Source organism: Melopsittacus undulatus, chromosome 14 (genome assembly GCF_012275295.1).
Source record: "Melopsittacus undulatus isolate bMelUnd1 chromosome 14, bMelUnd1.mat.Z, whole genome shotgun sequence".
Classification (NCBI taxonomy): domain Eukaryota; kingdom Metazoa; phylum Chordata; class Aves; order Psittaciformes; family Psittaculidae; genus Melopsittacus; species Melopsittacus undulatus.
In genome coordinates this window covers 1,039,780-1,175,103 of record NC_047540.1, presented here as the reverse complement: position 1 = coordinate 1,175,103, position 135,324 = coordinate 1,039,780, and the positions used below count along the sequence as shown (strand labels likewise).

At 53.3% G+C, this 135,324-nt stretch overlaps 9 protein-coding genes across 16 annotated transcripts in view; 7 read left to right on the top strand and 2 right to left on the bottom strand.

Moving 5' to 3' along the window:
* The window catches only part of BSDC1 (BSD domain containing 1), a 7,319-nt gene extending 3,650 nt beyond the window's left edge, over positions 1-3,669 (top strand). Inside the window, exons 9-12 of one of the 2 annotated variants that reach the window (XM_034069143.1) lie at positions 1-460; positions 1,449-1,552; positions 1,922-1,968; positions 2,065-3,669. The exon at positions 1-460 is cut by the window's left edge and continues 80 nt beyond it. In XM_034069143.1, the coding sequence (XP_033925034.1) occupies positions 1-460; positions 1,449-1,552; positions 1,922-1,954 (597 nt within the window). In that variant the 3' untranslated portion in view covers positions 1,955-1,968; positions 2,065-3,669. Of the gene's footprint in view, positions 461-1,448; positions 1,553-1,921 lie in introns of both variants that reach the window. The other variant, XM_034069142.1, reaches the window with a different exon arrangement.
* Positions 3,670-3,909: 240 nt separating this feature from the next.
* Positions 3,910-4,896, bottom strand: TSSK3 (testis specific serine kinase 3). Its single transcript, XM_034069144.1, has 2 exons — positions 4,752-4,896; positions 3,910-4,571 (listed from the first exon to the last, which is right to left on the bottom strand). The coding sequence occupies exons 1-2, from the start codon at positions 4,894-4,896 to the stop codon at positions 3,910-3,912; spliced, it is 807 nt and encodes a 268-aa protein (XP_033925035.1).
* A 1,604-nt stretch (positions 4,897-6,500) lies between these two features.
* KPNA6 (karyopherin subunit alpha 6) lies at positions 6,501-23,799 on the top strand. 2 transcript variants are annotated; one of them, XM_034069132.1, is made up of 14 exons: positions 6,501-6,582; positions 14,986-15,119; positions 15,828-15,923; positions 16,188-16,287; positions 16,569-16,663; positions 17,429-17,560; positions 17,777-17,865; positions 18,852-18,951; positions 19,907-20,070; positions 20,828-20,906; positions 21,049-21,174; positions 21,733-21,860; positions 22,164-22,342; positions 23,119-23,799. In XM_034069132.1, the coding sequence occupies exons 1-14, from the start codon at positions 6,579-6,581 to the stop codon at positions 23,301-23,303; spliced, it is 1,611 nt and encodes a 536-aa protein (XP_033925023.1). In that variant the 5' UTR covers positions 6,501-6,578; the 3' UTR covers positions 23,304-23,799. The 2 variants fall into 2 exon arrangements, with proteins under 2 accessions (XP_033925023.1, XP_033925022.1); XM_034069131.1 differs by having other exon boundaries at positions 14,986-15,212.
* Positions 23,800-24,764: 965 nt separating this feature from the next.
* Positions 24,765-31,066, top strand: TXLNA (taxilin alpha). The gene is made up of 11 exons (XM_034069133.1): positions 24,765-24,951; positions 25,538-25,678; positions 26,611-26,949; positions 27,348-27,439; positions 27,771-27,941; positions 28,184-28,378; positions 28,467-28,586; positions 28,847-28,921; positions 29,355-29,447; positions 29,650-29,745; positions 30,053-31,066. The coding sequence occupies exons 2-11, from the start codon at positions 25,561-25,563 to the stop codon at positions 30,371-30,373; spliced, it is 1,620 nt and encodes a 539-aa protein (XP_033925024.1). The 5' UTR covers positions 24,765-24,951; positions 25,538-25,560; the 3' UTR covers positions 30,374-31,066.
* Positions 31,067-32,337: 1,271 nt separating this feature from the next.
* CCDC28B (coiled-coil domain containing 28B) lies at positions 32,338-34,788 on the top strand. Its single transcript, XM_034069148.1, has 6 exons — positions 32,338-32,393; positions 32,610-32,765; positions 33,350-33,501; positions 33,772-33,926; positions 34,027-34,049; positions 34,685-34,788. Exons 2-6 carry the CDS (start codon positions 32,635-32,637, stop codon positions 34,734-34,736), a joined length of 513 nt encoding a protein of 170 aa, XP_033925039.1. The 5' UTR covers positions 32,338-32,393; positions 32,610-32,634; the 3' UTR covers positions 34,737-34,788.
* Positions 34,789-34,798: 10 nt separating this feature from the next.
* On the top strand, positions 34,799-37,358 carry IQCC (IQ motif containing C). The gene is made up of 5 exons (XM_034069145.1): positions 34,799-34,940; positions 35,685-35,828; positions 36,268-36,586; positions 36,767-36,885; positions 37,272-37,358. The coding sequence occupies exons 1-5, from the start codon at positions 34,884-34,886 to the stop codon at positions 37,320-37,322; spliced, it is 690 nt and encodes a 229-aa protein (XP_033925036.1). The 5' UTR covers positions 34,799-34,883; the 3' UTR covers positions 37,323-37,358.
* A 1,512-nt stretch (positions 37,359-38,870) lies between these two features.
* On the top strand, positions 38,871-43,037 carry DCDC2B (doublecortin domain containing 2B). The gene is made up of 7 exons (XM_034069399.1): positions 38,871-39,148; positions 40,100-40,157; positions 40,499-40,563; positions 40,794-40,925; positions 41,444-41,590; positions 41,818-41,857; positions 42,424-43,037. Exons 1-7 carry the CDS (start codon positions 38,871-38,873, stop codon positions 42,562-42,564), a joined length of 861 nt encoding a protein of 286 aa, XP_033925290.1. The 3' UTR covers positions 42,565-43,037.
* Positions 43,038-45,096: 2,059 nt separating this feature from the next.
* LOC101874671 (CTP synthase 1) lies at positions 45,097-61,779 on the top strand. The gene is made up of 18 exons (XM_034069130.1): positions 45,097-45,262; positions 45,411-45,581; positions 46,259-46,359; positions 47,783-47,899; positions 49,249-49,332; positions 49,544-49,624; positions 51,277-51,428; positions 52,145-52,277; positions 53,317-53,405; positions 54,587-54,681; positions 55,159-55,221; positions 55,728-55,771; positions 56,660-56,756; positions 57,000-57,055; positions 57,140-57,236; positions 57,318-57,462; positions 58,816-58,905; positions 60,723-61,779. Coding segments are annotated over exons 1-18 (1,782 nt in total). The 3' UTR covers positions 60,724-61,779.
* A 2,298-nt stretch (positions 61,780-64,077) lies between these two features.
* LOC101875523 (Scm polycomb group protein homolog 1) lies at positions 64,078-122,778 on the bottom strand. Of its 6 annotated transcripts, XM_034069123.1 has the most exons (16): positions 122,721-122,778; positions 110,568-110,674; positions 107,253-107,337; positions 105,235-105,303; positions 99,842-99,912; positions 98,984-99,218; positions 96,130-96,218; positions 95,073-95,316; positions 80,622-80,854; positions 79,924-80,050; positions 78,752-78,952; positions 77,925-78,110; positions 72,486-72,617; positions 66,407-66,610; positions 65,288-65,430; positions 64,078-64,452 (listed from the first exon to the last, which is right to left on the bottom strand). In XM_034069123.1, the coding sequence occupies exons 3-16, from the start codon at positions 107,275-107,277 to the stop codon at positions 64,327-64,329; spliced, it is 2,085 nt and encodes a 694-aa protein (XP_033925014.1). In that variant the 5' UTR covers positions 107,278-107,337; positions 110,568-110,674; positions 122,721-122,778; the 3' UTR covers positions 64,078-64,326. The 6 variants fall into 6 exon arrangements, with proteins under 6 accessions (XP_033925014.1, XP_033925017.1, XP_033925016.1 ...); XM_034069126.1 differs by lacking the exon at positions 66,407-66,610; XM_034069125.1 differs by lacking the exon at positions 72,486-72,617.
* Positions 122,779-135,324: the final 12,546 nt, after the last annotated feature.

Genomic DNA, 135,324 nt, shown 5'->3' with positions numbered 1-135,324 from the left:
GCCCCGGAGGGAAGGCACCCCACTGCTCACAAGGGACCCTCAGAGGAGAGCTGGGCCCTCCTCTCTCCAGAGCCAGCCCCAGCAGAGGGGAGCCCCTCTGAGAGCAGTGAGAGCGTCTCCCTTGTGACTCAGATTGCAAACCCTGCCTCTGTGCCTGCTGCGCAGCTACAGACTGGAGCTGTACAACCAGCCGGGGCCGGAGACCTCTCCCAGGAGCTGGTGGAGGCCACGGAAGAGCAGAGCTCCCTGCCAAAGCCCCCAGGCCCTGCTCATCGTTCTGCACCTACCCGGGAATCAGCAGCATCCTCAAAGCAACCGGCTGCTACCGAGCTCAAAGAGGTGGAGAGCAAAGCCCAGGCCAGGACAGAGACTCTGAAAGAGGAAGGTCCATCCGATCTACGAGTCTTCGAGCTGAACTCGGATAGTGGGAAATCCACTCCCTCCAACAATGGCAAGAAAGGTGTGTGCGTGAGGGACAGCACAGGGCCTGGAACCTGCTGCTGGGGGTGGCAGCTTCTGGGGAAAGGACTGTGATGTTTATGATGATAGGGAGGAGGAAAGGGATTTTGCCAAAGTTGCTCAGGAAAGGTAGATCCAAAGAGATCCCTCATGGCCAGAACTGAAAGTGGAAGGAAATCCTTCTGTTGGGCAGGGTCAGGCTGGTCCCATCAGATAGTGACAATCTGCTGTGGGCAGATGGCTGGGCTGCTGCCACAGTTGGCTCTGTCCTGAGCTCTCTATGGCAGGGGAGGCTCTTCCACCCTCTGGCTGACACCATCCACAACCCTTTCCTTGCAGAGGATGCTGCCTTCAGCAGAGCCTGCTGCAGGGCTCCCACAACACTGATTGTATGGGTTGTAGGATTACAAAGCCACTGGAAGCAGCCCAAGATGCAGCATGGTGGGAGGTTCATGAGCTGGGTCTGTGAGCAGAATTAAGCTAGACAAGAACTCCAAAGGCTGTTGGCTGGACACAGCAGAGCTTTGGTCCCTGGGTCTGAGGTCTGGGAAGGGAATGTGGTGGTTCCTTCCCTCTTGAGTGTCACCCTGAGGAGTGTCCCTGCTGCTCCCCTGCGTCAGGAGCTTGTTCTTTCCACTGGGGACTACTACAGTCCCTGTCATTCCTTATCTGATGTGTTCTCTGTGTGACTGTAACGTGACACATCCCAGTTCTCCCAGGCCAGGGGAGAACACGTTTCACTGTTCACCTCTCCCAGCTGTTCTGGACCAGCCCTTTGCTGCAAGACAAGTGCAGCTCAGTCCACCCCATCCCTGTTCATGAGCTGACAGCCTGCTGCTGGGCTTTCTCTCCTCCCAGGCAGCAGGAGCTCTGGGCCTCAATGAATGCCAGGGCTTTGTGGGGTTGCTTGGGCACCTGTGTGCTTTGGCCAGGGCATCTGGAGAGCACGAGCATCTCTAACAGCTGCATCGTGATGTTTGTGGTTCCAGGCTCCAGCACTGACATCAGTGAGGACTGGGAAAAGGACTTTGATTTGGACATGACTGAAGAAGAGGTGCAGCTGGCACTCTCCAAGGTGGAAATGGCTGGGGAGGTGAGTCCAGCTCACTCAAATAGGGTTGCATCCAGAGAGCTGTGGCTGCTGCTGCTCTGCCTGTGAGCTACTGCCTGCATAGAGCAGCTCACAGGAGCCTTGTGGAAGGTGTGAGGTGCTCCTTGAGGACAGGCTCAGCTTGGGATGTGGCTGAGGGAGTCATGGGTGTCACACCTGCCCGGGTGTGCTTGAAGAGGGATGAGTGTGCAAGCTCCCTAAGGGAAGCAGAGCAAGAGAATCCCTCTTGAGAGGGTGTGGAAGCATGAGGATATGTCAGGCTTGGTGCTAACTCAGGCACCCTGGGCAGGAGGAGCTGTTGATAGATGGCTTTTGAGTTACAAACACTGGGGGATGTTCTCTTGTTTGCAGCTGGAAGATGAAGAGTGGGAAGACTGGGAATAAAGCAACTGCTTCCAGTGTGTGTCACAGGCTCATTTCCACCATCGACTGTGAATTAAATCACGGACCGGCTGTTCCTTTGTGTGTCACTGTGCTGGGGATTGTGTTTCCAGGCTGGAGGAGTTTCATTCCTGCTAAATCCTGTGGGCAACTCCAGTGACCCCTTCAGACCTGGATGAGGACGAGGAGGAAGCAAGAGTTCACTTGTAGCTGCTAGGGAGCCCATCTTCTCAGTAGGTCCTAGAGACTGGCCAAGCCACACTGGCTGCCCTGGGTAGGGGCAGATGTGATGCAGTGAGGGGTCCCGAGTGCTTGAGTGCTTGTGTGTGTGTGTGTGCACATCAGCTGCAGCCCAGCAGCTCAAAGGCTCTTGGATGCAAGCTGTGCCTGCTCCCTCGCGCTCTGTGCTGCTCCACACCAGCCCTGGAGACCATTCCCTGCTGGAGGGAGGTGCCGCAGGCTCAGCCCCTTTGCTCCCACTCATTGCTGCAAAGAAAAGCAGTGGGTTTGTGGCTTTGAGCTGCAGCTGGGCCATGCTGGAAGGAGCCAAACTCCCCTCAAACCCTCAGCTTCTGCCTGGCTTTTTGTCTTGGAAGCTTTTTCTAATGGGAACTCATTTCCTGCTGCAGGAGCAGCAGCTCCTCAAGGAGCCAAGGCCTTGCTGCTTCCCCTGCTCTGCCTTCCTCTCCTGGCATTTGTGTCTTTCGAGTTAAATTCCTCAAGCAAACTACTTGTGGCTTGCTCTTAACTCGAGCCCCTCGGGCAGGCAGCGATTTGGGCTGCCCTGGAGCAGAGCCCTTCCCTGGGGTGCCCAGTTTGGGGTGCACAGCCCCAGCCTGGCCCTCGGGGAACATGGTACCTGTGGGCTGAGGTCCACACCAGGCTCTCAAGCTTTGCTGTGCTCACTTGGGTTCCTTCACTCAAGCCCTCTGTGACTGCTTGCAATGCTTCTCTCTGACCCACAGCCTCTCTCATGTCCTGAGATGCTCCTCAGTGGATGATGCTAATACACAGTTATCCTATAGAGACGGAGCCCTTGCTGCTGCCCCTGCCCTTCGGGGGGTGGTTTTATACATGCTGCCTTTGTCCTTCTGCCCCTTCCAGGGCCACTTGGTTGGAGCTATGGGCTTCCTGCTGGTTTAGGGTAGCGTTAACCCAGGTACACTTGGAAGAGTTGGGGTTTTGGGGTTGGGTTTGGGGTTTTTTTCTCCCCTTTAGGATTGATTCTCAGGCGCAGCTGCCCGAAGGATTGCATTGGTGGCAGCAGTGCCTTTGGGCACTTACATGAGAGCACGTTTGTCCTGCAGAACCTTCGAGGGCTGGAACTGAGCTACATGGGCTGGGCTGGCAGAGCCTCTGGTGCCTGGCCCCAGATGTAGCTGTAGCAGGAACACTGGCCATGGGGGGGTGGCAGCAGTGGGTGCAGGCTCAGGCCTCTGCTCCCCGGGCTTGGTGTGAGTGCTGCCTGCATCCCTGCCCTGCAGCATTGCTCTGAGCGTGCTGTGCTCTCCTCTCTGTCACTTCTGGTTTGCTCTTCTTTAGTCAATTAACCATTGGGTTGTCTGTGCAATATTCTCTGTTCTCAAGTATCCCACCTCTCCCTGGGCCTTTTCTAGCTGGGGTGAGAGCCAGGAGCAATTCTAACAGCTGGTAGTTTTGTAACGATGACTTTCTCCAAACCTTTTGCAGTTAACGGCAATTAAAGGAATTCTACAGAGTCTCTGCCTGTGCTGAGAGTTTCCTTTCGGGATGGGAACGGGATGGGGTTGGGCTGGGGATGAGGTAGGTACAGCTGCCTCAGGAGGGCCTGTGGGTCCTTGCTTTAAACCTCCCTTTCCTCCCACCCTGTGGAGAGCTTGGATTGAGCCCATGTAATGCCCAAACATGAGGCCTGGAGACACAGAACATATTGACCTCCAAATTTATCCTAGTATTAGAAACGCTTCCATGTGGGGAGATCAGGGGTTGGTCAGCCAGGGGTGCCTGCAGACCACCTCAATGGAGGGTCTCAGCATCACGTCCGGCTCCAGGAGCATCCTCAGGAGGTTCTGTGCCTCCTTGGAGATGCCGAGATGCGCGGGCACCGAGATGCCCCTCTGCTGCCGGTGCAGCATGCGGGGGATGTCGGTGTCATCGAAGGGCAGACGGGCACAGAGCAGGGCGTACAGCACAACCCCCGCACTCCACACATCACCCTTGCGGCTGTCGTGCGGCAGCCCCTGCAGCAGCTCCGGTGCCGCGTAGGCTGTGCTGCCGCAGAAGGTCCAGCTCAGCTCCCGGCGCTCCCGCGGCAGCAGTTTGGCGAAGCCGAAGTCGGTGAGCTTCAATGTGCTGCCCTGCAGCAGCGCGTTCTCGCACTTGAGGTCCCGGTGAGCCACGCCGCGCTCGTGGCAGTACCGGACGGCCTCCGCCAGCTGCCGGAACAGGGCCCTGGCGCGGGGCTCGGGCAGGGGACCCTCCTGCACCAGGAGGTCAAAGAGGTCCCCGTCCTCCGCCAGCTCCATCACCATGCACAGCTTCCCTCCTTCCCACTCCAGCACCTCGTGCACATGGATGATGTTCCTGTGCTGCAGGCGGGTGATGATCTGCAGCTCCCGGGGCAGGAATCTCTGGATAAACTCTGGCAAGAGAAGCATGGAATGAACCAGGTTGGAAAACACCTTCAAGGGCATCAAGTCCAACTGCTGCTCAACTGCTGTCCAGTGGGAAGGGTGGGAGAACTGCTTTCTGCACGGGGGGGGACACAGCATCCGAGGATGGACATTGCCTCTTTGGAGCCCTTTTTGGGGTCACCTCTTACCTTCCTGCCCTTCCTTCTTATCAATTATTTTAATGGCCACTTTCTTGTGGTGCTTTTGGGAAAACGCCTCCTTCACTTTGGAGTACATCCCCTCCCCAATGGTCCTGCCGAGGTGGTAGCCATGGGCGAGCAAAAACCCCTCCATGCCTTCCCTTTGCTCCCTCAGCTCATCCCACAGTGAACTGGAATATCCTGGAGACAGCCCCAGGGCTGTGGAATAGGACAGGACAATGCACAGAGGGGCCCTTAGAACCCCTGGGGTTACCATTGTGATGCAGGTGGGTGCTGCTCAGTGAGGTGGTGGATGCTCAGTGAGGTGGGTGCAGGTTGGGGTGTCCTCATACACAGCCCAGGGGTGCGCAGGCTGATGCTGCGTGGGCCCCATCACTTGCTGCTGTCCCCCAGGCGCTCCCAGGGCCCAGCCATGAGCTCCCAGCGTGTGCTGCAGTTTCGGAGGTTCCCTATGGAGGCCGGAGACTGCGCCAGCTTAGTGGTGCCCCCCGAGGTGCAGGAGCCCCCGGGCCCTGAGCTGTTAGTGGGGAGGTAAGGAGCGGGCAGGATGTGCTGTGGGTGCTCAGGCCCCATTGCCTGCAGCACTGCCTCGGGTTGCTTTGTTGGGTGCGTTGAGCCCATGGGGGGGTGGTTTGGGTTGGAAGGGAGCTTAAAGCTCCTCCAGCTCCAGCCCCAGCCCCTTCCACTGGAGCAGCTGCTCCAAGCCCCTGTGTCCAACCTGGCCTTGAGCACTGCCAGGGATGGGGCAGCCACAGCTTCTCTGGGCACCCTGTGCCAGTGCCTCAGCACCCTCACAGGGAAGAATCCCTTCTTTATATCCAGCCTGAACTTCCCCTGTTTCAGTCTGAACCCATCACCCATGTCCTGTTGCTACAGTCTCTGATGCAGAGCCCCTCTCCAGCATCCTTGTATCCCCCTTCAGACACTGGAAGCTGCTCTGAGGTCTCCATGCAGCTTCTCTTGTCCAGACTGAACAGCCCCAATGTTCTCAGCCTGGCTCCATACAGGAGCTGCTCCAGCCCCTGAGCATCCTCGTGGCCTCCTCTGGCCTTGCTCCAACAGCTCCGTGTCCTTATGCTGAGGACACCAGAACTGCACTCAGTGCTGCAAGTGGGGTCTCATGAGAGCAGAGTGGAGGGGCAGGATCACCTCCATGCCACGGTGTTCCTATGCTGTGCTGTACCATGTTGTACCACTCTGTCCCATGCTGTACCATACTGTCCCATGCTGTCCCAGTCTGTGCCGTGCGGGGCTGCCCCGTGCGCTGCCCCCGGCCTCACTCCGCTCTCTCCCGCAGGCAGCTGCAGCGATGCCCCGGCAGCCACTGCCTGACGCTGCCCCACGTCCCCATTGACGTGTTCATCGCCATGGGCGGCCGCCGCCGGCCCCGCACCTCGTGAGGAGCCAAGGCCGAGCACCGGTCACTGCCTTTGTAATAAAAGCCATGTTCGTGTGCTCCTGTGCTCGGAACCGGCTGCGAGAGTGGGGAGCGGGGGGGAAAGGGGTGGGGGGACCGGGGGGACCGGGGGGACACGGGAGGGACACGAGGGGGACACGGGGGGACCGGGGGGACACGGGAGGGACACGTGGGGGACACGGGAGGGACACGGGAGGGACAGGACATTGATTCCCCGCCCGCCCGCTAGGGGGCACCCGAACGCAGCTCATGCTGCAGGAAGGCGGTGGCCCCGCCCCGCCCGCGCTCTGAGGAGCTTTGTCCCTCCGCGGCCACCGTCCGCGCCCGTCGCCCTCCCTCAGCCGGCGCCGCCATATTGTGGCCGCCGCCGCTCGGGAGCCGCCGCCGCAGGAGCCGCGATGGGTGAGGGCCGGCAGCGGCCGGGGCTCGGGGAGGGGGCTCGGGACAGCGGGGGGGGCCGGGAGCGGGGCCCGGCCCGGCCGGAGCAGTGCGGGCAGCGCCTCCTGGGAGCCCCCGGCACCCAGCACCGGGGCTCCGGCCGCGGCCCCTCAGCGGGCCCGGCTGCGGGGCGCGGAGAGCGGGCCCGGCCGCCGCCGCTGAGTCATCCCGGTACGGCGGGGCCTGCTCGGGAAGGGCGCTCCCAGCCCCGTAGCCGGGCCGCGGGGCGGCTGCTGCGGCCGTTGGCCCCTCGGAGCAGCGCTGCGGTAACGGCTCGGGGTCGGGGAGCGGCGGGTTCGGTGCTTGGGCACCGGCGCTGTTCGTGCTGCGGGCACCGAGGGTAAAGGCTTCAGAGCTGCGGTGGGGGACGGAGCTGCCGCGGTTGGGGCTGCCTTAAAGTGTCCGTGGCGCTGTCAGTCCCCTGCGAGCCGCTGGGCTGGAGTTTAGGGCAGGTTCAAGCCATTCCCCTTGGCCTGTCCCTACATCCCTTGTCCCAAGCCCCTCTCCAGGTTTCCTGCAGCCCCTTTAGGCACTGGAGCTGCTCTCAGGTCTCCCCTTCAGGAGCCTTCTCTTGTCCAGGCTGCCCCAGCCCAGCTTTCAGTGTGGCTCCAGAGCAGGGATGCTCCAGCCCTCACAGCCTCCTCTGCACTCACTCCAACAGCTCCATGTCCCGCTTGTGTTGTTGCCCCCAAAGTGGACACAGGGCTGCAGAGAGCACTCTGAGAGCTACAGATAAGTCATAACTGAGCATTGCCCTTCAAAAAGCACTTTGGTAGCAGCAGCTTTTTCTTATTGCTTTGGATGCAGCCTGAAATTGAAGCTCCCTGCTTAGGGAGGTGTCTTCCTTGAGGCTTCAAGTAGGAAGGCAGGGTTTGAATGGGTGAAGTGGGTGGGAAAGCCAAACCTGTGGCAGGCGTGTTCTGTGTAAAGCAGGGTGAGGATCCTGTGGGGGGTTAAGGTCTTACCAATGTTCACCTCGTCTTTGAACCAGATTTCCCTTCAGAAGCCTTAAAAATGGCCTTTGGGGTGGGATCCTGCAGTGCTCCAGGCCAGGCTGGACAGAGCCTTGGGAGAGGTGGTCTGGTGTGAGGTGTCCTTGCCCATGGCAGGGGCTTGGAGCTGGATGAGCTTTTTCAACCCAAACCCATTCTATGATTTCATCAGGAACTCTTCTTCCATCTTCATCCTGTGCTGTTGCAGGGCAGGTGAGTGGCCACAAGCCTGCTTGTGCCGTGGCTGCAGCACCTCCCATCCACAGCAGCTTGTCAGACTGCATCTGTAGCTTGAGATGTGGCGTCTTGGGGTAGAACAAGGGCCTGGGGGTGACTGTCTGAAAGCTGCTGCTGTTACCTGGAGCTGAGGACTTCCTGCAGAGGAGCTCCCCATCCTTCCCCACCGCTGCTGCTTGGAGCTTGAAGCGAGGTTTACCTGGCAGCAGGGATTGAAAACTCCTCTCAGTGAAGAAGTGACGTTCAAATAATTCAATGCGTAATGGGATCAAGTCGTTGGTTTTGGGCTAAATGGTGGCAGCACAGCCCTGTTACCCCTTGCGTGGTGCAGGCTGAGGGTGTGTGGTGGCTGTAAGCAGTCGTGGTGTTGGTCTTGTCTGCGTTCTTAGCCATGCTCCTGGGTTTGTTCTTCGTTTGCTATGCAAATGCCACGTCTGGATGCCTTTGCAGTGCTCCTGAGCCTGGGGAGCAGTGTGTGATGCTCCCTTCCTCACAAAACCATTGTGGTTGATGAACTGAAGGAGTTATTTGGCTCGTTGGGCTCTGTTTGCTGTGTTCAGGAGAGCAAATATGAACTTTGTAAAGGGGAGCTGGGTCATTACAGGAATGTAATAGTGAAAGTACGAATTCCTGCAGCCTCTCAGCATTAAGCTGTTGTGCTGGCAAGGTCCAGCAGTGGTGGTGGTTTCTGGAGCAAAGCACATGTTGGGAAGGATGAGCTTTTGCTGGACCTTGATAGCCGTCTAATCATCTGTGCCTGTATGTGGTCGGTTTTAACCTGTAACTCTTGTGGGTCGAGTTTGAATTGACTTAGCAGAAGAGCTAATCCCTGCTTAAAGAACTGTAACAAAGGACTCCCTGGCCTTGGGAGACGCTGTTGTACTTGGGAGCCCACTCTTGAGGAAATCTGAATGTCTCAGAGTACATCAGTTGTGTTGAAGAGGACTTGAAGCCCCAAACCTCAGGTATTTGAGGTGTAAAGATCAGGAGGAGGCAGAGTTTAAATTAATCACTTAGGGTGAAATTAATCCCTGTGAGGGTGCTGAGGCGCTGGCACAGGGTGCCCAGAGCAGCTGTGGCTGCCCCATCCCTGGCAGTGCTCAAGGCCAGGTTGGACACAGGGGCTTGGAGCAGCTGCTCCAGTGGAAGGGGTCCCTGCCCGTGGCAGGGGTTGGAGCTGGAGGAGTTTTAAGGTCCCTTCCAACTCAAACCACTCCATGAGCAGGTGAGTTCCTTTGACATGGACAGCCCTGAAGGAATCCTGATCTCAGGAAGGACAAGTGTGCTGTGGGACTGTTGTTTTTCCCCAAAGAGGAATTTTGCCTTTCCCTTCCCCCTCCCCAGCCCCATCCATGGCGCTGCTGCACATTCCAGCAGTGATATCACATCACTGGCGCTGGGGAGCTGAAGCAGAGGGGAGGGAGCCAGTGGTGGCTGCTGCCCCAGCAGCAAACAGCGCTTATCCCCCGGTACAGCACAGCCCGCGGGGCTGGTGGCAGCCTGGGGTTAAGACCACTCTGAAAGAGAACTGCCTCTGCCTGTGCTTCTGTGTTATAAACAGTCCAACAGAGGAGCAGCAGGGCAGACGTGCCAGCATAGCAGCACGAGTGATGGGATGACAGAACTTGGCCACTTTGCCAGCAGTTGGGGTTATTCCAGGGCTGTAAGGGAAAAGCCTTGAATTGCTGCTTGTTTGACAGGACTTCTTGTGGAGCTGTCCTGTAAGCACAAGTGTGTAGCTTCCTTTTCCCTCTGTGGCCTTCCGAGCAAGTGAAGGGTGTTTAACTCCAGATTATCAGTGGCATGTTCAATAGGAGACTGTTCTTGGCTTATTTCTGGTAGCAGTTCAGAGCTGTCTTTTTATCCTGTACAAGTAATTCAACTACTTTTAGGTATTTATACCCAGCTTCATTTAGTCTGTACTTCAGTAGCATGGATTACTTGGGCTTCTTTCTGTGCTTTCAGCTGAACTCACAAAGTTGTCCTGGACGTGCTCCCTCTAGAAGAGAATTCCCCAAAGACATTAAGTCCGTATCTGTCAGGAGGAATCTCTGCTGTGTTGTAAAGCAGGTGCTTGAGCTCTTAAGAGCTGACTGAAGACACGTCCATGGAGTGCTGTAAAATGCATTGCGCAGCTGAGTTTGGGAGGGGTCCTGTAGGAATATGTCTTCAGCTCTGAGCCTGGTCAAGCAGGGAGGCAGGAGGCTCCTCTGGGTTTGCAGGTAAGTGTATGGAAGGGTAGAAAAAACCCAGAGGACAGAGTCAGTAACCTTTGCCAAATGAAACTTAGGAGTTTGCTGGATGTGTTTTGCTACTGCTTGTCCCATTTAGATGGGGTTTAATTGTAGCTGTCCCAGTTTATACCATCAGAGGGAAAGTTGGCTTGGAAGGAGCCTTTGGAGGATCTGCCCCACCTGGGAAGCTTTGAAATGTACCCAGTGGAAATGTGGGTGCTGATGGGGTTCATCCCTTCTCCCCTCCAAATGCAGAGCTGCTGCCTTCCTGGCTGGTGACGCTGTGCTGTGGGTATGTGTCTCATGTCTAGCACCAGAACTGTACCAGATGCAAAGATTCCCTTTGGGAAAAGGGGGTTTGCCTTAAAAAAGGCTTTGTCAGATGTGTCAGTTCTGTTTCTCTGCCTTGTCACTTCAATCTGACTCAGCAGCTCGGGTCCTGATTTAGACCTGCAGTGACTCAGCTCGGAGGCTTTTAGCAGCAGCTGAGGAAATGTTTGGAATAAATGCTCTCTGTAATGCAGAGAACTGGGAAGAGCATCCTCTGGAAAGGAGCAGGGATCGGTTTCTGATACAGTAACATCAAGAAGCTGTTACAGTCTTGGTGTGGCAGGATGACCCTGGAATTCCAGTTTGTGGCTGAGCTGCTGTAGCTTGTGCTGGCTTTTGCACAGGCTTTGAGAGCCAGACTTTCACACTGGTGTTCATTCCTTTTAATGGTGAATACCTTCTCATCATTCAGTACATAAGGATGAGCCTGTGTCCTGGGTTCAGCTGCAGCAGTCATTATCTCCTTAGTAGCTGGGGCAGGAGTGTGGTTTTGACTTCAGCCTGAGAACAAGGCTGATAATACACCAGTGCTTTGAGTTGTTTACCCCAATCAAGGACTTCTCAGTCTCATGCTCTGCCAGTGAGCAGGGATGATTCCAAAGGTGTTTAGCATTAAGCAGTTGTTGGTGTGGGGACTCTGTACCAAAGGTGGGCTGTGTGCTGGGAGGCATTGCACTGATTGTGGCTTTAAACCCCCCCTCAGGCAACCATTCTCTCTGGGGAAACTGAGACTAAGGAAGTTGACTGGTTTCAGGTGGACTTTTAGGTTTTGAGGATGGAGCAAACAGGCTTCTTTTGGAAGTTATCAAGCTGTGTTTTAACTTCTCGATGCTCAGCAGCCCTGGAAGGTGTATCAGTGTTTGGTTTACATCTGTGTTTAGCACAGACCTGGAAGGCAAATTGCTTTGTGCTCTGAAGTGGCCTTAGCAGATCATTGCAGCTACTGGTTAATAGTGAGCAGAGTCCCTTGGCTAACACTGGCCTTGTCTCTCTGACTCGGGATGATGGAGCTGCAGCTGCACTCGTGGTGCTACTTTAGTCTTAGTCCTTGTTTGTGGCAGCAGGGGCTTCCTCAGCTGTCAGTGAACTGAGTTACACACTCTGCTCGTGTGTGTCACCCTGCAGAGCCACTCACAGAGCTGAGAAGTAAAAGGTAATGCCTCTGACACTCAGTCCACGGCCCCGAGTTTCCCAACTGCTGCTGTTTTCCTCAGGGCAGAGCAGTCCCTCTGAGCCAGGAGCTGCAGAGCCAGGGTTACCTCGTGTTCCATGTTCAGGACATGGAAATTACTCTTTCTATGTGCAGACTGGTAACCCTTAGATCTGTTCAACTGCCTGAGGCCAGCGGATTCCTACAGAACTGATGTTTTGTCCATGCTCTGAGAGCACCATTTTAAATGGAATCAATCTTGCAGGTCTAAAGTTGACTGTTTCCTGGTGTGATCTCTGGGAGGTTTTGGTGCAGACAGCAGGTTCTCAAGTGTTCTTGGTATTTGGAAACTGAAAACCCTTGCAGATGTGTGGAGCTCTTTGCTTTGCAGAAGGAGCTGGGGGAAAGCTCTGCAGGCTCAAGTCTTTAAACACCTTTTAAACAAGCTTTGACCTCTGCAGGTTTTTGTTCTGCCCAAGAAAGGTGAATTGGGTGGAAGAGGTTGAGGTGAGGGTGGTGATGCACACTGAGCCCCTCCATAACCACTGCTCAAGGATGGCAGTAACCTGCTGAGGAAGCATGGATGCTTCAGAGGGACTTGCAGTAGTCACTTCTAACTGCCCAGTGAAAAGGGAACAGGTAGAGGTTGTGCTTTGGTTCCAGGGTAATCCAAGGGATGCAGAATGTGGAGCAAACCAGGTTCCTAGGAAACAAGGCTGCCTCTTGCAGCTGGAAGGAGTGAAGCAGGAGCAAGGGCCTGAACTGACTATTAACCCTGGTGGTGAAAGTGCCTCATTCTAACCCTGTCCTAATTCCTGATGGTTTTCCTTTTCTAATAACATATCCATGATATTCCAGTAGGGGTTTCCCTTTAGTATAACAGGGAAATCTGGAGCCTTAAACTGCAAGGTGGGGAGCGTGCTCTGAGACCTCCCAGTGTGTTGGGGTGTGCTCAGCCCCGTGGGGTTGTGCAAGTTCGGAGGCAGCTGAGCTGTCATGTGTTGCTTTGCTATTTATATGACTAACTGCTTGGTAATCCAGCATATGGCATTAACTCCTTGAAGCACTTTTCCCTCCTCCTTGTCTTCAAAACTACCTTTTTAATTGGAGCCTTCAGCTTTCCAAAGGGAGGGAACGAATTTGTCTTTGTTTGGGATTCTGTTGGAATCCTCAGAAGGAAGCCCAGGAACACTCACTCTTTTGTGTGGCTGATGAGGGCAGCAATGGGGCTACACTGAGGTAACACTGGTTCTTAAATAGATCTTCTGCATTCACATCCATATACAGATGCCACACCTTGCTACCATCAGATCAGATAGAACCCCCCTAAAGCCTGAGGGGGTTTTAAAAGCCTTTTCTATGTTCTGAATTCGCTGATTTTCAGTTAATAATCAATTCTTCAGTCTTAGAAGCATAGAATAGTTTGGGTTAGAAAGGATATTAAGATCATCCAGTTCCAACCCCCCTGCCATGGGCAGGAACACCACACACTGAACCAAGCCACCCAAGGCTTTGTGCAACCTGGACCAGTCTTGCTGTACAATGCTGCTGAAAGGAGGGATAGAGAAGTAGGAATGGTTGCATAGTTCCTATGATCTTCAGTCTCTGCTCTGCCATGTAAAGAAAGTGCTGCCAAATACCTTTAGGAACAGGCCTCTGAAATCCTGAACTTGTGAGAGGTGAACTCAAGGAGAAGATGAATGGTTTAACAGTGAGGCTGTTGTGAGGCAGAGTGCAGTGTTGAGTGTGGTGTCAGCAGGTTTCTTGCCTTGGTTTTATGGAGGACAGGCCTTATAAAATGGGGTGTTTAGGGACTAAAGGTAGATTTCTGTAAGGCTCCAGATCTTGCAGGACTTCCTGTAACTTGGTTACTTCACCCCTATGGTCAGGTTTGAGGCTCTGTGCTTCTTCCTTAGTGGTGCTCAGCCTGATGGACTCCCTCTTTCCTACAGCCTCTGGCCACTGTTACTGACGAAGGCTCTAACTCTGGACAGGGTCAGTGCTGTGTGCCAGGGACCTGCATCTCTTACAGTGGAAGTGACCAGAGGAGCTTGGAGTTTGGGGTTTTTCTCTCTTGCTTTTCAGAGGACTTTGCTCTTGCTGCTTTGGGAAGAGAATCCCCTCCTAGCAAGATGCTGTGAAATCACCTGCCTGTTCCCCACAGTGCTTGCTGCCTCTTTAGCTGGTTTGGGGAAATCCTACAACTGAAAGTATTTTGTATCCTCTCCTGTCAAAACACGAATATTCCCAGTTTCCTCTTCGATAGCACTGAACCCTTGGCTGTTTGTGTGTTGTATGTATGTGTGTGTGTGTCTTCTCGTAGTGCTCCTAGCAGGAGGGCAGTAAGGTCTGAACCATCCCCAGCTGACCTTGGAGCTGCTCCAGAAGGGCTGGAGGCAGTTGATAAGTCAGACTGAAGCTTTCTGTAAGCAACGTGGCTGAGGAGTGCCTGAAACTGGAAGGAGAAGGGGAAGGAGATAGCACTGCAAACCTTCCCAAGGCACTTCTTCCACCTGCTCTCAGCAGCTGGATGGAAGCAGATACTGGTGTCCAGCAGAGCTCTGGAGGAGAGGAAGTTGGTCTTGGGGTTGATTTGCACTCTGATATTGTGTATTGTGATTGCTCCTCTGTGTCCTGAAAAAGGCATGGATGTTAAGCAAATAGCTGCATTGTAAATGGGAGAAAGGGAGAGTTTGGAGAGGGGCAAGAAGGAGTAGACATGGGCAGGGCAGCTGGGTGCAGCTGGGGAGTTGATATCCCTCTGTCCTCAGGTTTCTGCTTGGCCCTGCTTGCCTTTCCCTGTGCCAAATAGTGGAGTGTCACTTCCCTGACTGGGAGGCACATTTACAGTCACCAAGAAGTGCTGCATGAGGCAGATATGAACCAGCAAAATACATAGGGCAGGTACTGAGCACTGGCAGTACCTGGTGGGACAGACATGGCCTGTCCGTGGCATGCAGCCCTGCTCTCTACAAGCTCTGTTACCATTGTTATAGCTTCAAGGCCACAGTTTGCCTGGGAGCCCTCTTGGCTTTTTGCTGTGTGTACATGGTGAGCACAGTCTGGGGAAGAAAGTCGAGGTGTGGTTTATGCCATGATGATACAAGGGAAGGAATTTCTGCTTAAAACCAAAGTGGAATTTAGTTGTGCACCCCCTGAGGACAGTGAAGCCGTTTGAATGGGAGCCTTTCACGTGGGTAATGTGCCTAATACTATCCAATTGGGGCTGGGCTCCTTTTGGAACCTCCTAGAAACTTCCTAACCCTCTTGCCATAGCAGCCTATGACATGAGCTAAGGTCGGGATCACATCCTAAGTCTGATCTGGCTATTTCATGCTGCTTCACATGCCCGGGCTACCTTGTTGGCAAGGCTGTGTGGGTGATGGAGCAGAGAGCTGAGGTAGGCGATGTCTTCTCCTCCCAGAGACCATGGCGAGCCCTGCCAAGGACAACTATCGAATGAAGAGTTACAAGAACAAAGCCCTAAACCCCGAGGAAATGCGCCGGCGAAGAGAAGAGGAAGGAATTCAACTGCGCAAACAGAAACGAGAGCAACAGGTAACTGTCACCTTGAGTAGCTTGTGTACAGCCTTAACACACCCAGGATTGTGCTGCTGCCTAACTGGAATCTTCAAGGATCTGTGCATTAAGGTTCGTTGGCAGTCCTCTTATTTTTCCTGTTCTAACCAACAGCTTGCTTTTCTCTTTGTCTTCATACCCGGTGCAGAGCACACAGCTCTTATCCAGAGCTTTCCAAGCACTTTTTCCTTGGGGTGTTGGAGGTTTTTGTTCACAGATCCTTGTTGGTAAAGGGGTGTTTGGATTAGCTGGCGAATGGGACTCTTTCCTTGAAGCAGGAAGCACAAGTGGGAGTATGGGCTGCACATAGTAATTGTGAGCTGTGATTTTCTTTTTGCCTTGGAGGTCTATGAACCTAAGAGGTGCTGTGTGGCTCAGACTGTTTGCTCTATCAGTGCATCACCTACCAGCTGCCTTCTCCCTGGTTTCCCTCACTTGTTAAGTCCAATTCTGCACTTGCAGACCAGTGTCTGAGGCATGTTTTGGCATGGCTTAGCATGTTGTATTACTGGGGTTTGGTGCCAAACTAGGCTTTAGAGGGCAGAGCTGTTATTAATGACTGCTTCTCTATTCAGGTTGGGCTCAGCCTAGCTGAGAGTATCTTGTCTGAGGAACAAGAATATCTAGTTATGAAGACTATACGTCATTGCTTTCTAATAATGCCTCCTGTGTTTTGGTCCTCCCCAGCTCTTTAAAAGAAGAAATGTGGAACTGATCAATGAAGATGCCTCCATGTTCGATAGTCTCCTTGTGGATTCCTACGTCAGTTCCACCACATGTGGGGTAGGTGCCTTATTGTGATCATACCCGTGAATAGATTTAACAGTGGGGACAGCAGAGAGCTGACAAACTTGAGAGGTTTTTGCTTTCTCACTTCTGAGAACGTTGCAAGTATTACTCCAGTGAACTGGAAGTAAATAATGTGCTGAGATCTCCAATTTGTATCTTTGGATTACTGGCTAAGCCCAAGATTGTGGTAGCCTGTCAGGACTGTGATGCCTTAGTGTGAAATGGAACCCTTGTTCTGTCTCCTTTGCATGCTTTCAGGAGGGAGTGATCACAAGAGAGATGGTAGAGATGCTTTTCTCAGATGACCCCGACCTACAGCTAGCAACCACTCAGAAATTCAGGAAGTTACTCTCCAAAGGTAAAAATAACTCCTTCCTGCCATCAGCTCTGATGTAACCTGTCTTCTACAAGCATTTGTGTTCATGTATTGCTGGACAGAAGCTTAGTAGCTTTGAGCTTGTGAGGGAAGAAAGCTGGAATCTGGTACATTGTAATGGTTTCTGGTTGTATGAATTACACAGGAAGTGACTGTGGAGAGCTGTCCTGCTGGGTTTGGTACAGGTTGGGATCATTCAGTTCACTGACAGCTCAGCCCCTGTTAGACCTGTGTGCTCTTTTGACACTGTTCTGCTGTTTCAGAGCCGAATCCTCCAATCGATGAAGTGATAAACACTCAAGGAGTGGTGGACAGATTTGTGGAATTCCTGAAGAGGAGTGAGAACTGCACACTACAGGTAAAGGAGATGCTGCTGGAGAATCATCATGGATGGCATGGAGCTGTGGAACCTTCACAGCTCAGCAACCCAAACCCACAGGGGCTGCCAGGGAAAAGTGGTGTCTTGAACCTGAAAGGTGGAGGTTGTGTGATGGATGGGAGAAGGCAAAGGGAGCCTGTAGTGCTTAGGCAAGAAATGAAATGATAAGTGGCTCTGAATTGAATTCTTGGAAGAATGTTGGCAAAAATACCATAGTTGAGCTGCAGCAGAAGGGAATTTGGCCTCCCTGACTTTGCTGGGAGCTAGTGGAGTCATGGAACATGTGTGTGTAGGAAGAAATTGTGTGAGGAGAAGCCTTTGTTGGAGGCTGTTAAGGACAGGTGTAGAGTCTATTAGGAAAGGGCTTGGGTAGAGCTGATGCTGCCATGGGGCAGAGGGATGGAAGTGATCTGCTCCATGTGTGCTTGTGCACTGTGGGTCTGCACCTTTCTCGCTGGAAGATGGTTGAATGGATGCAATGATGAGGTGTGACTGGTGATGTCTTCTGCCTCCTGCTCTCCTGTCTATCCTTAGAGCCTCCAAGAAGGCATTTAGCAGATGTGGCTCTTTGTTGCTCAGGAAAGTAAAATCCTTTCCTTCAAATACAGAGCTGTTGGGATATGGTTTTTCTCTCACAGCCTTTGTAGTAGAAGTCAAAAGAATTATAGCCCAAACTTGCTGGCAAATAGTTTGCTAAATCAGGATTATTTTAGTCACCCCCTGTCGCTTCTTTGGTTGTTCCAGTTCGAAGCAGCGTGGGCACTGACGAACATTGCATCAGGAACTTCCCAACAAACAAAAATAGTCATTGAAGCTGGAGCAGTTCCTATATTTATAGAGCTGCTAAACTCTGACTTTGAGGATGTACAAGAACAGGTAAGGTTCACTTCTTACTTTGGGGTTAGGGAGAGAACCACAGTGGGTTTGCCTATGATGAAAATGTGGTGTTAAAGCTGCGTGGCCAGTGTCTAACAACTGGCTTCAGTTCCAGCTTGCCTGGAATTACAGGGAAATGCTTTCTTAGCACACTGCCCTCCTCTTCCTCTGTTCAGAGACTGTGTGAATCCTAAAACTGTTGCTGTTTCCTTTCAGGCTGTCTGGGCATTGGGGAACATTGCTGGAGACAGCTCTCTGTGTAGAGATTATGTCCTTAACTGCGCTATTCTTCCTCCCTTATTAATGTGAGTAGCCATGAATACTTGCCAATCCAGTTCCTGATGTCCCAGTGCCCTACAGCAGAGCCGTATTTGCGCTGGGTGAATAGATTCCCTAGCAATTCACGGTGGTGATTGCTGGGAATCAAACCATTGGTACCAGTTAAACCAGCCGTTCAGACAAGTATCTGATACTGGGTGGGACTTGGTAGTTAACATGCCTTCTCACAAACCCTTACACTGTGCTCAGGCTGAAGCTGGTGCTGTGCAGTGTGCTTGTCTTTCTGGAGTCACAGTGCTCACTGTGTGTCCCTCCAGATGCCTGCTCTTTGTGCTTACACTGGATTTCAGGTGCTTGTCCGAGTGGGCTCCTCTAGGGCTGACAACAGGGAGCAGGTCTTTGTACCCACCTCCGCTCTGCAGCTTCTGAGCATGGTGCATGCCCACCAGAGCCAGGGCTGTCTGTCAGACACGTGCTTTCACTGCTCTGGAAGGAATGAATCTTTATCCTGTCCTTGGCAAACTGCTGCTTTATCACAATGGATCGTTGCACTGCTCCTTCTGTCAGTCACCTGGCAGCAGTGGCTGCTGACAAGTCCTCAGCCCACAGGACTTGCTGTCCTCATTAGGGCAGAATGACAGCAGTTTGTGTCCTCTAGTGAGGACCATCTGACCTCAGACAGGGTGTGAACAGCTGCCTGGGCTGAGTTTGAACCTGGAACTGCAATTCAACTAACTTGCCCTTCCTCCTGTGACTTGTCTAATGTGGAACTTGCCTTCTTGACCCACATCCCTTGTTGTTGGTAGCAATAAAAGCTCTTTATCCTAAGAAGGATTTGCATGTCACTTCTCTTGTTGCTTATGGAGAGGCTCAAGGGGCACACAGCATGGCTTGACCTGCAGCAAGTGGAATAGTGGTTCAACTTCCTTAAAATCATACTGGTTCTTTTCCTCTTGATTCCTTTGCTGGCTTCCACATCAAGGATGATAATTCCTGGTACTTGTCTCTTTAGGCTCCTTACGAAGTCCACCAGGTTGACAATGACACGAAATGCTGTCTGGGCCTTGTCAAACTTGTGCAGAGGAAAGAGTCCACCACCTGAATTTGATAAGGTGAGAGGAAATGCCTTGTTGGCAGAGAGGTGATGGGGAGACACCCAGTGTCCATGGTTGTCTCACTTCTTTTTGACTCCTGGCCTTCTCTAAGTCATGATGGGAGGGAACAGGGTGAGGTTCTCCCTGCTGAGACTCATCCTGCTGCTCAGCAGGTGCTTATGTACCCATTCATTTTCTGCCCAGCTCCAGTGGCAGCCCATCAGCTGGACCCCTAAAGGAAGGGGCAAGCACGGGCTTCCCTGTGAGGCAGCCTGTGCTGTGGGCTTCCCTACGCCTGGAATGTTGAGACGTCACTCAAATTGTGACTGAAAACTTGATTCCAAGACCTTTAAATGCTACAAAACAGGACTCGAGCTGTGGGAGCTTTTGTCTCCCCCTTTCCTGGTGTGCTGCCGGCACTAACAGAAGGGTCTGCTGCCTTTTCAGCTGTCACATCCTTCTTTGGTAGAAGAAAACCATTCAGATCAATGATTTCACCCTCAAAGGCTGAGAGCTGACTGTTCAGATTCCATCCCTCACCTTGGGATGAAATCTCAATGGAGTGTCATATAAAATCACTTATAAATGATCAAAGTACTCAGAGGTGGGACTGTTGGTGGTTGCTGCTCTGAATACGGAGCTATTTGGGGTTATCAAGAATAAGAACTGGAGCAGTGCTGTTCCACAAGGTGTGTAAGGAGCTTCCAAATGGTAGCCTGCACGGTAGCACTTATCCCAGGAGTCCAGCCTTGGTCCTAGAGGAAGGGATGTAATTTCACTTTAGCAATAACGCTGCTGAAGTAACTTCAGACCCTGATTATAAGGTGTGTGAACCAACAAGGACTCTAGGGGAGGAAATAGTGGCCATCCAACACTTGTCTTGGCAGTCAGCACAACCATGTGGTGCTTTATGTGCAGACGTGGTGGTCCTGGCCACAGTGTGACTAACCTGGGGTGGTGGCTGTTGTTGTAGGTGTCTCCCTGCCTGCCAGTGTTGTCCCGGTTGTTGTTCAACAGTGACTCTGACCTGCTGGCAGATGCCTGCTGGGCTCTTTCCTACTTATCAGATGGTCCCAATGAGAAAATCCAAGCAGTTATTGACTCGGGAGTGTGTCGGCGACTGGTGGAGCTCTTAATGTGAGTATCTTGTCTTGGTGCTTCAGCCCGGTGAGACTGGGAAGCGTGTGCCTGAACCTCGGTTCATGTCAAAGCCCATCAGAGCACCCTTCACACCTCTGTGTGCATAGGATCCAGGTAGTGGGTTCTACAGCTGACTTCAGAGCAGTGATGGCATAGGAGGGTCTGAAACAGGTTGAGAGCTGTAGTTTCCTGTCTTTTCTTTCTGGGAGAAGCTGGGCTCCTCCTGTGAGTTGGGATAAGCTTGCTAAAGAGAGGTTGGAATGATGCTTCTAACATGTGACAGAGGACTGCAGTGTGTCTTGTGCTCTCAACCTTCAAACATGCTTATGGAAGCCTGGTTCCTAGGCAGATCCACAGGTGGCAAAAGAGTGTCTACCAAAAATCGGCTTGGCCCTGATACCTATATGGGAACTTGGATAAAATGTTGGAATGAGCCTCTAGCACCTTCAGAACTGGGAGATACTTGCTTCCAAAATTCTCCTGAAGGAGTCTGGGTGTTCTCATTGGGTTAACAACATCTTTTGGTCAGGACAGGGAGGTATGTAAGAGGTGGGATCTGTAACTGAGCTGTCTGAAGATGATGGAGTTAGGATGAAAATCCCTGTTCTGTGACTTCGTTTTTAATGTCAGTATTACTGTGTGCTAGGGGGAGGAATTGTAAGCAAACAGTGCAGATGAGTTGCTGGGGAGAGACTCTTCTGCCTGTGTGTGATCTGATAGGCTTGGCTTTGTCCTTGTGCTGTTTCTCCTGCAGGCACAACGACTACAAAGTGGCCTCTCCAGCACTGCGAGCAGTGGGTAACATCGTGACGGGGGATGACATCCAGACCCAGGTGAGGGAAGTGCCTGTCTCCCAGGGAATGCTGAGGCTCATCTTGCTCTCCCGCAGATGTTGGAGTGCCTGCTTCATTTAGTGCCCAGCTCCAGCTCTGGACCTGACACTGATGATCTCACTTCTGCTTTCTTTCTCCAAAGGTGATTCTGAACTGTTCAGCCCTGCCTTGTCTCCTTCACTTATTAAGTAGTCCCAAGGAATCAATCAGGAAAGAAGCCTGCTGGACTATATCCAACATCACAGCAGGAAACAGAGCGCAGATACAGGTAGGGTCTTCTCCAGCCTGCCTGCAGTGAACCTCAATTCCAAGCTCAGCATTAAGGATTCTCAGCTTTTTTCCCTGGCAGTCAGAGGCTGGGTCTGTTCCCATCTCTCATTCTGCAGTAATGTGCAAGTTTGCTGCTCCCAGCCATCTGCCAATGGAGCTAAGAAAACCTTTTAATGGTACCAACAAAGGCTGGCCTGAAATGAGTGCCATAGGTTGGATCATTGGAGCAGGAGCAGATACAGCCCCTGCTCTGATACATCTCCCTGCTCTGTTAGAGGTACCCCTTTGAAAAGCTGGAGCTCGTTGAGTTGTAATTTATCCTTTTCATGCCCTACATAAAGGCAGATGAGTGATGGGAGCACTGCTGCAGTATTGCTGCAGGAATAGGGGGTTGTCTGCTGTGGGCTGGTTGTGGGATCGACTGTCTTGTGTTAATAGGATTTGGCTGAGGAATTGCTGAAGAGCACAGCTTGCAAAGTTCTTTTGCATTGGCAAATGGAGGTGGAGGTTTCTCTCACGTTGCCAGCTCAAACCCTTCTTGCTGCTCTCTCCCCAGGCAGTCATAGATGCAAACATCTTCCCAGTCCTGATAGAGATCTTGCAGAAAGCAGAATTCCGCACGAGGAAGGAGGCAGCATGGGCTATCACCAATGCAACGTCAGGAGGAACCCCTGAGCAGATCAGGTATTCCCTCTGGCTCCTCTTAGGGGACAGCTGTCAATGAATGGAAGCTTTGTCTTTGTGGGAACTGTGGGACAAGGACAAGGGAGTGATGTGGAGAAGCTCTGGGAGGGTACCTGGGGCAGAGCTGTAGCTGGTTCATGCCCTGAGCTGGGAACTGCAGCTTCCTTCTGAACCAGGAGAAGCAAATCCAATGTGCTTCCCTCTCCCTCTTCAGGGAGCTCAGACCAGGCTGAATGTCCAAACCTGATGACAGATTAAATTCCACATCCTGAGCAGTGTGTGTTGCCTGTGCTCTCTCTTCAGATACTTGGTAAACTTGGGTTGTATCAAGCCTCTTTGTGACCTGCTGACTGTCATGGACTCCAAGATTGTCCAGGTGGCCTTGAACGGACTGGAGAACATCCTGAGGCTTGGAGAGCAGGAAGCCAACCAAAGTGGGACAGGCATCAACCCATACTGCAGCCTGATTGAGGAGGCCTATGGTAGGTTGTGGCCTTGTTGGCTTTGAGCACCAAAAGGTGTCTGTTAGTTCTGTTGTTGCTTTTCTGCTGTGCTAAAGGATTTAGTGTACCCCAAACTAGCCAAGATTTGTGCCAGTGGTGCCTTTAGACTCTTAGGATTTGGGCATAGGACAAAATACTTGGAAATTAAAACTAGCCTACTTCTGGACTATGCTTCCTAGACCTGCAGCCGAGCTGATAATTGTGGCTTGTAGCAGAATTAATCAGAAATAAGCTGAGCTAAGTAAAAAGTGACACTTTTGGGTCTAAAATTGCTCTAACTGGACCCAGTTACACACGGTGGATGTAACATGGAAATCCAGAGAGGCTTCACTTTTCCCTGGAGCACCTTAATTTGGTGGGTTTAATTAGGACAGGGCAAGCTGCTGCTGCCCTTCTGCTGGAGGCTACTGGGGCAAGCGCTGCTTCCTTCCCCTCCGTACCCCCAGCAGCTACCAACCTGCTTGTGCCACTTGGTTTAACCTCACTGAAATGTGGGTTTGTCCCCAGCAGAGCTGGGGGTGCAGCTGCTTTAGCTGTGTCAGCAAAACAGGCTATTGAAGAGACATGAATGCTGCCTGACAGGAAAGCCACAAGCAGCTCTGGAATAGCTTTAGATGCCGGTGCTTCTCACCAACCCTAAATGTAATGCAGGCAGAGGTCTTGCAGCGAACAGGGGAAGGGTGGAGGATGGATGTGGGGTTGCAAATACCAGGGTCCCCTCATTTCATCACGTTCCATTTCTCTTTCCCTCCAAGGTTTGGATAAGATAGAGTTCCTACAGAGCCATGAGAACCAAGAGATCTACCAGAAGGCCTTTGACCTGATTGAGCACTACTTTGGAGTAGAGGATGACTCTGCTTTGGCTCCCCAGGTAGATGAGAACCAGCAGCAATTCATCTTCCAGCAGTCTGAAGCCCCCATGGAAGGTTTCCAGCTATAATGTGCCCGGGGCAGGGAACAGAACACCACAAACTTGCTGGAAAGCAACCGAGAGCAGCTGATCATCCCATCCCCTTCTTGCACACGCGGGAGGCCAAGCACCCACTCCACCTTTAGGAAGCAATTCTTCCTTCAACCAGCTACACCAGTGCTTTGCCAGGACGGAGAGAAGGGGATGTTCTTACACTTCTTTTTCTTTTTGCTGCTGCATCCATGTCTTTAAAGCAGGCATCTGGGTGGAGGAAGGACACGGAGGTGGCAACTGCACCTCTGGGTTTGGGTTATTATTTTTCCCCTTTGTGGTGATCTCTTCCCAAATGTCACTTCTTAACTCGGGTACTTAACTGAGATGGCAGCGCTGGGTCGGGTAAGAACAAGTAGCAGTAAGTGTTCTGACAGAGGTAATTCTGCAAGCCCTGGGTTGAGCTATTTAATGATTTATTTTTCCCTTTTTTTTGCACATGTTACTCTTTATTAAAGACTCTAATTTGCCAAGAGCAAAGTTTAGCCCTGGCCTTTCTGCGCCCCTCCATCAGCAGACCCGAAATACACTGTAAATGGACAGAGAAATGGGAAGTTGTCCCACTCTGGGGAAGAGGTTTTTGGGGGAAGGCTCCTTCCCTTGGCACAGAGCATTGCATTTGGGTGCTTTGTTTCTTGAAGAACTACTTGTACCATTCACAAGGAGAGAAAAGAAGCAACAGGATCCCTAGTGATGGTAACAGTGAGGAGGGGTGGGAATGTTGGGATGGGGAAGCAGAGGCTGTGTTTGCATTGCTGCTGCTGCCTCAAGCCCCGGGCCTGTGGCCACGGTGAGCGCCCACCTGCAGCTTGACTTGGAATCTATGTTTTTCCATGAGAACGCGTTTTGAGTCGTGGGTTTTCCTTCTGGATCATCAGAGGATGGGGAGAAGAAGAGGGGGGAGGGGGTGGTGCTTCCCGTTCCCAACTGTGCCTCATGCTCGTAGGTATTTCGTGTCTATTCAACCAAACCAAGGCAAATCTCTGTATGTTCTCTATTACATAGAGGTGAATCTTTCCGGACCGGGGCTGCAGCGCTAACGCTCCGTTACCCGTTGCCGTGATTCACGTTAACGGAGCCCCGTGGGGCAGGAGCAACGGGCCCGAGCGCTCCGGCTCCTGCTCCTCCGCTCCCTCCCGCACTGGGTGAGCCCCGGGAGCTCCTCAGCCTCCCCCCGGCCCGCACTGACCGGTACCGGAGCGCAGCACCCCGCGGCACCGGGGGCGGGGCCGCCGCGGGGCACTATGGGAGCTGTAGGCAGCAGGGACCGGACCCCCCCCCTCCGCGAGGGGCATGCTGGGAGTTGTAGTCCATAGGGTAACCAAGGCCGAGCGCAAAGCACGCTGGGAGTTGTAGTTCGCCATTCTCCCGGCATGCCCCGCGCTCCCTCACCGCTGATTGGGCGGCAGCGCTGCCCGGCGCCTGCGCACTGCGCGGCCGGGGGGAGGCCCGGGCCGGAGCCGTTTCCTTCAGCGCGGAGCCCGGCGGGGGGCACCGGTTCCGGTACCGGGAGCGGCTGTTCCCTCCTCCCCCCACCCCCCCCTCCCCTCGGTGGTGCCCTGCGCGCTGATTGGCTGAGGAGAGAACGGACCCGTGCGTCAGAGCGCTGGGGGGTGACGCCACGGGGGTGCGTGCGTGACGTCACCGCGGGGCCGGGGGGCTCGTGGCCGATGTTAACGGGGGGGGGGGGCGGGGCCGCGGGGCAGGCACCGGGGGGGGGAGGGGTGTTAATGAACTACGGGTCTGATGGGGGGAGGGGGGAGGGGGCAAGGACCGGACGGGAGGGGAGGGAGAACGGGGGGGGGGGGGGGGGGTCTTGTTCGGTCCCACGGTGCCGGTGTCACGGGCCCGGTCCCGGTGTCAGCCCCGCGCACTGAACACGTGTGTGGGCCCCGGGGCTGCCTCCCCCGGGGCTGCGGGAGGGGAGCGGCCATGCCCCGGTCACCTCCGGGGGTTGGAGCCCATGGGTCGGAGCCCATGGGGTGAACAGGAGCCTGGGGGTGAACGGGAGGCTCCATCCGGAGGGCTCTGTGCTGTGTGCGCTCCGGGGCTGCCTCGGGGGCAGAAGGAGGCATCGTTGATGCAGGAGCTGCTCCTGGCATGGGGAGCACTGACACATCCCTCAGCACAGCCTCTGCTGCCCCATCCTGGGGGTGGCTCCTCCGATCACAGCTGCTCACCAGCGGCTGCTGCTTCTCTCTCCCTTCCTTCAGGCTGAGCGAGGAGGAAGCTCCCCATGAAGAACCAAGGCGCAGACACCAAAGCGGCCCCGCGGCCTCCCAGCTCCCCCAGGATGAGCAGTGCTCTGGTGCTGGAGGAGGGCGACGCGCCGGAGGCCACAGCACCGATGGAAGGTGGGGAGGCCCCAGGGCCTGGTTCCATTCACGTTAATGAAGTGGCTCCAGGTTAAAACCAGCCCTGCCATTGTCCTGTGATGGCTCAGGGGTTGGTTTGGTAACCGGCTGCTGTGGGGCTCATCTGGAGAGGCTTTAGTGCTTCCCAGCTGCTCTTCCCCAGAGCCCCTGCAGCTGGGGACAAGGGGCAGTGCAGCTGCTCTTATACATAAGGAGGAGGCTGATGCAGCTTCCAGATCTATTGTCATGGATAAAACACCTGGCTCTGGGGATATTGGGAAGCAGTTCCTGCAAGGGAAGGCTCCAACACAACCTGCTTTCCATCACTGGGTGGGGAGGAAGGGGAATTCCTGCTCTGGACGGATGTCAGGGGCTTGGTTGTGCTCCCTGATCGAAGGAGTGGCTCTGGGGGTGCCCCACTGTTGTCAGGGCAGCTGGGATGCAGTGGAACAAAGCAGCTTATGTGCAGCCTGGAGAGGAGGAGCTGCATGGAGACCTCAGAGCAGCTTCCAGTGTCTGAAGGGGGCTACAAGGATGCTGGAGAGGGACTCCAGGGAATGGAGTGACAGGATAAGGGGTGATGGGTTCAAACTGAAACAGGGGAAGGTCAGGTTGGAGATAAGGAAGAAGCTGTTCCCTGTGAGGGTGCTGAGGCGCTGGCACAGGGTGCCCAGAGAAGCTGTGGCTGCCCCATCCCTGGCAGTGCTCAAGGCCAGGTTGGACACAGGGGCTTGGAGCAGCTGCTCCAGTGGAAGGGGTTGGAGCTGGAGGAGCTTTAAGCTCCCTTCAACCCAAACCATTCCATGTTGCTGGAGTTCAGCCCCTCAGTGCCATGAGGTGCTCAGGAACCCTTCCCTTTGCCCTGTGCTTATAGAGCCCAGAGAGCAGCCAACGGAAGGGGAATCTCATGCTTTGTGTCCCATCTCCCACAGCTCCTCTGGCCCAGGAGGACCCCAAACCCCCCCGGCCTGCTGTGCGCGACGTGTCTGAGGAGCTGAGCAGGCAGCTGGAGGACATCCTGAACACATACTGCGTGGACGCCAGGCAGGAGGCTCCGGGGGAGGACGGGGGGCAGAGTGAGCCCCCGGAGCCTGAGGAGCCCGACAAGGGGCGCAGCGAGTCCCCAAGGAACGGGGAGCAGGAGCCGGGCGGCCCCGAGATCAATGGGGAGAAGGAGAACAGCAAAGGGACTGAGGAGTTCCGGCCTGGGGAGGAGTGTGGGGAGCGGGATCAGAAGAAGGCACAGGAGAAGAAGAAAGCCAAGGGCTTGGGTAAGAGGTTCCTGGCTCTGGTGATGCTCTGAGAGCTTCCGTGGGTCATGGATTTAGGTGCCCTCAGCAGCACTTGGCAATGATGCAGCATCCGATGGGAGGAGTGCACCGAGTGCTGCAAAGGCACTGACTGCTCCTGGCTGCTGCTGCAGCCTCCCGTGTCTGTGGTGTTCTCTCCCGCTGGATATGACCCCTGTAGCCAGCCCAGTGGTGGTTCCCCCTTGGAAAACCAGGTCTCTCCCCAGCTCAGCTGGAATCCATGGGGCAGAGGCCTGGAAAGGCGCTGGAGATGCAGCTGTGGCCAGGGCAGGGCTGTGAGGCCTGGCTCTCCTCTCTGCTCTCTTTGCCCTCGGGACGCTGTGTGAGTGCTGTTGTTTTAATTGCACGTCTCCTTCCAGGCAAAGAGATCACTTTGCTGATGCAGACCCTGAACACCCTGAGCACACCAGAGGAGAAACTTGCAGCACTGTGCAAGAAATATGCTGAGCTGGTGAGTGCTGGTTCCCTGCAGGCTCTGGGGCTGGGTGAGGACACTGCAGCCGTGAGCAGGCAGAAGGTGCTTGTAGATCCTTGGGGTTTGTCTTGATGGTGCAAGGAGCAACCCAGGAGCACACACCTGGGATCCCTGCACTGCTGGAGATCCCAAGAGCAGAGGAATGAGGGTGCTGGGCCCAGGCAGGCAGTGTTTGCAGAAGGACAAGGAGCAAATCTGCTCCTCTCAGAGCACAGAGAGCATCTCACTGATCCCCATGTCCCCTCCTCGGGGTGCAGCCGATTGCTCTGCCCTGGCTCCATCCGTGCCCTTTGCTCCCCTGTCACAGCTGGAGGAGCACCGCAACTCCCAGAAGCAGATGAGGATCTTGCAGAAGAAGCAGACGCAGCTGGTGCAGGAGAAGGATCACCTGCAGAGTGAGCACAGCAAAGCCATCCTGGCCCGCAGCAAGCTGGAGAGCCTGTGCCGTGAGCTCCAGAGGCACAACCGCACCCTCAAGGCAGGTGTCTGCTGGGTGCTCATCCAGAGCCAGGGCAGAGCCTTGGTTCTGCCCTTAACCCACCCCTGCCCGCAGTGCCCGGTTGTTACTTCAGGATATATCACTGGGGAAAGGGAGGGGAAGGGCCCAAAGCGACTTCCTCATTGATGGAAGCAGTGGTGGGAGGCTGAGTTCTGAGCATCCCAGGTTTGGGCTGTTTGCTCAGGCACAGAGGTTGATGTGTCTGTGCCTTCCTCCCGCAGGAGGAGGGTGTCCAGCGTGCGCGGGAGGAAGAGGAGAAGCGGAAGGAGGTGACCTCCCACTTCCAGGTGACGCTGAACGACATCCAGCTCCAGATGGAGCAGCACAACGAGAGGAACTCCAAACTGCGCCAGGAGAACATGGAGCTGGCAGAGAGGCTCAAGAAGCTCATTGAGCAGTATGAGCTGCGGGAGGAGGTGGGAGATGTGGGGCTGGGCTGCTCGGGGGGGCTCTGGGGTCGCTGCCGGGGCTGTTGGTGACCCAGTGGTGCTGTTCCCTTGGCAGCACATCGATAAGGTGTTCAAACACAAGGACCTGCAGCAGCAGCTGGTGGATGCCAAGCTCCAGCAGGCACAGGAGATGCTGAAGGAGGCAGAGGAGAGACACCAGAGGGAGAAGGACTTTGTAAGTGTCAGAGCCCTCATGGCTGTGAATGCTTTTGGCCTTGTCCCTCTGGGGTGGTTTGTCCATGTGGGATCCCTGGTGCAGAGCCCAGTTAGGATCAGGCCCTCCCAGGCTCACAGCTCAGCAAGGACTGATCCCTCAGGATTCCGCAGTGGGGCTGGAGTCCTGTTCTGCTCTTCCAGTGCCCCCAAGCCCACTCCTGTCTGCAGCCCATGCAGCAGCCATGCAGTAACCAGGTAACTGCTTTTGCTCTTCCCCAGCTGCTGAAGGAAGCTGTGGAATCCCAGAGGATGTGTGAGCTGATGAAGCAACAGGAGACCCATCTCAAGCAGCAGGTGAGGTGGTTGATGAGATGGGCATCACTGGGGCTCTGTGCTCGGCCTCATTGTTGGGTTGGGGTCCTTTTCCTTTCTCCCTAAGCAGGACACCACCCACAGTTCCCTAAAGCAGAAGGGGCAGGGGCAGGGGTGCTGCTGGGTTTGGTGCTGGTGAGCCTGTGTTGGTGTGGTGTGAGCAGACAATTCCTACAGCACTTCTGCCTTTTCCCAGTGCTGGGATCCCTGCACCAGCCCCAGCAGTTGCCTCTTACCAAGGCCAGGGGGTGTTTGTGGAACACATCAGTCCCAGGATCCTTCCCTAGAGAAGCGTTTTCCCACATTCCCTGCTCCCTGATGCTGGCAGAGCAGCTCCAGCTCCTGGTTTGTCACCAGGCTCAGTTCTTGGCTGCCACAGGCCCTGTTCCGGCTGTAACCTTCCCTCTGCCCACAGCTCGCTCTCTACACAGAGAAGTTTGAGGAGTTCCAGAACACCCTTTCCAAAAGCAGTGAAGTGTTCACCACGTTCAAACAGGAGATGGAGAAGGTGGGTCCATGGCTGCTCCCGCACAGGCTCCCTGCTCACAGCACAGCCCTGTCCCCTGCCTTGTTGGGTGCTGGTCAGTGCTTGATGGTGGCTGCAGGAGATGGGGAGATGTGTCCTGCTGGGATCCTGGGTGCCCATGTGAGGTGTCCCAGGGCCCAGCCCTCTGCCCCTGCCTTACTTGTCCCCTTTCTGTCACCTGTAGATGACAAAGAAGATCAAGAAGCTGGAGAAGGAGACCACCATGTACCGCTCCCGCTGGGAGAGCAGCAACAAGGCTCTGCTGGAGATGGCTGAAGAGGTGAGGAGGCTCTGTTCCCTGTTCCCTGCCCGGGGTGGTGGGAGCCCTGTGGCCCATGGTGGGTGCAGGAGCTCAGTGTCTGCAGCAGTTGGCCTCTGGGAGCACAGGAAGGAAGCATCCGTGATGCATCAGGTTTGCTGTGGTCTGGGGTTCGTTGGTTGGATGTGATGATCTTTTCCAGCCTCATTGATTCAATGATCCTATGTTCTGTTTGCTCCATCACGAGTATCTCCCCCTTGGGCTCCCCCCCTGGGTTTCAGCCCTGCCTCTGTGCCTGGAGGAGGCTGAGCCGCTGCTCTCCTTGCAGAAAACCCTGCGGGACAAGGAGCTGGAGGGGCTGCAGGTGAAGATCCAGCGCCTGGAGAAGCTGTGCCGAGCGCTGCAGACTGAGCGCAATGACCTCAACAAGAAGGTGCAGGACCTGTGTGCCCATGTGCCCCGAGCAGACACCGACCTGGGCGAGCCCATGAAGGACCCTCCTCGGGACAGCTCAGACGTGGCTCCAGCTGAGGAATGCCTGAACTTGGGAAAGCCGAACCCGGATCCTGCACCAGAGAGCATGGGAGAACTGAGCATAGGAGCCTTGGGGCAGAGCGGGACTGAGGGAGGCAGCCGGGGCGCTGACTGAGCCTGCACAGGTAGGGCGAGGGAGGGCAACATCAGTGCTTCCATAGACTCCATCCGATGCCCTGCTCCAGGTCTTGGGATGGGCAGGAGAGGCCCTGAGGGGACCTGAGATTTCCTAGCTTAGGTTTTTGGAGGGTTTTTAAGATTTTATATATATATATATATATATGATATATAAATACATGCAGGGCAGCGTCCGCTTTATAGGTGAAAACGAGAACGACCCACGCTGCGTGTGCGTGAATAACTAATATATGGAGCTCAACTGATGGACCCTCTCACTGGGAGACCTTGGCATGGGCAGGCTGCAGCTCCCCAAAAACCTCGTGCACCTCAGGAACTGCCCTGGCCCAGCAGGAGCATCCGGATGCAGCAACAGCTCTCACATGGAGTGAAAGCAATGGAGCAACACAGGGAGAAACGAAGCATTTCCCAGCACTGATTCCCCCTCCTCGGGTCCGGAAGGAGGCTCCTGGACTTGCTCCTGGGTTCCATGCTCTGGCTGGCAGCAGACGAGGCCGATTCCCCTCCTCTGTGTGGGTTCTGTGTGTGCAGCAGGGTCAGAACGCAGCAGAGCAGCTGGGGGGGGTCCGGTTCTCCCCAGAACCCGCCGGTGTCTCAGTAGCCTTATGAATTCACAGTTGCCTCTTTGCTATACGCACACGTGCACAAGTGTATTAAACAGTTAACCCAACGCTCTCCTTCCCCAGTGTTCTGCACCTCAGTTCCTGTGCTCCTGCCCCAGCTCCATCCCTTGGTGCCCCTGGAGCTGGGGCTCCAGGAGGATAAATCCTGTGTCTGCTCCATGACACCACTGCTGACCCCATCACTGGGAGTGCTGGGGTCAGACCCCCATGGACCCTCAGCCTGGCTGTGCTGGTGCTGTCACAGCTCCCCCCTTTCTCCTTTCCCCCTTTGCTCTCCCCAGTGCAGGTCTCTGCAGCCCCAAGGACCCTGCTGTGCTGTGCTGGACAGATGGAGCCTGCTGCTGGCACAGGCCCAGGGCAGCTCTTCCTGCTTCAGACCTTCTCCTTTCACTGTTGTGTTGGGAGACCTCAGCTCGTTGTTAACCTCCTCCTGCAGCTCCTTCACAACGGGCTCCTCTCAGCGTTGCCTTCCTTGTGCTGGGAGCTGTTCCCTGCATGGCAGCAGCTCTGGTTCCTCTCCCAGCACTGGGGCTGCTCTTGCTCCTTGTGCTGCTGAACCCTCACCCAGGAGCTGCCTCCGCATCCCCCTTCCCTGCCCAGGGAGCTCAGGGCCTAACAAAGGCAGAGATGGAGTCTCTGGAGCCTTCAGCACCCGATGGAGCCGTTGTGGCTTCAGCAGCTGCTTCCCCCAGCGCAGGGACACGGGAAGGAGCCCCCTGCAAGTGAATGTGGCTCTGGGCTTCCCTTAAAACCCCTTAGGAAAGCACGAATCCCCTTTTGGTTTCAGGACAGAACCCGCTGCAGGGGCTCCTGTATCCAATGGACCCCCCCCCCCCCCCCACACTGCTGCTGCTGCCTCTTGTTTGTGGCTCCTCGTGTTGGGGGGTGAAGATCTGGGCTGTGGGGCACCAAGGGGGGAGGCCGGGAGGGACCCGGAGCCCCTGTGGGGGGCAGGGATGGGTTGGGTTTGTCCCTGGCACCTCCTGTGAGCCACGGAGCCCCCGAGCACCACGTCCTGCCCCGGGTGTCCCGATGGCATCCGGATGGTCCTGGTGCTGGCATCATCCCTGGTGCGGTTCTGGGTGCACCGGGGGACGGGGCTCGTCCCTGCAGACCCCGCTGACCCTGGGAGACCCCCGGGGAGGGGGGTGGCAGGACCATGGCCGCATCCTGCCCTGTCCCCATCGCCACGTGGAGCCGGTGCTGAGGCTGCCAGCGCCGGTGCTCGGCAGTGCCACAGCACCGGGACGCTCCGGAGGAAGTTCCCTTTCCCTTTAAATGCAAATCCCGGCCCCGGGGCTGCGGGAGCAGTGTCCGGAGGCCGCGGGGCCGCGGCCGGGTGCGCTCCGCAGGCTGGGCCGGTACCGGCCGCAGGTCAGTGCGGAGGCTGTGGCCAAAGGGGCTCCCCCATCCCGGTGCTGCCGCTATCGGAGGGCCCCGAGCGGGGCTGGGGGGGGCCGGGTCCCCCCTCGGGCTCGGGGCCGCTCTCGGTGCGTGGGGCCGGAATCCTCCTTCCCGTTGGGAAGCGTCCGGTAGCTCCCGGCCCGAAGGCACCAACGGGAGCCGCCTGCAGCCGTGTCTGCCCCGCAGGGTCCCGGCTCCGGTGCCCATCGCCATGGAGGAGCGCAGGAGGAAGCGCAGCCCCCGGCCCTGCCCGGCCCCACCGCTGCCCCCCAGCAGGAGCACGTCCCTGGCGCTGCCGCTGCCCCCCCTGCCCTCGCCCCGACAGCGCGCACGGCTCAGGCGGTCAGTGCTGGGGCAGGGGACGGGCAGAGACCTGCAGGCTGCGGGGGGGGCACCAGGGGCTGTGTACCCGGTGTGGGTGACACCAGTGTCTGTGTTCCCAATATGGGTGACACCAGGGTCTGTGTACCCGGTACAGGTGACACCAGTGCCTGTGCACACAGTGTGGGTGACACCAGTGTCTGTGTTCCCAGTGCAGGTGACACCAGTGTCTGTGTACCCAGTACAGGTGACACCAGTGTCTGTGTACCCGGTGCAGGTGACACCAGTGCCTGTGTACCCAGTACAGGTGACACCAGTGTCTGTGTACCCAGTGCAGGTGACACCAGTGCCTGTGTACCCGGTGCAGGTGACACCAGTGTCTGTGTACCCAGTGCAGGTGACACCAGTGTCTGTGTTCCCGGTACAGGTGACACCAGTGCCTGTGTACCCGGTGCAGGTGACACCAGTGTCTGTGTGCACAGTGCGGTTGACACCAGTGTCTGTGTACCCGGTGCAGGTGACACCAGTGCCTGTGTACCCGGTGCGGGTGACACCAGTGTCTGTGTACCCAGTGCAGGTGACACCAGCGTCTGTTCCCGGTGCAGGACCAGCAAGGAGCGGGTGCGCGGCACGGCGATGGCGCGGGGGGCTCCGCTGCAGCACAGCTTCCTCACCGACGTGTCCGACGTGTGCGAGATGGAGGGGGGACTGCTCAGCCTCCTCAGCGACTTCCACTCGGGAAAGCTGCAGGCCTTTGGTGAGGGGATGGGGTTAGGGTTAGGGTTAGGGTTAGGGGGCCGCGGGGCTGTGACGGCTCCGTGCATGGCACAGGGAAGGGTTAGGGTTAGGGTTAGGGGGCTGCGGGGCTGTGATGGCTCCGTGCATGGCGCAGGGAAGGGTTAGGGTTAGGGTTAGGGTTAGGGGGCTGCGGGGCTGTGACGGCTCCGTGCATGGCACAGGGAAGGGTTAGGGTTGGGGTTAGGGTTAGGGGGGCTGCGGGGCTGTGACGGCTCCATGCATGGCACAGGGAAGGAGTGCTCCTTCCAGCAGCTGGAGCACGTGCGGGAGATGCAGGAGAAGCTGGCTCGGCTCCACTTCGGCCTCGATGGCTGCGTGGAGGAGCTCCCTGAGGAGCAGAAGAAGGCGGCGGCTGACAGGAACCTGGACCAGCTGCTGGCACACGTGAGTGTCCCCCCTGCCTGCTCCTGCTGCCGTGGCCGGGGTCACGTTGGCCCCAGCTGTGCCAACGGTGCCTTAACCTCTGTCTTTTTGTCTCCTGCAGCTGGAGGAGCTCAGCAGCTCCATGTATCCTGGGTGATGGTGGTGGTGATTTTAGTGGTGTGGCAGTGGTGGCAGTGGTAACAGTGGTGGTGGTGACAGTGACAGTGGTGGCAGTGATGGTGGTGGTGGCAGTGATGGTGATTGTAGCAGTGGTGATGGTGGTGGCAGTGGTGGTAGTGGTGACCGTGATAATGGTGACAATGGTGGCAGTGGTGGTGATGATGATTGTGGCGATGGTGGCACTGGTGACAGTGATGATGCTGGTGGCACTGGTGATGGTGATGATGCTGGTGGCACTGGTGATGCTGGTGGCACTGGTGATGATGATGCTGGTGGCACTGGTGATGCTGGTGGCACTGGTGATGGTGACAGTGATGGTGATGCTGGTGGCACTGGTGATGATGATGCTGGTGGCACTGGTGATGGTGACAATGATGGTGATGCTGGTGGCACTGGTGACAGTGATGATGATGCTGGTGGCACTGGTGACAGTGATGGTGATGCTGGTGGCACTGGTGATGATGATGCTGGTGGCACTGGTGATGGTGATGCTGGTGGCACTGGTGGCACTGGTGATGGTGATGCTGGTGGCACTGGTGGCACTGGTGATGGTGACAGGGCCGCACTCCCCTCTGCGCTCTCCCTTGACCCGCACGCAGTCAGAAGCTGCACTTGGCCGAGAGCTCCGACCCTGAGGACTCCACTGCCTGACCCAGCGCCCGGTCCGGCCCCGGTGCCACCGCACGGGAACCCCCCCCCTCCGCAGCCGTCTTGGTACGGCCCACAACGGCCAGTGGGCGGGGCCTGGCAGTGCCGCGGCCGGATGACGCCATCAGCCGGCGCCGGGGTGCCGGAGACATGGCGGCCGAGGCGGAGGGATGGCGGCGGCTGCTGCGGGCAGTGACCCGCATGCAGGTCGGGACCGGGACCGGGACACGCGGCTGGGACCGGGGACCTGAATGGGCCGGGCTGGGGGGGGGGGAAACAGCCGCGGGGGAGGTGGCTGAGGGGGCTCCAGTGGGGGGCACAGCTGGATGGGGCACAGCTGGATGGGGCACAGCTGGATGGGGCACAGCTGGGGATGGGGCACAGCTGGATGGGGCACAGCTGGGGATGGAGCACAGCTGGATGGGGCACAGCTGGGGATGGAGCACAGCTGGATGGGGCACAGCTGGGGATGGGGCACAGCTGGGGATGGGGCACAGCTGGGGATGGAGCACAGCTGGATGGGGCACAGCTGGGGATGGAGCACAGCTGGATGGGGCACAGCTGGGGATGGAGCACAGCTGGATGGGGCACAGCTGGATGGGGCACAGCTGGGGATGGGGCACAGCTGGGGATGGGGCACAGCTGGGGATGGAGCACAGCTGGATGGGGCACAGCTGGATGGGGCACAGCTGGGGATGGGGCACAGCTGGGGATGGGGCACAGCTGGATGGGGCACAGCTGGATGGGGCACAGCTGGATGCGGCACAGCTGGATGGGGTTGGCAGGGGCCGTGCATCGGGCGCTGCCTCATTAAAAGCTGCCATAGTTCCAGACCCGTCTGCTCCTTGTGCGCCGGGTGCTGTGGGTGGCAGGGAGGTGGCCGTGGGGCTGGGGTGTGTGTGTGGGGGGGTTGTAACCGGCTCCACCGGCACCCCCGGCCCGTTCCCGCAGGCCTGTGTCAGGGGTTACCTGGTGCGGAAGCGGTTCCAGAGCCTGCGGGCAGCGTACGAGGAGGTGGTTTTGGAGATCGAAGGAGACCTGAGCCAGCTGCAGTGGAGGGGACGGCTCCTGCCCCGGCCTGTCTTCATCCCCGAGGTCTGTGTGCCGGCACGGGCTGAGCTAGCGCAGCCCCTCTAAGGGGTGGTGGGGCAGCTGTGTAGATGGGGCTTGTGCAGCAGGAACCTGTGATTCTGCAACACAAAACCCAATGGTTACTGAGTGCTGCCTGGAAGAGCCTCCCTGGCTTGTGCCCGGAGGGTTTGTACCCCCGGGTGAAGCTCAGCCTCCGGTCAGGGGGTGCAGGTGACTCCCGTGGGGCTCCCACCTTCCCCGGTCATGCATTGGCCATTGGAAGTGCTCCTGCAGCAGCTGAGCGCTGCTCTGCAGGGGTTTGGGCACACCTGGAAGGAAAGAGCTCCAGCCCAGAGCAGTGCCCAGCACTGCTGCTGGTGGTGGTACAGAGCTCACAGCAGGGCCACCCTTCAGCTCGTTGTCTTTTCCATGTATTTCAATCTGTTGCCCGTTGCCCCTTTAGGAGCCAGCACAAGGGAAATGTTCAGGTCCATGTGAGGCTGCACCAGGTGACAAAGCCAGCATAGAAACACCGCAGAAGGAGCTGGATGCTTCTGAGCCAGAACAGGACCAGGGCTGCAGCAGCATGAATCCTACAGCCCAGGTGCTGAGTGAGAAGGGGCTGAGCCCCACGGGTGCAGGAGATGCAGTGACCCCCCTGAATCTGGAAGCTGATGAACACCCTGGAAAGGGAGGCAGTGCCCCAGCTGGGAGCAAGGACTGCCAGAACAACAGCAACGTGTCCCCTGGCCTGGAGGCAGAGTCCCTTGGAGCCTGCCTGGGTAAGAGCCAGGAGCTGTGATCTCTTGCATGGGCTCAGGGACCTGCTGATGAGCACCAGCAGCACAGTAGAGAACCCAAAACCTTGCAAATACCTTGGAGAAGCTGGAGCAGCTCCGTGCAGGAGAGACAGAAGTGGAATCTTTGTTCTACTAATGGGTTATTCGTCCATTTCTTGGCAGAAATTCCACTTGTGGACATAAAGGAACTTCCTCGGACTCGCTCTGGTCTCCAGTCCTACCGAAACCACTTGGTCATGGAGCTGCTGTGGTTGGAACAAGCTATTGTCAGCCGTAAAAATGTAAGGCCCTACCCTTTCCAAAGCATTGGGGCAGAGTGGTGGGGCTGGATCAGTTACCCAGGGGTTGGGCTGGAAGATGCCAGCAGCCTTGAGTTATCCTTCTCTAGGGGAACAGAAGCCCCAAAGGAATGATAAAGGGGAACAAGAGCTGTCTGGATCTGGTTACAGGCTTTGCTCCTGGGCTGTTCCTGCTTTGGTAACCACTCTGTGCAATGCAGTGCTCTGTACCCAGGCCCTGGGTGGCTTTGCACTGCTTGAAAGGTGGCACTTGTGCATCTTCTGGCCAAGTGCAGCAATTCTGCTGGCTGATGTGCAAGGGGGGCTGCCCTCCTGCTCGGAGACCTCTGGGATGTAATCATGAGTGCTTGGGTTTCTTTCTCTTGCAGTTCTTGACATTGAAGCAGAAGCTGGGGACTCCTGGAGGAGAGCACTCCTGAGCATAAGGGGCACTTGTATTGGTGTGGAGAGGAGCTGCAGCACTGGTGTTGTGATGTGGCCTCGTGGACAGCAGCAGCTATGGGGAACTCCAGCTTTCTGGGTTGACGTTTGCCACTTCAGGTGAATGCTGCAAGAAAGCCTCTTGTTTCTTCTAAATGTGAATATTTGACCAAAGCAGGGGTTGGACATCACTGTGAAGCCAGGAGGTGGTTGTGTGTGCTGGAGGGAGTCCCAGAGATACCTCCTCCTACAAGAACCCTGTTTCTGTTGGCTGAGCTGGATGGTCCTAGGGGCAAAACAAGGTTAGGAGGACTGTTGCTTGTGCACAGCTTGTTACTTGTTGCTTGTGCACAGCTCATTGCTTGTGGTGGAACTAAAATGCCTGAAGGCAGAAGGTGCCTCAAACCTGCAGGAACAAGCTCTTCTGTGCCAACCTGTGTGTGATTCATACCAGTGTCTGTGTATTTGGGGTGGCTGCACATCAAATCTGACCTTCAGGACATGAGGCTTGGATCCCAGCTCACATATGGATGGCCATTGTAGCATCTCTGTGGCAGAGTGACCTGGGCTGGTGCTTGAGGGGGCAAGTAAGGACTTGTGGGGTTTGGAGCTTTCTTTATACATTCCTCTAGTCCAGGAGCATTCAGGGTCCCTCAGAAAGGGACTTTTCATGTGGTGCTGTGGTTCTTTACCCCACGTGTACTGTGGAAATGCTGTATGTTCCTGCAGCCTGAGCAGTCACTCTTGCCATGTGGTGGATGAATCCTGCTCCTGAATGAAGCTGGTTTGTTTGTGAATAAAAAGCTTTCCTGATGCTCATCTCTGTTGATTCCTGGCTGGCTCCTGCCTTCTCCTGGGCAGAGCCAAGTGAGTCCATGGTCCTTTTTAACCCACAGCATCCTGTTCAGTGCAAAGGGTGGAGCATCCACTGAGATGTGTATGTTTGATGCAGACAGTACAGAAACCCATCATACTTCTCATGCGGGTAGAAGGGGTGACTGCATCTGGGTAGTGCTGCTGTGGCTGAGATGTGAGCTGCTGCCATCAAGATATTGGTGCTTACTGTGCCTCTGGGCTTGGTAATCACAGAATCCCGGAGTGGTTTGGGTTGGAAGGGACCTTAAAGCTCCTCCAGCTCCAACCCCTGCCACAGGCAGGGACCCCTTCCACTGGAGCAGCTGCTCCAACCCCTGTGTCCAACCTGGCCTTGAGCACTGCCAGGGATGGGGCAGCCACAGCTCCTGTGTTAATCTGAGCCTGGTGACCACAGTGCCTGGTGAGCTCGCTCGCAGTGTTGGGTGTCTGAGCATTCAAGAGCCGTTTGGTTCCTGGTTTTCACATCGAAAGCTGCTCTCTGGGTTGTTTGATGTGGCCTCCAGGTGGCCCCACAACTTCCTCCGGCTGGGCCTGCATCCATGGAGACAGCCGCTCACCCCAGGCAGCGCTGGGAAGGGACAGTGCAGCCTGAGAGGGGCTGATCCGAGGGTTTAGGCTCAGTGGAGCTCTCCACTCCCCACACTGTGTGTGGGCAGCAGGACCCCTGAGAGATGAGCTCCCGTGGCTTAGCCCTGGCACCTCCAGCCAAGACCGTGCTTGTGTATCGCAATGGTGACCCCTTCTTCCCCGGGAGGAGGTTTGTGCTGAACCCGCGGCGCTTCCTGACCTTGGAGACCTTCCTGAACGACGTGACCAAGAGCATCGATGCCCCCGTGGCCGTGAGGAACCTCTACACCCCCCGGCACGGCCGCTGCGTGGTGGGGCTGGGGGACCTGCAGGATGGGTGCCAGTACGTGGCTGCGGGCTTCGAGAGGTTCAAGAAGCTCGAGTGAGTGGATGGGGTTTGGGGAGCAGCTTCCATGACCTCGGTGGGGAATGGATTGGGGGGGAACAAGAGAGCTGAGGGAAGAGGGGGATAAAGCAAATGAGAAGCAGAGATGGGTTAGATTCTGGAAACTGTTAGACATAGAATCAACCAGGCTGGAAAAGCTCTTTCAGCTCATCCAGTCCAACCATTCCCCAGCACTGCCAAGGCCACCACTGACCCATGGCACTGAGGCCTCATCTCCACTTGCAGGGATGGTGCCTGCAGCCCTGCCTTGGGCAGCCTGTTCCAATGCCTGAGCACCCTCTGGGGAAGGAATTGTTCCTCAGCTCCATCCAAACCTGCCCTGGTGCTGCTTGAGGTCACATATTCCAGGTTAAAAGGAAAATGCAGATATTCCTGATAAAATCATTTGATTCTCAGGAAGAAAGGGACGTTTGTGTTCTCTGCCGGGATGCTGGGATAGGTGCTGCTGTGCTTCCAGCACCCTGTGGTGTGTGGGAGGTTTTGCAGCCACTATGAACAAATGCTTCTGCTTTGCTTTCATGGAAGGTTTTGTTTCCCAGTCCTGTGCAGTGTGGAGCTGGTTTGGCTCCTCCTGAGATAGAGCATTCAGGTTTTGTGACATCCCTTGAGAGGATGTGTCTGTGTGTGAGGTGAATCTGACTCCCTGGTGTGTTTTGTTGAGGGGGTGCTCTGGTCTGCATCAGCACCAGGCAGCCCTTGGAGCCTTCATCCAGCACAAAGGAACAAAACCTTCTGGCTGCTGTGTTTGACTGGGAATTTCTTCAGTGTAAAGGCCTTTAATTTAGGAGGAAGTTCTGGGACACCATGAGCTGAGGCATCTGGGGAATGGGAACAGAAGGGACCCAAATAAGTGCCTGTGCACCAAGCAGAGCAGTCAGGCATTTCCTTGCTGTGTGTTCAGCTGGTGGTGTTGTCTTCTTCTCACAGCTATTTAAATCATGGAAGGAAGAAGCTCCATGGAATGAGGCACAATGAGGGTCTGCAGGTGAGTCCTGGAGGTGATGGCTGCAGAGGCGCAGGGAGATGTGGGGCATTGAAACTGAAGTTGAGGTTTAGGGCTGTGAGGTGCCCAGTGAGATGAGGTAAAGGTGCCACAGGAATCAGTGTGTGAGACAGCACAGGGGCTGCTGCTGCATCCCTTCATCCCCCTTAGGGGAAGGATCTGTGCTCCTCACACTCAGCTGTGTGCTGAGCCTTGCTGTTGCTGGCAACAAACCCCTCCCAGCAGCAGCAGGGCCAGCAGATCCTGATGGAGGAAAGGAAACAGCCCTGGGAGGCTCCGTGCCAAGGCTGTGGCTGTTCTCATGCACTGAACTCTGTCTCCAGTTCCACACTGCAGCTCCCTGGAAGTCACGGCAGCAGAAGGACACCCATCCACCCTGCACCATACAGTGAGTGCCTCAGGGTCTTCTCCTTGGAGGGTCTCTGGGAATGGTTTTGGAGGAGGGAATTGCTCTGTGAGATCCTGGGAATGCTGCCCCACAGGGACAATTCCAGCTTCCACCAGAAGTAGTTGTCATAAATCTTATCCAGGCATCAGTGCCTGTCTTTCCCCTCTCCCCACCTTCCACAGCTGTGGGAATACCAGCTCATCGCCTGCTTGGGGTTGTTTCTTCCACAGTGTTTTCCGGAATGGGGATTTGCTGAGCCCTCCTTTCCCCCTGCCAGTCTCTAAGAGCCCCCTGCTGCAGTGGGATTCACTCTTGGCCACGGTGACAGAGAAAGCCGCCCTGCACAGCGGAGCTGTCTGTGGGTTAGTGTCTGGATAAGACTCTGTTGGCTCCTCTTTCCTTCCATTCACAACATAAGCAGCTCTGGTTCAGCAGGGGCTGGGAGCTCAGCCAGCCACTTCCAGTCTGCTTTTGCAAACTCATTTCATTTTCAGGTTTTCCCCATCTTTACATCAGAGATAACCCCAGTGCTTAGTGAGGAGGGCTGATGGTGCTGGTGGTCTGGTGAGGAGCTAAGCAAACAGTAAAGCATGGGATAAAAAGGAGTTTATGTGTAGAGGAATGGGATCTTATCCAACACATAGATCCTACCTTCCCTTCATACATCTGTTTACTGACACCCAAGGGAAAAGCTGAGATCTGCATCCCACTGGTCACTGGGTGTAGTATTTCTGCTTACTTACTTAGAGTAATATGAACAATGATTGATCCTCTGCCTTGTCTCATCCCTGTTTACCACTTGGCACTTGTTTCCTTCCATGCTGAGGGGTTGCTCTGGGTCTCCTCTCAGCTCTGAACCCTTTGCTGTCTCTTCGTTGAGGCTCTGCAGGCTGGATGGAACCTGGGTGTCTGGTGGAGAGGAGCTGGTGGATGGTGGGTACTACGTGGCAGTGGGAAATGAGGACTACAAGAAACTGCCTTACTTTGAGCTGCTGGTGCCCCAGGATCCTGCCAGGAGGACACTGTGGTATGTAGACTGCAGCCAAGTGAATTAAAGAATCCTCTCTGTGGTCTTCAGCTAAGGCCATCCCTTTTGTGCCTCTTCTGTCCAGTGCTGTCTGCTTCAGGGCTTGAGTTTTGCTTCATGTGTTGGAAGTTTAGGAGCAAATAATGTGTTTGCAAAGCTCTCAGTGTAGGGGCACTGAAGAGCATCTGCCCATGAGGCCGGGCACTGAATCTGCTGCTCTGTTACAGGAACCACCCAAATAACAGGAACAAAAGGCACCTCCAGAGGGTGAGTGGCTCAGCTGGTTCAGAACTGTGTGTGCTACCATCACTGTTGTTGCTGCACCATTCCTCCACAAGCAGTGGATGTGTCCAGCAATCTCCATTCCCTGTTGCCATGGCTACGGTACCTTTGCTAGCACCATTCCCAAAGGAATGACATGTTATATTGGAGGTGATTCACAATTCTGCATAGGAAAGCTCTTTGGATGAATTAGAACTTCAAAGGAAAACAACTCCTTTGAACTTACAAAGGAGAGAAAGCTCCAGTGAAGAGGTAGCTGATGGCTCCTCGGGGGGAGCCTGCTGTGCTGAGTTTGCTAGAGAGGCTGGGCAACATTTCACAGTGGTTGGGCACTGTCAGCCTTGCCCCCTGGACCACTGCTGTTAGTGTTTGGGTGTCACATCTCTCCTCTGCAGGGGGACAGAATCATTAGGGGTTAACTAAACTACCTCTGAATTAAGTGTAGAGGCCCAAGTTTACATACCGAAGCCATGAGACTGGAAGGGGAATCCTGGAATTTAGTCCCAGGATCCTCCTGTAATAGTGAGGTGTGACATTGATTTCTTTCTCAGCACAAAAAGGCACAAGCTACAGGCAAATCACAAGAGGCTGTGGCAAGGAAAAGGGATGCCAGTGACTCTGAGGATGACAAGCACCGAATGATGCTGCCCCTGGCAGGAAAGAGCTCGGAGGAGTTGGCAGAGGGAGTGTGATGGGAGAAGAGGTACATTCAGGTACACCTCTACCTGCACAGCTGCAGTAACAGCAGCATGTGAATCCCAGATTCCTGGACTACCACAGCCTGGCCAGGCATTCTGATGGATTCACAAACTCCCAAAATCAAGCATCCTCACCATCTGGGCTTGAGAAGCACGGTACCAGCGAGCAATGCATCAGATGCACACTGTTGTTAAATGATGAAGATCTTTCCCCTTTTCTGCTGCTTGTCTGAACTGTAATTCAGCTGGTTTGGATCTGAACTTGGGAAGGAGGAATTACTAAATAGAATACAGGCCTTTTACACTTTTCTCTGCCAGGAACTTCATTCTATGTCAGATACTTCTTATAATGAGATGTCATTGCATCACCAGCCCTCTGCTTTGGAATGCTTGGATGATGTTTGCAGCAATCAAACCCATTCCCCAAAACGATATATATATTATTTCTGTGAACTTATTTTGGGAGCAGCTGCCTGATCTCAGAGGAGACATGGTAATAAACTGCTCTTGGATTGACCCTCCTTGTGCAAAGGGTTCTGTATTTCCCTCCCTAGTGCCTTTGATTATGGAAACCACTTTCACACTGGCCACAAAACCAGGGAGTTCTTAAACAGATTCCTTCTATATAAAATTCAATTGGTCAGTGTTCAACAGTTTATTAACCATTTATTACCCTTCCAGTGGTGAACAAGATGATTCAATCCTCCTTGCCTTGAAACACCCCCAGGTAAGAAATTCCTTGACTCCTGGTATTAACCAGGGTGTCCTTGCAACATGCCTGGTCCACCCTGATGCTCAGGGAATCCACACCATGCGTTGACAGCTTTTGACATCTGTGTATCAAAACAGAGCTTCCTGCGTCTGCTGCTGAGCCAGAAGCCCCCTTCAGCCACAGGGGGTTACCTTAGAAACTCTGCTTCTCAGTGCAGCTTGCTCATGAACCAGCCATGATTCCGAGGGGGATGAGCAGCATTCCTCCTGCAGCCCCTGCGGAAACCTTGGCTGGAAGAATCCAAACCTACCAGGGAGGGTCACGATTCCTCAGTCGCAGGATAAGTGACAGCTTGTTTGGGGTGGTACCGTGGGGAAGACACTGCCTAATGCCTCCTAACCCACAGGGCGGATGTGATGCTCCAGTCGTGGTCCTCATGGTCCCTGTGGGTGTCCCCGCAGTTACCGGAGAGGCTCCTGTTGTGCTGTTTAACTCCACCATCTACCGGCCATTGCTGGGGATGACACGGAGCAGGCACTGCTGGGCGAGAGGCCGGGAGCACGGCAGGACCTCACACCTCCCTTCTGCACCTCCTGCTCCTCCGTTACATGGCATCTTCTGCAGGGTCTGCCCAAAGCCCTTCCTTACCCGGGTTCCAGATGGGATCGCTTCGCGCTTGGTGCAAACCTGATCACGCTCTCAGCACAAGTGTTAGTGCTGCACATGGAGACAGACACGAGGGGAATGTGGGGCTGTGTGCAAGTGGGGACGGGCCCCGCTAGAGGATGGAGATTTTCTCCCCCCGGTCCTGCTGTCACTCAGAGCAGAGCTGCTCCAGCAGCTCCATGGCCTCCTCTGGCCTGGCCCCGGCAGCTCCATGTCCCGCTTGTGCTGCTGCCCCAGAGCTGGATCAGGGCTGCAGGGGGGTCACCCCACAGCGCACCAGAGGGGCAGGATCCGCTCCCTCAGCCGCTGCTCACGCTCTGGGGGTGCCCCCAGCACAGGGGGGGTCCTGGGCTCAGGATCGGGGTCATGGGGAGCTCCTCAGCACCCCGAGTCCTCCCCCTCGGGCTGCTCCCACCGCTCTCATACCGGGGGTTCCCCCCTCCCCCCTCCCTCCTCACCTCAGCACCGGAGCCCCCCCCCCCCCGAGGGGCGGGGCGATGGTGGCGCCTTTCCCGCCTCCCTCCAGCTGCGCCTGCGCAGAGCTCCGGCTCCCGCCTGCTCTGGCCTCACGCGCTCCCGCCGAGCCGGCACCGCGCGGCACGAGCCCAACCCCCCCCGCGGCGGGCACGGGTGAGGGGCGGCACCATTGGGGAGGGGGGGGCGGACGGTACCACGGGGAGGGGGGGGGGGAGCGGGCGAGACCACGGGGGAGGGGGGGGGGAGCGGGCGAGACCACGGGGGGAGCAGGGAGGGGGGGAGCGGGGAGAGGGGGAGCGGGCGGCACCACGGGGGAGCAGGGAGGGGGGGAGCGGGGAGAGGGGAGCGGGCGACACCACGGGGGAGCGGAGCGGGGGGGAGCGGGGGGAGCGGGCGGCACCACGGGGGAGTGGGGCTGGGGGGGGACAGGCGGCACCACGGGGGAGGGGGGAGCGGGCGGCACCACGGGGGAGGGGAAGGGGGAGGCGGGCGGCACCACGGGGAAGGGGGGAGGGGGGGGCGGGCGGGACCATGCAGAGCCCTTGGGGGGGGGATTGAAGGAGCGGGGGGCGCGGCGGGGACGGGCGGCAAGCGGCCCTCAGTGGCAGGCATGGCGGCGGGCGGGCGCTGAGGCCTCGCTGAGGCGCTGCGGGTGCCGGGCAGCCGAGCCGATGAAGTACATCCTGGTGACGGGCGGCGTGATCTCGGGCATCGGCAAGGGCATCATCGCCAGCAGCATCGGCACCATCCTCAAGTCCTGCGGCCTGCACGTCACCTCCATCAAGATCGACCCCTACATCAACATCGATGCGGGCACCTTCTCCCCCTATGAGCATGGTGGGTGCCGGGTGTGGTGGGGCCTGGCCCTGCAGGCCGCAGGGGAGCTGGCCCCTTTGTCACCGCCGCTCCTCAGCTTGCTCTGGGATCTGAGGTGTTTTCTTACCCATTAGCATTGACCGGTTCCATGTGTGCCTTTGTGCTGCAGGAGAGGTGTTTGTGTTGGATGATGGAGGGGAAGTGGACCTGGACCTGGGGAACTACGAGCGCTTCCTCGACATCCGACTCACCAAAGACAACAACCTGACCACTGGGAAGATCTACCAGTATGTCATCAACAAGGAGAGGAAAGGAGACTACCTTGGCAAAACTGTCCAAGGTGATGGGAAGCTTCATTTCTGAGGCTTATCCTGCATTTCTGTCCTGGTTTTGCTTTGCATCCTGAGGTCTTTGATATGTCCTGGGGATGGTTTTGGGTTGTTTTTTACAAGGGGAAGTAGAAGAGGCAGCAGTGCGGGTCTGGTCTTTGCCATACTGAGCCCCTCAGGACTTCCCAGTGCTCAGTAACATAATGCCTGTACACTGGCCTTGTAGCCAGTGCTAAATGTGAACAGACTGCAGGTTGATACAGCTCTGCGTTGTTTGGTAGCTGCTTAAAATGGTTATTGCTTTTGATAACTATCATGGCATTAGGAAACCCAGAGGATCTTGGTGGATCACATTGGTCCCTTCCCTTTTAAAGCATTCCCCACAGCTGCTTTGGATAAGGACAGTTTAAAATGCTCTGTTCAGAGCAAAGAACTGTTTGTACATAAATCTTCCATCTTACAGGAAATGTTTGTATGTGTTTAAGCTGAGGGAGGGTTCCATTGCCTGCCAAGGCACTGCTTGAAAATCACAGCCAAGAATAAGCACTGCAAAAATGCATCCTTCTTTAAAGAGACAAATCCCTGCTCGAGTCACATGAAGCACTGGGTAGTTATGTGCTCTTTAATGAGCTAGAGGGACAAACGTGTGTGGGTTGTGGCTTTAACCCTGCCTGGGTTTCTTTTCCAGTTGTTCCCCACATCACAGATGCGATACAAGAATGGGTAATGAGGCAGGCACGGATTCCTGTGGATGAAGATGGCATCGAACCCCAAGTTTGTGTGATTGAGGTTTGTAGCTCTTAGAAAGTACTTTTAGCTTCTTGTATGGAGTAAACTGACTGGAATATTTTGCATAGTAACTTTTATTACTAATGTTCAGCTCTGCTTGTTCTTGAGTTGGTTAAAAATCCTTTTTGTTACCTTCACTTGTTCAGCTAATCTTCTGAATGCTCTCTGCCTGAATCCGCACACAGAAAGACTTAGGTCTTGGGCAGTTATTAGATGCCTTGCTCTCTAGTGTAATGTGCATTAGTCTATAGGGTGAATTTTAGCTCTTGTAACTTTGTATGCCAAAGTGTGAGTTGATCATGCTGTGCCCTCTCCTTCCCTGGTGGCCTGAGGAGAGTGGGGGGCAGGTGAATCACCCCCAGGAAACAGTAAAGGGAGCCTTGGAGCCACTAATGCAAGTATGGACCTAGAAAAGGGAAAGGCACAAGTTAGTGGTGACAAACCCTGTGCAGTGTCCCGTGTGCTGTATGGGACATGCTGCTGCTGGAGGAGGCAGAGGAGGGTGAAGGCTCTTGAGAATGCTGAGCTGGCTGCTGAGATGTGCTAATGCAGGAGAGAGGGAGCTTGTCAGAGTGCCCAGGTCATGCTGACTTAGACTCCATGCAGCCTGAGTGCCAGTTTCTGTTCCAGAACTCACAAGCCTGCATCCTGGATTACCTTGGAAGTATGATCTGACAGCACAGAGGCTGACCATGCTCCAGAGAATGCCTTGTCTCTGTTCCTGCATCTGTCCACAACTGCCCTGGAGAGTTACTAAAACTTAACACAAATTTTGCTTCTCAGTGCCCCTTGATGTTCAGAAATGATAATTTTAACATTTCAGTCTTTTCCCTGAGAAGAGCACAGGGGTAAAGGCAGTGGCCCTGGAGAGGGCTGCCCGGGTGGGAGGTTTTGTTTCTTGTGGCTTTTGGATTCTTTTTTTTGGGGGGGAAATCATGAAGCTAAAATGATAGTTGGGGTAGATGGGAGCCTGTGGAAGTTGTCCATAGAGCTGGCAACTCCTCCTGCTTTTCATAATGGTGTTGATGCTTCTTGTGGGAATTGGAGAGAGGTGCTGGGGAGATGTTTTATGTATCATAGACTCATATGAATCCTAGAATGATTTGGGCTGAAGTGACCTTGAAGCTCCTCCAGCTCCAACCCCTGCCATGAGCAGGGACCCCTTCCACTGGAGCAGCTGCTCCAAGCCCCTGTGTCCAACCTGGCCTTGAGCACTGCCAGGGATGGGGCAGCCACAGCTTCTCTGGGCACCCTGTGCCAGCGCCTCAGCACCCTCACAGGGAACAGCTTCTGCCTAAGAGCTAATCCAGACCTCCCCTCTGTCAGTTTAAAGCCACTTGGCCTATTCCTACATGTATGTTGTAGTGTACAGACTCAGTAGGGGCTGTTTTGGTACTAACTTGCAATGCTTTGTCTCTGTCAGCTCGGTGGGACTGTGGGTGATATTGAGAGCATGCCCTTCATTGAAGCTTTCCGCCAGTTCCAGTTCAAAGCCAAAAGAGAGAATTTCTGTAACATCCATGTCAGTCTGGTTCCCCAGGTAAGGATCCAAAAGGTTTGGTGCTCAGAGGCTTCCCCAGCCCAAAACTTACTTCCTAAAGATGCCTTTCTGAAATGTGTATCTGCAGCACTGTCATATTTGTAGTTCTGTATATAGAAACATCTGGAAGATTTCTAGAGAATTTAAAAAGCTTTATAAGAAGTGAACAGAAACTTCAAAGTATGTAATAAGTAGTTGGGAGTTGCAGCAAATGCAGTTTTGCATCTTTAACTGTTGGTTTTTGCTGTGGAATTGTCTCCTATGTGCAGGTAAACCTGCTTTCTAGAGCTGAAAACTTTCCATTTGCCTTCATTTGTGTAGTCTTATTTCTGCACAGCTCATGGGAAGTTCAGGGATGCAGCCAGACCTGACAGTCATTTGGCCTTATTAACAAAAACCCATCCCAGGCTCTTCCTGGAGTTCTTTATTCTCTTGCTGTGTGTTTCTCTCACCCCAAGATTTGCATTAACTGTAGTTCGTGAAATAGGTTGGGTTACGTTTGTGATTTCCAAACATAATACTGTGCTTTGAAACATCTGTTGTGGTTTTTTGTACCATAGAAAATGTTTTAATGTGTGTTTTGATCTTTAATAGTCATTTCATAGACTCTCACATCTGACTGCTGTGTAAGCCCTTCCAGTCAGAGTGGATATTGCTTTTGGTTCAGAGATGCAGCTAAGAAGCAGTGCTATGATAAGAATCAGTTAATCAAGCATCACAAAGAAAATCAGAATATCCTTGTGTGCCAGGCAAATGGGGTGATATCCAGTTAATATAAAAGCATATGAAGGCATTTTATACCATATAATGCCTGATAGAACCTCATCTGTCTTATCTGCTATGATTTTGGAGACAATTTATAGCCTTAACCAAACAAAAACATCTTTGCTGCAGGAATCTGTGCTGAAAAAATCTCTTCCATGGTTATGTGGAAGGTCCTGGAGAGCACGTTTGTTCCTTGGCTGGAACTGCAGCTGAGTGCAGAGCAGTCTCTGTTCTCTTCTCTCTCCCTCTTGTTTCCCTTTCTGTTCAGGCCAGGTGATTTCTTAAGGGAAAAATAGAAATATAAAATATAAGGTATTTGGAGGGAGCAGTGGATAAAAACCTTCTCTGTTCTCTTTCCCTCACTGTAACACATACCTGCTCACTGTCCAGACTTGAACCCTGCTCTCTGCTGGTTGCTTTCAGTCTTTGAGGTGAAAATGATGGTGATTAAAGTTTATGTGAACTGTCTGAGAACAGGGTTAAAGCTTTTACAAAATGAATTAGGTGGAGAATCCTAATTCTGATGAATCATTGCTACATATCATCCTAATTTGACCTACCAACTTCTGCCTTTCTCTGACCAGCCAAGCTCTACAGGAGAGCAGAAGACTAAACCTACCCAAAACAGTGTTCGTGAACTCAGAGGTCTTGGTCTCTCACCAGATCTGGTAAGGTTTGCTGCATGGCTTTGGGTTTAAAAATGGCATGTTGCAACAGCATCCTAGAGTAAATAATGCTGAGGTTGAGAGCTTCTTCATGTTGAGAATAAACAAGTAGCAGTAACTAAGTTGGGTTTTTCCCCCAAAGACAGCTGCTTTAGAGGTTGTTCCAGGAATGTTTGAGTTCTGCTTCACAACCTTGATGTTGCTGTTCTGTTAGATTGTTTGCAGGTGCTCCACTCCTTTGGATACCTCAGTAAAAGAAAAGATTTCCATGTTCTGTCATGTTGAACCAGAGCAGGTAAAGATGCTGTCTCCCCTTCCTTGCAATAAATATTGTAGCTGTTTGTCAAATGCTGAGTGGAGTTGTATCTGAACTTGCGTTCTAGCTGTGTCTTTTGTTAGCTGCATAATTCATTTGTTGCTTTGTCTTGCCTACATTCCATATGCATGGAACTGTTGCAAAAAGAGTCCTTTTTATGTCAGCACCCAGGTTTCCTTAGAAGGTAGTTAGCACAGACTTAGAGAACTCTCTGGAATCCAAAGTATGTTCTGAATGGTTGTTTTTGACCTTAGTTATCCTTCCACATTCCTTCTGTGAATACAGAGGAATGAGATTTGTCAGGATTTAGAGGCCAAAGAGTAATTGCTTAAAATGAGGCTTAAAGGACACACAAATGTATTTCATACATGGCTCTTTTCCTAATACTATTTTTTGGCCTGTTTTCATGAGGAGAGGTTGCACAGAGCAGTTGATGTTGGAGAGAAGCGTTGCTTCAGTGTTGAGTGATAGGCAGTGATTCCATGTTAGCGTGAGTCTTTTTATATTGAGACCACTCTGCATAGCACAGTCTGAGGCAGACCTTGAAAAACAGTCTGGAGGCTAAATACTGGCACTTTTCAGTCCAGCTGGAGCTTCAAAACATCGATGGGTTTGGGTAAGACTGAGCATCACTTCACAGTTCCAGGCTTTGGCAAGTCATAATTTCCTCTACCATGAGATCAAACTGAGCCTCTTGCAGTTTAGAGTGTTACAGTCAGAATTACCTGGCAAGAGCATTGCTGTGTCAGCAGTACAACACCTACCTCTTGCTGGCCAGGAACTGGAAGGGAGGCTCTTTTGTCAGGCACTTTCCAGGAAGTTTGATGCAGTTTCATGTAGTTGTTTCTCTGCAGCTGCACTTGGATCTTGATGTAAATGCTGTTGACCGTAAAGGAGGAAATCTTGCAGCCTGAAGGGTTTTACTGGTTGAACTCTGCTTTCATTTGAGTCAGGAGAAACAAGGGTTTAAAAATAGTTGTGCTAGTGTATTTTTGATCCTTAAGTACAGTCTCATTCCTGATGGACAGGAGACAGTTGTGCAGAGCTTTCTGAGAAAGCCTGGTTCAATGAACTGCAAGTGTCGATGTAGATATTCCTCATTGGAATTCCTTGCTCATAGTTGTTTAATCCTAAGTGTGATGAAGGATGCCCTGTAAAATTTGTTGTTGTGGTAAGATCCCGGATTTTCCTGGGCTTTAATCAAACTGAGAGTTAACAGTGGTGGGAAGTGGGGGAACTGGGCTCATGGGCAGCTTAACTGTAGTGGCAATTTGGATTATCAGGAAGGCTCTATCACAGCAGAAGACTCTTTGGAGCATGCTTTGAACTTTGCTATGTGCTTGCATAATGTGTAGAGCAGCTGACTTTGTTACTGCTGGGTTATGCGTAAAAGCCCTTCCTAAGGAGCTGCAGTGAGCAGGAATACCTGGGAAGCATTGAAGGATGACATTTTCAAGTACAGGGAAACCAGCAATAAGCAATTCATAGGTTATGTTACTCAACGTGTTATTTCGTGGAAGTCTAGGTGATCAGATGGATGTCTGCTCAGGACGAAAGGTCTCTGATACCTGTCTAAACATAATTGCCCAGGCACTTAGGTCTGTTTTAATGACACTCAATTTTCTGAACAGGTCATCTGTGTTCATGATGTCTCTTCTATCTACCGGGTTCCTCTGTTGTTAGAGGAGCAGGGAGTCGTGGACTACTTCAGACACAGGCTTGACCTTCCCATTGAGAGGCAGCCCAGGAGGATGCTCATGAAGTGGAAGGAAATGGCTGACAGGTGAGCTGCAACTGGGCATAGTGTGAGTTCAGACTCTGGATTAGTTTCCCTTCTTGGCTGTAGGTGTTGAGTGTTGCTTTGTATTCCTCATGTGTTCTTAGTGCTCAAATTTGTTTCTTTCTTCCACTGCAAAAAATTGTTTTTCTTCATACACTTTAACTGGAAGAAAAACCATCTTTAGTGTGAGAATCATACAATCCTGGCCTGCTTTGGGTTGGAAGGGACCTTAAAGCTCATCCAGTTCCAACCCCCTGCCATGGGCAGGGACACCTTCCACTAGAACAGGTTGCTCCAAGCCCCATCCAACCTGGCCTTGAACACTGTGTAGGGAGATGCTGTATGGTATAACCATATGCAGAGTGGTGCTTTGGTCATAAGTTCACTGCAGACTTTCAATCTGATCCAGCTTTCTGAACAGACAGTTTGGATCTGCTCAGAATGGCTTTGCAGCACAAGAAGAGATGAGTTAGTTTATACATGACTTTCTGCAACTGTTTTTCTCTGTCAGTGTTGTTGGTTTTTTCCTTCTTTGCTTTGATGTTTTTCAGTCATAATTCCTGTAAAAGGTCACCTCTTCCAAAGCCATCGTCTCTGCTTGGCCAGACTTCCAAGAGCCCAACTGTTTATGTTACTTGAAAAGCTTGACTAGAGTGCAAGTGATTCTTGGCCCCGTTTCCTGTTGATGATGAAATAACCCTTGTTCTGGCTTTGTGTAGATATGACCGCCTCCTTGAGACGTGTTCCATTGCTCTTGTTGGCAAATACACCAAGTTTTCAGACTCCTATGCATCTGTCATTAAAGCACTGGAGCATTCTGCACTGGCCATCAACCACAAACTTGACATTAAGGTAAGGCTGGGGGTGTGTGTGTAACAAATCTGCCCCCTTCCTTCCACCCGCAGTGCTTTCCATCTTAACTGAGCTCTTCATAAACCCACAGATGAAGGGAGAGTTGATTCAAGCAGTGAACTTTAAAATAGGCCATGGATTACAGCATCAGACATCAATGGCTGGGCATAAACCAGCTTCAAAGCGAAGCATCCTATGAGATAGGTGTTTGTGTTGACTGGGCTGCATGAAAAGGAGCACGAGCAGCAGGCTGAAGGAGGTGATCCTGCCTCTCTGTTCCGCTCTTGTGAGACCCCACTTGTAGCACTGGGTGCAGTTCTGGTGTCCCCAATACAAGAAGGACATGGAGCTGCTGGAGCAAGTCCAGAGGAGACCACGAGGATGAGCAGGGATTTGAGCACCTCCTGTATGAAGCCAGGCTGAGAACATTGGGGCTGTTCAGTCTGGACAAAGGGTGAAGGTTTAAACTGAAACAGGGGCAGTTCAGGTTAGTTGTAAGGAAGAAGTTCTTCCCTGTGAGGGTGGTGAGGCCCTGGCACAGGGTGCTCAGAGGAGTGGTAAATCCTTCATCCCTGGCAATGTTCAGCCATCCGGTGGTTGCGTCCTCCATGGGAAGCACATGGTGCTTGCCTTGGTGGGTTGGTGGGAGTGTGATACAGTCAATCTGCCATGCATCCCTGTATTTGTACTTCAGTGGACCCATCTCACTGTGCTCCATTAAGATTTCACATTTAGTGAGTCTGGGGCTCATGGACTTCATGTCAGAGCAGAGCTGCAGGGAGGGGAAGACAGAAACCCCACAGCTGCTGTTTGTATGCTGGGAGCAGGATGGTGGGAGAAAGCAGGCAGGAAATCAGCCCAGAAGACAATAAGCAAGTATCCAGTAGGAAACAAATCCAGAGCTGTGGTTGGACTTGATGCTCTTAAAGGTCTTTCCCAGCCTGGTTGATTCCATGATTCTATATCTTGAATGAGCATTAGGGAGACCTGTGCACTCTTGTGGCAGCATCTCATCATTCTGCTTTGGATCTCTTTCTAGTATATTGACTCTGCTGACTTGGAGCCGGATACCCTGCGGGAGGAACCTGTCCGCTACCATGAAGCATGGCATAAGCTGTGCAGTGCTGAGTAAGACTCTTAAGCCATTTCTTTGGAGCATGTCTGGTAAACTTGCTGCTATGGATAGCTTTGGAATTACGAGCCTCACTGGATGCTGTTTTCTCTGTGTGTGTGTGTCAGGACACTCTGACATTGCCCCACATATCTCTCAATGAAATACAGGATCAGATGTAAAGCTGAGAGTTGTTGAATAAGTGAGGGAGTTTTTGAAAGGCAGCAGTAGCCCCTCCAGTGCCTAAAGGAGCTGACAAGAAAGCTGGAGAGGGACTTCTAAAGGAGCAAATGGAGATAGGATGAGGGGGAATGGTGTTAACCTGAGAGAGGGCAGGTTTGGATTAGATCTTAGGAGGGAATGCTTCCCTGTGAGGGTGCTGAGGCGCTGGCACAGGGTGCCCAGAGAAGCTGTGGCTGCCCCATCCCTGGCAGTGCTCAAGGCCAGGTTGGACACAGGGGCTTGGAGCAGCTGCTCCAGTGGAAGAAGGGGTCCCTGCCCGTGTAAGGGGTTGGAGCTGGAGGAGCTTCAAGGTCCCTTCCAACACAAACCAGTCTGGGATTCTGTGATCATGCAGGTGATGATGTGCACAGACTTAGTGGGTAAACAGAGTGGGAGCAAATAGGGAGAAAGGGTAAGTCCTGATAAAGGCTATTAAAGCCAAAGAGAGAGGATGGAGGATGTAAATGGAGTATAAAGTTCTTTAGGAAGAAGGTATGAGGAGGGAAAAGGTGTTGGGATGAGGAGGAGTGCCAGGAGTTAGCCCAGAAAATGAGATCAAGTGGGGCATGCAGAGTGCATGAGGTTCTCCTGCACTCTGTCTGCTCCTTGTGTCTGTGGATAGGACAACCTGACAGCAGCTTCCTCAGCAGGGGCCTGGCTGGCCCATGTTTGCTGTAGGGTCATGCAGCATGAGCCATCCTGGTGCTGTAACCTACACTGGATTTGGGATTTCCTGGGCAGGTAAAAGTTGCATTTAGAAGATGTTTCCCTGAAAATTCTATGGCATTTTGTGTGGCAGCTCATGGAAAGTCCTATGGAAAGCACACTGCAGGCAGGCCTTGCCCTGGAGGTGCTTGGAAGCTCTTTTCAGGAGTGAGGTCTTGCAACTCCAGGATTTTAAGCGAGAGAAGGAGTACATGGTGGGGAAACCAGGCTGCTGAGCCCCACTGACCAGAATCTTCTCATCCTCATGCAGTGGAGTTCTGGTTCCTGGAGGATTTGGTGTTCGAGGGACAGAAGGCAAAATTCAAGCTATTTCCTGGGCAAGAAAACAGAAAAAACCCTTCCTAGGTGAGAAACATGTTCCATGCATGAGAAGTAATATGGGGCAGGAAGAGGCTGAGTAACAGCCTTACTGGTCTGCAGCAAGAGCTTTACTAATCAGTATCTAGAATGTGCAGTTTTGAAGAGAATTGGCTGAGTAAGGCTAAGCTTAACTGGATGACTGCAGTTAGCTCTGTTGGTCAGAGCTGGCTGGGATGACAAGGAATCTGTAATGAGGGGATTGGGGTCTCAGAGGAGGTTCCAGAGGAGGCTGTGATCATCTTGGCATGGAGAAATATGTGACTGCATTTAAATGGATGTGGGGAGAGATGGGGGATGCTGTGTGAGCAGAGTGGTGTGGAATAAAACCTGTCTGAGCCAGACCCCCACATCCAAGGCAAAGGTTTGTCTCAGCCAGGTCTTCCTATGACTCTGTGTATGTGCTCAGTGATCTGGGCTCAGGGGTCCTTGGCCTGAGCTCCGTGTTCTCCATTCTTTCTGCAGGAGTTTGTTTGGGGATGCAGCTGGCAGTGGTGGAGTTCGCACGCAGTGTTCTGGGGTGGCAAGGTGACTGCACAAACCCCCCCTGGATTTGGTTATTTCTTTGCTTGAGCAACCCCTGTCCTTTATAAAACCTGCAATTCTGAACTTGTCTTTGGTAGATTTAATCTTTTTCTAGGCCTGTAAAATTCCCCATCTCCTTGGCTGATTCAAAGGAAAAAGAGTGATTTCCTTACCCTGTTCACATAAAAGTCAATGGGGGAAGGCATGCTTGTGATGCTGGAATGTGTGCTTTTCCTGAGTGACCCACACTCTCATCACTGATGGCACTGGACTTGTTGCCATGATGGGGGCCTAGGCAGCCTCAGAAATTGCTATGATAGCGCTGAGGTCCCTCTGCTTGTCTCTGGGGCTGAGCTGGCAGCTCTGTGCAGGCAAAGAGCTCAGCACCTACAGCTTTCTGTTTGCTTGGGTGTGGGGAGGAGATGCAGCTGTACCTGGGGCATGTCCCATACATGCATTTCATGGCCTGAGGGACTTTGTGGTTCTAATTGATGAATGTTACTTTGCAGATGCTAACTCGACAGAATTTGACCCCAAAACTGCTCATCCAGTGGTGAGTTTATGGCCGTTTGCTTGTAATCCCCTTTCTGTGCTTGAGTTCTTTACAGACAAGTGCTTGGAGTATTATGTCTTGTGGCTTCTGTCTTCCACCATTTACTAACCTGAAATGAAGATGTCTTTGCCCAGTTACCTGTATGGTAATCTTCAGAGAAGATTGTAATGCTTATTATAGGTGAAACACTAATTTTTTAAGGTTTTTTATGTTTAATCACACATTTCTGTAAAGCAAAGAGAGAGAACATTCTTCAAGGGCAGTTTGAAAGCTGATTTCACAGAGTAAATGCCAAAGATTCGGTGGTATCTGGATTCCAGTGTGTAACTGTTTAATTATGAGCTCAGAAATCAGCCCAGACACACAAGAATTCATTGGAACATCTGTGGATGGATTTCTGACCTTGCATTTCTCAGGCTGCAGGCTCCCTCTGTGCCTGTTCCAGACCCAGCATAATGCCTGGTTCTTTTATAGGGTAAAAAGCTACTCAAAAGGAAAGAGTTCTCAAAAACAGCTTAGGAAGTTCTTTATCAAACTGTCATCTATGTGGGGGTTTTGTCTGTAAATTTGCTTGGTTTTGTTTAACATGTAGCTCAGTGAATGGCACAGGATTAGTGTGGGACCTGTGTAGGCTTTGACTGGCACCATTTCCTCTGCTAACGCTTCCTGAACACCCACAAACCTTCCTGATCTGCACAGCCTTTACTAGAGTAACTCAGCTGTCTCATCCAGTCCTATTGGTCTGCCCTGAGGGACAGTGTCCCTTAGGGTGGTTTGCCTGTTTTCTGGATGGATGTTGTTCTGTTTTCCCCCTTTAATATCCCAGAGACTGCCTGGGACTGTCATTCCTTCCTCATTCCCACTTCTCTCTTGGAATCCTTTTTGCAGGTCATAGACATGCCAGAACATAATCCTGGGCAAATGGGTGGGACCATGAGGCTTGGCAAGAGAAGGACACTCTTCCATACCAAGAATTCAATCATGAGTAAGGCATTTCTTACCTCTTTTGGAAGTGTTTCCTGGGAATGGCATGTATGTAAGGTGGGTCTGGGAAGTGAGAGCTGGAAATGTTACAGCATCTGTGAATTGGGGGTTGTTCTGGTGGTGAAATGGAGATCAGTGAATTTGGTCCCTCTGGAAGTGGCAGATCCTGATGGATGCTGTTCATATGAACCATCATGCAAACTGTTTGGCATCTGCTCTAAGAAATGCCTTCCTTTTGGTGTAGGGAAGCTGTATGGAGATCATGACTTCCTGGAGGAGAGACACAGACACAGGTTTGAGGTAAGAATGCTACTGGAGATACTGAGCTTTTCTGTGTAATCCAGACCTGAGAGGTCATGGGGTTTCTTCCTTCTGGTCTTCCAGGTCAATCCAGAACTGAAGAAGTGTTTTGAAGAGCAAGGTTTGAAGTTTGTAGGCCAGGATGAGGAGGGAGAACGAATGGAAGTGATTGAGTTGGAAGGTGAGCACTTAAACAACTTGTTTGGGTGCAGGTGACAGGCTTGAAAGCCTTGACACGAAGGTTTTGTGTTTCTTTCTCTAGAGCATCCTTTCTTCGTTGGTGTTCAGTATCACCCCGAGTTCCTCTCCAGACCCATTAAACCATCTCCTCCCTACTTTGGCCTCCTCTTGGCTTCTGCAGGAAGACTCACACATTACCTACAGAAGGGCTGCAGGCTCTCACCCAGGTAGGCTGAAGGAAGACACCAGTCAGGTCTTTTAGAGGGCAGTGCTGCTTCCTACAGCATAAACTGGAGAATCCTCTTGGCACTGAGTTACTGTGGGGTATAGAGGGGTATTTGCAGCACCTTTCCATTCCTTCTTGGAAAGCTCTTGTCTTGCATTGTAAGATTGACTGTAGGGCCATAGAGCTGTCCCACAGTGAGGTCCCCTCTTCAGGGAGAGTAACTCTTGTGTGGTCAGTTGGAAGTGTCTGGGGAAACTGGAGCTGGGTCTGCTCTTGTGGTGACTGGAGGGGTTTTCCCCACATCCCTTGTATGAGTCCTAGGGACAGGTTGATGGTTGAAACTTGTTCCTCTTGCTGGTTTACAGAATGGGCCCTGGTGGAGCAGCTTCTTTTGTCCTGCTGACTTAAGCTTCTGTCTCACTTTGCAGAGCAGATGATGTTTTGGGTAGACTTAAGGGTGCATTTACTTCCTTCTGCTGCTCCCTAATACCCTCCAGTTCTGCTCAGCAGTTGTGGCAAGATGCAGCAAATAAATATCACTTGGTAGTGACCCATTTCCCCCCTCACAGAGGAGGATTTGCTGTGTAGCTGGAGCACTGACATGCTCTAACCCCAAACCCCCAGACTAAATGCAGAAGAGAAGTAGCACTGAATATATTAAACTAAAGCAACACAAAAAGGGCAGTATTGGCCTGTCTGGGTTGAGCTGCTCTGCAGCTGCACCACAGGAATTCCAGTGTCCATGTCTGGAGCTGGGCTCTGACTGATCTGCTTTGAAGAGGGTTTTTGTGGGAAGATGTTTGCTGCTTCCAAGGCTTGAGGGGTGTTTTAATTTCCTGCTTTTGAGTTTGAAATGCTCTGTAGAGCAGAGGAGCTGAAGTGAGCTCTGTACTGCAGCATCCTGAGTTAGTGCTGTCTGCTCCTGGGCTCTTCTGTGACTGTGGTCACACATGGCTTCACAATTAGTGTATAATCTAAAACCACTGGTGAGGGTTACAGCCCAGGCTGTACCCCCCTCTTCCTGTACCCCCCTTCCTCCTGTGCCCTTGGAACTCTCATCATGTTCTGAGGTGTCTCATTGTACTCTAATGTGGTTTATGTGTGACACCAAAGCAGGGGCACAGGCTGTGTACCTGGGGATGGGAGCTGGGCCCACAGGAACCTGGTGAGGGTTCACAGGGACAAGTGCGGAGTCCTCTGTCTCAGAGCCCCATACAGTGACACAGGCTGGGGCCTCTGCTGACAAGGTATTGGGGAACAGCAGAAGGCACAAGAATCAGCAGCTTGTGCTGGCAACAGATGGAGCAAACAGTGTCCTGTGCTCCCTAAAACAACATCTTTCTGCTCTCTGCAGGGACACCTACAGTGACAGAAGTGGCAGCAGCTCACCTGACCTGGAGATAACAGAGCTGAAGTTCCCATCAGTAAATCATGATGATTCCTGGTAACTTTGAGTGATCTCAACCTCTTTCCTTATGGAAACCATTCCTTGCCCAGCTGCCTTCTGGCAGCAGAACATTTCACATCAGGTGGTAGGAAACTGGCACCCCATGAGAAGTGCTGATGCTCACACACGTATTCCAGCTGTGCTGTGGGATGTGTGTCTGGGTAGCAGATGTTGTGTGTGGGGAGGTGTTTCCTTGGCAGATTGACACATAATAAAGTATAAAAATACATGTGGGAGATAGAGATTAAATTCAAATCAAATAAAAAGCACAAATAGAACACACATGCCTCAAAGTGGAGGCAAAGCTGAGCAAGCTTTGGATGTAGAAAGTTGAGTGTTTTGGGAGCAATCCCTCACCTCTGCCAAGGAATGGTTTTGAATTGGCCATTCTCTCCATCTCCTGAGACAGTGAGTTCCTCTCTTGAGCCATTGGGCTTGAGTTCTGGATAGTAACAGCTGCTGCAGATGTTCTGTGGATGTGGAACTGGATGTATGTGACGCAGTGGTGCAGGGAGGCACTAAAACGTGGCCCTCAGGCTCACCAGGAAAGGCAGACTCGATTCTTCCATGAGTCCTCCCTTTGTGCAGCAGGAGATCGTGGCCTTTTCCCCACTGCCCTGGCAGTTGTGCACACACGTGTAGAGGGAGAGCAGGGCTTTATTGCCCAGTGCCACCAAGGATGTCCAACTGGTATCAGAGTGGCTGTCCCCAGTGACATGGTCCAGCTCAGCTCTCCTAATAGCTGCATCATAAGGAAGATTCTTTGGCAGCAGTGGGAAGGGTGTGAAGTCAGTTCTCAGCTGCACAGTGCTCTGTTGGTTCATGTATGTTTTATTCCAACAGTGATTTCTTAAAGGAGCTTTGTTGCTCAGGGTCTTAATGTTGCCATAGTGTCCCTGTACAACTGACAGGCATCTTTATCCTGGGCAGGGGTCCCATGTGTTACATTTCTCTGGGGTGATGCATGTGGGACATGGACTTCAGTGCGCTGCTGTGTTCAGAGTATAGAGATGTGGCAGAAAATACCCTCCCTGTGTTGCAGCAAATCCTCAGGGATCAGAAGGGCTGACAGGGAAAGCTCTATAAAAACTGAACCAGTTGGTAATTCACAGAGCCCCAGCCTGGTTTGTGTTGGAAGGGACCTTAAAGCTCCTCCAGCTCCAACCCCTGCCATGGGCAGGGACCCCTTCCACTGGAGCAGCTGCTCCAAGCCCCTGTGTCCAACCTGGCCTTGAGCACTGCCAGGGATGGGGCAGCCACAGCTTCTCTGGGCACCCTGTGCCAGCGCCTCAGCACCCTCACAGGGAACAGCTTCTGCCTCAGAGCTCAGCTCAGTCTCCCCTCTGGCCAGGGACACCACTCATCACTGGTCTCCAACCAGCTGATTCCTATCCACTGAGTGATCAATCGGTCACATCCATGTCTCCAGGTTAGAGACAGGGATGCTGTGCAGGACAGGGCCTCGTGCCTTGCACAAGTCTGGGCAGACAAGGTCAGTTGCTCCTCCCTTACCCACCAGTGCTGTGCCCATCACAGAAGGCCACCAGTTTGGTCAGCTTTCTCATTTTGGTGTATTTTGGTGTGTGAGTGAGTCTTGGTCAGGCCAAGCATCTGTGGGCAGAACAGGACCCTGGCACGTTAGCATCTGGCTCCATCACACTCAGTGGGGTTGTGGCTCCATCACCCTCAGTGGGGTTGTGCAGCTCCTTCACCAGAGCTTCAAGGCTTCAGGCCTTGTGCCCTCGGCTGCGTGTGCAGCTCCAGTCCCTTGCTTGTCCCTGTCAGTAACTCCTGCTCCTTTTCTCTCTCCCCAGATGTGTCTGTGCTGAAGAGGAGTCTCCACTTGGTTTCCCAGGCGTTCTTACAGCAATAGCTTGAACATTCTCAGCTTTGGGCTTCCTTAACTTATGGGTTTATAAGTTCCGTTAGGGAATCCTGACCCTTTATTTTCCCAATCTTCTGCCCTTTATTTTCTATGTAGCTTCTGTTTGTTCCTGGAGGAGAGCCCATCGCAGCACATGCACCGCTTGGCTTCCTGCTCTCCCACCAGCCTGGAGATACAAAGCCAAGTGGGATACAGGGCTGGCTGTGTCAGGGGGACACAGTTGGATGCTCCTGCCCAGTGCATGGTGACAGTGGCAGTGCTTTGGGGCTCAGGTGCTGGCACGTTTGGTGCTTTCTCCAGCCTTTCTGCTCCCTCAGCACCTTTATTGCGCTGGTGGAATCATGTGGATGACACCAGGTGTTGGGGGCTCTGTTCTGCAGCTGTGCTGTGCTGCAGGGGATGGGGCTGCTCAGCTTTCTGCAGGCTCTGTTTTCTGTTGGGGGATGGTTTGTTCTTTTTTGGTTGTTTTTGTCTCCTCAGTAGCATTTCAAACCCTTTGGCACTGGTGGTTTGGGTGCATTCGTTACCAGGAAAAGCGCCTGGAACACCTGGATCAGCTCTAACTGTGATGTGTCACTGCAGGGATGCACCTGACCTGGATCATGTGGGGTGGGGGGAATAAAAAGCGATGTCAGGAAAGCCTGAACCTGGCGTTGCCATTGGCCCTGCGGTGCCAGCACCACTGGTGCTGCCTCTGGGCTGGGCCACTTCAACTCCTTGCATCAAGGGGAGGTACAGAACCAAGTGAACTGCTGTCAGATGCTGCCTTTCACAGCTCCCGTTTGCCTTGGACTGAGCCGTTCATGGTGCTTTGTGTCTCAGTGGAAGTGGAGCCTTCATCCGTTGCCTTTCCCCTGGTGCAGCCGCTGCTCCCTATGGAATGCTGAGTGCTGTTCCAAGGGAGTGTGTTGCAGTGTGCAGTGCTGGGGTCATTGGGGGGGGTCAGCTCTGCATGTCTGACTGGGGAACGCACTCACTTTGGGTGCCCCCTGCCTCTTGCTGCAGTGTAAACAGCAGGTTTTGGTCCTTGCTAGTTCAGAAGGTGTCCCAAGTGTTGCACGTTTTCAGCTGTGTTTGATGCCAGCCCCTGTCCTGCCTCTCCTCAGTGAGCTCTTCCACAGCCTCTCCTTGCTTCAGTCCTCACTTCCAGCACACACTTGAAAGCTGCTTTTGGCCTGGGACCCTCTGAGCGTTCTTGATGTGTGACAGTTCCATAGGAGCCAAGGGGGATGCTCCTTGTGCCCCGATGCTCCGGGGGCATCGTTCCTGCTCAACACTGACACGTGGGTGTTTTCTGTTCCTGAAATGTTGTTGTTTTGGCCAAAACTGTGCAACCGACTCAGTCACTCACTGCTTATTTGTAATAAAATGAATAGAACCAGCCAGGAGCTCCTGGTGGTGCTTGGGGTAAGGGGGAAAGGGACCAAAGTGAACCAGTGTTGGAGTGGAGTCTGACACTGCTATACTGGAGTGTAACACTCAGCGGATCCAGTGTCGGGTGTTTCTGCAGTGAGGGTCAGGCATTCATTCAGTCTGGCTGTATTTATGGGGCTTCTCCTCTGCTCCCCCCAGCAGTGGAGGTTTCTGGGGCCAGGACTGAGCCTGCAGCTGCTGCAGGGCACGACAGGGACAGGTTGGAGTTGAACTGAGCTGCTGGGTGGGTTCATAGAATAGAATCCCAGCCTGGTTTGGGTTGGGAGCTTAAAGCTCCTCCAGCTCCAACCCCTGCCATGGGCAGGGACCCCTTCCACTGGAGCAGCTGCTCCAAGGGTCTGTGGTGTGTGTGCACCAGCTGGAGGCTGCTCCCTGCCCCAGCACCCCCTGCAAGCTCCAACAGCAGCAGCCTCTGCCCACACCAGACTGGGGACTGGTGATGCCCAAAGGCTCCATGGGGCAATGGGAAGGTGCCTGTGTTCCTGTAGCACTGGAACCCCTCCATGGGTGCACTACAGACACCCACAGTGCTGCCGATGGGGAAAACCATCCTTTAACCCAGAGCATTGCTTGGGATGGGACCAAGCCACAGGCAGAGCTTTGGAGGCAGCAGGAGCCAGAGGGGTGGCCGAGGGCTGGCTCAGAAGCTGGCGATGCACTTCACTGTCCTCGGTGGTGGCACCACATCACTCGTGTCAGTTCATGCTGTGCTCTCAGCAATGCCACAGGCAGCAGAGCCAGAGCCCCATGGAGGGGGGGGTTTGTCCCGAGGTGCTCCATGTTCCCCATGCCAGGGCCCCCAGCAGCGCACGCACACCCAGCGGGAGGAGCTCTTGGTTATCCCTTTATTTATAAACAGGTAAAGGAAGTGCTGAGGGAAGCAGTGGCTGAGCCACAGGTGAGCCCAGGGCCCTGCGGTGGCAGCCGCGGCTCAGCCCTCACCATACACCAATAAAAGCTGGTTTAGAACTTTGGGGTTTTTTCTGTTCCAGCTTTTCCCCTTAGGGGTGAAGCTGCCCCAGGGCAGGAACAGTGTGAGAGCTGCTCTGCATGGGGAGCCGGAGCCTGCAGCAGAGGGAAGTGCTTATGGGAAGCCCTTTGGTCACTGCAGAAGGAAGCGTGCGTGTGGGGCACCCCCGGCCGGGCCATGGGTGCTCCGATGCCCCCGTGCAGGGACACGTGTGGGGCAGTGCCACTGCTCAAGTGCCATAGGAATAAATACACGGAGAGCCCTGGGAGGAAGAGCAGCACAAGGACAGGGCACCCAGGGCCTCTGACCTGCCAGGCCCACAGCCTCTTGCGTTGTGCTGAGCTGGGACGGAGCTGATGCTGTTGGACAGGGAGAGCCCCTGGGAAGACGAACCTGGAATAACCACCGGGAGCTGCGAGTTCAGCTCCAGGTGCAGAAATCAGCTCTGGGAACAGAGCTCCTGACTTGGGAGGGAAGAAGGAGGAGGAGGAGGAGGAGGAGGTGAGCGCTGCAGCATCTGCCCCAGCCCCGTCCCTGCCGCAGAGCACCAGGCCCAGCCTCACTCCTCAGCTCACCCAGTGCCCCCAGTGCTGCTGCGTGGCCGCCCCAGTCACAAATAAATAGGAAGGTCTTGACCCTTGCCCGGTGTTCCCGGGGGCAGGAAGGATGGAGCTGAGGGAAGTGAGAGGCTCCCGGATGTAGATGGGGCTGGAGGTGGTCGCTGCTCTGAGCTTGCCGTGGGGCCACAGGGCCAAGGTTGGGTGGCACAAAGAGTCCAGTGCCCCAGTGCTGCTCCGAGGGGTGGGAGCCAACAGCCCTGTTCCTATGGGCTCTGCCCAGTGCTGCAGCTCCATCCCAGGGAAGCAGGACAAAACCCTCCGCTTCCAATGGGATGCCCATGCCTGAGTCCGGTGCGAAGCCCTGGGGCCAGCGGTGCTCCAGCTGTGCTCCAGCTGTGCTCCAGCCTCCTCCGCTGGCACAGGGCAGGCTGGAGCCTGCAGCAGGGCCAGGCTGTCAGCGAGGCGTCCGTGGGCGCTGATGGGTGTGTGTGCATGCGGTACCTGTGGGCAGGCGAGCGCGGGTGCGGGTGGCAGGAGCGGAGCTTCCAGGTCCGTCCTGCCCAGCGTCCTCAGAACTTGCCTTGCTTTAGCTTGTCGATGTGGTAAGTGAGCTTCAGGGCTGGGCCCAGCTTCAGCCCCATGTACTTCATCATCATGTCACTCCGCAGCAAGAGCAGGGCTTTCCCATCGATCTCCTGCCAGGAAGGGAAACGACAGCACTTGTGACTAACCCTGTGAGCACCAACCCTGCCCAGGCTGGGGCTCTATGGTTCTGTTGTCATCTGGTCCCAGGTGTGAGGAGGCTTCACCTCCCAGTGCCCAGGCTGAGCAGCAGCATCCCTCAAGCAGAGGGGACAGGGCTGGAAAACAGACACTGCAGGGAACTGAGATGAGTGGGGCCCAATGCCCTGCAGTGCTCCCAGGTCTCCTGCCTGATGCCCTGGGATGCTCTGTTCCCTGGATGGGGGTTTCCTAAGCTGGGGATGTGGATGGGCAGAGGGGTTGTTGGTGACTGGAGCCCCAGCCCTGCAACCTCCTTGGAGGTCACTGAAAGCCTCCCTTGAACAGGAGCAGCAGAACTGGGGCTGCTTTGAGCCTGGGTTAGGAGGAATTGGGATGCGGAGGTGCCAAAATGCACCTGGAATTGTACAAACTCCAGGTCTGTTTTACACACCAGAGCCTTGGGAGGCTCCTTTTATAGGGAACAGGGGAGCTCGGCAGGAGTGCACTCAATGAATCCCACTCGGAACATGTTCCTTGCCATGAGGTGAACATGAAGACTCCAGGATGAACAGGGGCTGTGCAGGCAGCACTGCGGCTCCAACCCAGCCAAGAGCCCTCCATGCACACCTTGGAGCCTCAGCTGGGCTCAGATGTGCTCCCTTGGCAGCAGCTGGGTAAGAGGATCCGGAGCAGGACTTGTGAGGACGCTTTCCTTGGCACTCACTCCAGTCCAAAGCGCTGCTCCTGGATCACCTTCCATGATGATCCCCCCATCCCACCCATGCACACACACACGGATGCACTCACGTGTTTCCGGAACAGGTCTGCATGGGGTCCCAGCTGAGGATCTGCCTCCCGGATGAACTGCATCACCTCCTCCACCGACCAGGATGTGGGATCGCGGCTGCTCAGCCGGGACACGTCCCTGGATCCCAGGAACCTGTCTGAGCCTGGGGAGGGGGAGACAGCAGCCGTCACCTGGGGTCCTGCAGCACTGATCCTGCTGTGCCTCACCCCCAGCCCGGGGCACATCCTGGGCCCAGCTCTAGCACTGAGCCTTGTGCTCCCTCCTTAGGCCTGACTTTGGGGCCAGTTTTCTACACTGAGCCCCTTCCCCTGCTCTAAACCCCACTTTGCCTCTCTCCAGCTGGGTTTGCTCCTGCCATTGCCACTGCTCCTTGCCATCTGCTGATGGTTCCCACTGCCACAGGCAATGATCCTCCATTCCCACATCTCCCCCAAGTGCCATTCCCCTTGCTCCCCTGCTCCAAACACCTCCTCCAGCAAACCGGTTCATGTTTCCATGGCTGCATTGGCTGATGGACTGAGCCCACCTGGTGAGTTCTGTTGTCTCAAAGCACCACCCAAGCTAACACAAGTCCTACTCCCTGCATGCCAGCATGGGCACATCCCATGGTTTCAGCTCCCTGCCTGCAAACATGGATGTGGGGGCACCTGAGGGATGGAGGCAGAAGCAGCCTGAGCTTTCCAGAGGCTTTTACTGATGCTGTGCACAGAAAGAACAACTTGTTTTCCCAACACCCCCTGTACATGGTGCTCAGCTCTCCTGCCCCATCTCCTCTGCACAAACAAGCACCATGCATCCGCCGCAGCTCCAGCCTCCCTGCCCATTCCCAATCCATCCTCCTCGGCTCAGACACCAGTTCACTGCTTCCCCCTGTTTGCCAGTCCAGCTCCTGCCTGTGCCTTCCACTGACCTCCACATCCATCACACCACGAGTGACCCTGCGAGCATCACCACCCGCCCGCCTGTGTGTGTCTACAGCCCCTGCCAACCCTCTCGGACTACCTGTGCCAGTGCCGAGGTCTCTGGTACTCGCTGCAGTTAGAAAGGTGTAACTGGAGTTAGAAAAGCCCTTTAGTGCCCAAGTTACAAGCGCAGGGCTGGCTTCTGAACTCTCTTACCCCCAGAGCTAAGCCTACGCAAGGCAGAGGAGCTGCCCTGGCTGAGGCTAGAGGGTTGGTGCAGGTGCCTGTATCCTGGCAGGCGATAGTCTCTGGAGCTCCGGCTGTGGCTGGAGGCATTGACAGAGTTCAAGGCAGAGTCCATGGGGTCCAGGCGAGGCTCCAGGGGCCCTGGGAGGCCATCTCCCAGGACAAAGGTTTCACCTGGAACGCACCAAGCTGCAGTCAGTGCACCCGCTCACCATGCATGATGCTACCGCTCGCACGGCACCGGGTGCTGGGGGTGTCCTCGGAAGCACTAAACCAGGCTCTGCCCATGGCTGCAGCCCAGCAAGGACCAGGCCAACCAGTTGGCAATGGGGATGGGTGGTACCCAGACTGTTGGCATCACTCTGGTAATGGGGGCATTGCTCTGGTTGCAGTCCTGGGTCCTTACTGCTGTGCAGTGCAGGGCTGCCTGTTCAGGATGCCAATGGCACAGGGCTCACACAATAGCCCTGAGCAGGGAGAGGATGCTCCCCGAGGGGTCAAGCAATGCACATCACCGGTGCTAGCAGGCAAGGTAACGGAGCAGGCAGCTGGGACCCATGCAGAGCAGGAGGCTCCTCAGAGCACCTCAGTCACGGCCAGGCAATGCTCTCATGCCATGCTGAGCCTCCAGCCTCAAAGGCAAGGTGCTGGTGACCACAGCTCACCCCTGCTGACCTCCTGCTGGGCTCGGGCTCATTCCCTAAGTCACTGACAGCTCCCTTTGCTGGGACACACAGAGGGGCAGGGTAGGGCGCAGGGGTCCCAGTGCAGGCCTGGCTTCCTCACCAGTGGGCATCATCTGTCAGTGGCAGCATTAGGATGGAGCTGTCTGGGTGATGCATCAGCTGAGCCAGCAAGATCTGCCTTTGTTACACTGTGCTGCCTTCATCCTAGGACCATGTGGTTGGAGACTTAACTATGGCACAACCAAGTCTCAGTCCAGGTGGATCTGATGCCTCACGAGTCACCCTCAGACACGTGTGTGCTTCATTATGAACAATGAAATACCTGGTGTGTTCATACAGCACAAGAGGAAAGAGGCTCCTGCAGCAAGGCCAGGCCAGTGCATCCAGCTGGGAGCTGGAGCTCCTCTCCCAGCATCCATAGAGACCCAGAGGCAGCTCCTGGCCCTGAGCTGCTGCCATTCACACCCCATGGTGGGGGACAAGGAAGAAGAAACCTGAACAACCCCAGCCAGGCCCTGGGCTTCTTCCCTGGGGTGTCCCAGACCACAGGAGCAGCAAGCAAGAAGCCAGCCCAGTGCAGCTGCACTGACCTGGGATGGGGATGAGGGTGCAGAGGAGATGCTGCAGCCCAGGAGGCCTAAAGCTGCTGAGATCTTAGAACCAGTGCAAAGTCACTGAATGGTTTGTGTTGGAAGGGACCTTAAAGCTCCTCCAGCTCCAACCCCAGCACCTTCCACTGGAGCAGCTGCTCCAAGCCCCTGTGTCCAACCTGGCCTTGAGCACTGCCAGGGATGGGGCAGCCACAGCTTCTCTGGGCACCCTGTGCCAGCACCTCAGCACCCTCACAGGGAACAGCTTCTGCCTCAGAGCTCAGCTCAGTCTCCCCTCGGGCAGGTTCAAGCCATTCCCCTTGGCCTGTCCCTACATCCCTTGTCCCAAGCCCCTCTCCAGGTTTCCTGCAGACCCTTTAGGTACTGGAAGTCTTCCAACCTCAGATCTTCCCCAGTGTCCCCACTAAGCTGATGCTGCCATGCTGAGTGCTGCAGCCACTGGGGCAGCCTCAGAGGTCTGCTCTTTTCTCTGCTTCCTATGAACTACAGGCCTGGGATCCTCTGGTTTCAGCTTCTGCTGCCTGTGCTTGAGCAGAGATCCCAGGGGTGAGTGTGTCTGGAGCCAGCCCCTGCCTGCCCCGGCTTCCTCTCCTGGGGCTATGGAATGGAGAGATCCTCTTGTCCAGCACATTGGGCATTCAGGGAAGCAGATGTGAGGCTCTCACCCATGTAACCGCAGCCCTGCCTCTCCTGGGCTCTGCTGCTCTGCACTCGAGGCATTTCTGCCCTTCTTTGCTCTGGGATGCTCTCAGACCAGCAGCGCATCCTTAACACCTCACAACCAGCACTGGTGTGAGACTGTTACTGCTGTGTGCTGGCCTGCACAGCACCAGCTTCCCACCAGGACAGATGTGTTTTCATCTGCTCTCTGTGCATGGAAAGTGGTTTCCTGGCTTATGACTATTCCTGAATAACTCTGAACCCTTCCTTCACTCCTGCACCCCTTTCCCACCAGGCTGGATGTAAAGCCAGCCCTGAGCTGGCTGCTCTGGCTCAGAGGTGGATGAGATCCCCTGGCCTATGTGCAAGCTGCAGATGTGACTTCCACCCGTGGTTACCCATGGCAGCTTCTTCATGTCAGATGTATTTCCTCTCCAACAGGGCAGCTTTGCTTAAAACCCAAACCACATCCATGGAATACTTGTGCCAAAGGGGCAGGTCTGGCTCACAGGAGGGTGCAGAGACATGAGAGGGGTCAGTGGGTGCCCTCTGCATTGGTTGGGATGCTCAATCACAGCACGGTGCTGTGGGCATGGGAACAGGTCTGTGCTGCACATCTCCATCCTCAAGGAAATGCAGCACCCAATGTGGGGCAATAACAGCTCAGGCAAATGTGTGCATGAAACTGCTCATGAGGACACCAAAGCTCACTGGGCACTTGCAGCCCAGAACCTCCCTGTGCTGGGGGCACCCCCAGAGCGTGAGCAGAAGCTCAGAGAGGGGATCCTGCCCCTCTGCTGTGCTCTGGGGAGACCCCCCCTGCAGCCCTGATCCAGAAGCAGCACCAGAGGGACATGGAGATGCTGTGAGGGCTGAAGCATCCCTGCTCTGGAGCCAGGCTGAGAGCTGGGCTGGGGCAGCCTGGACAAGAGAAGGCTCCTGAAGGGGAGACCTGAGAGCAGCTCCAGTGCCTAAAGGGGCTGCAGGAAACCTGGAGAGGGGCTTGGGACAAGGGATGTAGGGACAGGCCAAGGGGAATGGCTTGAACCTGCCCGAGGGGAGACTGAGCTGAGCTCTTAGGCAGAAGCTGTTCCCTGTGAGGGTGCTGAGGCGCTGGCACAGGGTGCCCAGAGAAGCTGTGGCTGCCCCATCCCTGGCAGTGCTCAAGGCCAGGTTGGACACAGGGGCTTGGAGCAGCTGCTCCAGTGGAAGGGGTCCCTGCCCGTGGCAGGGGTTGGAGCTGGAGGAGCTTTAAGGTCCCTTCAACCCAAACCAGGCTGGGGTCTGTGATCTGTGCAAGCAGAAGGGCTCAGCTATTGAAGACTGCAGCTTGGGCTGCTGGGACACCACGTGCACTGGTTCCTGTCACTGCAATGCCAAGGAGCCAATATTCACCCTCAGTAAATATTTAACTTAGCAATTAACACCGTGTCCCTATCCTGCTGTGAATGCCCCGTGATGCATTCACCAAGTATGTGATCGTGTTCTCACATGTGGTTATGATCGTACATCTGAGGAAGAGGCTGAGCCCATCCAGCTGCGAGCACTGCTTTGAGGGGGAGAACTGAAGCTGCACATTCATCCTCAGGTCACCTATGTCTGGCCTTGTGTTTGGCTGGGCTTTGTATTGCAGCAGAGCTCGAGGCTCCTTGGTAGGGTCCACAAGAGACTTTGGATCATCTTAAAGCTACAAACACCCAGAGGAGAGCTCAGAACTGACACCTCCAGACAGGGGAGAGGGAAACAAGGCGAGAGGGGAACGATTCTTAGCTCTGTGACTCATCTGTAGCAGAAGACAACACGCAGGGCACAGGATGCGCTCAGGTGTGCACCCTGTGCAGAACCCTCCTGCCTCCCTCCATAGGCAGCAATGGGGACCTGGGTTATCCTGAGGCAGATCTGCTTACACAAACTGCTGGTTTTAAGTAAGAGCTTGCATTTAGAGCACTGGGGGAAACAGCACCGGGAGTGGGGAGAGGCAGGGAGCAGCTCATTAAAGTGCAATTAAACAGTGCTAGAGATTCAAGAACGTGGTTTTACTGCGAACACACGGAGCGTGGCCACAAGCACCAATCTGATTTACACAGCTCCTAAACTCCCTCTGCTCCCAAGGAACGGCAGCCTCTGGAAAGCAGGGCCCCACTGTGCTGGAACTGCAGCTTTCCAGCAACAAGCTCCATAAATGCCACCGGATGGGAGAGGAAAACAATGTAAGAAGGAAGATCCCTCCTCAGGCTCCTGACTGCTTGCCAAAGGTGTGATGGATGCAGCTTCCCACTGCTGCTCGCTGCCTTCAGCTTGGCAGACTGGAAGCTGTTCAGGTCCTGTCACACTGCTGAAGGCAGAATGAGCTGTGCTGGGTTCTCACTGTGAGAAGAGGAACCTCCTTGCCCAAGAACTACTCAATAGCTGAGTATTTCAGGCTCAGATTCCTCAAATACACCCTCTGAAATGCAGATGTTCCTGCTTGTATTTAAGCATCAATCCAACAGGATCACCACCCTCACATGAAGGCACACTTTCTACCCACTCTTCTCTACTGTTACAGAAGAGGATGCAGTACTCTGGGCATCCTGATGACACAACCCATTCAAAGACCAAGAGAGAATCAAATAGACTTTGAAGTAGCCTAAGAATCCATCCTGCAGACAACCTAACGTTAAGTTCCTTCTTGGAATTACTTATTGCAGAGGCCTTCTCTCTTCACTGACAACAGAATGTACAATACTCACCACCTAACCAAGGCACCTTAATCTTCAGAGCACATCACTGTGCTTCAAGAGTGGGCTGAGCACTGCATGTCCCACCTTGTAGAGGAGTGGGAAGGCTTTGCTAGCAGTTAACCTAAGTGCAGTGGCTGATGTACCGAAAGAGAGTGCCAAGAGGACCTACCAAGGGCATGTATCTGGTGGTGAGAAACAGATTGAGCCTCAGGGAACAGTTTCTGACTGTGCTGGAATGGATGAGATGGTTCCACACATCACCTTGTTCTTCACCTACATAACCATTTTATTCCTTGTAAATACTAAGGCCACCAGCAACCATCCATTGTAGGGTGCAAGTTCAAATCAGCTGCACTTAGGGAAGGGGTCAGTAATCCTGCAGAGCACACGGCACAGTGATGGATGGAGACTAAATAGGCCGTGCACTTGCAAATCTGGGCTCAGCAGCCAAGCCCAGCAAGAATCAGGGACACAGTGATCTGAAGGCACAGCAACAAAATACAAAGGAAGTGAACTGTGAGCCCAACCAAGAGTCTCCAGCAGGTCACATTACAAAGAACTGAGAATAAAACCTTGGCAGATTTCACCATCAATTACTTAAAAGGCTTCAGTAAGGTTAAATGTCCATAACAGTGTCTGCAGTTCAAACCAGAAGGGAAAGTGGCAGTCAGTGAAGACTCCTGCTCAGGTCCCCCAGCTACCTGAACCCCTGGGATCTCCCACCTCCACATGCAAGGGACACCTATGGACCACGCATCACAGGGGACATCTCTGCAGCTGCTTCTGCAGCACATCTGCACCAGCATTCTCTGATGGACAGGGCAGGAAGCAGCAGCACTGTGGGATGTGATGTGACCTGGTTCAACTGGTGGAGAACACGCTCATGAGATCCTCCCTGCTACTTAGGGAGGATTGTGAGGAGCAAGATGGGATCCTGGGAAAGTGCAACAGGTTCCTGGCCCTGCAGCTGCCCATCAGCATCTGTACAATGCACTGCAGCAAACCAGCATGGAAAAACTGGGGGGAAGATCAACTGAAGCAACTGGGCAGGTTTATGGCTGTTAATACCATGCACAGCAATGGAAGCTAAAATAAGGGGAAATTAAATCCCAGGTTATGTGGTATTAGGTGACGATGATGAGGGTTAGAAGGAATCCTCCCTGCGTTCCATGTGCCTCACACAACTGCTTGGGCAACCTGCCTTGGGAGAGCATGGCTTCATTTCTGCCTGAAACACCAAGCACTGACCCATGCCAGCGACCAAGCAAAGCAGACCTAAACCCACAGCTCTGCACAGCAGCTCTAGTCCTGCTGTGCCCATTACAAGCCACTCCAACCAGCCAGCTTTGGGAAGAGACACTGTGCTCACCTTCCAAAGGGTGACGGTCATTCTTTGGTAACTTGGGGGAGAGAGGAGCAGTGTATGGAGGGGAATCTTGGGAATAGCGCTTTGTACCCCGGCCTGGTCCCTGCAGAGTGCCGTCTAAGGAACTGCTTCTGTCTAGGAAGAGAGAACAAGCCCTATTTAGGAGTGGAGACTTGCTGGGAAACCCAGTCCTGCCAGAGTCACTCTTGACCACCAGTGTGGTCGCAGCCTGCTCCAGCTGCGCTCCAGCACATCTGTCAGTGCTTTACACTTTAGACTTTGCAAGTCTGATCAAAGGCTGGTGAGAAACCTAGCGAAGGAACTTAGCCACATCCTGCCACATTCCACCCCAAGTAACACCTCTGATGGACTCCATCCCGTTTCTCCTCATTCTACCCCTCGGCTTGTCCTGTGTAATTCCTGCTCCTCCCCACTCTTCCCCTTTCAGATGTTTGCAAACACTTCAGTGCTTGATTAAACTGGACTCAAATGTTCCATCCTTCCCCAAAGGGACCCCTCGAGAGCTGCCACTGCTGCTCCTCTCCAAGTGCTTCCCAGTGCTGGGGCTCTCTGCATGCAGCACAGCACAGGACACCTGGATGCGCTGGGAGATGCCTCTCTGTAGACGGCTGAAGGCTGCACAAAGTGTCAATGGGTGGATGAACACAGAGAATGGGAGCACCAACACGGATGGGAACGGCAGCAAGGGAACAGGTACAGAGGGTGGCAGTCCATGACCTGCCTGCACAAGGCATGGTCAGCTGGGAAGCAATGACACGAGGTTACCTCCAGCCACTGCCTGTTGCATAGGCCCCCAGTGCTGCTGGCTCTCCCCTTCCCGCTGCCCCAAGCATGGGCCACAAGTGGGAGCCTGCAGTGTTCCAGCTGGATGAATACCAGGAGCTGGAGCAGCCCCAGCTGGTGGGGCAGGGCAGGAACGGTGCTGGAGGGGTGACAGGAACACGGTGGGAAGCGACTGGGTCTGACACCGACGGGATGCATCACGCCAAACACAGAACAGAGGTACAGGGGTGGGAAGCAGCACGGTCACAATTCAGTCGACTAAAGAGAAGTACAGAGGTAGGGAACAATACCTGAATCCTTTGGGGAAATGAAAGATGAAGCTGCTTGTAGTGAGGTGTTAGGACTCCATACAGGTATCATCAATAAATCATTGTACCACTATACCTAAACTGTGTAACAGTACCTACAGGAGCCAACAAGGTTTCAGGTCAGTGTAAATTAATGGCAGGATAACCTAAAGCAGGTCTGTAGCTGGGGCCTCCGGTTTTAAAGGACAAGAAAATAAAGAAATGGAGACCTACACAGAGCTGCTTCAGCAGTGATGATGGGACAAAATGCAACTAGCTTCAGTTTAAAAGATGCCATAAACATCATGAATGTTCATCATCAGTGAGGAAAGAACCTGGGAGAAAAGGACCCCAAACCTCAGTAGATAAATGTTCACTTTGGGAAGGATGCTGAGACCAAGCAGATCATTTCCTGGAGATGAAAAGGAGCTGCTCAGAGGAGCTGCACACCCCACAGCATGGCGAGCACAGGGACAAAGGGAGCATTCTAGCTCACCCTGTCTTTTGACACAGGGCAGAGGAAGAGGCAGGCCCATGTTTTCAGCTACAGAAGTAACAAGAGTGTGGGAATGAGTGAGAGGAAACTGTGCAGAAAGGTAAAGACTGAGAGAAAAGGGTCCTTGCTTGGCAAAGACAGGCAGCTTTGAGGTGCATTTCACCCCACCTACCTTGGAGGCTACATCTGCACCAGGCATCAGGATGGACACCTTCACAGTCAGTGAGCGTCTGCTCACCTCATCAAGTCCAAGTCCAGGCTCCTTTAGGATGCTGTGACTTGCACTGGCTGCTCTTGTACCTGCTCCCTGCCTGCCCAGTGTGCCTACACAACCAGCTCAAGTGTCAATGCCTCGGTGACACCCACCAGTAAAGCCAACCAGTAAAGCAAATCCCCCCCTTTGCTTCCAGTCACAGCCACGCTGAACACAAGGGCAGTGATAAAGAAACACGACAGGAACAAAAACATACACCCTTGCCTCACATGGAAGTCACATCACTGAATGCTTTCGAAGTGGGGATGTGAGGGTGCAGCGGAAGCCAAAATGTAACCTAAGAAAGAAGATGCACACGAAACCCTGGGTCTGCTGCAGCAGATTGTAACAGAACTCAGGGAGCTGCTGCTGGTGTGATGGGAACCATGGTGTGAGCACTTGGGAAAGAAGGTGAAGAAACAAACTGCTCCCATCTGAGCTCAGCAGTGCTGCAGGAGGTTGGGAGAGGTGCTGAAAGACGGGGTAAGGCAAATACTGCAGTTACATGTGGCGCACACAGCAGAGGAGACCAACCCAACAGCTTCCTTACCAAGGGAAAACAATGATCAATCTCATTCACCTGGAACTCACCAAAGCATTTGCTATAGAGAATCACCAGCTGAGACAGAGAACATGGGCATTACCAGAAGCCCTGTTCATGTGCAAACAGTTGATGTGAGGCGAGCAGCAGGCAGCAGAGCACTGAGCGAGAACACGAGGCTGCAGAGCACTTGGTAATGAATCTTCCTGAAGATCATGCTAGAGCTCAGTGTCTTTTAACATTTTCATCAATCACTTTGGCACAAACCTCCCAGATTCACTGATGGAAGCTGCTGATGCCTCCCCACACCAGGCCAGATGAAACAGCATTTGAAATGATGCAGAAAGAACCTATACAGACTGGAGCTCACAGATGGGCACCTGAAGCACTGTCCCATGAGCTGGGAACCTGCAGTTGGCAATAAGGGATGGTATGGATCAGGAGGGGTTGATCATCACCTACTGCAAGGACACAGAGACGAGAAGAGGCTTCCAGGGACATTCCTTGTGAACATGGAGGTGCCAGGGCTGTGGCACCAGGTCCACAGCAGCTCCTCCCCAGCGTGCTGAGTGCCACTCTGGGCACTGCACTGAACTCACACCAGTATTAGATGAGGAGAGCAGAGCCCTTCTTCCCAGGGCAGCCAAAAGGTGAGCTCCCTGGGAGGATACAACTGCTCTCTAACTACTACAACAACAAGAAGAACCAAGTCAAGCTAGAGACAAGGAGACAGATACCACATTGCTCAGAGTAAACCTGGGCTGGAAACTGCAACACAGCTCCTAAAAATACAGCACAATCCCAGTGGAAAAGGAAAATCCCCAACTCCAGAGCTCATTAAAGCAACACTGCACATTGTGGTGCCTGTAATAACAGAGCCCTAAGCTCAGAGGTCCACAGGTCTCTCCAGTCCTCCAAGTTTTCCAATGGCTCCAGATCAGATCTACCTGCTCACATCATCTCACAGCCCATCCCTCTTCCCATTCACAGCAATCAACTTCCCATTTCCTTGCAAACCTACTGTTTCCTGATGTACAACTTGATCTATTCCCTTTACTTCCATGGTTATGCCTGACTTAGCAGGACAGAAGCCCAGGACACAGCTGACCTAAGGGCTGCTGCAGACCTTCCTTCTGCCCCAAGCACAAGCATGAATCCTCCACAGCCCCACAGTGGTGCTCCTGTAAAGCCAGTTTGTTCTGGGAATTGAGCTCCCAGTCCTAACCAGTGACTGCTGGAAGAACCAGCCCCACTCAGGCACACGAGCACCTCCACTGCAGAGGGAACAAGGCAGGACACACAGAGCTGAGGGTGAGACCAATCAACACTTGGTGTGATTTAAGCTGATGTACAACCACATCCTCATTCTTCCATCACCAGCCATAACTCCCCATCAGAAGCCACAGGTATGTGTAGATAACAACGTTTATCACGGTCTTCCAGGTGCTTAAGAAAGGTGCCAGATGCTCAGATGCCCAACAACCCCTGAGACATCAGCACGAGCTACAGCACTAAGTGTTACTGCTTCTCTGGACTGTGGTTAATCTTCCTTTAATCCCTGCAAACACTCTAAGGACAAGTTCAGGAAGGGATGGTCTCAGTATCATGTCATATCCAGTGCTCTAACTGAGCTGCCCTGGATTCTGACTTTGGTCTTTTAACCTTCCCACCCTGCCAAGCAGCTCAGCACAGACATCACTGACATCTCATGGGGGCTCGAAGCCACGTGTGTGAGCTACAGGACCTTGCCATCCAAGCCTGCTACCAAGACCAGACCCAGTCCTATTCCTCTCATTCTGGTTTTGCTCCATCTCATGACCACAGGCTAATTCCCCACTGGAATCCACGGATTTCTTCTGAGGGTTCCCTGGTAACCTCTAGTCTCAGGAACCAGACATGCTGCTCCTGTACTTGCCACAGCAGCCAACCCACTTCTTAGAGCTCCTCTTCCTATAGGACAGCACAGCTCCCTGCTCCTGGCACTGCTGCTCCAGCCTGCAGCCATGGAGGAAGCAGAGGACAGTAACTCCAAGGTCCTCTTTAGACTTGCTAATCCCCTCCCCTGAGCCTGGGTGCTTTGTGAGCGGCAATGAAGCACCAGGCTGTGGCCCCTAAGCTTCACCCTTAGCAGCGTCTCCTTTAACTGTTCTCTACCAGTATGTATCCTTTCATGCTTTTCTCACCAGAGCCTTAATTATCCAAAGGATTAACTCTGGAAAGCCCTCGAACAGCACATCTATTTGCTGACTTGGGGGCAGAAAGACAGTGGAGGAAGCAAGGAGAGGAGATCAGAACAAGATACTTGTCAGCTACTAAAGAGGGTGCAGATGGCTTTTATCCTCTCCAGGACCAGCATTCCTATAGGAGCAGCTCCTCCAGAGCCCCACGGCCAGTCTGGGGAGGCAACTTCCACCCCAGGGGCTGCTGCCACTACACAGCACTGTGGGGAAAACCACTGCTCTTATTTTCCACTGCATTTGCTTAAGAGCAATTCTGTGGCCTTATGATTTGTGTTGTGGCATGAAATATCTTGCCAGGGTGTGTTGCTTCACCATGGGGAAAGGTGGTTCCTTTCCATGCCATGGAAAACAAAGCCACCTATGCCTCATCCTGGAATGGGCCATGCTCCCACCAAGGGCTGGATGTGCTGTCTGCTGGCAGGGGATTTACAGCCAGCGTGGAAAGTGCTCTGCTGGCTTTTCATTCCATTCTTAATTACAGCTTGCCTGCTGCATGCTATTGCTCTTCTACTTCTCACACAGGCTTTCACCTTAATTCCTAACTGGGTGAAGTCACTCATCAGATTACAGGAAGCAGGAAGGGCTGGGGGGACAAGGAGAGGAGGGAAGACAAGGAGACAGCACGGATGAGCGGAGACCTACAGGCAGAGATGGAAATCAGACCAACGGGCAGAAAACATGGCACTTGAATCCTGCCTGCAAAGAGCCCTGGGGGTGTGTGCATGACACTAGGGGTGATGCAATGAACCCTGCAGGGAGGGCTCTGACACTCAGCCTGCCTCCTGAGGGTCCCTACAACGCCAACCCCCCCCAGCTCCTACCTGGTAGATACCTGTCGTGGTCGTACTCGTGTGAGCGCTGCATGTGGCTGTTCTGAGTGAAAGGCTGGTTCCCAAAGAGGTTGTCACTGCGAAGATTGTGGCAGAGCTTCTCCAGGAAGCGGAGGACGTAGGTGATACTGTTTACTGCTGGCAGGTTCAGAGTGTGCTGTTCCCGATCAAACACAGCTGGAGACAGAAACAAACAGAGCCCAACACGTAAACCCCCAGCAAAGGCAGGAGGCTACGCCCAGGGCTGCACAGCCAGCTTCTGTATCTCAGCATCGCTGGTCTAGACTAGAGCAAACAAAAGCCACTGCCTTCCCCTGGCTGAGCGCTGGGACAGGCTAAAACCAGTCTGCTGCACCCAGCAGCAGGGATGGGGCTGCAGCGCTGGCAAGTTGCGTTCCAGGGCATAGGAAGGCATTCAAAGAGGGGCCTGCACACCCTGTGTCCAGGGCTTAAAACAGGATGACACCCTGGGCATGGCCTGTGTCCACGTCACTGCTGACATTCCCACCCGTTGTGCCTCCTCCCGGGGCTCGGGCAGTGCTGGGGGATGGAGGGTGAAGTGTTAACACTGCCCAGGCTGATGGCAGGGCCACACACTGCCTTCTCCAGCACTTGTGCCCAGAGGCCACACTAAACTGCTCTGGCTCAGCCGCCAGCTGCTGCTTCACTGGCACAGATGTGTGGCAAGAAAGAGAAGACAGAACTCTTCTGTCTGCCCCTGGCCCACGACTGCACCAGGCTTCAGGAGAGGCATCTTCCAACGGGTGAATTCTTGCACTGACATCTCCGAAGGCAAAGTGCTGCAGGCCAGTTCTCACCTGAGATGACCTCTCCCCCGTGGCCTTGTTTTAAGAAGGAGAAGACTGTTTTCTGATGATAAGCACAATCAATGCAGGCCTGTACTGCTTGCTGCAGGACAACAGAAGCTCGAGCAGGTCCAAAATGGTCTGGCAGCTGCTGAACTTTCTTCTTGTCTAGGTGGGGCCCAGTGCTGCCGTTCTTGTTCAAGTAAATGCAAACTGCCAAGATGAGAAACGTGTTTGCCATTAACCCACTCAAGAAAGCAAGAAACAGATGCCTAAAATCCAACATGAGAGATGCTGAGATCTTAAGACTGTCAAATCGCTCGCAAAGGGGAATCCACCACAGCTGCCTGTCTGCATCCTAACAGCAGAGCCACTTACATAGGGCAATCCAAAGTCTTCCTGCCTCTCACTCATCTTCCGCACTGTTCCTGTCCCACCTACACTCTCCCCTGCAGCCAGGCTGCCAAGGACAGGCTGCAAAGGGGTTCCTGTGCCAGCCAGGGAAGGTGGCTGTGATGACAAAGGAGATGAAGGAGTGCAGCCCCTACTCTTTAGGGTTCTTTAGGGTCCTCTGAAAACTGGCCTCTCACTGTGGAAACAGAGGGCTCAGCCTATCCACTGCTTGACCAACCATACCAAAAAGCAGCTTTGCACTAGGCTTGCCTGCCCACATTCACCTTCAGTGCATCTCACAGCTGCAGCAGAGCATACACACTGCACTGTCACCCCTGCTCCCTCCTGTCTCTGTTTGCCTGGAACAGATCATGGCCACTGTTGCTCAGCACTTGTTCTGCTGTAGGGTCAGCAGCTGTGCCTGGCACGGTCTGGGAGAGCTCACACCCTGGGCCCACAAGAGATGCTGCACAGCAAACTGCCTCCTGATGGGCCATGAAAAGAGCCCTTTGAGAGATGTGGAGTCACCATGAGCATGCAGGGAAAGGGGTCCCTGCACTGGAGAGATGGACTTGCAATCTTCCTACAGTTTCATTAGTTCCAAACCAGAGAGAAATAAACAGCTGATCCGAACCCCTGGGCTCACTTTTCCTCCTGTCCATCTCAGGCCAGCCCTTCAGGCATTGCCATGGCTGCTGGTTACAAGTTCAGGAAGGAACAGGAGTACCTCAGTGTGTCGCTTTCTGACCAATGCAGCTCCTAATGTGGAGAATGTGGTTCAAGACCCTTACCTGTGGGAGCCTGCATGGCAGAGCTGGGGACTGTAGCAGCGTCCTGGGGCACAGTGCTTGTGTCTGGTTCTGGGGTACTGGTGGTTGGAGAGGTGGGTGCTGGGTTCAGCAATGTCCTAGGTTTCCTCTGCAGAAAAAGAGGAGATATTTCTCCTTTTACCCCTGCTCTCCTTTACTACCCATGATCACTACACTCTCTCCTCTGCATCCAACAGACAAGGCACTGTGGAACATGACACACTTCTGATGGTGATGACGGGGAGTCTGAAGAGCCTAGTAATCACTATGTGTGCATTTTATACACCACAATCCTGACAAAATAACAAGCCTGAGATCTGCCACCTTTGCTTGACTCAGAGCAGCTCCAGACTAACTGCACACGATGGACCCAAGAGCTTATTCCACTGTTCGGCCATCCTGTCATGATCACAGCATCTGCCATGCTACCTCCACAGCTAATGCAGCTCCAAAGACAGAGTTTCTTGATGGAAATGATCTTGAGGACACAGACATTCTCTACAGCTCTGGGGCTGGACTCTGAGGGATGCTCCCAGCCCACATACCCCTCTGGTCTCCTACTTGCTGCAGTCATACAGCCAGAGGCTGAGACAAACGTGCACAAACACACGCATGCACCATCCCATGGCAGAACTTGCAGCACCTGCTTTTCACCCGCCTGCATCAGCATCAGCTTTTACCTTACTGCCAGGCTTGGGGCCTCTCTTTCTGGGGAATTTCAAAGGCTCCACTGACTTGGAGGGTGTAGGCATGGGGTGATGGATTAGCGCTTTGGTCGTTCGACCACGCTTCTTCCCTGTTTTGCGACGCCTTTGCCCTTGTTGATGCCCCAAACCAGTCTTTGTGCTACTGTGCATGCTAGGTTTCTCCGAGTTTACTTCGGAGGCAGGTAAAGGGCTCTTTGGAATCACAACTGAAATAAAAAGAGAAAAAGCAAATAGAATTAAATCAGGCGAGAATGAAAACAAGAGCAGGCTCCATCTTTATACAGCGTCATGGGAAACCTGGAGCGTTCGCAGCCCCCTGGACGGAGGCTCCAGCTCTCATTGCCAGGATAAAAACCAAAGGCACTGATCCTGCTTCAGCACTGGAGCTGTGGGACGTGGCTGGGCTGAGCTCAAGGATCCTGCTTTCAGCCATACCTTCCTTCCTGAAAAGAACTGGCACCTACATCCCTTCCTGCTGCGAGTGGTGACCTGCCAGCGACCATAGAACGCATGGAAAGCATTCCTAGGGGAAGGATCAGTCAAGACCTGCCTGAGAGTCCCAGAGCCAGTGCTGTGCTGGAAATCCCCTCTCCCAAGGCAGAACTCACATTTGCTCTGTCCCTAAATGACCAGTGAATGCAGTGATGGTACCAGCTCCATCCCTGATGCCCTTGAGGACTGGAATCCTGGCCCTGAGTATCAGCTCATCTCAGCTGGATGTGCTGTCCTGCTCCTGTCCCACACAGCCAGAGGTAAGGAGGTGCCAGCACAGGCTCTGTTCCTTCTTATGTTCTCATGCTTGCCGTGACAAAACCAGGTTTCTGGTTCACAAATCCCCTGAATTTGGTCATTCACCTCTCCCAAGTCCTGCTAAAGGCTGGGGGTGATGCTGGCCCAGCTCAGCGGACCAGGATTGCCTCTAAACTCCTGCTAAAAGGAAACAAACCCAAACCCTCCCAGGTTTTATAGAATCATAGAATAGTTCGGGTTGGACAGGACCTAAGATCATCCAGTTCCAATCCCCCTGCCATGGGCAGGGACACCTCACACTAAACCAGGGCACCCAAGGCTCTGTCCAACCTGGCCTTGAACACTGCCAGGGATGGAGCATTCACAACCTCCCTGGGCAACCCATTCCAGTGCCTCAGCACCCTCACAGGAAAGAATTTCTTCCTTAGATCCAATCTAAATTTCCCATTTCAGTCTGAACCCATCACCCCTTGTCCTGTCACTACAGTCCCTAATGAAGAGTCCATCCCCAGCATCCTTGTTTCCCCCTTCAGACACTGGAAGCTGCTCTGAGGTCTCCACACAGTTTCTCTTCTCCAGGCTGAACAGCCCCAGTGTTCTCAGCCTGGCTCCATACAGGAGCTGCTCCAGCCCCTGAGCATCCTCGTGGCCTCCTCTGGACTTGTTCAACAGGTCCATTTTGAAACATGCACAGTGAGCATCAGGATGTCTTGTTTCTCCACGCTGGAAACCTCATTGTGTATTCAATGTGGGGGCTTTGAATGTCATAAACCCTCACTTTTAAAGCAAGCGTCTTTACAGTGAAGGAGAAAATCCTGGCCAAGGCAGCAGAGTGCAGTGAAAGGCTGACAGCAGGATGGCATCAGGCTGATGATGGCAGCACGACTGTGGGTATGTAAAGGGATTGGGAAGGTTTTAAGGAGGGTTTAGGAGCAGTGAATGGGAGCAGGGACTCACTCCTTGGCACAGACTCAGTTTGCTGCCAACAGCCCAGGGGTAGCAAATGGAGCTGGGTGCAGCTTTCCAGGGGCCTGGAGAAGATCACTGGGCTGTGAGGTGACAGCCCAAGGCAGGAGACACTGCAGGGATGGGGCAGTGAACTGAGGGCTCTGGTAACTGCTTCACTGCCAACCAGGGTGCAGCCCAAGCAGATGGCATGGCTGCTCTGGGGAGGTGTGTATAAGGTGTGTATAAGGTATGTATAAGGTGTGTATAAGGCATGTATAAGGTGTGTGTAAGGCATGTATAAGGTGTGTGTAAGGCATGTATAAGGTGTGTATAAGGCATGTATAAGGTGTGTATAAGGCATGTATAAGGCATGTATAAGGTGTGTATAAGGCATGTATAAGGTGTGTACAAGGCATGTATAAGGCGTGTATAAGGTGTGTATAAGGCATGTATAAGGCATGTATAAGGCGTGTATAAGGCATGTATAAGGCATGTATAAGGCATGTATAAGGCGTGTATAAGGCATGTATAAGGCATGTATAAGGCATGTATAAGGCATGTATAAGGTGTGTATAAGGCATGTATAAGGCATGTATAAGGCATGTATAAGGTGTGTGTAAGGCATGTATAAGGTGTGTATAAGGCATGTATAAGGTGTGTATAAGGCATGTATAAGGCATGTATAAGGCGTGTATAAGGTGTGTATAAGGCATGTATAAGGCATGTATAAGGTGTGTATAAGGCATGTATAAGGTGTGTATAAGGCATGTATAAGGCATGTATAAGGTGTGTATAAGGCATGTATAAGGCATGTATAAGGTGTGTATAAGGCATGTATAAGGTGTGTATAAGGCATGTATAAGGTCTCATCAGTGGCAGCTCATTTTGGCCTTAATGTGAACGACCCACTGGAGGTGGAGGACCCTGCTCTGCTGTACAGGTCTGACTCCAGCTCTGACCCTGTGCTCTCCTGGGCATGAGGCAACCTGAGCAATGGTTCCTTTGGGCACCTCTAAACCAGCCCTGGTGTTACCTGACACACTGGCCAGGCCCCAGGAGCCACCAGGACTCCCAGGCTCCAGCTCCATGGGCATTCCTGCCTTGGGATGTGCCAAGGGGTAGGAGGGCAGTGAGCTGAGCCCAGGCTGCCAGCTCGTAGTCACAGCAAGGCCACTGGGCTGGGGCATGTTTAGGACACAGAGGTCACCTGGTGCTGCAGAGGAGTCCTCTTCCTCCTCCTCTTCCTCGTGTGGCTGCCATCAACCCCTGCCACCAGCAAAGCTTGTGTGTGCCTCCATGCACTGCAGGGGATGGAGAACTCTGCTGTCCCTGCCCTGTCATACCGAGCTCCGGGGGGTTGCTGTGAGTAACCTGCACTAACAGTGAAGTGCAGAATGTCCTCGAGTGGTTTACACCCAACCTAACCTCGCCTGGCACCAATGCAAACAACAGGGTGCATGGTGCATCCAGCAACCAGCCCTGTTCTGCTTGTCAGGGGACAGGGGCAGCCTTCTGGTGCCTTCAGTTTCTTGGTTTATTTCCAAATGCATTATTGCTCAGTATCAGGTCATAGAACAGTCAGCACTGGAAGGGACCTTAAAGCTCATCCACAAGCAGGACCCTGCTCCTGCCTTTCTTGAACTCCATGAGCTTTGCAGACTCCCATCTCTCCAGCCTGTCCAGCTCCCTCTGGATGCCCATATTATCATTATCCTATTACTATTACAGTACCATAACCACTTCCAGTGACCGGATGCTTCCTAAAAGAACCTGAAGGTTTTGCCAGGTGCCTGTTAATTTTCCTTCAGGATTTGAGCCCTGATGTTACTGGGATGTGGTCAAGAAGCTCAGGGTTACACAGGGAGCAGTGCAGAGTGCTCAGCCCTGATCACACCCACCGAGCTCCAGCACTGGTAACAGCCCTGCCCAGGACATGGGCTCATCTCCCCACTGCAAACCATCACCCGTTATCTGGTAACTGCCAAAAGCTCCAGTTTACTGCATCTTATTCAAGCTGGAGACTGTGTTTGCCCAACAATGAGCATCTGCCAGAGACATCCTCACCTTCATCTTCCTTGGAGCACAGTCTTCACCCTGTGGTGAGCCACAGCGAGGAGCCATTACAAACCCCAGTGGTTGTCTGTCACTGAGAAGAGCAGCATCTCTGTGCCCCACAGCTTTGCTCACATGAGCCCTGAGCAACCCAGCACAACTCCAAAGCTGGCCTTGCTTTAGCAACGAGTTGGGCCATGCGACCTCCAGAGATCCCTCCTGACCTCAACTATTCTGTGATCTGAACTCGTAATTCATCATTTCAGCCCAGGAATGGAACAGAAACCCCATCAGTTTTCTGCTGCCAGCACCCAGCATAAGGGTGGATCTGGAGGAATGGGCTGGCTCCTTTTCGGGCTGGTTGGTGCCAGATCAGTTTGGCTGCAGTGAGAAACATCCCCCTAAAGGTGCAGGATCAAACACTGCTGAACTTAGAGCAAAAGGAAAGATGGGCACCACAGGCTGGGCTCTCAGTCACTGAGGGGTTAGTTTAAACCAGAGTTCTGAGCTTCCTGCACAAAGGGACCTGAGAGAGAAGACTTCAGGGTCCATTTGCTAACACCAACACATCCCTCACCAGCTGACACATGGCACTGGGACTCACTGTTACATACAGAAGACTGTGAAGTTGCCATCTATGCTTTGAGTGTCAGCCAGTACTAGGAACTCATCAGCTTATCTCAGGCTTATCACAGTCTGAAGAAGACAAAATTATATCCTTGGGATACGAATACAAAGCCACAACATGTAGGAAAATATGGAAGAGTTGAAGATGGAGAACATTTCCTACCTTTCTCTCTGCTACACCATTCACCAGCAGCTGCAGGACCACAACCCCCCAGATCTCCATTTTACATGCCAAGGGTACTGTACTCTCAGATGCAGCCATAGCTCACCTCCTTTATCTCTATAGGTACCAGTGATGACCACTACAGTGTCCTGAAATGAAAGGGGTGGTTTCTGAGAAGCCTGAACACACCATTCCTATCCATTTAAAACACCTATGGAGATGCTCTGTAGGCCACACATCCAGTGGCTCTTGGGTGCTCCAGGGGTCCCCTGTCCCATCTTCAGCATTGCATGGTCAGAAGCATGACTCAAAGAGGTGCATTAGAGACACATTTGAGATAAGCAAATCTGCCTGAGCTTGGAAAGCTTGTTGAGATCTGGCTGAATCCTTCCCTGGATGCAGCAGCTCAAACTGTGACATCCTGATGGCTGGAGCTGGACAGGAACCAGAGCTCTGCACCTGTCCAAGAGCAAGACGGGAAAGCTTCAAACCTCTGGATTCTGCCCAAAGCAGAGCCCATCATCACTGGCCATCATGTGCATGGCTGGGACACAAACACAGGCGCTGGGAAGGCTCAAGATGTGGCATGTCCTGAGCTCTCAGCAAGTGTGACAGACATAGGGCAGGAGAAAAGGGCAAGTGTGGAGACAGGGGCTCCTTGCAAGGACAGGGATAATGAACAAGCCTCCAAATCCTGGAATTTTAAAGCCAGAATGCAGTTACTCTGATAATTCAGTAATTCCTGCAGGGATTCCTGCTCTCCAGCCTCCAACATCTGCTTGAGCTAAGGATGAAGGATCACATCTATCTAATACAGTAATGCAGCAAGAGGAGCAAGCGCTGCATGGTTCAGCATGTTCCAGATGTTCTCATGACATTAACTCCCAAAAATGCACTTTCTTTTTACACAGGATTTGTCTCCTTTTGGCTACTGAAACTTGCTGCTGCCTTCACTGCAAGCCATGAGGTGCTTTATCTCCTGCTCCCCTCCCAGACCTCACTGCCCAGCAGGTACATGAGAGCACACACATGAAACTGTCCCTGAAACTGCGCCCTGCTCATCCTGACATCGAGGTTGGATTTTGATGTGTGTTTTGGGGCAGGACATCCCCAAGCACACGAAGAAGAGCAGTTATTTAAAACTAAAGCAATGTCTTAGGTTGCACCTGAGAAAGACTCTGAACACCCATCATGAGTGTCCCATTTCTTAAAGGCTTCGAAATCTGCCGGGTCTGGAGCAGCACTTTCCCTACTCCAGTTGTTTGCTGGTGCTTGGATGAGCTCTGAGCACTGCAGCTGCCCAGGCACAAACTGGGGTGTTTTTAAGGTTCTTTTCTTTAAAAAACTATAACAAATAAGGAAAGAAGTCCCCACGAGGCACTGAGAGACCAGCAAGTGCTGCTGCCTTCTGCACAAGCCTCACGAGGCAGCATTCCCGAGTGCCTGTCTCCAGAGCAGAGGTGCTCCATCCCTCCCAGCATCCTGGGAAAGGAAAGCAAAGAGTGTGGAGAAAACCACTCCTACCTGCAGATGCCAACTGATGGGTTCTGAGCTGCCTGGGGCTCCTTCAGGAGGAAGAACAGGGGCTGTAACATTCACTGCACAAGAACATCAGCTCAGAACCAGCAGTGGCCAGAACAGAAATCCTCATTGCTCTGGGTGAAAACCAAGCAAGAAGCCCCCAAGCCTGCAGATGATCCCTGGATTCTCAGTTCCAGAGTCCCAGCCTTTCCAGAGATAACTTCAGTCAGGGCTAAGCTCTGCCTCAACCCAGAGCCACCCTTCCCTCAGCCCATTAGGAAAACACTTGGATCAGGGTGAGTTTTTAAGGGCTCCTTCACACTGCCTTGGCTCTTCTGCTCCACACACAACATAAACCACCTTTTAAGGTCTTAACTGGTTTCCAGCATCACTTCAGAGACTCTTGTCATTGCTTAGCAGTTACTGATGCTTTTCAGGGTATAAACACCCATGTGCAGCTATTCCTCAATGCAGGGGGAAGCACTTTGAGACTGGCACAAAGTGTCACAGATATGCCACACAATAGACTCATTCACCAGAATCCCTTGGGCTCAGCACTGTCCCCATCCTGCTGATGGCAAAATAAACAGGGATGAGTGACTGGCTCCTGATGAGAAACAAAGGCAGTGACAGCCTGGGAAGAGCAAAGGTGCCCAAACTGTTGGCCTCAGCAAAAATCACTTTCAGTTTAGTGCTGAGCACACAGATTGACTCAGTCCCAAACCCCAGGTCTCAATTTCTCTCCCATACAAAAAAGAAGTTTAACTGCTTTGTATCCACTGGGTAGTTATAAAATGAATGGGCAAACCTAGTTATGAATATTTTATAGCTAATAATGCCAAGGGTGGCATTAAGGTAAGGGAAAGCAGCATCATGCCTTCCACCACTGGAGCAGCCAAGCAAGCTTCTCCCTAAATAGCAGCTCACAAGCCCCCCCATCTCCCAGCATGTTTGCTGTGGAACATCTGCACAACCAGCCATAAACATCTCCCACTGCCAATTACTCTGGAGCAGGACATTCCTGCTTCTTCAGCCCCTCTTTTCCCTTCCATCCCCTCTTCCAGCTCCCAAAAGGCAATGCAAAGGAGCAGCAAGACCATGCTGGGAATGGCCCTGGCACTGTAGAGAATGGCCATTTACACTGCAGAGAAAAGTGGCTGGTTTGGACAGTGTGGCTGGTTTGAGGGATTGACTGTGCAGATCTGGATTGCAGGGGAAGCCCTCAACAGAATTCCAGCCCTTACTGCAGCAGCAGTGTCTTAGTTCTTCTATGCAGTGTCCTCATCACACCTGGACAGACACTCTCTTGTATGAGCCAGCATCCAGCAACCTTTGCAGCCTGTGTGGACAAACCTGGTGGCCTTGGTACCATGTGTCAGCATCAGTCTGTCATTTCTGCAGTGCTCACACAGCTGAAACCTGGGTCCAGTTCTGCAAGGCCGCTTGGATGCTCCTTTGCAGGTACAACCAGAGCATGGAGCTGCAATGAGCCTATCAGGGCATATGGTTCAAAGGCACATGCCAAATTTGTCTACAGTCACCCTCTCCCCATCCCAAACCAGCAGTTTTCCTCCTGTCCCCATCTCGCTACCTCTTACTCCAAACTGGCTGCAACACAACCTGGATTCTTGCTTGCTGTGATCCCCATCCCCATCAGTCTCATCACTGCAAAAATAAAGCTGTTGTAAGGGTGTTGTTGGGATAACCAGCTGTGGAGCAGCTATGGAATTAAAACAGAGCAATTCTGCACTACAGAAAGGAGATGGGAACTGAGCTGGGCAGCTCCAGTGGCAGAAACACATCAGCAGGGTTGAAACTGGAGCTCCTGAGGGATGCGTTAGAGAGTGAAAGACAACAAACAGGAGGAAGCAGGGAGCTCCAAAAGGAATGGCAACACCAGTGTGTACTGGCACAGTCAGGAGCCCCAGTACTCCTGCTTCATTAGGTTACCCCAAAGCCAGGCTGGGGTCACCTGTGTGGCAGTTCACTGCACCCTGCAGCACATCTCAGCAGGGGTCTGGTAACAGAGCATGCACACAGAGGGGATGCCTGACATGCCTGCTCCACACAGCAGGCCCCAAGGAAACCCTCAAGAAAACCCCAGAGCCATCCTCTTGGGAAGCAACCAACCTGCAGACTGGGGGAGACTCCAGCATGCCCAAGCCAACCTGACCTGTACCTGCAGCAGGAGTCAGGGCACTCCCAGACTTCCAGCCTACAGGAAGCATGACAACACTGCTGTTTCCATCCAGCTAGCTCAAGGACAGACATTCAGCAACAACATGCAGCATGAGAGACCACCACACTCACATCTTCTGCCTTAAGAGTTAATTACCAGTGGGTTTCCCAAACCCCAGGTTGGGAATGGTTCCGCACTCCTGCTGGATTCAGGCTATTCCTGCTGGATTCAGGCTATTCCTGCTGGATTCAGGCTATTCCAGGCTGTTCCTGGGGCTCCTGCTTGTTCTGCTCATCTCTGAAGCTGTATTTTCAGCTTTGGCTTCCTGGTTAAACATTAGCAGAACACCTCCAACCTGTCAGTGCAGGGAGAGCCAGGAGGCTGCGGCTGTTGCTTTGTTCCTTTCCTAAAGCTGTTCAGGAGTTATAAAACCACCAAAGATCAAGAGCAGAACCTTGAGAAGCCACAAAAGGTCCAATGTTTGTAACAAGTGGAGCTGTCTGTTCAGGATGAAGTTCCTAGAGTCAATACAACTGCATGCAGTGGCAACAGGGATGTGTTTGCCAAAGGCAGGGTTAGAGCTGGGCATTCACTTCCCCTCTCCAAAGCATGCGGAGGGAACAAAGCCATGAAGAAACGAGATGAGAAGATGATGTCGTGTTCTTGCTCCCATATTGTCACTGTGAAAAATCCCATCAAAACGGGCCCATTCCTCCCACATCTGCATCCACTGTTCCAACCACAACCATCCCATGGACCATAGGCAGCTTTACAGACCTTGGTCCATCATTCTGGCTCCTCCAGCAGAAGCTGCATCCCTCTAAGGAACTGAGCTCCTGTGCTGGTGACAGGCAGGAACAACGAGTGGAGCCCTAAATCCTCCAAGAGAAGCTTCTCAATACTAAGTGCTTAGACCACTCCATCTAGGTGGGAAACTGCCCTCCCTGTGGCTCCCCTAAAGATACCCAAACCATTGCAGTGGGCACGCTAAGCTTGATTACCAGTGCCTCCAAACCTGGCAGCAGAGGATGGTGGGGCAGACACCAGCCCTGCTGTAACCTCAGCTCAGGACATCTGGAGTCAGACACTTTGGAATGCCCAGAAATAAAAGCCCTGGAGCACTGCTCTTCCTTGAGCTTGTCCAGCTCCATCCTGAAAGCACCGAGGCCTTCAGCCTGCACCAGCACAGCCCAGCACCACGTTCCATCAGTGGGAGATCAGAGATGCTGCAGAAATGGGCAGTGACCCCAGTGCTGCTCACCCAAAGGGAGGTTGTTTCAACAGTGAGGCTCCTGTAGGAATGTCCTGCCAGGACTCAGGAACACCCTGAGACTCTGAAGGCCTGTTCTGGACCAGGAAGTGGGATGGAAAAGGGAAGGAAATGTCCTGAATACAGAGATTCATAATCTGTGGGTTATGAACTACTTCAGAATAAAACACATGAGGAAAAGCCAAATTGGGAAACAACTTCATATGAAGGACACAGGATATGAACTTCATATGAAGGACAGGCTGGAGGATGCTGGGAACTGCCTGTCCCAGGTCACCTCCTCTGCTTGGAGGCTCTTTCCAGCCCCAAGACATCCCACAGTAGCATCAGGTCTGTGCCATGCCCGAGATCCTGCTGAGCCCCAGATCTGCTGTGTGCTGAGCCACAGGCACCATCAGTATCCAAAGGGGTCTGGGGAGCAGCAAACCCTCCTGCAGCACCAGGCCCAGACCTCCACAACCGGACTCCAGGACACACACGTGAGCCAGGATAAACACTCAGCTCCGTGCTCCAAGCAGCTCAAGGGATATTCCCTGGGCTCTTCCAAGAGCACCATGGCTGCACGTGCATCAGACTCGCTCTTAGAAGAGAAGATGCTGACCTTCTCCGTGCAGCCATCGGTACCTGGGTGCTCCAGCTCCAGCCACCCCAACACCAACAGTCACCACCCAGCCTGATGGACGAGCCCCAGCTCACTCCTGAAGTGACAGCAAGGAGTATTTTTCCATCTCCTTCAAGCCTTAACGCAGAGCTCACCTGAGTGTTCCTCTGCCAGCTACTCCTCATGAGGCTCCTCCACCCATCACCGTGTCCTCGCCCCAAGGGAGGAAGAGAAACCAAGCAACAGCAGAAATAAAGCCATAAAACACACATTACCTTTGCCCAGGGGCAGAAAGTCTAGCATCCAACCATCATCTTCATCTGAAGATGCCAACAGTTAACCAACACATCACAGGGCAGCAGCAGTGCTGAGGGATGAAGCACTTCATCAACTTCCTACCCAGGGGCAGCATTTTGTGCCCCTCTCTTGCCCTCCCGTGTGAGGGCAGGCTCCAGCCTCTGGCCTGGCTAATACATGGAGCAGTCGGGAGCGGATGCGAGTCCAGGAGTGAATGTGAGCTCCACTTTAACACATCCCCATGGTAACTACCTAAAACTCTTCACTTGGGCTTTGCAAGGGGAGGGACAGGCTCTGGGCCCAGGCAGCAGTGCTGACAGCAGCAGTGTGCTCACACAGTGCAGGGGTATGCCTGTTGGACCACCCGCAGCACCAGCTCTGTGCTGCCCTTGCTGTGGCTGTGGGGCAGCCCTGGCTCTGCATCACCTCCCCAGCAGCTCCCTGAGCCCATCCCGGTCAGGGCTTGTCGCCAGCTGGGTTCTGGCCAAGGCAGCAACTCCACTCCTGGGAATTCCAGTGCTGGAGCTGCTCCCAGCTCTGCCCACCCAGCATTAACCCCTTCACTGCTGTCCCGCTCAGCACCGGCACCCTCACCGTGTTCTGTTGGTGTGCACAGGGCTGGGAAATCAATGTAATGGGTGCAGTGAACCCACCAGGGGACTCCAGAGGAGCTCAGCAGCACAGAGTCACAAGCATTGCAAGGGACCTCGGAAGGGCACGTAGTCCAATGCCCCTGCCAAGTGGAGGAATGGTACAAGGACCTTCTGTGTGGGCAGGTTGCTGCAGGCTGCCTGTGTCCCTGCACCCTTGTTTTTAAGGTTACAGTATTCCCTTGCCATCCAGCAGTGATGTGCAAACCATGGCTGAGCAGAATTAATCACAGGATCCCAGCCTGGTTGGGGCTGGAAGGGAACTTAAAGCTCATCCAGTTCCAACCCCTGCCTTCATTTCTGGTTTCTAAAACTCTGAAGTGAACCCAAAGGTCCTGAGCATCTCCTGTGCAAGGTAACTGCAGGGGTATCAGTAGCACTGTCTGCCCATTGAGCAGAGCTCAAAGCTGCCAGCCAGCACCTAGTTTTATAGGACACCCGCCTCACCTTCTATTCCTAAGAACCCAGGATACATGTTTAAGGGTAAAAGAGCACGTGTGTAAGTGGCATGAAAAGACATACAAGATGCTGTACGCTACAGGTGAGGAGTGCTGATTCCTGGTTCAGAGACAGCCCTGGGAGTGTGGCACTGGCACGGATGGGAAGTCAAGAGGAAGCTTTTGCCACAGAAACCTCCTCCCTTTGGGACAGTCATAGAATCACAGAATAGTTAGGGTTGAAAGGACCTTAAGATCATGTAGTTCTAACCCCTGCCTTCCCCAGCTGCTGCCTGGCTGGCATGGGAATGCTCAGGATGCACAGGCCACATCTCACCTTGCTCTGGGAGCCCAGCAGAGCAGAGCTCCAAGCCCAGCCTGATGCGGAGCAGGGAGGAGCAGGATTGACCCCTGGCACAGGCACCCCCGGAGCTGCACTGGGTTCGTTTGAGCCCTGCAGCTCCAGCCTGTGCTGCACAAGGAGGTTTGTGCACCACAGAGCACATCTGACAGCCATGGAATTACCAACCTGGCAGGCAGAGCTGCTCCTCCTCGCTGCTTGACCTCCCTTTGCTCCCTTCACACACACGTGTTGTCAGGAAAGCTCCCCTCGGCATGGCTGGCTGGGCCCCAGCTCCACCAGCACCCTGCCCAGCAAAGCAAACACTGGTGGGAGTGGGAGGCCCTGGAGCTGGAGAGGGGATGTGCCTGGAGAAGCCCTGTGCTCCTCCACCACTGCTGGCAGGCAGCAGAAGGGACAGATTAGAGCTGAATTAAGTTACCAGCATTAAATAAACATGCTCGGCCTCTTTGAAGTTCTGCTTCCCTTGATCATGAGCTCATTTCCCCCAGCCCCAGGAAACCATCAGTCTCCATGGAGTTAACTCTTCCCAGGACATCTCAGCTCCCCCAAGCACCTCGTGCCCAGCGGCAGAGCTCATATAACCACACATAGCACTGACCTCCTGTGTGTCTCCCCAGGCCTCCCTGATTTAGGTGGAATTCCAAGCAGGAATGGGAACTGGCCCAACTCCACTGCATGGTCCTGCAGGCTCCAGGCTGGCACATAAGGAAGCTTTGCTGGAGCTGGAGGAAAGGGGGATCCCTTTGCAGTGAAGCATCCTCCAACCCTGCCAAGAGCAGTGCTCAGGTCCTGGGAGGACTGTGCTCAACCCTCCTCCAAAGAAGGGCTGAGAGGTAAGGGAACAGGGAGGAATTTGATTACAGACAAGGAAAGCTTCCAGCGCTCCCTTCATTTGGTTTAAGTGGGAATTGGAAAGCCTGGGCCAGGAAAGGGAGGGGGCAGCCACAGAGAGGAAAGGAAAATACCACAAAGCCAAAGCTGATCCCGACTCCAGGACATTTCTGCATGGCTCATACAACCTCTGCAAGCCCTGCTTTTGACTCTGGACTTGAGCAATACATTCAAGAGAGCAGAAACCTGCCTGAGAGCCTCTGTCTGTGAGTGGGAGATGTGGCTTTTGGGGTTCACTACTTTAGTATATGAGTGGGAACTGCAGAGTGGCTGCTGGTGGAGCTGATGCAAGAGGGGGAGTCACTGCTGCCTGCCAAGCGGGGGAAGAAAATGCTTCTCAAGATGGCTCAAAATGACCACAGCCTTGCCCCACACTGGGGTGTTACTTCTGGATGCTCTGCTCCCTCCCAGCCCTGGCACACGGAGGCTGGAGAGATGCTGCCTGTGCTGGGTGCTGTGAGTCTTCCCACCTCTCCTAGGAAGGCCATTTTCACCTTGCTCCTGAACCCTCCTGTTTAGTGCCAGGAAAGCTCCCACCCAACACAGCCATGTCTTGTGCAGTACCTGAGAAGCACCTTGGAGATGCTGGGTGACCCCAGGGCAGTGCTGGGGAGGCAGCCCCAGCCGGGAGGTCCCCAGCAGCTCTGTGGAGCCTGCAGGACAGAATGCAAACAACCAGCAGGAAGCCAGGGAGAGGCTGGGGAGATCAAGGCCAAATGCAGACATCCAAGATAAACAGCACCAACCTTTCAGTTCCAGGCCAGAACAGAATCACCCCCATGCAAGGGGAGCCCGAGCTGCCCTTGCAGCACAGAGAACAGGGCTGGCTCACACAGGGACAGCAGGAAAGCGCCAGCCGGAGGGGTCAGCACAAGCTGACCCTGGGTTTTCACAAGGAACAGTCTCATCAGAGGAATGCCTCTCCTAAGTAATCCTTCAGCGCCAGCAGAGAGGCTGCTCTCCTCATTCCATTGTCAGGCATGTGCTGGATTTGCCAACCAGCAAATGCCAGAGGGATGAGGATGGGGACAATGACAGCTCCCCGGTTCTAAATGCAACTGCAGTGCTAGCAAGCTAAAGACACACGTGAAAACCTCCACAGCCAACGCTCAGACCTCTTCAAGCTCCTCAGCACCATTCCAAAGCAACAATCACAGCTCTAGGAACAAGGCACATACAACCCAACCAGACCTGCGCTTCCCATGTTCAAAGCAGAGATCACAGGACAAGGCAGAGCAAGGTCTCTGTCACAGGTACAGTCACATGTACATGCCACATGTACAAACAGTCTTGCAGCTTCATACTTCTTGTTATTCCCTTACTTTATTCACAAACAGTCTGGTTCCCATGTGCAAAACTCCCTTGGAACGTGTGTTCCAAAGGTGCAGGAAAGCCTTCAAGGGCAGTGCTGAGGAGGAGCAGACCTCAGCAGGGGTGCCCAGCTCCATCATCCCTTCAGAGAGCCATCTCCTGCCCACCTTCAGGGATGGCTGCTCCTTAGCACCTCGAGGCCAGGCTGTTCCACTGCAATTACATGGGATCACCTGTACCTTTCCCATGCACGAAGCAGCGTAAGAGAGCCAGACAGGGCACCCAAACCTCTGCCTGGTTTGTTGCTGTTTGAGAGGTAAATGGAGGAGGAGGAAGACACCTAAGCAACAACGTGGGCCTTACCTTTTGTTCCAGGGGGCTGCAGATTATCTCCAGTCAGCGAGCACCAGCCTACGGGAAAGATGTCCCGGGAATCATATCGGCACCAGTAATCGAAGGCACCTCTCCAGCCATCAAATGTTATGAGGACCTCAGAACCTCTCACCTCCCCAATGGTGGCCGGGCAGATGAAGTGAGGGTTCTTCCTGTCCACTGCCTCCAGCTTCATACCTGTCTTGAAGAAGTTTTGGGATGGAGATGGTGGTTCCTGTAAGGAGAAATGGAAAACGTGCTCAAAGAGGATATGCCAGGGCTGTCCCCTCCATCAGCAAACTGCCCTCCAGGAGCAGATCAAGAACCTAACCTTAACCCAAACCCACACAGTGCTACATTAACACTGGACCCTGTGACACCTCTGCCATGCAGCACAGGCAGGAAATAACTTCCAAAGAGCCTCTATAGGTACTCTCACCTTGTTAGAGCAGGAAAACCTGAGATATGAGAGTCATTCTCTGTCATTCTTCCCCAGACTGCAGCTTTGCTAGACATGTGAGAGATCTGCCACCCATCCTTATCTGGGGCTTGCTCCTCCTTGTCTTTTACACCTGAGAGATACTGAAGCCACATCAACCATCCCATAGCACAGCACAAGCCTCAGGAATGGCTTCTGTAGCTCACTGACTAAAGATGTGAGATTACAAACTACAGACCCATACTTGTAATGTGGCCTCACAGCAGTATTTGTCCACCTCCCAAGCTCTGGTACATTAAAAGGTTTCAGAGAGGTGCTGACTTTCAGATATTGCATTCCTGACTTACACAGCACCTGGAGCCCAAGTAAAAATCAAGCCCATCTCTCAAGCCTAAGTGTTGAAGCCCAAGACCCTTTCTTAGCAGACACCTGTCTGCATCATGACACTGCTGTGATGCAGCCATAGAAGGTACAGGTCTGCCCTAGAGAAGCAGCACCAGGGCAAAGCTGGGCACTGTTCACCTCCTCTGGTGAGAAACCAGCTGTGACTTTGGGGCTCTGCAGTAAAGGGGCCATGCCAAGAGGGTGTCTTCACAAACAGTGAAATACCTTGTGGAAAATCCGGACAGGAGCCATCTCTGCTCCATTCAGAGTCTTCAGAAGGAACATGGGCCAAGAGGAGGCATTCAGTCGAAAGCCTGCAGGGGAGGAAGCAGAGATGGAGACTTTAAGGCTGGATCCAGCAACACACGCCTGCTGGGATGGGGCCTCTGCAGCAGGCACACACTGTGATCACACATCACCCTCCTCCTCATGTTGGAGGGTGAGATGTGACCTTTTCCAGATGCTCTGCACACAAAACATGATGCTGCTGAAAAGAACCCCTGGGGATGGCTGTTTGCAATATTGTGCTGGGAACACAAGTCTGTACATTACCCATGCAGGCAGAGCTTTGTGCAGCACTAGTGCTGGCAGCCTCAGTCATCCTGCTACAGGGAGACATGAATCAGCAAGTGCACACTCAGAGTATGGAATCTCTTCCTCCACAGGGAATCTCAGCTCCTGGGTGGTCTCCTCTACCTTTTGGAGTGAGCTGCAGGCAAGCTAACCTGACTAAATGAAGAGGCTGTGGCCTGGCTGGGAAACAGGTTTAACCATTACAGGAAAGAATGGCAGCTTTTGGCTCAATGTTGTCTATGAGGAAAAGTACAGAAATAGCAGAAAGGGACTTATGGAAGAAGAAAGCAAATTCACATGCTCTGGGCTATGGCCCTGAGTGCAACTGCACAACCAGGTATCACAAAACACCTTCTTTGCTCAATATGCATCTTCCTGCAGAAGCAATTTGTGCTGCTCAGCTGAACAGGGCACTGCACTGTGTGTATCTGTGGTGGTTTGAAGATAACCCTGGTTCTGGACCTAAAGAGAGAGCATCCCAAGGTGACTGACACGGCAAAGCTTTGCCAGCATTGAGATGCCATAACACAACATCCTGGGGGGATTCTGACTGGACACAAGAGGGAGATTTTCCCCATGAGAATAATCAGCCATTGGATAACCTCCCCTGGGAAGTGGTGGATTCAACAACATTGGCCACCATTAACACCTCCCTGGACATGGTGCTGGGACATCTAGTCCAGGTCATGTTCTGCTTATAAAGGTTGGACCAGGTGGTCCCTGAGGTTCCTCCCAACCTGGGATTCTGTGATTCTAGCCTGGCCCAAGGTTAAACAGGTCAGAGCTGGGCACAAGAGTTCTTGCAGAGCGTGAACTCTCTCCTCTGGCACAGTCAGAAACGAGTTTTGCTCAGCAGCTCTATTACCCTTATTGCCATCTACTGGCAAAAGCTGAGCAAGGAACCATGGCTGCCAAGCAGGACCAGTACCCACAGGAGATGGGCAGCTCATGGGCTGCTCCCTGGGACCAAGGGTTCAAAGAGATGTCTGCAAATGCACAGCAGCATACATGCAAATAGCATCACAACTGGCAGCTTCAATGTTCAGAGCTGCAGCAGGTTTTGCCTGTAGCCAATACAAAGGCAAAAGGTATCATTAGACCTGCACACACACAGCTTCATGTGGTGGGATGTGCCAGAACATGCATCTGATGATGTTCCTTCCTTCAGAAGGGTCAGTCCCAAGGGTCCCACTGCAGTTCAGGCTCTACTTCCACAAAGCTCACTAATGGTGCTCCATGGAAAAACATGATTAAAAGTACCCCTAATTGCAGGTGTCCAACTGAAGGTTTCCTGCATCGCTACAGATTGGCTTGATCTTATTTGGGGATGTGCTAACTGAGGGAGATTCATGAAGATGCTTCACAAATAATGGGCAGCAGAATGCAAAAGCAGGTTGAGTTTGGTGCTTCTTTAGGGAACAACCAGCAAATGAGCTCCTCATTTGGCCAGTGTCAAAAAGAAGATGTGTTCACCCAAAGACCAGACTGGAAGAAGCATTTGTTTGTCCACGTTAGTGATCAAGCTGCACCAAAGTGAAATTAACTCAAGAGATGAAATATTACAAGTGTCTCTTCACATGAGACAGGACCTAAATCACTGGGAAGCTTGTCACACCTTTTTTCCTCATCACGTGGTCCCCAGCTGAGCTCCTATTGACCCAAAGGCACTTGGGCACAAATACCCTTAGATGGCATGAATGAAACCTGAAATGCTTTTGAAATCAGTGTTGGGATCAGCAATGCCTCAGCCCTGACTGTTCTCTTGGTTATTCTCTACCTCAAGTTTCACAGATCCCCAGCAAAGCAGCTCCACCAGACACCAGCATCGTGCTCAGCTCCAGGGGGAGCACAGGGGAATGCCCTGATGGATGACACCAAGTTCATACCAAGCACACCTTGGAGATAACAGCACATGGAAGCAGGATCAGAAGCCCAGAGCAATGGGCAGTGGCCAGAGACCAAGCCATGTGCCAGCACTGCCTGGGTGACTGTGTCGTGTCTCCCAGGAAAGGAGACAATATCTCCTTATACAGGAGAGGCCATTATGGTTGCTCTGCCTTCTAACGCTACCACCCACACCCCTGGGTCACCAGGACTTTAGGGTGCCCTCCATTGCCTGTGTGTCCCCTAGGAATCAGAGTGGCTCTGGCATTCTTTCCCACAAATGCATGGGTACACAGGGATAACTTCAGAAAGCATAAGAGCACAGTCAGCATGTGCTTATCCTGAGCTTGAGCAGCAAAGAGTGCAGGCAGCTCACCTAGGTGCAAAGAGCTCTTTCATCTACCCCCTAAAGCATCTCCTTATCCATGCTACCATGCCCATGTGGAAATACAGACCTGGTGTGGGCTACATGTTTAACAGCCCAAACTGCCCCCAGACAGGGCTGCTCCGTATCACAGTGGTAGGCAGGGGCAGTCCAAGGGTCTCTGTCCCAGGCACAGCTATAAAACCCCCAGGGTTTTCCGCACACATCATGTGGGTGCTCAGGTGAACCCCAGCTCACCCAGTGGAGGCTGCAGCATCCCTCCGTTCTTCTCACAGTTCCCTATGGGCTGGATTTCAGCAGAGTCCACCAGCCTCCAGAAGTCATTCTTGTTATCACTGCCATCGAGGCGCAGGCGCAGGCGTGCGCCCGTCAGACCCACCACTGTGGCGATGCACGTGGACGTGGTGTTCCGGGGGTCCTGGGCTTCCAGTTTCATACTGATCTTGAATTCATTTGCAGGTGGAGTGTATGACTGCAAGGAGAAGAACAGGGACTCACGCACAGCCAGGATTTCCACTGTTTAGGCTGATGGCCTGAGAGCATCAACACTGGTTCTGCCAGGACTGACAGCATCCTCCGAGCACAGCATGGGAGCAGACACCAGAGAGCACTAAAGAAAGCTTGCTGAGCCCTGGCAGATCTGTAACCACTCACCCTCTCCTCATAGCCCTCTTCTCAGCCAACCCAACAGATACAACTCCTCCATGCTGCTGAGTATCCTGGTTCACCCAGACCCAGGTGTACCATGTACTGTGCTGATTCCCTCCTGCATCCCCTGTCCCCACCTCTGTGCTCAATGCCCAGGGGCTGCTATCCCACCACCAGAACCATTCCTCTACGGGCCTATGCTTGGCAGAGTAAAAGCTTTCTCATGTTCCCATCCATGCATATCTCAGAGTAAAATCTGTGCTACTCCACCATTTGCAGTACCCAAACCTATCTTTGTTACCTTTGCTTCAGCACACTTGGCTTCATGTTAATTCTCTGATACCCTTAAGCATCTTCCTTGCCAAAAAAGGGGCCTATCCCAGGCAGGGAACTCCTGGGTCACCAATGCACCATCCCCTTTGCCCTTTCTTGTTTGCACCCTCTTACCTGCTTGAAGCAATGGGCAGGAGCTGGGATGGCACATGTTTCTTTCAGGTATTTCTCCCAGGTGAAGTGACCTGAGAAGAGAAAACGAAAGGATTCAAATAGGAACCGACAAGCAAAAACCTCAGAGCGAGATGGCTGGAGCCCAGATACAGGCAGTTCTTCACAGAGGAGGTGCTCACAGGGAACATGCTCTCATCAAGATCCTCTGATATTTGTGACCACAGAAGATTTACAACCGCAGCTGACAGGCAGAACAAAGCACTGTGCTGCCTGCGGCATCCTACTGCCTCCGTGCTGCCGAGAGGGGTCTGCAAAGAGTGAGGGTAACAACCTACAACTTCATATAAAACACCCAGCACAGATGGGGAGCTGTGGAATCTTCCAGACAACTGCCCCTTAGAAGTCATTTGTTAAAGAGATGGCTCAGTCTGGGGATTAAGAACAGTCCATGTGGGCAAAAAGCAGCCCAAGTCAAGAGGAAACTGCACATGCTGATGCTGCAGCTTCCCTGGTCCAGCCACACAGCTCAGAGCAGCATCAGCCTGACCCCAGCAATCACTTCCTGAGGCAGACATGGAGCCTGTAGGCAGGATGGAAGCAGGGATCCTCCAAACAGAGGTTGCCTGAACACAGCAGCTCACACCCAACACCAAAGCCCTTTCCACTGAGCGCTGCTGCAGGAAGCATGTTGCTCCTTGCCCTCACCCTTCCCATGTACAGCAGGGAGGGTAAAAGCAAGATGTCATTCAGGGGAACCTGGTATTAAATGTGGAATTAAAAGCTCCTGTGATCTGAGCAAATTGTGACTTTTGCCATTTCAACCGAGCAGCTGGGGAGGGCTCCTTGCAGCATGACACGAGCTGTATTCATCCCAACAGCTCCCGGGAGACGGCTGCTTGCAAGTCATTTCAAGTGCATTGAATGTGTGGCAGCACAATTAAAGAGTCAGCTCCTGCTTCCCCTGCTCACATCAAGTTGTGAATCAGTCTATTTTGAAAACAAAAGCTACATCAAGAGCCATTTCAGCTACTGCAGCACACACCACACCTCTAAGAATTCAGGCATCAAGGTCAGCACACGTTGCTTCAGTTCCGCTTCACGTGCACAGAGGAGCTGTCAGGGCTGGATAATCTCCCTGCTCCAAATACATAAAAGCAATGCTACTTTCTTGCCTCCTCCCATGCAGATGATGAGCACGCTGTTAAATACAGTGGAAATGAACAGAAAATACAGAGTTTTGTTGTGACACTGCCTGAAGGTGGTGTCCTCAACATAAGAAGGACGTGGAGCTTTTGGAGCCAGGCCAGAGGCCACGAGGATGCTCAGGGGCTGCAGCACCTCCTGTATGGAGCCAGGCTGAGAACATTGGGGCTGTTCAGTCTGAACAAGAGAAGCTGCATAGAGACCTCAGAGCAGCTTCCAGTGACTGAAGGGAGCTACAAGGATGCTGGAGAGGGACCCTTCATCAGGGACTGTAGGGATAGGACAAGGGGTGATGGGTTCAAACTGAAACAGGGGAAGCTCAGATTAGATAAAGGCACAAGTTCTTCCCTGGGAGGGTGCTGAGGCACTGGCACAGGGTGCCCAGAGAAGCTGTGGCTGCCCCATCCCTGGCAGTGTTCAAGGCCAGGCTGGATGGTGCTTGAAGCAACCTGCTCTGGTGGAAGGCATGGCGGGGGTTGGAACTGGATGAGCTTTAAGGTCCTTTCCAACCATTCCATGGTTCAGTGATTTTGCACTTGGTCATATCCATGAAAGACTTTGTATGAATTACATGTACTAAACACCAGGCAAAGCCAGCCCAGGCATGGCAATGCCTCTTGCATCCCTCCTCATAACTCTACTTGCTGACCTGGGCTCATCTCAGGCTGGGGGGTCCTTCAGAGGGCCCTGTCTGTGAAGCACAGAGAATGCTGGTAGTGACAGTATTGTGTCTGCCCCAGGGCCCGAGCAGGGCTCTTTGGAAGGGATCAGCTGCACTCAACTATTTTAGCTTAAAGAAGAAACCTCCCCTCTGCTCAGCTGGTTTCAATCCTCGCTATAAAACGTGGTCCTGGTTTTAATCCTCCTCCTCTCAATGGCTCCACAGCAGCCAATGCTGCTCTGCTCCCCCCAGCACTGTGCTGAGCTGGGACTGAGCTGCACAGCCCCAACAGGAGCAGTGAACTCGGAGGCAGCTGCCTGCCTCTAAAAATAGTGCTTGCACATGGAACTTATTTGAGCTGAATGCTGTTGGGACCCAAGCACCATATGAAGACACACACACCCCAGCAGCACTGCAGGTACTTACGGCTCATGGTTCTGGGGACTTATTTTGCAAGGAGCAGCAGAAAGACTTCTCTTAACACTGAGAAAAGGCAGAGTCAATACAGCAGTTCAGCTTTTCTTCTTTGTTCACTACCAGCCATTTCTTAATGGTTTTAACCTGCCAGAGGGGAGACTGAGATAAGCTCTTAGGCAGAAGCTGTTCCCTGTGAGGGTGCTGAGGCGCTGGCACAGGGTGCCCAGAGAAGCTGTGGCTGCCCCATCCCTGGCAGTGCTCAAGGCCAGGTTGGACACAGGGGCTTGGAGCAGCTGCTCCAGTGGAAGGGGTCCCTGCCTGTGGCAGGGGTTGGAGCTGGATGAGCTTTAAGGTCCCTTCAACCCAAACCAATCTGGGATTCTGGGATTCTCTTCCCTGCTCCCTCCCCACTGTGCAGAGCAGGCTGTACTTCCCCAAACTGGAGGGATCACCCACTGAAGGGACCAAGTTCCTCCCTGTACCAGACCTCAGACCTGCCTGAAGGAAGAAACAAGAGGAGGATACTTAATGAGAAACACCATGGGTTTGGAAGTGCATCTGTGAGCTAAACAAGGGCCAAGGACTGTAAAGCTGCATGACTCCTGGAACTCAGCTGTGAAAATGCCTACTTGGGGCAATGGTCCATCACTCCTGCTTGCATTTGGAAAGCTCCTTACTACACTCTTGTGTCAAAGGGAGACAGCACGTGCAGGCAGAATGTGAAATCTGGGCTCTGATGGCTTAACCTTCCAAAATACTTACTCCAAACCAAACACTCCACACATCCGAGGGGTCATAGCTGTGAACAGTGCAAGTCTGCACCTTTGTGTTTAGACTCTCATCGTGTTGAGAATCTATGTTCATCTTTTCCCTGGAATTTAAATGAAGACAGTTTCTGTTTGTCTCTAACTGAAGCCTGCTTTGGGCCCCATTAGCATTTCAGCTCCCCAGGGGTCATCAATCCAACTGAAACAATACATGTGCGTTGCAGGTCACATCTGTGAAGGAGAACGTGCCCTCCCCAGATCAAGGCATCCCATTAAAGTCTGCAGCCCATATGTGTGTCTGCTAATGAGCATCAAGCAGCACATGAAAGCAGCACAGCCTGAGCCAGCTCGCTATGAAAATGAGCAAAGGATGGTGTCTGCTGGCAGATCCCAACCCTGGGCACAGCTTCCCCAGGGATCAGCTCTCCCAGCACCATGCAGAGCTCCTGCATGTCCTGCCTGTCACGGTTCCCTTTGCTCAGCCATCAATCCAGCTGCACATTCTCCACCAGTAACAGCTACAACCAACACCACGATCCCACTTACTCACTGTCTTACTCAGAAGAAACGTGAGGATGCGTGAGCCAAACCGAACAGGTTTCAACCACCAGGACTGTGTCTGCTCTCCTGCTTCTCAGGTGTCCCAGTGCAGCTCTACCTCGAAGCAGGAATCCTCTCAGCCTGGATCACAGGGTGCTCTGTGCCAGAGAGCTGCAGGTTCACCCCTCACATCTACCCCAGCCTCAGGCAGTGAGGAGCTGCTCAGTTGAGCAGACACGTGCCCATCAGCCTGTCTGCAGAGGGTCCTCCCCAGGCCAGCGAGCCCTGGGATGCAGTGTGCTCTGGTGGCTGGTGTGGATGAGTGATGCTGGGGAAGCTGAAGGTCCCAGAAAGCTCCATTTCAGGTCAGCACTGCCCCTGAACAGCAGCCACCCTCTGCCATCCGCACACAGAGCAGAGGGGAAACAGCAGCAGAGCCCCAACACCACAAACACTGGCTGTACACAGGCCATGGGAGCTGTGGTGGTGCCCCATAATGTCACATGGAGCTTAGCATGGGCTGACAGAGGACCCAGGACTTTACTGGAGGTTCTAACACACTTCCTGCCCTTGGAGAAAGTCATTCCAAACTGTGAGCCACAGAACTTCATGGTAAGGGCAGACAAGAACAGATGAGATGCCCCAGGAGAGAACTGTGAGGGCTGATGGTGGCCCACAATGTACCAGGGAACCACGACCCTGAGTGCCACCCCCCGAGACACAGCAGCCACTGCAGCTTTCCTAAGGGCTCTATTGACACACAGAAGAGAATTCCCAAAGGCAAACACATATTTCCTGCTAAAATGGCTTAGCTCAGGCAATTGTTTAGTTTCCTGTCACTCTCTACTTGGTGGGAAGCATGGACATCACCTCCCTTAAGGAGACAGGCGGAATGCAAGGGCACAAAGACATCACCTTCATACACTCTGTAAGTAAAATACAGGCCCTAAAATCATTTACTAAATTACACAAACCCTATGTGAACTTCCTAAAGCTGGAAGTCACCTGCATCCCCCCTGAGGAATGGCAGGAGCTGAGTGCAGACACCTCATCTCCAATGACATGGGACCCCTTCCACTGGAGCAGCTGCTCCAAGCCCCTGTGTCCAACCTGGCCTTGAGCACTGCCAGGGATGGGGCAGCCACAGCTTCTCTGGGCACCCTGTGCCAGCGCCTCAGCACCCTCACAGGGAACAGCTTCTGCCTAAGAGCTCAGCTCAGTCTCCCCTCGGGCAGGTTCAAGCCATTCCCCCTTGTCCTATTCCTACAGGCCCTTGTCCCAAGCCCCTCTCCAGCTTTCGTGTCAGCACTGGCAGCTGCTCTAGAGATCCTTCCATGGGTCATATCATGTCTCTCCTACAGCAGTGAAGCCTGGGCTAGCCACTCTGTGAACATGGAAGAGGAGTGTATGGAGAGTAAGAGGTTCCTTATGCCCCAAGTGCATGGAAAAACATGGGCGAGTCACTCCTCAGCACTTGCAGCTGAGGAAGGAATAGAGCTGCTGGATCCTGGCTGGTTTCAGATGAGCTGGCTCAGCTCTGTGCTCACCCCAGTGTCTTCAGCCAGTTTTGACTGTGGTCAGAATTAAACACATGAGGACTGTCCAAAAGCAGTTTTTATCTGTAATCTAATTTGGTGTTTGCAGTTTCCCACATCCCAACAACTCAAAAAGCTTTCAGGAGAAAATAAACACATGGGGAGAGGGGGAGAGGGAGAGAAAGAAGGGGAGAAGCGGGGGGGAGAAGGAGAGAAGAGGAGAGGAGGAGAAGGGGAAAAGGGGAGGAGGGGAGTAGGGAGTTCTCTTACCTTGGTACTGGGAGGGGGACTCTGATGGGCGGCCGTACTTGTGCTTTTTACCATCTTTCCAGTCTATGGCTGAGACAAGAGACAAAAGTGTTTGTGTCAATGAAAGCAGCCAATGCTCTTGAACATTATCTGCCCCTGGCCCTGTCACGACCCAGGTAACATGGATCATTTGGCTAAACTGATGGGGTGTGCCTGAAACAGGGAGAAGGTCTGACCTGAGGTATCTGCATTCGCATCTTAGTCTCTGCCTATTCCTCACCAACCAGTGTCCTCTCACAATGGCAAGAAGTAACCTATGAAGCAGCAAACGGCTGAAGCTCCATCATTTTAACTACATGAAGAAGTGGCAGAGCTCAAAGAGAACAAATGCAAAAGCCACTAAAACCGGCTCATGTGGGTCTCACTATGCCAAGACGTGGGAAGTTCGGGTTAGATCTTAGGCAGAAGCTGTTCCCTGTGAGGGTGCTGAGGCGCTGGCACAGGGTGCCCAGAGAAGCTGTGGCTGCCCCATCCCTGGCAGTGCTCAAGGCCAGGTTGGACACAGGGGCTTGGAGCAGCTGCTCCAGTGGAAGGGGTCCCTGCCTGTGGCAGGGGTTGGAGCTGGATGAGCTTTAAGGTCCCTTCAACCCAAGCCAGGCTGGGATCCTATGAAATGAATGAAAAGGGTGGAAGGACGCCCTTCCTATGCAAGTATTTCCTTGAGGGACAGTATTCTGTCATCTCCTCAAGAAAGCAAGACCAAAGGACACAAAGTATTTCAGCCAGAAGCAAAAAAGCCTCTGTGTATAGGTAAGGCTCCTCTTGGTGTTGCTGGATAACTCTAACAGCATCTGTGCACTCCAAGTAACCTCTTGCCATACTCTGCTAGAGAAGTTCTATTTTATTCCTAACCTTTAACATGCAAAACTCCTCATTAAGCAGGCAGGAAAAGCAGCAGAGAGGGCAAGAGAAGCAAGAATTTCTGCAGGCAAATGAAGAACAAGCGAAAGTTCAATGCATTATTAAAACAGCAGGTAAGTAGGACACAAACCCAAGTGTTGCTGCTGTAACCTATGGCCTAGCACAGGTCCCACAGCACTGGGCTGGGGCATCCTGAGGCAGGGAAGAAGCTGTGTGCAGCCGGGCCCGAGGCCACAGTGCTGACAATCAACGTGGCTCTTTGATTCCCAGCCCTGCAGCTGCCTCGCAGCACGTTCCCCCCCATCCCCTGCTCGCCTTCATTTATTTGCACTTCATTAAAGGACAAGCAGTGGTTGGAAGGGGATAATGGTTCTGTGAGAGGAGCCACCAGAGAAGCAAAGATGTTTAAAACACAAGAAAGGGAAGAGAGAAACGGAGCATAGAAATCTCCTGCCATGAACCTGGTGAGCGTGCAGCAGATGTGAACAAAGCACTGCGGAGGATGCTCCGTCCTCTAAGCTGCTCCCTTCCCCCATCCTCCCAGGCACATGTGATGAGATCACCCCGGTCCAACACACACGTGTGGCACAAGGCTGAAGGAAATCAATAGTCCTCTTAAGCACAAGGAGCCCGAGCAGCTCAGCTGCAGCAGCCCCACAACTTCCCACTTGAGTTGGGGGGAGCATGGGGAGTGCACATGTGGCTGCTGCTGAGTGGAACAGGCACGAGACTCGGGTGGCCAGTGGTAAAGTACCAGATGCCATCCCCACGAGGTAAGCTGGGCTTTGGTTTCACGCCTCATTACAAGAGGGGGGCTTGTGCCAGCACAGGAGCTGTCTGCCTCACGCTGGGAGCACAAGCAGATGGTGTGTGCTCAGACACCAGAACATCCTCACTGCCCAGCACTGCGCCCCATGAGCTGCACCCAGCAAGGGACTGCTCCTCCACCTGCTTGGGTGAAGGGTTCTCTGCATGCTGCTGGGGAAACAAGTGGCTCAAACTTGTGCCCACACGTCCCCTGTGCTCCCACCCCATTGCTGTCCTCATGCTGCGCTGGGTCCTTTGCTCAGTACCAGCTCTCTCCTGGGCCTGTGGCTGTGCCAAACATCAGTGCTCACCTTTTTGAGGGCCTGGTTTCCGCATTCTATCACCTGCTGCTGTCCTTATCCTGGGACTGGCTGCCTTTTGGATAACTGGAGATGTCTAGGAGAAAAGAAACACACATGAGACCATATCCACTCTGGAGCACACAGTCATGTGCAACATTAACTAATCACACAGTGGGGAGAAAACAGATGCTCTTTCACCCTGGGTTGAGCAGAACATCTCCTACTGAACACAGACAATTCATCCCAAGCCCCGTCAATCTACAGGTCTTTCTCCAGTATGTGGACAACTTCAAATGTACAGCAGTGGGAGCAGCATAACTCAGGGAGAGGAGCACATGCCAGTGTCTGTGTTAACTGCTGTGTGTCCCGGGTGGGTGTGTGGCACAGGGGGGCTGTTCCCCAGCACTAACAAAGGGAGGCAGAGATGAAATGTATGGAAGAAAGCACATGGAAACACAGCATTAACTCTGGCAAAACAGCAAAGCCCAGCTCACCACTTGCAATTCAAATTGCTCACAGCAGTTCTGGGTAATAAGGATGAGAAATTGGATAAAGAGCCAGGAAACATTTTTGCTGTTAGGACTGCAACCAGTGGCCAAGTGGTGCTGCATTTCCTCATCTCCTGGTTGGAGGAGAACTGGCTGGACTGTCCCCAGCAAGAACAAGCAGTTGAGCTGTTGCATTCTTCTTCTGCGTACTGAGAATCAGAGCTGTGGGGAGGTCTGAGCTGGACACATCCATGAAGACTGGTACCAAAACGGATGGTTGAGCCACAGACAAGCCCTTTGGAACGTGGTAAAAGCATGTTTGACCCTGCCCTAACTAATGAAAGATGAATTGTGTGACTCCCACTCTGTGTTGCTCACAGTGGGGCAGTCAGGCTGCAGGATGTGCAAGGAAGCTGGCTGGGGACACAAGGTTCTGCTTCAAGGGTTATTCACAGATCCAGCTTGGCGAGAGGCTTTGATTTGGAAACCCAACTACAAACTACAGCCTTGAAGTGCAGTGCTTGCAACATTGAGCAATGCCCTGACATGGAAAATACTAAAGGAATATTAAATGCTAAAGGAAAAAAAGCCAACCTAGTTGCTTTTTAATCCAAATCAAAAGGCACACAGGAGCCTCTCACTGCCTCTCTCATAAATAGCGTGTTTGTTTGTGCACACTTGTGAAAGGAGTAAAGTTTCTTTTCCTCTCAGTAGCAGAAGTAATCTCCATGTGAAAGCTTATTTACAACTTCTAATGCTTCTCTTCATCATTTTCTCCAGGCATTTTCATTAAAAGCCAGCAGTCATGGTAGGGAGAGTCCCCCCAGGGCGAAAGGGTTTATGTAAAGGCACCAGACGAGCATTCACCATCTCTGGCTCCTCACCTCTGCTCAGACATGGGCCTGGCTCAAGTACCTAAACACGGATAATAAATCTCACGAGTCTGGCCTGGGATGGGTGTTCTGTGCTACTCAGATGCTCTGAAAAGCTCCTTCAGCCTGAGCACTCCAGAGCCCTCCTGCAGTGATCTGCAGCCTTCCCCATGGAAGGGTTTGGCTGTGTGTGAGATGCTCAAGCTGTGGCTTGGGAGGTGAAACTCCTGCACCCCCTATCCACACACAGACAGCAACAGGAGTAACTCCAGCTATGTGTAAAGTGCACAGAAAGGTGCTGGTCCCTCAGCCAGTGGGCTCCAAGCACGTGGTGGAGGAGAATGAGACATTTAGATGGTGCTCCTATTAAAAACAACAGAAGAAGGTGACTTCCCCAAAGGAGGTGGCTTGGGCTGCATGGGGACTCCAGCTCTGCTGAGGGTGGCAGCCTGGGGACTGCACACTCCAAAATATGCTCCCTAGAAGCTGTCCAAAGGAGAAGGTCCCAGCCTGGCTCCTGCCACCCTCTGCAGTGCTCCAGCACCAAGCACCATCACCTGCCAAAAACATTCTCATGACACAGGATGGCAGCACATGGTTTTATCCTGCAAAACCAGGACTCAAACATGAAAAACCCCATAGTAAGTTATTATTGTGCCTCAGGGATATGTAATACCCAGAGAAGAGCTGGAGCCAAATTCCACACTGAGTGTCTTCATCCCATCAGCCCTGCACAGTGCAGATGGGAGCAATCAGCCTCCCAGGGACAGGGAGCAGTCACTGCACAAGGCTCTTTACCCACAGAGACACAGCTTGTGTGCCCTACTGCGACTGGTATAAGCTGGGCTTTACCAACATGGGGCCTGGCAATTCCCACTGGCTGCGTTTTCATTCAATAGCTGCCCAGCAAAGCTGGAAGATCTCCATCCTTGGATATACTCCAAGTATCGCTGGGTACCACCCCGAGCAGCCTGGTCCAAGCTTGAAGCTGGGTCTGACTTCCCCCAGCTCTGCACATGGGGCTGGACCACACAACTGCAGAAATTCATAGAATCCCAGACTGGTTTGGGTTGGAAGGGACCTTAAAGCTCCTCCAGCTCCAACCCCTGCCACGGGCAGGGACCCCTTCCACTGGAGCAGCTGCTCCAAGCCCCTGTGTCCAACCTGGCCTTGAGCACTGCCAGGGATGGGGCAGCCACAGCTTCTCTGGGCACCCTGTGCCAGCGCCTCAGCACCCTCACAGGGAACAGCTTCTGCCTAAGAGCTCAGCTCAGTCTCTCCTCTTTCAGCTTAGAGCCATTCTCCTTCCAACCCAAAATACCCGATGATTTCATCTCACTGACACCTGAATGGAAGGCAAGTGGAGTTGCCCTGTAGGCTTTGGCAAGCCTGTAACACCCAAGTGAAGAAGAGAGACGTCAGTCTAGAGGGATGAAAGCAATCACAGAACAGCACTGCAGGATGGCTGGATGTGGCCTGTGCACTGCTCTGGGACTGGAGACTAGAAAAGACTCTTAAGAGTCATGAATAGCAGAAGCTACCGTGTGGTATACGAGGGAGAAAAGCTGCATGGACAGTGATCCCAGACACACATCCCTGCTGGGAACCTGTCAGCTGGGTCAATGACACAGAGACACTTGCATCAAATGAAGCATTGGAGGTTTACCCAGTCCAGCACATGCAATACTCCACCTCCAAACCTGACACTTGCACAGAGCTGTGTACCTCAGTTAAAACTCCCCTCTTCTTCCAACACTGTATCTCTCATGCTTGCAGACAGCAAGACAATCCTGGAACCACGGACCACAGTTTTACGTGGTGTTGATTTCAGGGTTATACCCTTGAAGAACAGCTGAATGGGCAAGTCCATTTCAGTCCCTTCCAATCTATAAAGACCAACTGATGTGCTGCCTTTTGCAGCAGGTAAAGTGTTTTTCCCAGAGTTTCAAACAACTTCCACTCACCAAGATCTCAAAAGTACCAGGGGCTCCTCTGAACTGTCATGGGCTCTAGTTCCCCATCACTCCTACAAGCCACCAAAGTCAGTCCAAACACTGCGGCATATCAAAACCTGGAAGCAGAGAGACAAAACGAAGAAGTCTGCATTTCACTGCAGAGAGGCTGGGTTACTGCTTGCATTATTCATGTTCATATTTAATTCATTTAAAACATCCAAATTTAAATTGAAAGGCAGCTGCAACAAACATTCCCCCTTCCCATAGCGAAGCAGCGCAGGACTTGACACAATTTAAGTGCAGCTTGGATGGGTACACGGTGCTGTTAAACACCTTGGAGATGAGCAAGATCACATCAACAGAGCTGCTACAAACTAGTTCAGCCTTTGTAGAATGAAACTATCACACAAAGAAGGATTTAAAAGACTAGGGCTGATTAAGAAGAAAAAGAAGAGAGACCACAGGAGAGGTATATAAATAATGATGAGCATGAAGGGAGTGAATCGGGGATGTCAAATTCTCCCTTCCCCACTGCAGCAGGGCAAACTGTAACACTGAAACACTGGAAGTCTATAGCATGGAGAGGGAAATTTGTGTATGGGAAGCTCACAGACATGCAACATGGTGTTGGTAACATTCTTATGGAGGCTGTTATCAAGTAAGTAACACTAAAAAGGACAAAGACATTCAAAAGCAAACCCGCATTTAGAATCGCATCGGAGCACAGACCCACCGGCACTGTCAGCCCAAGGAACAACTGAGGGCAAAGTGGGGAGACCCCTAAATCCTGACTCTATCACCCCCATCAGCTTCTGCAGGGACCCCTTCCACTGGAGCAGCTGCTCCAAGCCCCTGTGTCCAACCTGGCCTTGAGCACTGCCAGGGATGGGGCAGCCACAGCTTCTCTGGGCACCCTGTGCCAGTGCCTCAGCACCCTCACAGGGAACAGCTTCTGCCTAAGAGCTCAGCTCAGTCTCCCTTCGGGCAGGTTAAATCACAGACTGATCTGGGTTGAAAAGGACCTAAACTCACCCAGTTCCAACACCCCAACATAGGCAGGGACACCTTCCACCAGACCAGGTTGCTCCAGCCTGCTCCAGCTCCTGCCTGGCTGCCAGCATCGGGTCACAGCCAAAGGCAGGACACCAGCATGAGACCCAGTTCTGTTCACACCCCAGTGACCCCCTGCACTGGTTTACACTGAGATTTATACCTCAGATGTATCTTCCTTTTTCTTGTTCAAAGGATAAAGGCAACCCAGAGCCAGGCAGGGATGGGAAACGCATCCCAGGGTGTCCCTACCTCCTGTGGCTGGTCTCTCCAGCAGCCACATCCCTCAGCACACACATCCTGGACATGCATCTTAATCTCATTAAGTTCTCCCCACACTGCTCTTCCAAAAGCTCATCCTTATCAGCCCTAAGGGAAGAATGATGCAATTTACCTGTGCCAGGCTGCAAGGGACCTTCGTGGCTATGAGGCAGCCTTGCTCTGCAATATCCTTCCAGTCAATGTTGTGACTGCAACAGCAGTAAAGCAAAAAGGGACAAAGTGTGGGTAGAAGCTGCTGTCACATCTCCCCAGACCTCATCAGATGCATGTAATCTCTTTAGCCACAAAGCCTCTGCTCCTCTGGAGTGCATAATTATGAACAGAGTTAAAGCTGAGGTTCTTAATGTCTCTTCTAAGCACTTTTTCTTCCACTAAAGGCCCCACTCACATCAGAATGGTTTCCTGGGGTTGTTTGGACTTCCTATTATATGAGGAAGCTTCTGGTGACCCATGGGCTGGAGGCCAAGGCACTTCACAGCACTGCCGTGATTGACTGAAAGGGCAACTGAAGGTTTGTTGACAGCGTGCCAAGCTTCAAACCCCTCTGGACAATGCAGGTGCCAGCAGGCAAGACGTCTGCAGAAAGGAGAGGAAGAAAACTCCCAACAGCGAGGCTGGAAAATGGGTTTATGGGGTCGGATACAAATCCCACAGATTAGGAGGGTGAAAAGAAGAAGGGAACTCTGCATATGGCCAGAGGACTGTGAGAATGATGCTGCCTGGGAATCCCATGGGACAGCAACAAGAGAATCCTGATGGTTTCTCATAATGCAAAAGGCCGTTGATTTGTTTCCCCACAAGAACATGGGTGTCAAGCACCATGAGCAGTCCAGCTCCTAAACCCTTCCACAGAACCTCTGCTTCAACTTCTCCTTCACAGGGATCTTCCCATCAAATATTATCATTTTTTCCAATAACAAAAGAGTTCTTCCCCATAAGTTCCCTTGGGAAATGGGAGGGCAGCACTCAGCACCCATCAGGGTGACAGCAGTGCTCCCATTCCAGCTTCCCAACGTGGGGCTCAGGCTGTGCTGGGTCCTGTGACAGCTCCATTCTGGAAGCCCTTATGGGCACTATGGGTTGCATAGGAGCAGCCAGTTGCATCCTGACACAAAGAGGAAATCAGGCAGAGAGACATGAGAGCAGATGCAGAGGAACCACCTCATCCTGCTCATTGAACAGCTCTTTATTGCCATTTTTCACTTCTATGCTGGGGGCACTTTCAGCTTACTTGAGAAACGAGGGCTGTCAGCATGGGATTTGGAACACTTCTGCCTTCTTTGGTTTCCACACCAGTCTTAGCTCCTCAGATTCCTGCCTGCAGACATCAGAACTTCTGCTGGTCTAAAATCATGGTTTTATCATAGAATCCCAGCCTGGTTTGTGTTGAAGGGACCTTAAAGCTCCTCCAGCTCCAGCCCCTGCCACGGGCAGGGACCCCTTCCACTGGAGCAGCTGCTCCAAGCCCCTGTGTCCAACCTGGCCTTGAGCACTGCCAGGGATGGGGCAGCCACAGCTTCTCTGGGCACCCTGTGCCAGTGCCTCAGCACCCTCCCAGGGAACAGCTTCTGCCTCAGAGCTCAGCTCAGTCTCCCCTCTCTTGGGCAGGTTCAAGCCATTCCCCTTGGCCTGTCCCTACATCCCTTGTCCCAAGCCCCTCTCCAGGTTTCCCTTATTCCCTTTAGGCACTGGAGCTGCTCTCAGGTCTCCCCTTCAGGAGCCTTCTCTTGTCCAGGCTGCCCCAGCCCAGCTCTCCCAGCCTGGCTCCAGCCCTTGAAGCACTCTCAGTGTGCTCTGCTGAGCCAGCCCAGTGACCCCTTCTCTGGGCAGAAGCCAGGGACCAGCAGAGGACTCCAGCATCGGCCTCCCTGGAGGCAGCCACAGCCAAGGGCTACTAAAACCAAACACCAAACACATACATGGGGCCTGAAGGAAACTACCAAGAGTAGCTGCAGAGGTAGAAGAGTGAGTCAGAATTTATCTTGACCAACAGGTTTATTTCCTTCCACCTCTCTGTTACCAACCCCCTGGACAGGACTGGAGCTTTATTTCTCCTTGCCCATGCAAAGCCACATTCTGACAGCTCCAAACAAAAGCTGATGAAGCTGTGGCACCTTGAAAGCATCTCTCCTTGTCAGGTCTGCAGGGCCCTCACCTTCATACATATACATACACCTTCATAGCACTAAGAAGCACTGCAGAACTGAAGGTTGGTATTTCCATCTCGAGTACTGATCCTTTTGTGTGATCTGAAATAGCTGCTGGCTGCAAACCATCACTGCTCGTTCCACCAGAAGGGGTTTGTGTCGTTTCCAGCATCCCTCCCTCTCTGGAACTCATTTTATCTTTCTCCCATGGAAGAAGTGGACTGATAAACTCCAGCCCTGGCTCCTCAGCAATGAATTCTTGTGAACGATGTTAAGACACTGTGAGGTGTCTCAAAGACGGGATCATGAGCAATACACTTCCTTAAGCCTGAGCCAAGCCTCACAGGAGAACGTATTTTAAGAGACGAAACATGCCAAAAGCTCGGACAGACCAAGTCTCCATGATGAAAATATCAACTTTCTGACTTCCTTTTGAAGCCCTTCAGGCTGGAGGGGAGATGGGCCAACCCCCCAGCAAGTGACTGCTGCATCATCAGACACTGCTCACATGTGCTCAAGGGAGGATGAAAACCAGAGACCACTGGGAGGAAGCACTCAGCACCACGCGGGAGGCTGCAGCAGTTACCACCTCTCATGACTGCAGAGGAAATGAAATAAAACCTTGTAGGATTCCCAAAATTCCCATTTACTTCTCCTAAAAATACCCAACCAAACCAACCCAGCATGGGCCTTGGCTCAGAACATCTTGCAGTGTATCACTGTGTGCAGTGATCACCTTGCTCTCCATGAACAAGAGGTTGCAATGAAAACTCCATGTCTGGCAGCTCCAGGCACAGGATACTGAGATTAAGAAACAGAGGAAAGGGCTTAAAAACTCACCCAGGTGAGAGTCTGGCTTGAGTGTGCCAAAAGGAAGTCCCTTAACATGTTGAGTCTTCTCAGCACAGCCTTTTCTATTGATGAGCTTGGTTACAGCCACCTGCTCCAGTACTGAGGGCAGTTCTGGTGTCCTTAACATAAGGACACGGAGCTTTTGGAGCAAGTCCAGAGGAGGCCACAAGGATGCTCAGGGGCTGGAGCAGCTCCTGTATGGAGCCAGGCTGAGAACACTGGGGCTGTTCAGCCTGGAGAAGAGAAGCTGTGTGGAGACCTCAGAGCAGCTTCCAGTGCCTGAAGGGGGCTACAAGGATGCTGGGGATGGACAGGAATGACAGGACAAGGGGTGATGGATTTAAACCAAAACAGGGGAAGTTCAGGTTAGATAGAAGGCACAAGTTCTTCCCTGTGAGGGTGCTGAGGCACTGGCACAGGGTGCCCACAGAAGTGTCTCCATCCCTGGCAGTGTTCAAGGCCAGGTTGGACAGAGCCTTAGGCAACATGACCCAAGTGAGCCATCCCTGTCCATGGCAGGGGGCTGGAACTGGATGGTCTTAAGGTCTTTTCCAACCCAAACCATTCCATGATTCTCTATCTGACACTCCTGTGAGCACTGTGGCCTTTCAATTCCTCTTCAGGAAAATGGAGCTGAAGGAATTCACACCTTGTGGAAGAATCAGAACTGCTTTTGGGACTGATGTAGCTTTGCTTCATAAAAAACCCACACACAAATAGAAAGAAAACAGTGCAAAAGCTAAAGGCTGCCCATGAAGGGCACAGAGAATCAGAGTGGTGTGGGTTGGAAAACACATTCTGCTGGAGACCCCACTGCCCAGCCCAGGAGGGCATCTCTGAGCAGGCTGCAGAGACATCCAGCCACCAGAAGTGTTCAAACAACTGCTGGGCAACACAAATGTGCTCGAGGTACAGGCTAGAGTGAAAGGTTTCACCAGGGACTAAAGCAGAAGCAAAACACCAATAAAATTATGAGGTTTAAAACACTAAAAATGACCATGACAAGGATGTCCAGGAGGGCAGGAGCTCTGTAGATGCATTGTGCACTCATGCTGCTGTGGTCTCTCCTCACGGGGCTGCAGGAACAGTCACACACTGCTGATAGAACACCACAAGGCAGGAAAACATGAGCCCTGGAGTCAGCACTCAGCACATACTAGTAGCTAGAAAACACAGTAAGAAGCAGGTAACTGTGTTACAGAACTCTTCATGCAATGCAGACAGCTGCAGTATCATTCCTGCTCTATGGGCAGGAATCCAGGCTCTGCCACGAGTAACTCTCATCCCAGGAAAGACCTGAGAGTGCCTTGTCCCTTTCTAAACCCCTTGTGAGGAAACCCATCACAGCCTATAGAGCAGAACTGCAGATCTCGCCCTGAAATGCATCCTGACAATTCCAGCAATGACTGATATGAATAAATGTCATGAATGCTGGTGGCCTGGAGAGGGATGGGACATCAGCTGCAGATGCACACTTCATAGGATGCTCAATCACAGGCAAAAGAGACAAACCTCAGCCCTGACAAAGAACATTCTGCTCCTCCCTACTCAGCAGCAGCAGCTCTAGGGGATGTTTTGAAGTCCTGGAACTTTTTAGGTCATTGTTGATTTGATCAAATGTATAAGAAAGCAAAACCTCTGCAAGGCATTCGAGAGGTGCTACATGAGACAACGGGGGAATTGTGATGTTCAGTGTTAACAAAGCACTCCTCACCTCGAGCATCATGTTCTCACTGACATCAGCACACAGCAAGGACTGTTAGGGCCAGCACAAGCCAAGCAGCTGGGACACGGGCTTCCCGGCCACCACAGACGTGTAATCAAATAGAGGAGAGCCAACAGACACTGCACACAGAAGGGAAAGGTGGGAAGGAAGATCAGCCTCTACACAAATGATTGCTCTTACATTCACAGCTTGGTTCTTTGGTAGCCTGCCAGAGAGAAGGTGAAATGTCAAAATGATGGGGTTAAAGTACAGCAATCCCAGCCTGAAATCAAGCAAAGCTCCTTAATCATCCAAAGAGTCAGGCACTGCAGGAGTCTGCCCAGGAAAGTGAATCACCAGCATTGGAAATCTTTAAGAACAGCTTAGGCAAAGCTCTAGGAAACACCGTGTGTGGGTAATCCTTCAAGGTCACTTCTAGAGACACTGAAACAACCAAGACTTCCTCCATCAGCACATACCTGACCACACAGCACACAACCACTGCAGGATCTGATGGGCTGGAGCAGTTTTGTCTAAATTTGCTGGAACAAGACCAAAAAAAGCCCCAAAGCAAAGAGGCAGCGTGTGGAGAGCTTATTTTTAGCAAGTGCAATTGGTGCAACTTCCTCCTTGGTCCACATCATGCCCTTCTGCCAGAGAGCAAGGATTCCTCCCCCCTTCCATGTGCCACTTGGGCAGGAATGGCCACGCTGCAGGGACAGGGGTGCAGGGAGAGGAGGCACTGCTGCAGTGGCAGCACACAGGGGACACCAGAGGGCACACCCTGAGATGCTGCAGAGCCCTCGCAGCACATTCAACCCTAGCTGGGGAGCCAACCTCACCCTAACACAGGCACCTCTGCAGCCCAGCTGGTTGCAGGGATGGTGTGGTTGGTGTCCCAGGAGCTTGTCCCTGTCCCCCCACAATGTGTGTGCAGCCCTGCTGGGCTCTTAAGGCCTCCCTGCCACTGGGGACACTGGGAGGGCAGCAGCCTCTGGCAGGCAGACCAAGGGAGCTCTCCCAGAGGGAGCAGGGAGGGAACACAGATCACTCCCCCATTCACTGGAGGCACGGCTGGAAGCGTGTCCCACCAATTCAAACGCTCATCGCAATGGGAGAACAGGGGAGGGCAAGAGAGGCCCAGGAGCAGGGGATAAAGTGCAGCCACCACAGAAGGGGAGGTCAGGATGGGTACAAGCTGGTTCTGAGCACTGGCAGCGTTGCCTCTTCCAGGCGGGGATCAGGAGGGTGATGGCAAATGGCATCCAAAGAGGCCGCAGCTCACTCAGGCTGTGCTTTTCCCTCTGTCAGTGGTGAACTGAGGGAAGCAGCAGGAGCTTCCTCCAGCTCCTCCCCCATCCCAGACACAAATTCCTTGCTGGAAAGCAGCTGCTCTTCCCAGCAGGACCTTTCCCTGGAGCCAAACACCAGCAGTGCTCCAGCGGAGCTCCGGAGGGTGCATCTACCCCTAGCAAACTGCCAGCAGGCACAGCTCCAGCAACCCGTGAACCAAACTGTTTGTGTGCCTCCCCACCACATCCAGTGATGTGTCCATCACTGACGCAGTGTCCAGCGCAGCACTGGGCATTCCTGCCTGGGAGAGAGAGGAATCTCATGTTTCTCCATGGGCAAAGAAGGAACTTCACAGATTTCCACTGGCATCTGCTCCTCCGGTTTCCGCTGTTAAAAACAAACCTGAGCCGTGGGGAGTGTTCACACTGTGTCAGCCTGGAAAGCCTAAATGCTACTCAGAGCATGTCGGCTGAGAGGAGGCACCTCCAAAGGAGGCAGGATCTGAGCTGCTGATACCATCTGATTTACAACACGTACCCCAAAACCTGTGAGCAAGAAATGGAGAGGGATGAGCTTGTCCCAGGGAAACAAACAGCACTGAACTCTCAAGTCACTTCTATGTTGTGCTGCTAATGGCCATAACAACTTATTTCTGCTCAGTTCCTTATCTCCAGTGACCAGTGGAGCTGCAAGAGTGACTTACTGCTGCTGACACAGACCTCAGCAAGAGGTGTGCTGGTAGACAGCAGCTTAGGACACCCCCCCATCCACCTGGCCTGTGGGACCAAGCTGCCACACAAACAGCAGAAGCAGCCAAAGAAGTGAATCTCTTCCTTCAGTTCACAGGCAAATTCTTGCTTTTTGGCTCAGGATGAGGGTGCATAAAGCCACGAGGCCGTGCACAGGCACCAGCTCTGCTGAAATCCCTGCTCCAGCAGCAGAAACATTTGGTAGGTGTCAGCAAACCTTACAGATTGCACCATTGTACAGCATCACAGCATCCACATCTGCTGGGGGGGATGTGTCAGAAACCTCTGCAGAAGAGCTGAGCATTATTCTGGGGTTTAAAGGGCATTTAATGCAGATGGAAATCTGGGAATTAAAGCTTCCAGCACCAGCCAGGCTGCAGCCATGTCCCTGGTCCTGACCTCTCCTGCTTGCTGAGAGCTCACAGCTGAAGTAAAGGAGCTCTGCAGGGCAGGCAGCAAGGAGCAAAGCATCACAACAAGAGGTGCTGGTGACCCCCTGTGCGCAGGTGCCTCCCACCACATACTGGTTGGACACCAATATGGACAAGGCCTGTTTGCTCCAAGTCCAGTGAGACCTGGTGATACACACAGCAGATTCCATGTGCTTCCCACTCCTTTCAGACTCATTATCACTTTAAACACTGAGCAAGCTTTTTGTAAGTCTCCACTGGCAGACACTTCAGCTTGGGAAGAAAGGAGCTGTTTACAAATGTATTAAAAATAGGACTAGACCTTGACATCCTGCAAATCATGGAACCCCAGACTGGTTTGGGTTGGAAAGGACCTTAAAGCTCATCCAGGTCCAACCCGCTGCCATGGGCAGGGATGCCTCACACTAGGCCATGTCACCCAAGGCTCTGTCCAACCTAGCCTTGAATACTGCCAGGGATGGAGCATTTACCACTTCTCTGGGCACCCTGTGCCAGTGCCTAAGCAGCCTCACAGGGAAGAACTTCTTCCTTATATGTAGCCTGAAGTTCCCCTGTTTCAGTTTGAACCAATCACCCCTTGTCCTACCACTACAGTCCCTGATGAAGAGCTCCTCTTCAGCACCCTTCAAATGCTGGAAGCTGTTCTGAGATCTACATGCAGCTTCTCTTCAATGTTGCTCATGTCCTGCAGCTTGGAGGGCACATGCTACACCAGGGTGTAATGCTGGCTTGGAAGAGGGGGTCAGAGTTACAGTTCTTTTACACTGAGATTTCAATGGTGGGATGATTTTTACCTGGGCATGTTACTGAGTTATGCAAAACAGTAGTGTTATAGGAACTGAACCACCCTGCAAGAGCAGCTGGCAGCCAGAGCTGCTACTCTGCCTCAGTGCCTCTTGCTTTACTCCTGTGGGCCATCCTGTTAGGAAACTTAGCAAACATAAATGCTGGGGTAAACTACTAGAGATCTGTTTGTCTCATCACAAACTACACTCAGTTACAGCCGAGGAAAAGAAATTGAACAAAGGCAGGGGTGAGATACAAACATTATGGCTCTACGAGACTCAAACATGCCAAGCTTGAACTTACAGCAGCTCTGAGCCCACGCTGCTAGCACACCAATCCAGGTTGTACACATTGGAGCTCACCGAGCACGCCAAGTCCTTTGCCACAAATGCAGTTTAACATGCAAACATCTGATCATTCTTTTTCACATAACAGTGCTTAGATGTACCCAAAACAGGGTCCTCTGGGCCCACTTATACAATTACCCCATTAACACAGTCCTGCCAAGCTCAGCCTGACCACAGTGCCTTAGAGAGAGCCCAGAGAGGGGCAGAGATCAAACCCATGTGAAATGAGAAGAGAAACAGAGCTTGCCCTGCTTAGGAAGAGGAAGAAAGAGACTTCAAATCAACTACAGAGATGTCAGGAGCAGTGTCCTCCATGTGCCCTGGAGATCAGAGGGGAAGGAACAGGCTTGAAGCTCAAGACAAAGGTTTCAATTAAACCCCATAAACTCTCTCTCTTGGCAAGGAGGCCCAAGTGTCAGCGTGCATCATGTGTGCAACTTCACACACAGGATGTGAAATTGCCAGCAGGAAGGGCCTTAAAAGAAGCAGCTTTACTGGGGAAGGATTCACATGTGGACCTGACCTCATCCTGGGCTGGGAAACGACAACGACAGCTCTGGGGTTCCTGGCCAGGCAGGCTGTGTCTGAGGCTATGAAACAAAGTGCCAGAGATGCCTTTAAATTAGATACACAGCAAGGACACAACCCCCATACTGCTCACATCCAGGCTGAAACACAGCTGCTTGATGAAGAACATCACCACTTTATACCCCAACAGCATCTTTCATTTAAAGACATCAACCTGTGCTGCTGCAAAACTCACCAAGTTTCCAGAGAAGTGACTCAAACACCATTAAAAGCTGAGACCCAGGAGAGCCAGGGGCACAGCTCATAATGTGCAGGGGATGACACTCGTGCTCCTTTTCCAAACCCTATATTTGTTTCTTTTCATTAACCACCTGATTTAATCCCAACTACTGGACTAAAAAGCAGATCATAAAGATGCAGCTTTAGCATTTCCTAAGATGTAAACACCGAAAGAGGAAGATGAGGGTCGGTGTATCTCTCTCTCAACACACACTTTAACCTTTCATACAACAAACACTTTAAATAGCACAGAAACATCTGTATTTCCTCCCAACATTGTAAAGGATTCCCCTATTTCTGCATTTCCATACCATCTGCTGGGCACATCCTGAACTCCCCAACCTGCAGCCCCCAGCAGCTCGTCCTGAGCACAGGTTTAACATCGAGCTCGCTATGAAGCACAAGGGAGGTATGAAACCAGCATCCCATAGTCCAAAGATCTCCAGCAAGTGCATGGGGACACCACGGCCTGGCCAGCTGGAGTGTGAGGGTCCAAGAAGGGGAAAGCTGAGAGAAAGAGGAAGGAAGAGAGGAGAGAAGGGAGAAGGAAGAGCAGAGGCAGCCGCAGCAGCTCAGTGCAACTGCTCAGGCAGCTGAACAGAGGTGGGAGAGTGTTTCCCCACTGTTACTGGCTGCCGAGGAGGAGCTACCACATGGCTGTTCCCAGCCACTCAGTGCACAGTGCTTGCTATCAACAACAACAGTAAACACAAACAGAGCCAAACCCCAAAGCTGGGTACCCCGGAGCTGGGTCTCCACATCCTGCCTTCAGCCATGGAAATGGTTAGGTTAGGATCCAGCTGCTGAGGCCAAAAAGAGCCAAGCTGCTCTGCACATCCCGAACTTAGGCCGCCTGTTCTGATTCTCTGCCTTTAGCTGTCAAGGCTCCAAACTGCTGCCACACAGGAGCTTCACAGCGCAGCCTGCCCGTGCTTTTAACCACCTCACTGTGCACAAACACTCGAATCTTGTCTTACTCAGCTAGACTCGAGTGTTCAACTCAGGGGCTGAGAAGGAAGCACAGAGGTTTCCCTGCGGATGGCGGATACCGGATTGCTCCATCCCGTCCCTGGGATCACCCCGGACGCCTTCCAGTGTCCGGGTCCCGCTCAGAGCATCCCTGGCCCGTTCCCCAACGCACCGGGATTACCGGAGCCTCCCTCGGACATGAACCGGCCCCGGGCACACCCCTCGGGCAGGGAGAGGGGCACCTGCGGTAAACCCTCCCGCACCTCCCTTCCCCTTCCACACAAGGACCGTCCGGTGCATACCGCCCACCGCAGGGGGAGCAGGGCAGCTGCGGCCCTCAGAACCCCCCCGGGGGGCACACGGTAACCGCGGCCCGGTGCTGCGGCCCCGTCCCCCCCACCGGCAGAGCCCTGCCCGGGGACACCGGGAACAACAACAAAGCCGCTCGGAGGTGGGCTCCGCTGCAGGGCGGCCGCGGAGCGAGGCCGGGGAGGCTCCGGACGGGGTCCCTGAGGGCACCAACAGGTGCCGGCGGTGACAGGCCCCGGCCGGGCCCCGCGGCTGAGGCGGCGGCCGGGCCGCGCTGACAGGAGGGATCCACACCGGGCCGGGGCCTGTGGCGCTGGGCAGCGGGGACCGTGAGCGTCCGCCCCCCGCCGGGCTCCGGCAGTGCCGCACCGGGCTGGGCCGCACCGGGCTCGGCCGCACCGGACCGGGCCGCACCGCAGCCGCCGCTCCCCTCACCTGCGCGGCCGCTGCTCAGTCCCTCGCCGCCGCCATGTTTCCGACGCGCAGGGAAGGCGGGAGCGGCACCGCGCCGCCCCCTGCCGCTCGGGACGGCCCCGGCGCTGCGCTCGGGGGGTGCCGGGGAGGGCTGGGGCTGGGGCGGATCGGAGCGGGTCGGGTCCGTTCGGATCGGTTCCGTTCAGTTCCATTTGGCTCGGTTCTGTTCGGCTCCGTTCGGCTGGGATCGGTTCCGTTCGGCTCCGTTCGGTTTGGTTCCGTTCGGCTCAATTCGGCTCCGTTCGGCTCAGTTCGGTTCCTTTCGGTTCGGTTCGGCTCCGTTCAGCTCAGTTCAGTTCCGTTCGGCTCGCTTCGGTTCCGTTCGGCTCAGTTCGGTTCCGTTCGGCTCGGTTCCGTTCGGCTCGCTTCGGTTCCGTTCAGCTCGGTTTGGTTCCATTCGGTTCGGCTCGGTTCCGTTCGGCTTGGCTCGGTTTGGTTCAGTTCGGTTCGGCTCCGTTTGGCTCGGTTCCATTTGGCCCAGCTCGCTTCGGCTCAGCCTTCATGACCCCCCCCGTTCGGGTCCGGTCCTCACGCAGGGCCGGACCCCAGTGCTCACCCCACACTCCGGTCACAGGCAGCCCCTCACCGTGTTCCACACGGCTGGGGAGGACCCACCTGTGCCCACCCGGACACACTGGGTATGGGCAGACCCCCCCATGATCCCCAGCCTGAGGATGGATCCCCCAGTGCCCACTTGTGGCCCTCTGGGCAGACCCCCACTGTGACCCCCTCTGAGTACCACAGAGTGAGGTCCGCCTGTGTCTGGATCCCCACTGGGGACAGTCCCATGCATGGGACCCACTGGAGATGCCCTGGGGACAGGCAGCCCCAAGATACCCTCTTTCCAGCTAGAGATGCCACAGCTGAACCTCAGTGCCCCCAGCACCCCCCAAGGTAAGACCCCAGCTGAAGGATACCCCACACTGCTGCACTTCATTATCTTCATGGCAGCATCCGCACCTCGAATCCAGAGAGATCCCTGTGCAAGCCTTGAGCAGGTCACCATGGGCCTTGGTGGCCTCTCCTGACCAGAGATGGACCCCTCTGTCCTGCAGAGCATTGGGAATCTACACATGGTACCCAAAACCTCCCCCTTACATCCCTTAGTGAGGGACCTCCCAAGTAACCAACGATAGGATGAGAGGGAATCACGGAATCCCTGCCTGGTTTGGGATGAAGGGACCTTAATGCTCATCAGGTTCCACTCCTCACCATGGGCAGGGACACCTGCCACCAGAGCAGCTTGCTCCAAGCCCCGTCCAACCTGAGCAAATGGCCTCAGGCTGTGCCAGGGGAGGTTTAGACTGGACAATAGGAGCACCAGAAGGGTTGTGAGCACTGGAACAGACTGTCCGGGGCTGTGGTGAGTCCCCATCCCTGGAGGGATCTAACAGACATGGAGATGTGGCATTTGGGGATGTGATTAAGGGGTGGCTTAGGCAGTGCTGGGTTAAGGGCTGGACTTGGTGGTCTTAAAGGTCTTTTCCAACCTAAATGGTTCTTTGGTTCTATGACTATGTGGCAGTAGCAAGGGCCACATTTACCCCATGACCCCCTGCCACCACATTGAGCTCCAGCTCTGTCCATAGCAGAACCCACTGTCTGCTCACCCCAAGCCCTGCTCCCTCCATCCAGCGTAGCCACTTCCCATCCCTGTCAGTCCGGGCTCGGCATTCCCAGAGCCAGGCTTCCAGCTGCTATTCCCCCTTTGCTCCCCACACGTATTCTGCCTGCCTGGTTTGCTGTGCTGAAGACCCTGCTTCCACTGTGAGGTATCATGACTAAAGAAAGCCATTCATCTTAAATAGTAACCAGGTCAGGGCACAGCTGGAACCAGAGCACGAGATCAAGTCCTCTCTGCTTGCTGGACTGCCTGGAAAAAGAAAGGCAAAACTATTGGATCCTGGAGCTCCAGTTCTCATCTTCGGAGCTGCTCAAGTGAGTGGTCAGTGGATATAAAGGACTTATATTGGGCACCAGTGACTCCTCATGACCCAGAGGTTTCACTGGGGCAAGGGGGGCATCACCTTGGAGTGACCCCCAGACATATGAGACAAGGCTTCTCAAGGGAGAAGCACCTGAACACTTTCCAAAGTGAATGCAGTGAATGGCCAATGTCTGAGTCTCTCCCTGAATGATTTCTGGGTGGGTCCATAGAAACTTGTGTGGTTTTGGTCAAAACTGCAGCACAAGATCAGCAGGACGATCCCTGGGGCATCCTTTGGTTGAGGTTGGGAAGGTTGTGCCTGAGAAAGCTCTGCCAAATGCGTTGTGACATGGGATGGAGGGAAGGTGAAGCCATCATGGGTCTGTTTGCTGTCCTGTGCCAGATCTGTGGCACCTCCTGGTCCTGGCCAGGAATCATTGCTGATGCTGAGGTTGATGTGAGCAAGGGCTCTGGTAGAGGAGGCTCCTTCCTTCCATTGCCCATGGGCCAACCTTTGAGTAGGGTCTGAAGTGACCCAAACCCATTCCCGTGCTCCTTCCTTTTCCTTTGGGGAAGTAAACACTGTCTCCTGTGCTGGGCTGAGGGCTGCAGGATTCCCAAGGCACACACATGGATGAATGGCCTCCCATCTACTGAAGGCAAGGATGAAAGGTCATCGCCAGGGTTTCAAGACCTGACAAGCAGCACATCCCCTGGCAGGACCTCCCATACATTCCCTTTCCCAAAGCAGTCCCATACTGAGGCCAGCTGCTGCATTTACCCAGGGTAGGTCTTCCCCAAGGGGTTCTCTTCTGTTCTGAAGGCTTCATGGGCTGGAAAATCACCTTTGTGTGGATATCAGGGGTGGGGAATCGCCTGGCTTCATGTCCCAGATGTCTGCAGGCAGCTCATTCCCCTGCCAGAATGCACATCCTTCATGAGAAGGATGCATCCTGCAAACCCCTGCAGCCCCCTCCCCTCTCAGTGTCCCTGGGAGGCAGAAGAACTCATTTTCCCATTACAACATGTCTCTTTCTCCTGTTTCTGATGGCTTTATTCAACTGTTTCCATCTTTTCCACATCCACTGTGAACACCACACCTGGGTGCCAAGCACCGAGGGGTCACTGTGCTGTGCTCAGGGCTCACACCCACCCTACTCCCATACTGTCAGGTAGAGGTACCCAAATTAAAGCTAAACCCCCTAATTTAGAACCCAAATTTAAGCTAAAATCTGTTAAAGGCTCCCTCCTGCAGTCCAGGTCTGCTTTGCTCACCCCTAACTTCTTCCCAGAGCTGCTGCTTTCTTGTGCACAGTTGCCTTTGCTGCTTAGCACCCCCCAAGCTCGGGTGGATATAAATCACTGTCCTCTTACTCTAATCTCTAACTGGACAGCGTGATCTGATTTCAGACTGTCACAACAGCTCAATGCCAGCACCCTTCCTGCCTCAGCAGTTGTCTGCTATATACCTGCACTGACTCTTTAAGGATGCTGCTGTCTGGGGTATCCAGGTTGAGGGGTAGAAAATCAGTTCATTTTGAGTCTATGCTGTTTAAATATCTTGGCTACCAGCAGTCTCGAAAGGAAAATGATGTGGTTTCTCTGCAGAGGCAGAACTAAGGAAGTTGTCAAACACCTGATTTGTTCATAAATTCCCCATGTCTATTAATAGACCCACACAGGTTTGAATTTCCTTTGTTCCTGCCTCATTCTAAACATTTCCTTCTGTTGCTCTTTAATCCCACCAGCCACGAATACTTTCCCTAATAGCTTGTTTCGTCTGTTCATCCCCTTCACAAATCACTGCATGTCTTCATCCAAGCCGACCTCTCATCCTCCCATAGGGATTCCCGACTCAAGAGTCCTCTTTGATCCACCTATTGGAAAGAAACACCGTTCCCCAGGACACAAGGAGCTGCTGCCATGGGTCATTAGCTGCTGCAATGGCTCCGGAGGAGCAGCATGAGGAGAGTCAATCATCTGCACTGCAGGGAAAGGGCCAAAAAAGAGCCAGGGCACGGTCACTTGCTGCTCAGTGGGCTGTGTCCGTGCTCTCACTCATGCTAAGGGAGCCGAGGGATGCTTCCTGATGCTGGATGAGGGAGAAGATAAATGTGTAAGTATCCTCTGGTTGGGGGAGACTATCCCCTGCAGCCCTGTGTTCCCTCTGGGCAACAGCACCAGATAGAAAATAAGGTAATAATAATACATTCTTGGAATGAGGAAACAGCTCATGTTATGGCTTCAACTTATAGAATCATGGAATGGTTTGGGTTGGAAGGGACCTTAAAGCTCATCCAGCTCCAACCCCAACACCTTCCACTGGAGCAGCTGCTCCAAGCCCCTGTGTCCAACCTGGCCTTGAGCACTGCCAGGGATGGGGCAGCCACAGCTGCTCTGGGCACCCTGTGCCAGCGCCTCAGCACCCTCACAGGGAACAGCTTCTGCCTTAGATCTAATATAAATCTACCCTTGTTCAGTTTGATTCATCTTTTCTTAAGTGGCCCATTGCATTCCTGGCATTGATTTGGGGTCATCTTGGACACATTGAACCTGGATTGATATAAAACATTATTTCTATGTCTTGCCATTTGTTTGCCCTTCCTGCTCTTTGACACATACGTATCAATTTGGGATCATCATTCACTATTTCCCCCCATCTTCTTCAGTGAAACAGGATGGGGTTCCAGCCATTGCTCTTTCCCAGTGTTGTGACCATTCTGAGTACCTGGACAAAAGGTTTCTCCAGGAAGTCCCTGTCCCTGCTCAACTTTTGTGACCAAATTTCCTCTTCCCAAACCTTGCCAATAGTTTGCAGGTCCTTAAAGCAAGAACCTCACAGACTGCTGCTGGGGTCACCCCCCCACGGAGCACAGCACCTTTTGGTCCCTTCGGAAGAGAATATCCCTTGAGAGTACAGAACATAGGAATTTGGTGCTAATTTAAAGACCACAGAATCAAGAAACCAGAACACAGAGTCCATGAGTGGGTGATGGATGTATGATTTTGGGAAGCTTTTCTTTATGAGCCTGGTAGGAGTCTAAGTACTGCCTCAGCTCTGCTGGTTATCCCTGGGAAATCCATCCGGGATGAGGGTGCAGGCTCAATGCCACTGGGTATTTTGATATGGATACTCTGGAAAGCCTAAACCTGGGACTCAGGCACTGCTTGAGTTGTGAATGGTGAGATTTAGCAAGCCTGGAAAGCTTGGAAAATCCCAAGGGATTGGGGCATTGCAGCCTTGTCTGATGCTTTGAGAGAGGAAGCCACAAATCAAATGGTGGGAAGGATATTGGAGTTTCTACAGCTAAGTGTTGGCTGAACAACAGAATTCCAGGCTTTTGGCATGGAAATAGGCCTTGCTGGACAAACTCGTGGGTTTTGCTATGGGAGATTGGGGCTGGTGAAAGCATCCACGCTGGTCCAGACCATGTCTGAGCAGCTCTAAGCAGACACCTTGGCAGACTGGATACAAACCAGAGTGGAAATGGTACCATCAAGGAAATCATGAAGTACTTTAAACTGGGAATGTTGGATGTTATCTGTCTCTGGCTTCATGACAGAGCTCCCTGCCAACACCAGCACCTTGAGATGAAGGAGAGATGCTTTTCCTACTAGGACTAGAAATAAGAAAGAGCTATGGAGTAGCTATATATATATTATAGCCTATAGCTTTATTAAGCTATAGGCTATAATAGGATACAGAGCTTGTTAAAGATGTAGATGATGGAATCACTGTCCCTGGAAGTGTTCACACACTGCATAGACAAGGCTCTCAGTGCCATGGGTTAGTGGTGGCCTTGGCAGTGCTGGGGTAAGGGTTGGACTTGGTTATCTTAAAGGTCATTTCCAACCCAGCTGATTCTGTGATTCTCTGATAGTCATAGCATCTATGGCAACTTCTGCAGGTGACAAAAGGACTGAGCAGGACAGGTCAGTGCTGCAAAACCATCAGGATCATTAAACAGGCCCAGTCCAGCAGCTGTGTTTCAAAAGCCATGCACAAAACTGCATCTAAGAGCCAGGAAAACATTTCCCAGGATGAGAGACTGTCTCACAAAGCATCATTCAGGGCAGCTTCAGAGTCATTCAGTGCATCCGCCTGACATCGGGTTTATAAAAGGGGAATAGCAAGAAGGCAGGAATGACCTAGATCCTTCACACGGCATTGGGAAAGCTATTATAGGAGCACTGCGGCAGCGCTGCTGTCAGCCTCCGATGAGGCCTGCAGGAGCACAAAAGAGGGATGGAAGGAAAGATGCAAAGTTCTTTTGGATGCAGGAAAACACCCTTGACTCAAGGTCAAGGAGCTCTTCATCCTCGGCACAGAAAGCTGAAAGATCCTCACAATGCATGTTCCTGCTGTGGGCAGTGGGCTGGAGGGGATGGGGATGGAAATGGTTTGCCACATTCACCTGGGGGGATCATGGTGAATCCCAGCAGATCCAGTGGCCCTGCTGGTCCCTTCCTGCCGGCAACGGGGGTCTTAGAGGAGTGAACTATTTAAGCCTCACTGCAGTCTTTATGCTCAGTAGAGAGTATTTGGGCAAAGCTATGACCCCTGACAGACAGAAGCTGCAGTAAGTGGTCTCTAATGGTTACTTTTGGCTCTCATTTCTGCAGCTCCTCTTTGGGTAGCAATTGCTGCTCAGCCCATTCATCTCTTCCAAATTAACTATCATTATTTGCTGTTTGCATGTGAAGAGCCTCTCCGGGGTCCACAGATCTGCTTCTGCTCCAAGCCCCTGTGTCCAACCTGGCCTTGAGCACTGCCAGGGATGGGGCAGCCACAGCTTCTCTGGGCACCCTGTGCCAGCGCCTCAGCACCCTCACAGGGAACAGCTTCTGCCTCAGAGCTCAGCTCAGTCTCCCCTCGGGCAGGTTCAAGCCATTCCCTTTCCCTATCACTCCAGGCCCTTTTCTCATCACCCCTTGGCTGTGTGCTCAGCTCAAGCCAGTCGGAAAATCCATTTTGGTGCATTAATTGGTGGGAGCTGCTCCTTCCCATTACTGATGCTCTGCTGGGCGCTGCGGGGACGCTGCTGGCTATGGGGAGCTCCTGGGGTCAGACTTGCAAGAGCATTTCCCAGGGCACCACTTTGTTTTCCTACACATGTATCACTTGCCTATTTACTGCCCATCTACACACACAGAGATTGCATTAAAGAAAGAGGGAGGTGTTCCTCTGCAGTCCTGCTGGTAAATGGCTTATGGGGCTATTTCAGGACATGAACTTGGAAACCAGGCTGTTCACTATGGAAATGGAGCTGTATTTGCTTGCAGAAGTACTTTTCCTACGTAATGTCTTAGCTCTCCTCCGGACGTTGCTTTCAAGCCCTGCCAGCTCACTTAGGAGACTTGTGGGAGACATTTCCTCATCTTCCAGGGCTTATGCAGGTTTGCATCAGTGGATCCCATCCTGAGGGCTGTGCAGGTTTGCATCAGTGGATCCCATCCCAAGGGCTGTGCAGGTTTGCATCAGTGGATCCCATCCCAAGGGCTGTGCATGTTTGCATCAGTGGATCCCATTGCAAGGGCTGTGCAGGTTTGCATCAGTGGATCCCATCCCAAGGGCTGTGCATGTTTGCATCAGTGGATCCCATTGCAAGGGCTGTGCAGGTTTGCATCAGTGGATCCCATCCCAAGGGCTGTGCAGGTTTGCATCAGTGGATCCCATCCCGAGGGCTGTGCAGGTTTGCATCAGTGGATCCCATCCCAAAGGCTGTGCGGGTTTGCATCAGTGGATCCCATCCCAAGGGCTGTGCAGGTTTGCATCAGTGGATCCCATCCCAAGGGCTGTGCAGGTTTGCATCAGTGGATCCCATCCCAAGGGCTGTGCTGTACCTGGGTGCTGCATGGCTGGTTCTTCCTGTCACTTCCACTCCAGCTGCAGGTTTTCAGTCCCCTTGTGCTTGTCCTCAGCTTGAGCATCTCTGGGGTCAACACAGGGGGCCTGGGACATAGTGCTGCTGTCCATAAACCTCCCTTAGGAAAACCAGGGCAGCAGAGAGAGGAGCCTTCTATGAGGCCAGAGAGGTCTTTCCTCCTTAGAGCTGCTGAAGATGAAGCACTGCTGGAGTTGGGGGCACTTTTCAACCCAAGCAGAGATAAAGACAGTTTTGAAGCCCTGCTAAAAGCAGATCTCTTGTGACCATCACTGCATCCCCATCTGTATCCTCCGTTCGAGAGGATGCTCTAACACACCCAGCTGGGGCTCCATGCTCAGCCCTGCTCCAACACTGACTCAGCACAGCCAGATTTCAGACTTAACCACAGCAGGTTCGTTTCTTTCCTGCCTCTTAAGGTTTCACTGCCCGAGTTCCTGCTGTGCTGCAGAGCTGGAGGCACAGGCACCGGGATGGAGCTGTGGGGGATGCTATAGGGGAACCAGTGTTGAGCTTCCCGGTACCTCGCCTGGGCTTGGGCTGTTCCTTTGCTTCGGGGCCAGGCACATCTGTTAGGTAATGGAAAGGCTCCCTCTGGGCTCTGAGTCACTGCTGGAGCACGTCAGTGTGAGGCTCCCGCTCCCTGATGTTAACCAGAGCTGGGCGGGTTTATGGGATGCTCAGGACACTCCTGACGTCGGGAGCAGATTCCTCGAGTCCCTCTGGAACCTGGAGCTGCTTCTGCACCGCGTGTGCCTGGGCAGAGCCATGGACATGGCTGGTGGGGAATGGACCAGGGACCTGGGGGTTCAGTGTGGAGAAGAGAAGGCTCAGGGGGGACCTGATCACTCCCTACAAGTGCTGGCAGGAGGATGGAGCCAGGAGGGGCTGGTCTCTGCTCCCAAGGAACAAGGGATGGGACAAGAGGAACCGGCCTCAAGCTGCACCAGGGCAGGTTTAGATGGAGCTGAGGAACAATTCCTGCCCCAGAGGGTGCTCAGGCATTGGAACAGGCTGCCCAGGGCAGCTCTCCCCATATTGGAGTACCTGGACCAGTATGGTCCTCTCTGCTGTGCTCCTGCCCTGCAAGGGCATCCATCCCTGAATGGAAGGGATGTAGCTGGAGCTGTGTGAGCCCAAGCTGAGCTCTTCCTGCCCTGTTAAACCTTAGCACTGCAGAAGTGAAATACAGCCCCTAATAACAGCAGACATCCACCTACTGCCCCTTTGTAGGAGGCAATAAATCCTGCCAGGCCTTTTCCAGCAGGCTCCCGCATGGAGTAAGGGAGAGGGGAGCTCCGGTGCTCCCAAGGTGAAACATCTCCAAATGACACACACTGGTAGTGGCATGAACTGACAGCAACTGTTGGAGAGTGGTTCCTGTGAGCAGAGGGAATGCTGTCTTCCCCCAGCACAGGCAGCTGAAAGCACAAGAAGCATGGGCAGGGATTCAGGCTCTTGGAGGTAGAAAGGGACCCAGCTTCCAAGAGCTGATCAGAAACATAAAGAACTTGCAATGTGAGCTCTTTCGAAACCAGGCAGGGAAGGACTCACCACGGAGCCAGCTTTGTCCTTACTGTGCAGCGCTGCCTCTTTCTGTGCTTCTGTGGCACATTGAGGAGCCAGGCTGAGAGAGCTGGGCTGGGGCAGCCTGGAGAAGGCTCCTGAAGGGGAGACCTGAGAGCAGCTCCAGTGCCTGAAGGGGCTGCAGGAAAGCTGGAGAGGGGCTTGGGACAAGGGATGTAGGGACAGGCCAAGGGGAATGGCTTGAACCTGCCCAAGAGAGGGGAGACTGAGCTGAGCTCTTAGGCAGAAGCTGTTCCCTGTGAGGGTGCTGAGGCGCTGGCACAGGGTGCCCAGAGCAGCTGTGGCTGCCCCATCCCTGGCAGTGCTCAAGGCCAGGTTGGACACAGGGGCTTGGAGCAGCTGCTCTAGTGGAAGGGGTTGGAGCTGGAGGAGCTTTAAGGTCCCTTCCAACCCTGCCCAGGCTGGGGCTCTATGGTTCTGTTGTCATCTGGTCCCAGGTGTGAGGAGGCTTCACCTCCCAGTGCCCAGGCTGAGCAGCAGCATCCCTCAAGCAGAGGGGACAGGGCTGGAAAACAGACACTGCAGGGAACTGAGATGAGTGGGGCCCAATGCCCTGCAGTGCTCCCAGGTCTCCTGCCTGATGCCCTGGGATGCTCTGTTCCCTGGATGGGGGTTTCCTAAGCTGGGGATGTGGATGGGGCAGTGGGGTTGTTGGTGACTGGAGCCCCAGCCCTGCAACCTCCTTGGAGGTCACTGAAAGCCTCCCTTGAACAGGAGCAGCAGAACTGGGAATGCTTTGAGCCTGGGTTAGGAGGTGCTGTGCTGGGAGGAGGTCAGCAGTGATGCTGTCAGCATCAGACGCACTGGCCCAAGCCCCATCTTCATCCAGAGGGATTGCTCAGGGTCAGCACAGCACTGAGCCAACCAGCACCTTCACTCCCGGAGGAGCACATTCCTATTCCAGGTTAATGGGAAGCTTGCAGGATCTGGTCCGGAGCTGTTACCATCCTGATGCTTACTAGAAAGCCTTGAGGAGTTTCAGCAACTGCTGCAGCCAACGCCAGAGACCACTTAGAGCCATTTGTTAAGATGCTGGTAATTGTCTGAAGCATCCAGCTGAGATTCCATGTGCTGCCTGCGCCAGAGGATGAGCTGTCTTGGAAAAACCAAAGGAAAATCACCACGATGCTTTGGGGGATATGAGGAGACAGAGACGATTTCCCCATTGTTTATAAACAACTTCTTGTGCCTTCAGCCCTGCAGCTGGAAGAGTCCATGGGGAGATGCTGGAGCTCAGCACTAATGTGGCCCTCACTGAGGCTGTGCTGATGGGGGCTGGATGGACCCAGCAGCTCCAGCACCAAGCCCTGATACTTGAGCTCATGTTTTGGATGGGTCACCAAGCTTTGAGATGGGAAATGAAGGGAGTTGTGGCATTAAGCACCGGGATGGGCAGGTGGCAAGGGTGACCTGTGCCCAGGGAGGGTGCAGGCAGCGCCACTGGTGCAGCAGCTCACCAGAGCCTCAGGAGATGGTCTATGGCAATGATCCCACAAGACGGCATCAGCCATTGGGTACAGAGCTGGAACAGCCCGTCTGGAGATGTGGTTCAAGGATAACTTCACAATTGCAGCTTGGAGAACTGTGATGGGCAAAGGAGGCAGCATTTGGGGCTCTCCAGCCCCTGCCAAGCTTGCTGAGGCTCCTGGCAGTGACCTGTGGGATGCTCTCCCTGCCTTCCACCCCACTGGCACTGGGAGCTGGGGCTCCTCTGGTGCCCAGTGCTTGCCAGGCTGGCAGATGGGCACTGGTGGCTTCCAGGCTCGCTGAGTCCTCAGCAGCTTGCCACGCAGTTTGCTGCAGAGAGGGGATTGCCAAACTGCTCCGCAGCTTGCCAGATGGACCACCAGGCTGGCAGCAATGGTCTGCTCCTCGCTGCCCACTTGGCGAGCTGTCAGCATCCCCAGGCTGGCCTGTTCCCCAGGGCTCCTTGGCATCCTGGGAGGATGCTCAGCAGCTGGGACCATCAGGACTCCCAGGTGCCTGCCTGGCCAGTGCCATGGAGTGGGAAAACTGGGTTCAGTGGGCCCAGAATCTAAACCCCATCTCTGGCACTGCAGCACTTTGGAGGGTTTGCTCTGCTGTAGAGGACCACTGAGGCAGGGATGCTGCTGTCCCCACTCACTGGGCCCCTCTCAGAGCCCTCCAGGCTGGGACACAGCTCAGGTTCCCCTTATGAGGTGCTGGGGAAGGGTCTGGGCTCTGCCCCGATGTGCTGATGTGCATTAGGGAGCTGCATGCTGGGCCTGGGGTTCCTGCCTCCTCCCTGCAGTGCTGGACTGAGGTTGTTCCATCTCCGTGCTCACCCTCTGATCTCCTCTGCCCTTCGTTAGTCCAGGCTCCCACAATGCAGCCAAAAGAACCTCGTGTCTGCTGCAGGAGATTAATGGGTCTCTTCACTCACCCCCTCACCCCGAATGCTCGGAGGCCGTAAGTCTGCCAGGCAATTCCATCCAGGAACATAAGCAAGTTATTGAAGAGCCTCATTGGCAGAAGCACCAGGATCTCATTGCAGTGCGAGAGTGGAAATATTATTCTCCAGTGTGAGGGCAGAAGTGATGAAAGAACAAGAGGCTTTTTGAGAGGAGTCAGGAACACTGAGTTACAGCAGGACAAAAGCTGAGCGGTGATTTCCCAAACCCCAAACATCCTGAGGAAAGGTTTTGGTTGTGCTTAAACCACAGTCAGCAGCTTCCCTCTGCTTTGTGGTCCTGGGAGGCTGCAGAGGAGCTTGGATGAGGTTGGAGCAGGAGCTGGTGGATGGCTGGGAGTTTGCTGGGGCTGGGGATGCCATGGGTGGGAGATGCTGGGGCTGTGCATGGCCTTGTGCAGGCGCTGTGAGCAGGGCTGCCTGCTGTAGGATCAGCAAGGAGAACTGTGGAGAGCAGAGGAGACGGCTGCACCACACCACAGTTCTGGTGTATGGTGACAGCAGCCAAAGCAGCTCTGCAAAGGGGACAGGTAGGGACTAGCGAGTGCACCAGACCCTCAGGGGTCAGACTTGGCACAGCCCCACACACGTCTCCGGGCTCCGTTGTCCTCCCAGGGTGACCCATGTCCTGCCTGGTGCAGGGATGAGGGAATCCATCCTGCCCAGGCAGGGTGCACAGCACAGCCCTCACCTCGCAATGGGAGCTGCAGGTGGTCCCTGCAGAAGGCCAGGGCA

What these genes read in the sequence shown, in the direction of transcription:
- TSSK3 (XM_034069144.1), bottom strand. Translation starts at nt 4,896, where the DNA reads ATGGAGGGGTTTTTGCTCGCCCATGGCTACCACCTCGGCAGGACCATT. An exon ending in TAAGAAGGAAGGGCAGGAAG is followed by an intron (nt 4,572 to 4,751) that starts GTAAGAGGTGAC and finishes TTCTCTTGCCAG; the next exon opens with AGTTTATCCAGAGATTCCTG.
- KPNA6 (XM_034069131.1), top strand. An exon ending in CGACTGGTGGAGCTCTTAAT is followed by an intron (nt 20,071 to 20,827) that starts GTGAGTATCTTG and finishes TTTCTCCTGCAG; the next exon opens with GCACAACGACTACAAAGTGG. An exon ending in GGAACCCCTGAGCAGATCAG is followed by an intron (nt 21,861 to 22,163) that starts GTATTCCCTCTG and finishes CTCTCTCTTCAG; the next exon opens with ATACTTGGTAAACTTGGGTT.
- TXLNA (XM_034069133.1), top strand. Translation starts at nt 25,561, where the DNA reads ATGAAGAACCAAGGCGCAGACACCAAAGCGGCCCCGCGGCCTCCCAGC. An exon ending in GAAGAAAGCCAAGGGCTTGG is followed by an intron (nt 26,950 to 27,347) that starts GTAAGAGGTTCC and finishes GTCTCCTTCCAG; the next exon opens with GCAAAGAGATCACTTTGCTG. An exon ending in GGCACAACCGCACCCTCAAG is followed by an intron (nt 27,942 to 28,183) that starts GCAGGTGTCTGC and finishes TTCCTCCCGCAG; the next exon opens with GAGGAGGGTGTCCAGCGTGC.
- CCDC28B (XM_034069148.1), top strand. Translation starts at nt 32,635, where the DNA reads ATGGAGGAGCGCAGGAGGAAGCGCAGCCCCCGGCCCTGCCCGGCCCCA. An exon ending in CAGCGCGCACGGCTCAGGCG is followed by an intron (nt 32,766 to 33,349) that starts GTCAGTGCTGGG and finishes TTCCCGGTGCAG; the next exon opens with GACCAGCAAGGAGCGGGTGC. An exon ending in TGGACCAGCTGCTGGCACAC is followed by an intron (nt 33,927 to 34,026) that starts GTGAGTGTCCCC and finishes TGTCTCCTGCAG; the next exon opens with CTGGAGGAGCTCAGCAGCTC.
- IQCC (XM_034069145.1), top strand. Translation starts at nt 34,884, where the DNA reads ATGGCGGCCGAGGCGGAGGGATGGCGGCGGCTGCTGCGGGCAGTGACC. An exon ending in GGGCAGTGACCCGCATGCAG is followed by an intron (nt 34,941 to 35,684) that starts GTCGGGACCGGG and finishes CCGTTCCCGCAG; the next exon opens with GCCTGTGTCAGGGGTTACCT. An exon ending in GGCCTGTCTTCATCCCCGAG is followed by an intron (nt 35,829 to 36,267) that starts GTCTGTGTGCCG and finishes TTGCCCCTTTAG; the next exon opens with GAGCCAGCACAAGGGAAATG.
- DCDC2B (XM_034069399.1), top strand. Translation starts at nt 38,871, where the DNA reads ATGAGCTCCCGTGGCTTAGCCCTGGCACCTCCAGCCAAGACCGTGCTT. An exon ending in CATCCACCCTGCACCATACA is followed by an intron (nt 40,564 to 40,793) that starts GTGAGTGCCTCA and finishes TTTCTTCCACAG; the next exon opens with TGTTTTCCGGAATGGGGATT. An exon ending in CCTGCCAGGAGGACACTGTG is followed by an intron (nt 41,591 to 41,817) that starts GTATGTAGACTG and finishes GCTCTGTTACAG; the next exon opens with GAACCACCCAAATAACAGGA.
- LOC101874671 (XM_034069130.1), top strand. Translation starts at nt 45,097, where the DNA reads ATGAAGTACATCCTGGTGACGGGCGGCGTGATCTCGGGCATCGGCAAG. An exon ending in CCTTGGCAAAACTGTCCAAG is followed by an intron (nt 45,582 to 46,258) that starts GTGATGGGAAGC and finishes TTTCTTTTCCAG; the next exon opens with TTGTTCCCCACATCACAGAT. An exon ending in ATGTCAGTCTGGTTCCCCAG is followed by an intron (nt 47,900 to 49,248) that starts GTAAGGATCCAA and finishes TTCTCTGACCAG; the next exon opens with CCAAGCTCTACAGGAGAGCA.
- LOC101875523 (XM_034069123.1), bottom strand. Translation starts at nt 107,277, where the DNA reads ATGCGGAAACCAGGCCCTCAAAAAG. An exon ending in GATGCTGCAGCCTCCACTGG is followed by an intron (nt 96,219 to 98,983) that starts GTGAGCTGGGGT and finishes CCTCCCCTGCAG; the next exon opens with GCTTTCGACTGAATGCCTCC. An exon ending in CCACGACAGGTATCTACCAG is followed by an intron (nt 72,618 to 77,924) that starts GTAGGAGCTGGG and finishes CTCTCTTCCTAG; the next exon opens with ACAGAAGCAGTTCCTTAGAC.